This window comes from Varanus komodoensis, unplaced genomic scaffold (genome assembly GCF_004798865.1).
Source record: "Varanus komodoensis strain SLA01 unplaced genomic scaffold, ASM479886v1 scaffold5, whole genome shotgun sequence".
Lineage (NCBI taxonomy): Eukaryota > Metazoa > Chordata > Lepidosauria > Squamata > Varanidae > Varanus > Varanus komodoensis.
The window spans coordinates 10,811,808-10,955,986 of record NW_025336087.1 but is presented as its reverse complement, the minus strand read 5'-3'; the positions used below and the strand labels follow the sequence as shown (position 1 = coordinate 10,955,986).

General features: G+C 40.2%; 4 protein-coding genes across 10 annotated transcripts in view; 2 read left to right on the top strand and 2 right to left on the bottom strand.

The window, feature by feature from the left end:
• The window catches only part of ARSB (arylsulfatase B), a 78,812-nt gene extending 56,908 nt beyond the window's left edge, over window positions 1–21,904 (bottom strand). For 2 of the 3 annotated variants that reach the window (XR_006416293.1, XR_006416292.1), the window contains exons 1-4: window positions 21,538–21,904; window positions 8,798–8,984; window positions 5,100–5,290; window positions 2,481–2,688 (exon numbers count right to left, since the gene is read on the bottom strand). Coding sequence is in view for 1 of the 3 variants with exons in the window: in XM_044446377.1 (XP_044302312.1) it covers window positions 2,481–2,688; window positions 5,100–5,290; window positions 8,798–8,984; window positions 21,538–21,816 (865 nt within the window). In the remaining 2 variants the exon portion in view is untranslated. The remainder of the gene's footprint in view (window positions 1–2,480; window positions 2,689–5,099; window positions 5,291–8,797; window positions 8,985–21,537) is intronic. The other variant, XM_044446377.1, reaches the window with a different exon arrangement.
• A 5,696-nt stretch (window positions 21,905–27,600) lies between these two features.
• DMGDH (dimethylglycine dehydrogenase) lies at window positions 27,601–83,391 on the bottom strand. 2 transcript variants are annotated; one of them, XM_044446808.1, is made up of 17 exons: window positions 83,229–83,391; window positions 79,421–79,592; window positions 74,124–74,222; window positions 72,771–72,935; window positions 71,441–71,645; window positions 67,351–67,599; window positions 66,873–67,071; window positions 63,369–63,538; window positions 62,880–63,033; window positions 60,124–60,289; window positions 58,305–58,435; window positions 56,053–56,270; window positions 55,690–55,847; window positions 54,357–54,416; window positions 33,018–33,152; window positions 32,147–32,387; window positions 27,601–27,830 (listed from the first exon to the last, which is right to left on the bottom strand). In XM_044446808.1, the coding sequence occupies exons 1-16, from the start codon at window positions 83,333–83,335 to the stop codon at window positions 32,172–32,174; spliced, it is 2,604 nt and encodes an 867-aa protein (XP_044302743.1). In that variant the 5' UTR covers window positions 83,336–83,391; the 3' UTR covers window positions 27,601–27,830; window positions 32,147–32,171. The 2 variants fall into 2 exon arrangements, 1 of the variants encoding a protein (XP_044302743.1); XR_006416334.1 differs by lacking the exon at window positions 27,601–27,830 and having other exon boundaries at window positions 32,369–32,387; window positions 33,018–33,148.
• A 1,666-nt stretch (window positions 83,392–85,057) lies between these two features.
• On the top strand, window positions 85,058–100,709 carry LOC123031562 (betaine--homocysteine S-methyltransferase 1). The gene is made up of 8 exons (XM_044446689.1): window positions 85,058–85,172; window positions 88,099–88,231; window positions 90,185–90,303; window positions 94,044–94,235; window positions 95,400–95,547; window positions 97,554–97,736; window positions 99,122–99,350; window positions 100,255–100,709. The coding sequence occupies exons 1-8, from the start codon at window positions 85,137–85,139 to the stop codon at window positions 100,445–100,447; spliced, it is 1,233 nt and encodes a 410-aa protein (XP_044302624.1). The 5' UTR covers window positions 85,058–85,136; the 3' UTR covers window positions 100,448–100,709.
• A 29,628-nt stretch (window positions 100,710–130,337) lies between these two features.
• JMY (junction mediating and regulatory protein, p53 cofactor) overlaps window positions 130,338–144,179 on the top strand; it is a 65,470-nt gene continuing 51,628 nt past the window's right edge. For all 4 annotated transcript variants that reach the window (XR_006416302.1, XM_044446463.1, XM_044446464.1 and 1 more), the window contains exons 1-2: window positions 130,338–131,411; window positions 144,111–144,179. The exon at window positions 144,111–144,179 is cut by the window's right edge and continues 105 nt beyond it. Coding sequence is in view for 3 of the 4 variants with exons in the window: in XM_044446463.1 (XP_044302398.1) it covers window positions 130,434–131,411; window positions 144,111–144,179 (1,047 nt within the window). In the remaining variant the exon portion in view is untranslated. The remainder of the gene's footprint in view (window positions 131,412–144,110) is intronic.

Sequence of the window (144,179 nt, the reverse complement as noted above, 5' to 3'; positions counted from 1 at the left end):
TCTTCACTGTCTTGATTGCATGTCATGACAGCAATTCTGGAGATGAATGAAGTGTGCTAGCTGCACACTTGGCAGTTCTGCTTTCAATGAACAAGTCCAGAATTCCCCATACCTATGTTACTTTGTAAGGTGAAAACATGGAACAATGGGTTGCTTATGGGTTAAACATTCCAGAGTTAACCCAATAATTACCTGTTTCTTTTTGTTGCTTCTGAGTTTCCCATGCAATTTCTGGGACACAGTAGCTGTTGCTACGATGTGTAAAGTTCTCAGTTTAATTGGGTTTAACTTCAATGTAAGCGGGCATTGGATTGCAGCCTCAGTTGGTCAGTTTTCCCATAACTATAGAGTCCATTATTAACAAAGGAATAAAATCCATCACTGCCGTCACTTAAACATATTATTCAACCATACATCAAAGTGCAACAGTATGGTAGAATTTGTTTTGATAAAGGGTTTCACCATGTCAATATTGTAAATGTGTATACCAAGAAAGCATTCCAAGATTTCATCATACACACTTTTTTCCCCTGCAAAGATATTCACTGACACCAGAAAAAACAGTGTACAGCATCATGTATGAAGACTGTGGTGATTTTTATTTTACCACATCTATGTACATTAAAAAGCCATGGCAAGCAGCAGTTTCTTAATTCATTTACCAGCAGTAATACAGAAAGAGCTACAACAATCTAGATGCTATGACTGTGTACAATGAGTATGTTTTATTGCATAATGTTAACCATTTCAAGTGTTTTGGAAAAGCAGTTTCAACCTGCTTCATTAGGGTTGTATGAATCAGTCCCAAGAAACTGTCAGTCTATACAGAGATTTCAGCAGCAAAGTAGAATTAATTGCAGTAGTATTTATCAACGTTAAATACACTGATTGCTGCAAATGCACTATCATATCAGGACTACATCAAAGCAACTTCAATTTCTGCAGATGTCATGCTGAGGAAAGAGGCAGTTATGTTCTTTCATTGCAGAGTCAAACTGGCATAGCCTTAACTCAGTATTATCCTTTACTCTCAACTCTTAAGAGGATCCAAGGCACTGAGCTGGTTCACATGAGGCACAGTTTAAGCTGTAATTCATGCTGGGTACCATTTGCCTAATAACCTACTCAGGTACAGCTTGTCATGTTCTCTAGACTTGACAGCATGGTTTGCTGAAGGGGGAAACAACCCTCAAGCAACTCAACAGTGGTCCCTGATTTATTTGAGCCTTATTCCCCTCCAACAATTCTTGCCAACATAAGGCATGTTAAGGCAAGTGATTAGACAGATGATGTCCAGTATGTACCACAGCTTAAACAGGCCACCATGCCTTGTTTGACCCATGATGATCATGCAAATTGGCTTACAGAAGTCAAATTACTGTATTATCTTAGGAAGTGATGCTTACAGAATTCTGCCCAATAGCATTTCTCCCCAAGATCAGAGTGGGCAACCTGTGATCCAACAGATATTGTTGGTCTGCAACTCCTATCAGACACAGTCAACATGGCCAATTGTTGGGGTGATGGGAATTGCAGTGCTCCTTCTGAAGAGCCACAGGTTGCCAAACGCTGCCCTAGATCGTAGGGCTCTAAATTAATGATCTTGTTCAGGAATGGTGCCAATGTACTAGCAATCTGCCATGTCCTGGACTGTGATCTACACAGGTATATTATGCTGTACTCTTCCATTCACATCTTCTCTTTCCTTACAGATTGCTGCTCAATGATGGCACATATACATATTGATTAGACCACAGTTCAAAAAAGAATGTGGAAATAATTAGCTGATCACACCACATTACTATCTAATCTAATGGACCTATGTACTGATGCACATCAATAGCATTAGAAAGGAAGAGGGCAAGGGAAGGAGTGAATAATTGAAAGTTGTGGGAAACTATACCAACTTGGGGGTTAATTCTGGAAATATTCCAAGTCATCCAGACGGGAGGCAGATCAGAACACAGAGCAGGGTCAGTATAGAAATATAAAGGAATGGTGCAGAATGGAGGAAAGCTGCTTGTCCTAATGTTATGATGCACAATCCATTCACTTCAGAAATTAGGGCTAAATTATTAAACCAACAGAAAGGTCACACATCTGGCCTCTGCCACTGACTATGGAACCAAGGGTTGCTAGGAGACTTTGTTCCCTACCTCTCAGGAAAAGCAAGGCACTAAGGAAAGATCAGCTTAGTCTCATCCATCCATCAAAGAAGGAACAACAGTTCTAAGGAGGAATTCCCAAATTATACCCATGCTTTGTAACCAAAAACTATTCCTACTGGCCAACAAGAATAAATGTGTCTTTGAACACATGGAGAATGCCTTTCCTTTTCCATCCAGCAAGTGGCAACTTGTCCCTTCCCACATAATTAAGAAGAGGTAACAGTGTAGGTAGCATTTCTATTGCTCTCTGATAATTAGTTCAATATGCAAGACAACATGCTACTATGTACATACTAATATATGCATTCTTACCTGTTGAAAATATGAGAATAGTGTTGTCCCAGAGTCCATGCCGCTCCAGGGCCATAGTGATATTTCCTACAGCTTCATCCATAATAGATACCATTCCCGCATATTTACGCCTCTTTTCATCTTTGATAAAATAATATGGTTCTGTGTATTTCTCAGGTACTTGAAGAGGGTCATGGACAGATTGCAGAGCAAGATAGAGAAAGAGAGGCTATAGTGCATACATGCACACATGTGAGCAAGAGAGAGAGAGAGAGAGAGAGAGAGAGAGAGAGAGAGAGAGAGAGCACAGTGTTTAAATGCAAGAATCAAAAGAATGACTGATCAACTTGCATTTGCAACTACAGCCTTCCTTATGTCTTGAGTTGCCAAGGATAAGGAACATTTCAGAGAAAGCCTTTCCATCTGTATTTTCGGCAGGTTCTAACAGTGGGTATGTGCCAGGCTAGGGAGGCCCTCTCAAAGGAATTCAGATGGGTGGTTACTAAGAAAAATGCCTTCCTTGTGGTGCCGTCCTAGCAATGGAATGAACTCTGTAGTGAAGCTCACCTGACACTTGCACTATCCTTTCATAACACCAGATGAAGTTCATATTGTCACAGAAATTTATGTCTCAATCTGTTTCAAATCCCATCCTGTACATTCAATCCTTGCACTGCTGCTGGCTGTTTTTAATTACATTTTTCTTGTTACATATTTTATCTGCTATTGTGAACCACCCAGAGAGCTTCAGCTACTGGGCACTATAGAATAATTATTATTATAAGTATTATCATTTTAATAATTTTAATAATTATTATTTATTATTAAAATAATAATAATAATTCCTACTTTGTTTTACTTCTATTTCATACCACAATTTTAAACATTTTGAAATATATACTGTATTTTTATAGCATAGTATACCAGTAGAGTTGGAAGAAGCTTATAAGGCCATCATGTCCAACCCCTTCTCCACTTCACCTATGTAGTTACCCATCTGGCTGCAGGCCAGCTTAGCAAAGGTGATTCAACATGCTAGCTTGATGGATAACTACGGCAGGCAGGCTTAAATGGTTTTTAAAGTGTTGTGAACTGCCCAGAAAGCGCCAGCTGTTGGATGGTACAGAAAATGTTAATTAAATTCAACTTGTTTTGATTAGCAAAGTCTGCAGCAATTTAGAATCGGGCACACTAGCTATTGAATTAGAAGAATACAACGCATGCTATGTTGGTGTTGCATGTACTTATGACTGTCCATGAAGGAAATGAAAAGAGCTGAAACATGAGCAATATAGTATATTACCTTGTACTGAGCCAAACCATTTGTCCATTTAGACCAGTGCCATGAACACTAACTGGCAGCAGCTCTCCAGGACTCAAGCTGGAGTTTTTCCAGCCCTACCTGGGGATTAAACCTAGGACCTTCAGCATGGAAAGCACCTGCTTTGCCAGTCAGTTATGACCCTTCCTTGAGGTTCTTGCCATTTCATGTTCACAACAACCTGGGAAAAATCTAAGACTTAGAACCAATTTGCAATTAACAACCCATAGTTTATTATGGCTGCATGGCAGCGAGCAAGGATACTACCTCCTGCTTGCTTCTTCCTTACAATCAAACATAGAAACATATCCTGTTCCTGGGTTGTTATTGTTACATCTAAACAAAGCATTAAGGCGTTAACCCGGAATTAACTCAACAACAAACCATAGGTGATTGCTGGGTTAAATTCTAGGTTGTTTGACTTCAGTTCTAGGTTCACATGTAACCACAACAACCAAGCAACAGGATGTTCATGGATTTTTGATTGAACGCTGTAAGAGCTTTGGTCTAACATATGCTGGCACATTTGGCTCCAACTTCCTTTGCACCTTGGTGCATCACCTTTTGCCTTCATCCCAACTTATTACCGGCATGTGGCCTCTGAAAGCTTCTCTGAAAATGGGATTAGACAGATTCAGAAGTTTGTCTAACATTAAATGCAGTTTGGGAGGAATTAGAGGGGGAAAATATCTTTTGTTCCTCCCAACCTGTCATGCTCTAGCTGGCAAGACTTAGGGTGGACTGATCAGAATCTTTCACTGATCAGAAAAGATTGCACCGTACCAGTAATTAAAGACCTGAATGCTTCACTGATGTACCTAGGTATATGTTCTTATCATAAAGGGCCAATTAACTTATAACTAAGCATATAATGGGACTGCAGGTGGCACAGTGGTTTAAACTGCTGTGCTGCTGGGCTGGTTGATCGAAAGGTCACCGGTTCAAATCTGCACAACGGGGTGAGTTCCTGTTGCTCCATCCCAGCTCCTGCCAACCTTGCAGTTCGAAAGCATGCAAATGCAAGTAGATAAAAAGGTACCACTTCGGTGGGCAAGCAACAGCGTTCCGTGCACTTCGGTGTTTAGTCATGCCAACAACATGACCACAGAGACTGTCTGCGGACTAACGCTGGCTCCCTTGGCTAGGAAACGGAGATGAGCACCGCCCCCTAGAGTTAGGCATGACTGGACATAACGTCAAGGGGAAACCTTTACCTTTACCATTTTAAGCATATAATAGTAGCACAATGTTTCATCCTGTTTGACCAGAAATGCATTAAAATGTAACTTGATCTTCTAGAAAAGAGAGACAATTTGTACCTTTTCTTTTTCGTGATTTGCTATAAGATCCAGAGCTCTTTTTGTAAATATATTAGCAGAGTACATGTTTTTAAATCCATCTGCAATTTCTTCTCCCTCTCGAAGATCAAGGGCACAACGGGTTACATTCTTGGATATAATGTGCACGCAGCGCTCATGAGAATAGTAATCTTCACTTCCAAGAAGGTAACCTAGAACAAGAAAAAGGAAAAAGAGATTGCGCATACCACCAATTCAGAAGCGGACTTAAAAGTAAAAATCAAAGCTGGATTCACAGGTCACTTTCAGAAATTTGCCTGGACAGGATTCTTTTAATACACCAAAGGAAATTAAAAAAAAAAACCAATTTGGCAATATATTTCATTTCAAGTATTGAAAGAAACACAGCAAAATATTAACATACACACTCTTGCTAAAGTTTAAAAACAGTTCAACGAGGTTCTCAAAACTGGCAAACATATCACAGATACTGAAATTGATATTATAGCATGTCAGAAGCAAAAACAGCAGCAGCAATGCTAAAGTTTCATTAAAAATATTAGCATTGCTTGGTAAACTGAATAATGCTTGCAGTAAGAGATGAAGATAAGACTGCTCTGCAGAGGGTATCGTATTGATTAGAATGTTTTTCCATGCAAACATTTCTGATCTGCTGCTGACACCAACTGGTGAGTGAGTCTCTTCAGAATAAAGGATCACCTTTTCAAAACACAGAAGGATAGCCATATAAACTTGTTTGACTGGTAGCTGATTGTGATGTGGTTAAGTTGAATTAACCAACAGGTAACCTTCAAAGACTTCAAGGGGTAGAGGGTACTGTCCCAAATTATTTCCCACTAAATTGTATATGCTCCTTGCCTTAAGCCAGGGTATAAATCCTTTAGGAGCACAACTGCTTGACATCCGGGGTGAGCCTATTTGGGATGCAGTGGTTGAATGAGGTCAAGTCGTGAAGCCCCATTCTCTAATATCATTGAGTCTCCAGTGGAAGCACCAGCTAGAGCTAGGTAGCCTGGCCTGGTCTGCCCTGCCCTGCCTGGTCCTTCCTCAGCTAAGGGAACACAGGAGAAGAGAAAAGTGATACCAGCTCAGTCTTCTTTGCTCTTTCGTCACCGTCCAATAGAGGAATGAAGCCATCTTCATTCTTCTCTGACTTCACATTTCAGCCCTCATGCAATGAACCCTCCTCAACCAAGGCGTGGACTGGAGTCCCTCCACCCCATGCCTTAGCGAGAGAAGCTTTGCCTCCCCCATGCCTTCTACCATTGGGAAAGATGGTGGGAGAGGAGAAGGTTTAGCATACCACTCTCCTTCCAATGTGGGAAGTGGAGTGCTATGCTAAGTAATAGAGATCCTCACTGTTATCACTGATCACTGGTTCTCTGCACTGCTTGCAGAAGGAACCCAACCTCCCCTGGACAAATGGGCAAACTTTGCAATTTGGAGGACCTCCATTTCTGATTTATATAGCATGAATCAAATCCTGACTCCTATAGGAAGGATTTTTGCAATATCTTTGGTCCTCAAAACTTGTGTTATTAGAAGTGCAATCCAATGAGGAGTCTATCTAATGATGTTCCCATCTTCAAGGAAGGAAAAAGAGAAAAACCTGAGAAATACCAGTCAGTCCATCTGATATAAGTCCCTGGGTGAAAATCATAAAGCAGTCAATCTGCAAACACCTTGAAAACAATGCAGTGATTACTAGAAGGCAACATGGATTTCTCAAGAACAAATTCTGCCAGGCTAATCTGATTTTTTTTTGATTGAGTAACCTCCCTGGTAGACTGTGGGAATGCTGTGGATGTAATAGATCTTGACTTCAGCAAAGTTTTTGACAAAGTACCCCATGATATCCTAATTATCAAGCTAGCTAACAGTGGGCTAGACAGAACAACTATCAGGTGGATTTACAGTTGGCTACAGAACCAGACTCCAAGAATGCTTATCAATGGCACATTCTCAGGCAAGGCATTGGTAACAAGTGGGATACCGCAGGGTTCAGTCCTGGGCCCAGTGTTTGCCAACATTTTTATTATTGATTTGGATGAGGAAGTGCAAGGAATGCTTATGAATTTATTTAACTAATTTCTATACCACCTATTGACCAAGACAGGCTCTTTGGGTGGTAAATTTGCAGATGACACAAAACTGGGTGGAACAGCTGACACCCTGGATGACAGAAACAAGATTCAAAGTGATCTTGAAATGTTGGCGCACTGGACTGAAAGCAACAGAATTCAATTTAATAGGGACAAATGGCAAGTTCTGCACCTAGGAAAATGAAAACAAATGCATAATTACAAGATGGGGGATGCTTGGCTCTACAATACTGCAAGTGAGAAAGATCTTGGAATTGTTGTAGATCGCAAGTTGAATATGAGTCAACAATGTAATGTGGCTGCGAAAATGGAAAATGCTATTTTGAACTGCATTAACAGAAATATAATTTCCAAATCATGTGAAATTTTAGTTCCCCTCTGCTCAGCACTGGTTAGGTCTCACCTGAGTAATGCTTTCATTTGTGGGCACCACAGTTTAAGAAAGATGCAGAAAAGCTGGAAAGGGTTCAGAGGAGGGCAACAAGGATGATCCAGAGACTGGAAGCAAAGCCATATGAGGATAGATTGAAAGAATTGGGTGCATTTAGCTTCAAGAGAAGACTGAGGAGAGATATGATAGCACTCTTCAAACATTTGAAAGGCAGTCACAAAGAAGGCTAGAATCTTTCAGGAAACCAGGATCTGGCTGAACATCAGGAAAAACTTCCTGACTAATAAAGCAGTACAACAATGGAACCAATTATCTAGGGAAGTTGTGGGCTGTCCCACACTAAAGGCATTTAAGATGCAACTGGACAGCCATCTGAGAGGAATGGTTTACCTTGGAGTACTGCACTAAGTAGGTGGTTGTTCCTCTTGGCCCCTTCCAACTCTGCTATTCTATGTTCTCTATGGAGAAGCAAAAAATGTCCAATGCAATATACTACCATTCAAATATATATAGGGAAATAAGTCCCCAACTGGACCACCATGACTATTATAACCAAGTCAACTTTTCTGTGCCCTCCTCTTACCTTTGCAAGATTCACATCCAACTCTTGCCATTTCTCACACCTACCTCAAATATGAATTTGCAAGTAATATTTTCTACCCTTTCTATCCTCTAAGGCAGGGACAGAAAACCTGAGGCCCTTCAGGTTGTTAATGCCAGGTCACTGGCCTTGGTGCTCAGAATTGATGGGAATTGGAACCTAACAATACCTGGAGAGCCATGCCCACTCTAAGTAGGGGTGCTGAACTTCTTTCAGCTGAGGGCTAAATTTCATTTCAGAGACACTCTTGAGAGCCACATTAGGTAGTGGATTTGGGCCACAAGCGATAAAGGTGGGGCCAAAAATATTAAACATACCGGCAGGTTTTAGCTGAAAATTCTTACTGCTGGCAAGTGCACTTTAAAAGCACCATTTCAAACTCTAGGTAAGGAAAAACAGCAAAAATTGGGAAGCTACCTGAGGATCAGTGTCAGTGAAAAGGAGAAACACTGAGACCACCTGGGCAGCCCAAGTGGACTGGATTTGGCCTACAGGCTGGAAGTTCAACAACTCTGTTTGAAGCAAACAATGAAGCTATAATGGAATCTAGAAGGCAGTATCCTACACAGAGGAAGGCAGATAGAGCAAAGGAAGTGCCACTTACCAAAATAAGTATCAAACCCCCTGCGGGTTGGCAGGCATTCCTTTCTGTACATTCCTAGATGCCACTTCCCCACCATGTGAGTAACATAGCCTGCTTCTTTAAGCAGCTCAGGCAGGAGTTTTTCATCCAGTGGGACACAGCTGGGTTGACACGGCCAAATTATTTCATGCTGTAAACCTGTATGGATCTAATGAAAACAAGTGTACCTCAGATATTGGTTACAACATAATGCTTTGATGCTTAAACTGTCTTCTACAGCAACATATTTATCTTTACAGGAAAGCAAATCTGAACATTCCAAAAATCAATCAATGCAATCAAATGCATTATATCTGAGAAATGTATGAAGATAAACAGCAGTGCTGGAGGAGGAAAAGAACATTTTAACATAATTAGTGTATGTTTTCAGAGTATCTGTGCTACATCAATACATATAAGTAAAGCAAAAACACAGGACTGCCACTTTTGTCACTTGGAGCCAGATCTAGATATCTATCTATGGAACAGAAGATAGGAAAACGGAGTGGGGAGTGGAATGACTTGAAAACAGGGTGTCAGTCAGACAAAGAAAACAGCACAATCCTATGCAAGTTTGTTCAGAAGCTGCTCCACTGCATTCAGTGAGGGTTTCTTCTAGGTAAGTATGTTTAGAACTGCACCTGTTTGCTCACAGAAGATTTAGTCAAGTGATCAAGTAATCATTCACAATTGCCTAAATAGGCTTAAAACTAAAATCAAACCTTTTTTTTCTTAAGATGCATGTACACTTAACTCATAGCTGGCCTCATCTTAGAAAGGATAACAGCTCTTTTATAAAAGTGACTGTCTTGTGCAGGGTTTTTAAAATAATTGCAAGCTGTCCTGAGATGCCATGCATAAGGGATGGCATATAAATGTTTTAAATAAATAAATAAGTTCTTCTAACAATTGCTTTTTAAGAATTGATTAAATTATAGGTTTAACCTTTTCCAGACCTTTTCTCAATCAGGGAACTTTTTAGCTTAGACAAAAACAAGTGCAGACAGGATAAGGGCCGACAAAACTACGTGTGGAGAAAGCAAATGGGAAGAAGTTCCAGTTCCTCTCCCACACTATTAGAACCTAAGTTTATATCATGAAGAAGGATGGTGGGAGATTCAGGACAGATAGTAGAAAGTACCATTTCTTCTCTCAGCACTTGCTTAAACTGTGGAATTGGTAAGATGTAGCGATGGCAACCTGTGTGGACAGCTCTAAAGAGATGAGAAATGTTCATGGAGAATTCAGCTATCAAGGGAAGCTAGTCATGATAACTATACATTAGCACTTCATCTGGGGCAACAAGGACTCTGAATGCCCCTTACACACCAACACAAGTGGGAGGGTAGCACTGCATTTGCATCCTGCTTGTGTGTTTTGCATGGGCATCATACTGGCCACTGTGGGAACAGGATACAGAACTAAATAGGCTTTTGAACTCATCCAGCACAATTCTTCGTACAGTTTGGCATGTTGCTGGTGTGATTAAGTAGGCAACCACCAATTGTTTCTGATTAACAGGCCTAGGTGAACTGTTTTCTCTTTTGGCACAGCAGTAAACCTGATGATGCTGATGTGAAAACAAGTAAATGTACGTTTCTCTACTGCAATCCAGACTAGTATAAGGCTCCACAGAAGATGATTGATTGATTATATTTATATCCCATTATATTTATATCCCATCATTTTCATCTTTCAAGGAATTCGAGGTGGCTTACATTTCTCCTCTCAGTCTTATCCTCACAGCAACAACCCTGTGAGATAGGTTGGGCCGATATATTAATAGAAATATACACAAATTAAACATAATATGGTCTTTTATATAGCCTGCACGCAAGCTTTGGAAGTCATAAACAATGTTTTGAATTGTGTTCAGAAAGAGACTGGGAGCCAATGAATCTGCTACACCAAAGGAACTGGATGCTGTCTGTAGTCAGCCCTAGTCAACAGACTGGCAGCAGCTCTCTGAACCAGCTGAACTTTCCAAACATTCTTCACAAGTAGCCTCCCCCTCTGCATAAAGTGCATCACACTAATCTAAATATGAACAGTTATGGCATGCGTCACTGTGGTCAAATTAGACCTCCCCAGGAATGGGTGCAGTGGAAGCACTAGTTTTGTCTGTGCAAATGCCACTACTGAATCACTCAGGGTTGAATGCAGAAGTACACTAAAATGTGGACCTGTGTTTATAAGGGTAGTGTAATCCCATCCAACACAAACTCAATCTCTGTTCCTTGATCCACTTTCTGACTGACCAGGAACACGTCTGTTTTCTCTGGATGAAACTTCAGTTTGGATCAACTCTAGCCCACAAAGAGGAACTAGGGGCTTTATGCAGGGCTCGGGGACAAAACAAATGCTTTTTTTCCATGTAAGCAATCACTAGTGAGTGTTTGATCCCCAAAGAGACACTGAAGAATTTTGTAGCCTTCAAAAAGCTGAAGGTTCCACAATGGTATCTCACAATTAAATCTGTCTCCCCATCTCAAACAATTTATACCTAACTTCATGTACAACACTGCAAGGATTTCTGAAGGACATTGCCCAAAGCTGCAAACTTTAATTAAATGCAAAGCTGATTTCAACTTCAGGAGAACAAACCACAGAAGTGACAAATACTTGTATCTAATTTTTCCAGTCATGGTTCCATTAACCTATTTTGGAAGGCAGCTTTTAAATGAGGAATATCAAATGTATCATAATCAGCCAAAATTAGATCATCTAGCAAAATAGTGATTTTTGCCAGCCAAACATAATAATTGGAGGCATGAGTGAGTTTGAAGATTATGTGAATGGCAGATTCTAGCTGGCTCTAGAAAACAAAGAAACAAGGGAGCTACTGAACATAAACATCAAACGGAAATATAACGTAAAAAGGGAATTCACTGTTATTGACAGAATGCCAGAGCACATTATTTGCCTTCATTTACAGATGATCCACGAAGCATTTTGTGATAGTCAAGCTGTGTTTCATGAAAAGCCAAGTTATTTAAAACTCTAAAGAAAACAGAGCATTAATTTACATTGCTTAGCATGCCTTATTCAAGTAAGAATGTCTAACAAATGTATATTGCACCTATTCTATTTAGATAAAAGCTACTGCGGAGGTGCTTTGGTCTTCTGGTGTAATTCTGAGTAGGTTCACAGATAAGCCTTCAGAACTGTCACACATAATTCTTCATAGCATCCTGACACAGGATCAATCAAAAGGCAAGGACCTGATATCAGTAAGGATCACTACAGTAATGATTTTCTAGGTGATTTTGAATTCAGCCATAACTCAAGAGTAGAGAACAAGAGAGATATTCCACTGGGCTATTTTATTTAAAATAAATGTATAATTGTTGCAAACCCATTGCAGAACCACCAGATTCTCTAGCCAACCCCTTCTAGCAAGAGAAATACAGTGCCATTTGCTAGGGAGGGTGTGAGCATCTGGCATAAGGTTTTTGTGAACAACCGATAGGGGTGACCAGTATCAGTAGCCAATGCAATAAAATAGCCATTTCCATTTTTGATTGGAAAGCAGATGGCCAGGCTGAATTAACATAGGAGGATTTTTATTTCAGGAAATAAAAAGGATTGTGTGGGGGGATAATCACAGAGAGAGAGATGTATATAAAACACAAAGATGTAAGCAAAATAGAGAGGGAAATAACTAATGCCACCGTCCTACAGGTAGGCTTTTTATTAAATATTTTACTGAGTTTTGCTTTTAATGCTTATCAACAAGGCAAACACAACCACTATCAGCAAAGCAGCTCTGAAGAATAAGCATGCTGGAAGAGAGAGAAGAGGAGGTAAGGCTAATGCTTATAGGTTGTACTAATTCTTAGGAGTTTTCTGTTTATGGGGTCCCACAGACAGCCTTATCAAGCAGCAGCTCAAAGTGGCTCTTTGGATCCTAGCAGCAGAAATGCTGCCATCATGGAATACAGGAGATAACTATATTCCCCTTTCCACCAGCTTTGAGAAATATAACTTATCTGGGATAAAGCAGGGAGGATCAGCAAGAGTTTTATCCTACTGAAATGATACTACAAACAGCAACAGAGCTTTATGCCACTCACTGCACATATAGCATCATTTATTTCAGGAATATGAGCACACTTGGGCGTATGTCAGGGCCAGCACCTCAGTGCACCTGGCTGCTGCTGCTTTCCTCCCACTACCACCAACATGGCCTCAGCCTGGCCAGCTTTAACTGAATCGAGTAATTTTAGCTTGCATCTCAGTCAAAAAGGCTTACGTGAAATCAATCAAACCAGGCTACTGAGAGGGACACAACACCCAAGGGGAATGGAATGAGTAGGGGAGAAGTAGGGGAACTAATTCCTTCAGAAGAGCCAGGGGATTGGCCCTCTCATCTCCCTCAGCTCAGCCTGCTGGAATGGCTGCCAGGGGTGACAGAAGAGGGAGGAAGAGCCCTCCTGAAGGGGGTCTTTAGCCGGGTTGGAGGAACTGACCAACTTCCTCCCTCGTCTCCTTCTGTGTATGGGCATGCTTTTGGCAAATGAAAAGCTGTAATTAGCATTCAAACTATTTTCCTCACCTGAGTAGCAGTTATTCGCCATTCCATAAGAAGGCTTTGGTTTGAAGGCTGCCACATGTTGAGGCTGAGACTCCCATTAAGATCCACATCGGTAGTTACACATATATAATTGCAAATAACTAGTTGTGTCCATCTGCATGAATATGCATGGCAAAAGCACACACTTTAGTTTTAGATTTTTTTTCTCAGAACTGTGCATTTCCATATTCATTACAGATGGGAAAAATGAATGGACTATTACATCTGCCTTACTTGTACAATATATTTCCAGAGGCCTACGTGGAAAAAAGAAATACTAGAGAAGCAAAATACTGAAAAAGCTAGTGTTTGACAAATAAAGAGGGAAACATGACATCACAGAAACGGTACCACTAGGGGGCTGGAAGACCGCATGGTGAAGGAAACATGGGTGGTAGTGATGATGGTGAACATTTGCGCCTTTTTCAGCCCAGAAGCTGAATTCCATTCCGGGCTGGAATCCAACCATGAAGGTGGGGCAAAGACACAAGAGGAGGGACCAAAAATAACAGCATGTTTTAGCTTAAAGCTTCTACTTCCAGCATTATTAGAGGTATTTCAAGCATTTAAAATCATGAAGAAAAAAAAAAAACACTGAATGACCAGGAGTTGGGGAAAGGAACCCAGGGAACTCAGGACTGAGAGCTCAGTTATGCCAGATTTGGTTCACAGACTTGATATTCTACATGCCTGCTTTGACAGAGAAGAAATCAATCAGAAGCTGCTGTAATTATTTGACTTCTTGCTTGGTTGCCAAAATTTAGAAACATACAGTGGGTACAGACAGAGGCTCCCTGGAGCATATCTCATAATAGCAGTTAGGCTTTAGGATGGAGCAGTATCGTCGGGATTTTTGTGATGAGTCCAGAACACCTACTGCAGAAAATGCCATACTGGCTGGATTCACATTAAGCACTAAGGCACTGTGCAATGGTCTATAAGCCCTGTACACTACCCCAACTAGCCATGGTTTGTACTGGGATTTAGGAAACTCTGTGACTTAGCATATTGTCCAAACCTGGATGATACGCTAAGCCACAGTCAAGCCAAAAGGCTGGAAGCCCCTTGGCAAGAGCAGCAGAAAAGGGTGGCTGTTCTGGCCAAGCAGCTCTTGCCCATGGCAGCTGCCCAAGTGCCCAAACAGTGTTATGTGTGGTGTAGTGGTTAAGAGCATGGGTCTGGTACTCAAGTGATCTGGGTTCTAGTCCCTGCTTGGCCATGGAGCTCACTGGGTGATTCTGGACCAGTCACATATACTCAGCCCAACCTGATTCACAGAGTTGTTTTGGGGATAAGATTGAGAGCAGCAGCAGGAGAATGATATAAACTACTTCAAGATCTTTGTATGAAAAAAGTGGAATATAAATCTACACAATTAAATGTGTGGCTGCCATCAGCTTCCTGCCAACACACACTTTGTCCATGCATGCAGAGGAGAATTGCTTGTGAGTAATCCTGCTCTCCTGATATTGGCAGGAGGGTAGGGGAAATTCCTGGACTCCTCCACATGCTGCTCTCTCCACCCCTGTTCACCGCCTGGGGAAGCAGCATGCATAGAAAAAGTAGTAACTGGATCCTGCTTGTTGTTGCTGCAGCAGTGGAGCAGATGAGAATGAGACCTTGGCAATCTCACTCTCCCAGCATCAACAGGAGTGTGAGGTAGGAAAAAGGACTGCAGATGGCAAGCTTTCACCAGCTCTCTGCTCCCCTCAGTGCTCCTATGATACATGCTGGGATGCCAGCAGAAAGGGGGGAAGAGCGAAGAGAAGGTGCCTCAGGACCCCCCCCCCACTATGCCTGATCAATGGTTGAGCACAATAAGGGTCCCCAGAAACTTTAAGCCCCACGTGGCTATGGGGCCACCCTAGGCCTAAAGCACCATCCAAATGTGCTTGCTGTGTCACTGAACAACAAAAGAGTCGCAATATAGACAAGAAACACAAAAGATTTAGGAAATAGCGGGTTTAAATCCAGGGCTCAGAAATTTGCTCAGTGCCAATGAGGGCATTTTTTTTAAAAAATGCCATTACCTGGGTGACAGTTAATTCCACATGTTTCAGTTAATTGATGGCAGCCATGGACAGTGTGTATTGCAGGGTTACCATTTTAATTATTTCCCAAATTATTACCAGCTACTCTATTTGCTACCTGCATCTGTTTTGCAGCTGCAAAATAAATGAATGGGCTGTTCCTGAAAATCCTGACATATGGATTAAGAAATCATTAACAATAAAGTAAAACACAACAGCCCCATTTCAAAGATACTTGCAAATATTCGCAGCTGTGCAAATGACCATCGACAATCTGATGTAAAGTTCAGCACCACTGATGATCTTTGGTAGCATGATGCAAGCATAGAGATGGGGGTAGTGTTGTGTTCATGTTATGTTTCTCAAGTTGGTGATGGAGAGTCTGACAGGCAAAGTGGATACAGAGTTCTAATTATGAAGAACTCTGCTGCCATAAGAAATCAAAGTTGTGTAATTACCTTGGATACCTGACAATAATATTATATTATGCAAGTCAATAACATCAGCAACACCTGCTTATGAAGGAGAGGTGGCTGGACTCAATCCCATCTGATCTATTCCTAACCCAAGGATTAGCAGTACCAGTATTATTAATCAAGCTTATGCCTTCAGTTTACCTCAGCAGTACATGCAGGCTGGATTCAAAGAGTTTGTTTCTTTCAACAGTGTAGCATCTCAGTTCCAGAGACCAAATCTGGCCAACTTGGAGTCATGATTCAGTCCTCCAGGGTGACCCTGAAAGCCATGGCCCAGGTTTCCCAGCTTCTGGGCATTTTTTCCCATTCCAAAAGGTTGAAAAGCTTCTCTTAAAGCTTAGTTATCAGCAGAAGAGCTATAAACTAAAATATGCTGGTATATATTTTGTACTTTTTCTACCTCTCTTGCTTTTGATACCATCAGACAGTAGAATCTGATCCTAAGAGCTTCTCTAAAATGCATCCACCTAAACCACCAGAGGAAAGTACATAGTCGCATCTGATGAAGTGGACTGGATCCATTAAAGCTTATGCCATGTTGATTTGTTAATCCACATCAGATATGTAGAACCTCAGACCCACAGGCCAGATGCAGCATACCAGCTTCTTTTCCTGGCTGGGTAAACATCTTAGCTCTGACCAGTAGCTAACTGGAGATCAGAGCCTTTCCTATCTATCTATCTAAAACATTTATATGCCGTCCTTCCTGTATAATATCTCAGGATGGCTTACAACATTAAAATCAGAATTCAATAAAACAATTAATACCACAATATAATAAAATAATATATAACCAATAAAAATAAATCAAATCAAAAGCGACTGTTAAAACCATTAAAATGTTATTTTTTTAAAAAAACAACTCTTGAATAAAAAGGTTTTGATCTGGTGCCAAAAAGAATATAGGCTCGGCGTCAGGCAAACCAATCTGGGGAGCACATTCCACAATCTGAGTGCCACCACAGAGAAGGCCCTACTCTGAGTAGATGTCCTTTTTACCTCCTTCAGGGAGGGTTCCCAGTGCCGGGCCTCTCCCGCAGATCTTAAGGGGCGTGAGGTTGTATAAGGAAGAAGACATTCCTTCAGGTATCCTGGTCCCAAGCCATTTAGGGCTTTATAGGTCAAAACCAGCACCCTGAATTGGACTCAGACTTCAATTGGAAGCCAGTGGAGCTGGTAGAGGACCGGCGTTGTATTAGAATAACATCTGGTCCCCATCAGCAGCCTGGCTGCTCTATGCTGTACCAGCTGAAGTACCTGGACTGTTTTCAAGGGCAGTCCCACATTGATATTTGTCCATTGTTTTCGATGAGGACCTTGACATCTAACAGGTTGTAAGTTGTCCACAGTGTGTCCGCAGGTGGCTGATAAGGCCAATGCAGGCATGGAGTGTTCTGCCACATGTCAGGCAGACATGTGTGGGCACCACTGTTGCAACGTTTGCAACCCTGGCTTTATGGAGTGCTTGCTTCTCTTGTGCTATGGTTGTCCTTCTGGCTTCAGAAGTTTGGCAGCCTTGGTGGATCAGCGTGCGCCATGTCGATCGGTCTTGTGCCAGAGTCTCCCAGGAGGTGGTGTCGATAACCAGGGACTTGAGAGAGGCTTTCAGCATGTCTTTGTATCGCTTCTTTTGTCCCCCATGAGATCGCTTTCCTTGAGACAGCTCACCATAGAAGAACTGTTTGGGGATGCCGTGGTCTGGCATCCTTGCAACATGGCCTGCCCAGCGTGTCTGGGCTTTCATCAGCAGGGTGTGAACTGATGGCAGGCCTGCTCTGGAGAGGACCTCTGTGTCTGACACCTTGTCCTGCCACTGGATCCTCAAAAGTCTGTAGAGGCAAGTCGTGTGGAAATGGTTCAGTTGCCTAGCGTGCCTCCTGTATACTGTCCAAGTCTCACTGGCATACATCAGGGTAGTTAGCACTACTGCTCGGTAGACTTTAAACTTTGTAGCAAGGCTTATTCCACGGCGGTCCCACACTTTGGTCTGCAGTCTGCCGAATGCAGAGCTTGCCTTGGCGATTCTGCAGCTGATCTTGATATCAATTGTCACTGCGCAGGAAAGGGTGCTCCCAAGGTATGTAAATTGGTCCACTGCTTGCAGCTTTTGTCCCTTCACTGTGATGGTGGGCTCTTGGTATTGGGCTTTCGGAGCTGGCTGATGCATCACTTTGGTTTTCTCTGTGTTGATGAGGAGGCCGAAGTTGTTGAATGCTACTGCAAATTTGTCCATGCTGGCTTGCATTTCCTGCTCTGATCCAGCATTTACGGCACAGTCGTCAGCAAAAAGGAGGTCTCGTAGCATAGTCTCCTTTATCTTGGTGACAGCCTGGAGTCTTCGTAGGTTGAACAGTTTCCCATCGGTCCTGTATTTCAGGCTGACTCTCAAGGAGTTGTTCTGAAAGGCATCTGTCGGCATGGCTGAAAACATTATGCTGAACAGGGTCGGTGCCAGCACACACCCTTGCTTGACGCCATTTGTGATGGGAAAGGCCTCTGAAGCTTCTCCATAGTCCAAAACACGAGCTGTCATGCCATCGTGGAACTAACGTATCATCAGGATGAATCTGTCAGGGCACCCAAACTTTGACATGATGCGCCACAGACCTTCATGACTCACAGTGTCAAAAGCCTTGGTGAGGTCCACAAAGATGGTGTATAGTTCACGATTCTGCTCTTGACACTTCTCTTGGAGCTGTCAGGCTGTGAAGATCATGTCCACAGTGCCACGCTCTTTGTGGAAGCCACACTGTGTCTCGGGTAGTAGACCCTGTTCAAGGTGGTCAGTCAGGCGATTCAGCAACACACGTGCAAGGATCTTGCCTGCGATGGAGAGCAGCGATATTCCTCTATGATCATCACAGTCTTGTCGATTTCCTTTCCTCTTGTAGAGGTGTATGATGATGCGTCTTTCAGTTCCTGAGGAATGGATCCTTGATTCCAGAAGGACTGGAAACAGCTGAGTGAGTTTGTTGACAAGCACTGCACCACCTTCCTTATAGACTTCCGCTGGGATCGCATCAGATCCTAGGGCCTTGACACTGGACAGCTGGCTGATGGTCTGTAGGTAGTTATGTACTGAGAAGGGCTGCTGAATGATTCAGTTCTACTTCTGGAACTTGTCCTGCTTACTTGTGAAGTGAAGAAGCCTGTCTTACCTGCTTGGAAGTAGACAAACTGCTAGTGCTTATTTCAGAGCAGACATACAGAGACAAATTCTGCTCATTTCCAAGTGGGCATAAAATTGGCAAGAACCACATTTTGACCCCACCCGCTTTTCCTTCGGCCCCATCCTTAGATGGAAGTCGGTCCCTGAGACCTCTCACAGACAGGAATTGAACCTTTGCACTGAAAAAGTCCAAGGATCTATAAGAATCTATAAGGTGCCACCAGATTCTTTGTTAGGTAGGACATAGCACTTAGTTACATTCTTTGTAGATAGTATTGACAAATAACAAGCTATTACCTTAATTTAGGATGAGGGAAGAGTCCCCAATAATGTACACAGTTCATACTGTTACCAGTTGAAGTTTGTTTACCGAAACAGTTTGCAATAATTACATGGCCAATTATAAGTAGTCAGAGTTTTCTTCAGAAAGCAGTCACATAGGCCTGTTGAATGCCCATTGGAAGGCACCCTATGATCCAAGTTCAGCCTTGAAGTGTAAAGAGTGCACAAGTGCGGAGAGCTAAAAAATTATATCCCTGACCTATACAAAAAGGATTCACCCTAATTAAGAGTGTAACTCAATGGGGATGCAAGGAAGCCTCTGAACTTGGAGGATTATGGACATTCTATGCAGAGCGGGAGATCATTATCTCCTGCTCCTCCTACCCTTGAAATCAGCTATACAGCCAATTGGGGATGCAGGTTCTAAGCACCAAGGACAGAGCTCTTTTCTGACCTTGGGTATTAGAATCCAAAGCAACCTAGCACCCTCTGACACTGTGTATAGAGTGTTAAGGTCATTCTGTACTCATCTCATATGGATAATGGATAAACCCTTGTTTATAGTGCTTAACATATTACCTTCTTGTCTGATGTATTCCTATGAACTTCTAGCATTTGTCCAATATGAATCACCTGAAAGGCAAACTTCATACTATTTTGAAATGTGTGCAGAAGGGTTTAAAATGCCAAAAAGGGTATCCATGCTGATTGTTCTTGGCTTGGAATGGTAGGTGAAATACAAAATCTATATGGCCAAGAGCTATCAGGACTTTTCTATAGATTGAAAGAAGGGATACACATTTCTTAAATAAACTGTAAACACTTCCAAGTCTTGAGCATGGGACATGTTTTCTACACAGGACACAGGACAATCAGGCCACAGCTGATTGTCCATTAGCATGGTACTGTACGCAGGCACCTAAGAAGCAGTCTTACACAGCCTTAATACTGTGCCTTCAGGCCTACTGATGAGGACTGCCCCCAAACTCAGAGAGTGCAGGGAAGCTTGAATGGGATGACTGATGACACCATAGTTCCTGCTCATCAAAATGATGAGTCTTGGTCCCTCTACAGCACTGATTGTGAAACAGGCTTTTTGAAGAAACAAGATTAGCTACAAAATTCATGTTGCTTCCTTCACCACCCAACCTAAATACTTCTCCAGTGCTACATTTCCATTCTATGAAATTAGCTCACAAGCATGTGCAAAATAAGCTCCCACTAACAAAAAGTTAAATCAGAAATACTAGTTAAGAGACCTGGTTAGCTGCTTCCTCCCTCAGTTCTTACTGCTAAAATATTTCATTCATGAGCCTAATATGCAAACTGGAAAGGGGTTTTTGGCTTTGTTTCCCCACTCGGACGGGGTAGAACTACTAAACAGTAGTATGTTCTTGTTAAGATGTATAAACAAACAATACTCCGGGTTTTCAATTACACGTTATCCTCAGCAGCAAATTAGTAAAAGTTTAAGAACACAAGCCTAAATTATTTCTGAAATGGTTTAAACGGCCACTAGAGGTCCCTCTAAACCGGATAATTATCAATTCCGATTGCAAGTTTATAATCGACAACAGTATGATTCCTCATACATTTTAAGAATTTGGTTAAAGCATTTCTAATTCACTCATCTAATATAAGCGGGGCACACGACTAGGAAGTAGATGTCAGCTTTCTAACGTTTAAGAACAAATAACTTTTAGAGCAATAGGCAAAGATGTTCGTACATCTAGAAAAACTTTGCCCCGAAAAAGTCCTAACTTCCCTTCAGAAAAAAAGCGACTATGTCGTCCGCTTCGCGTAGAAGATTCTTAGCGCGTCACGCGCGCTGAATCCTCACCCAAATGAACAATTCTCTTAATTTGCGGAGACGAAAGTGGATCTTTATAAAAGCTGGGTCATAGGTAGGTGGAGTGCGAGATCTCCCGCACTCAAGTTTAGTTCCTTTTCAGACTAGCTACTTCGGAAATGTTAGCTGCCCGTTATTCGAAGCGGAATCACGAGGGTCAGAAACTTAAGCAGGAACTCTGGGGATTTTTCCAGCCTCATGCAACTGCACACCCGCAATGAGGAGAATAAGAGGGAGAAAGAGAGCCCTATCCAAGAAAGGACTCATCCCCTATCTCATTTCCTTCCTTTGACAAGTTCAACTCGCCCCCTTTCTCGGAACTGCAATGCACTCACGCTCCTACCTGGTACCGGCCAGTGAGCAGCTGGCTCCGCGACGGGGTGCACAAGGGCTGCGTATAGTAGTTCTCCAGGCGCACGCCGCCGGCCCCCAGCGCGTCCAGGTTCGGGGTGCGGATCTCGGAGCCATGCCAGCCCACGTCGTTCCAGCCCAGATCGTCGGCCAGCACCAGCACCAAGTGCGGGGACCGTGGAGGCGGAGCGCTCAGGCACGCAAGCGGCCGCAGCAGCAGCAGCAGCAGCGGCGGCGGCAGCAACTGCCCGAGCTCCAAGCGCTTGAGCATCGCCGCCGTCGCGAAACATCGAGCCCGAAGAGGAACTGGCTGCTACCCGAACTGCCAGGAAAGAGCGGGAGCCGCCCCATGGCCAAGCCGCCCGCCTCCTCAGGCAAACGGTCCGCCCAGCCCACGGCGCAGTCCCCAACCAGGGCGCACCCCCTGCTCCGCCCCCTGGAAGGGAAGGAAGCCACAACAGAAGCCCGCCTACCCGTTTCGGGCCAAGCTGCGCCGGCCTGCGTGAAGTGGAAGAGTCTAGCGTGGGCTGCAGAGACAGGCACAGGCCTGGTGGAAAGGCGCTGAAGCCCGAGGGAAGGCCGGGTGGCCCTGTACCACCGCTGCCCCTGAGATGTTGGGATCGGGGGGCCGTTGCAAGGACTGGAGGCCTTGTGCGCAGCAATGGCTGCTCTTCCAGAGGCAGAAGGAAGGTGGTTCAGGGCAGCTGCTGCTCGCTGGTCCACGAAAGCGTGCAACTGAGCGGTGCTTTCAGGGAATAGTTGTTTCCAGTCCTATGTCTGGGGGCTGTAAGGGAGAGACTGGGTCTGCTGCGAAAGTGCAGCTGAGCTGTAGGCATCTTAGGTTGGGGGTTCCGTGGGAGCAGTTGCCTTAACCTTTGGCTCATTCACCTGTGCTTTCGAGCTGCTTCCAGATGGAAAGTGCCTCATGCCACCTGCTGGAAGGCACTGTGCAGCAGATCCATCTTGTTCTCCATAAGAGGTTTACGTGCTAAGAGAGAAGATGGGGGAACTGGCAGGAAATCAGGGGGGTTGCAAGTGGAAAACAGCTGCATCTGGTCTCACCTGGAAGCACTCAGGTTGACACACTGATGGCAACCTCTTGTGCTGCTCAGGAGGTGGGATGGCACTTTGCAAGCAACCAGAGTTGCAGCTTTTATGCTGGATAGTATCCCTTTATACACTGGAACTCAGTTCCAGATAGGAATAGGTTGTGAGTTGGTAGTTGGGGTTAGAGATGTCTTTGAAGCCACCTGTTTATATATATTGTATTGAATAAAGACTTTGTTTATGCAGGTTTCAATCCTATGCACATTTAGGCAGAAAAGCTCTAGAGCTGACTGGGGAATTCTGGTAATTGTAGGACTTTTTGGCCCCAACATGTATATGATTGTCTCCTAAATGCCTGTCTTGACAAAAGTAATGCTTGGGTGTGGCACCAGGAGTGAAACTGAAGCTGCGGTAAAGTCTAAAGGAAGATGTGAAACTATATGAAAGATGAAGTAACAAGAAGCATTAATGTTTTTAACTTGGCACTGAATATAGTTAGTGGCAAAATGTTTCACGCAGGAATTTAATTTATCTATGAGGACAAGTGGACTAAAATCTGAAGAGGGATGCCCCAAAAGTGGAAATGATTCTAAACACTAAGGACAATGAAGCCAGCATCCTTGGGTTGTTCCTGGGGCCCAGCATCATGGACACCAGATCTAGGCCTACCTTTTCTCATGCTCCAGTGAGTGGTGAGCAGCTTGGGGCAACTATTTACTTTTTTACAATTCCCCAGGCCTTGGGTTTACAAGACATTTTGTAGGGCATTCCTTTTGTAGGGTCACCATACATTGGAAATGGTTTGATGGCACATAACAACAGATCAGCTGAAAGCATACAGTTGGGGAGCTCAGGGATACCAAAGCAGTTAATGGCAAGACACTGCTTCATCTCAGGACCTTATCTGAGAAACAGACTTTCAGCCCAGTCCTATAAGCCTGGGTGAAGACAGGATGCAGTAACTGGAAAATTACTTTTGAGTCGTCCCATGAACAGGTCAGGGTAACAGGTACAGGATGATGAACAAACTAATCTGTAGATGCTATCTTATTAGCCAGATCTGGTCTTTATAAAGCTGGGTTGGAAACAAGGGTTTCCCAGGACTAGGGCCAATACATTTATTCCACTTGTTTCATAAAGGTTAATTTCTGTGAGCCTGCCATGAGTATTGAGACTGGCAGAATATAATGTTTTGGGGATGCCATTACTCTACGGAGGCCTGTTTGTTGGGCACATGTGACTTCCTTAAGACGTATGATTGGCCCCGACTCTCATGGCCTTTAGAAAGGGTGCAAGTATGTGTCTTTCCATTTTAGGCTTTTAAAATGTGCTTTTTCATAAAGTTTTTAACCATTTTAATACCCTCATTTTTTACTGTTGCACACCACTTTATTGTTTAAACTGTTCTACACTGTTTTGATGGGTTTCTGACTGATAAGGTGGTATAACAGTAAGTTCCTTCCGAGTTTTCTCCCTATCTCTATATAACACAACCCCATTACCAAAGTGTCAGTTATAGTAGGATAGTTCATGCAACCTTCTTATCGATGTGATCTTATTTAAGTACCATTGTATATTTAGCTGGCCCCATGGCTCCTGTGTGGGCATGGGGTGGGTACCTCATGGAGATGGGGGCCTGCAGTGTAGAACAGGGCTTCTGATAGGGACCTTTGGGAGGGAATGATAAGGAAAAATGCAACTCAACCTTTCTAGCTGTAAACCTTTGTCAGTTAGTGTTTAGGAAGTGAAGTAATCCAGGTATGTCAACATTACTTCTTCAAGAGAACCTCTGTTGCTAACTTTAAAAAGAAAACCACACATAATTACAATCTGCTATGCAAAGTTGAAACATGTTGGTGAAATAAAAAACATGGACATAGCAATGGCTTTTTTCTTATTTTATATTTTGCTATATTTATATCCCATCTTTTTTTCCAAGGAACTCAAGGCAGCTTACAAAATTCTCCTTCTCAGTCTTAGCCACTGAACAACAGCCCTGTGCTATAGGTTGGGCTGAGAGTCTTTGGCTGGCCCAAAGTCACCTAGTGAGATCCATGGCTGAGTGGGGACTAGAACTCGGATCTCCTGAGTACCAGCCCAGCACCTTTAACCACTACCCCACTCTATTTGACAGAGAAAGTTTCTGAATGATGTTATTAACTCTACCAGGCTTTCAAAGTACAATCCTATACATTCCCAGATATAAATAAGTCGTGCAAATGCCAGCATCCCATGCCTCTAGAATGCTAGGAGGTATAGGATTTACTTCTTTCTCAACAGGAATAGGATTGACCCCTTCAATTCTTTTATATTGGGCTTCGGCGAATGGGGCGGCATAAAAATGTTTTAATAAATAAAAATAAAATAAAATATTGCATTCCTATGGAAATGCCTAGAACCCTCTGAACTCACTGGGTTACAGGCATCCTGTGCAGTGCAGTGCAGTGTAGCACAGAGATGATTGTCTCTGTTCCCCTCCTACCCTGCAAAACAGACATTTGCAACCTTGGAGAAGCAGCTGCAAGGAAGGAGAGGGTAGCCCAAGTGTGGAGTCCCAGCTTGGTGTCAAAATTCTTTTGTAATGTCAGAACTGGTACTTCAAGTCCTTTAGATCACAGTGCTATTGTGTTGCAGCCTACTAAATGGCTGCAACATTTGATCTTGGATGTTTCTGAGATTCTTATGCTCTGTAAGGCTGCTGCCAACAGGGCAGGAGGCATGATGATGATTTTTGTCTGTCTCCTTTTCAGATTTACCCTAGGCAGGCCTTTGAGCCCATCTGGTGGAGTTCCATTGATGGGGGAAGTTCCAGGATCAAACAGGCCACAGATACAGCCGATGTTGCCCTCTCTTTCTTCCCCACCCTGACCAATCTAATGCTCTCTTCTTCTTCTTTTCATTCTCATCCAAGATTGTGATACCAGCCTTGGAAATGGAGCCACTGCTAAACTTTCTGCAGTGGCTGGCAGGGTGACAGGCATGGAGACCCCAGTAAGCATTTCACCCCCAAAGTCATTCTTCTGTCTATAGCCTCAGAAGTGAAAATCAGCAGTGTGTTATGGTCCCTCATACAACATCTAGGGATGACAAGAGTATGCCCTTAAAATATTTTAAGAAACAATCCTATGCTATTTAGATAGAATAACTTACATGCGATGGCACCTTTTGTACTTTTGTGTTTTGTTTTCCCAGTATCTGCAATGCAGTTTTACCAATTATAACTACTACTGTATTTCATGCTGTGTTGGGGTGCTTATGAATTTTATACTGTTGGTTTTGTTGCAATTTTATCTGTAATAAAATTGTAAAATTCTTGGATAAATGTATTTCATGCTATGCTTAATAAATCTAATGAATAAATAAATCTAACAATGTAATGAAGAAACAATTCTGACATTTAACAGGAATTTCATGTACAGTATTTAGTAAATAAAATATAGGGCATGATCCACCTCACACACTAAGTTATCCTTAATTATACTGTCTTATTTTCATCCAGTCCTTACATTTATATACTGCCTTTTTTCTGCAAGTAATCCAAGAAGGTTGCATAGTTCTCTTCCTCCCCACTTTATCCTCACAACAACTCTATAGAGAATGCTGAGAATTAGGGGCTGTCCCTAAATCACTTTGAGCTTCATGGTCAAGTACAGTCTCAGACCCAGATTTCCCAAACTGCTTTTGGAGCTGCTTTTGAAAAGTGAAGTATAAATACAACAAATAGTCTACAAAGGACTCAATGAAGCATAATTGGCCATAATTTAAAATTAGGGCACTGTGTGTGTATGCATGTGTGTACATACCTCACACAGTATAATCTAACCAGGCTGTTTTGCAGGAGGTTCCGCCTTGGTCTCCTGATGGTCTCCTGATCTGGTGTGATAGAGTCAAGCACTCATGGTATAGGTTTCCAACCAAACGCTGTGCAAGGATTACTTCCTTGTGTACAGTTCTGTTTGTATGTAAATATGTTGAAGTATAATGTTTAACATCTGGAAGAAAACGTTTGGCATATATACAGCGCTTGATTAGAAGCAGTGTCACCGTTAAGAAAAATCTGAGTGGTCCCTGAGTGGTTGAATATATAGGTCAAATACACTTCAAGAGAATAATTTCCAAGTGGATTACCCCTCCCAACTTTGGCTAGCACTATGAGCAATCCTGTCAGATTCTGTATTTTATTGTAACCTCCTTTGTAAATGGATATTCAGATTTGTAATGTCAGCTTGCATTAAAAGCTTTAGCAATGATAGATGCTTGTTCATACGGTGTCTGCTGGCATGTCTTATATTAATGTCTCAGTGTCTTTACTGAGGGTTTAGATCAGTTCCTTTAGAAGAGTCTTCACTTTGGGGCAAAGAACAAAAGTTAATTTTGAATAGTTTGACCTCAGGTATGACATTATTCTAAGTTAGGATTAAGATACATGGAACTTACTAGTGTGAAAATCATGTTTTATGGACTTGATGTTTATCACTGACAGCACAAGATGGATGTCTAGTCCTAGGAAAATATCTAGGAGGGCTAGCCCACCAGGAAGAAATAAGAAACCAAGTAAAAACATTCCTTTTGTGTCAGACCAAACCTGGAAGGCCGTATCTTGCTATCTGGCCCACATATTTTCAACAAGGGGTTTCCATTTTATTCATCATGATTCATATCCATGATAGATCTAACATCAATGTGTCTTTTAAAAAGTTTTCTAACAACTTTATGCATGGTCATCAGTGCCTCATCATTTGCTTTACTGCAAAGTGTAAAGTGTCAGTGGAAAAAACATTTGAGATGTTTGAGATGTGATGCCATATGGTAGTTCTGTCTGGCACTGAATCTGCATAGCTGTTTCACACATGCCAATAGCCTTTTCATTTTGCTTACATCAAGTTATGATCCCAAACTAGTGGGCATTATAAAGTGAAGAGCCTTCTGTCAGCAATTTAACTGAAACGTCAAAGAGATAGAGTCCTCGTAGCTATGTAAATCCCATAAAATAAAAAGAAGACAAACACAAAAGGTGATACTTTTATTGGATCAATTACTATGTTCAGCTGCTGGAAGTAAGTTTGCATTGTACAGGTGTTCAGAGAAAAACAAGCAACAATAATTAACTAGCAGATGTTACGAACCCAGTCTGATGTGAATGTTCTTTTTTAAAGGAAGAGTTAAAGAAGAAACTTCCTAGATTACAAATTGGCTACTGGAAGCTTCAGGTTACAAGCTCCCCTCAGCAGGAAGACACTAAAAAAAAAAAAAAAGCAAGTTCATGAGATTGCACTGACTTCTGCCAGGGTGAGAGGATGATAGCATAGTGATGATGAGAACAATACACAAGGTAGGATGGGGAGAAGGACATCAAGGATGAACTAAGGGGTATCCACAGAACAGAATGAAGGATAATGTGTATTGTGGGAAATAACTGAGCAGGAAGAATAGGGAAGGGGAATGCTGGGATACTTTCCAGTACATAGGATTCTGGTCCAAGTAACGCAGGCTCAGGCACTACAAAATATTCTTAAGTGCTCACAATGGAAATGTTATTTCCTATGGTATGGTGTTGTGTTCATGTTCCATATATTTAAAATCTTCAAATTGCCAAGCATTTCAAATGGAATACAACATTGCAAATAGTTAGGTTTTACATATTAATGTAGTTCACGTGATGTACATTACTTTATTAGCAGAGAATAAATGAAAACATTGTTTAATAAGATGTATTTCTTTTAAAAGTTTACTATTATTGACCATTCCAGACCATCAACTGATAGCACACAGTATATGCATTTGTTATTCAATTATTGCGGAGGAACCAAATATCTTTCTTCAAGGCAGCATTTCTCTTTCAGAGACAACACATTTTTCTTTCCACAGTGGGTCAATTCCTTTTGTGCAACTTTGTTACTTACTGTAAGCAATGTGACAGTGTCCTATTGTAACATCACTTAAGTATGTGCAATACAACCCATGGCCTTACATTTTGTAAACTCTTAAGCATTCCTTTGTGGCTGAGCCGAGACCTCTCTTGATGGTCAACTAATGTGCTGGGTACTCATCTGGCTGTCTAAAAGGAAACTAAAACACCCACCAGCAAGGCTACCTCCTGTTCCAGTAAGGATGGCCCAGGATTTTGTAAATCCTAGTTGTTTTTTATCTTTTCAGGTTCCATGCTTTCCCCCTCTTGCAATGATCTCTCCTGATTTTATCCTTACTCAAGGCTGGCTCTACCTAGCCATTATGTGGAGTCAAGAGACCATGGCACAAATCAGAGTAACTAGAGTATAGTGCTAAAGATAAAGTCAAGGTTTTAAAAAATCATCAGCAGGCTTTATACTTGCTATTGAACATTATTGAATTGCCTTGCTGATCTGTAGAACACAGCAAAAAAAAAAAGCATTCTATAGTCTTTATGAAGAAAAACTGAGCAATTTAGGCTCTTCTAATTTAAATTAGTCTTGTCTAGATTATTTAAGTTATAAAATCATAAAGTTGGAAGGGGCTATTTAGGCCATCGAATCCAAACTCTTGGTCAGTGTGGAAATCCAGTTTAAAGCATCCCTAACAGTTGGTTGTCCAAGCTTTGCTCAAATACCTCCAGCAATGGAGAGCTCACCACCTCAACTAGCAGTCAGTTCCATTGTCTGACAGCTCTGACAGGATGAAGTTTTTCTTGATGCTTCCTGCCATTCCATGGATTAATCTCTTAGATGACAGGGAACAAGTAGCATCTCTGTTGTGACAGCTCTTTAGGTCAGGAGTGGGCAATGTTCAAAGGCCTGGAGGCCATTTTCACCCACCAGACCCCTGACTTAGGCTGCTGTTCATGCAGTGCCTGAAATTTAGTGGCAAATCACTCCATAACACTATAATGGTTAAACTGAACATGTTGCCTGGCATGCTTTAGGTCAGGGTCCTCGAACTTTTTAAACAGGGGGCCAGTTCACTGTCCCTCAGACTGTTGGGGGGTTTTGAAAAAACCCCCATAGTTTGAAAAAATATGAACAAATTCCTATGCACACTGCACATTAAAATTAATTAAAATTAAAATAAATTGGTGCAAAATAGAGCTGCCAGGTTGCTGACGGGGATGGGGCGTTATGCTCACATGACTCCAGTCCTCCGTCAGCTTCACTGGCTTCCCATTGAAGCCCGGGCCCAATTCAAGGTGTTGATTATGACCTATAAAGCCCTAAACGGCTTGGGTCCTGGCTACCTGAACGAGCGCTTACGTCCGTATATGCCCGACCGCCCTTTGAGATCTGCGGGAGAGGCCCTTCTCTGGGAACCCTCCATGAAAGAAATTAGGAGAGTAAGTACCCGGAGGAGGGCGTTCTCTGCGGTGGCGCCCAACCTATGGAATTCACTCCCCAAAGAGGTCCACCTGGCACCGTCGTTACTGGTTTTTCGGCGCCAGGTAAAGACCTTTTTATTTAAACATCATTTCAATTGTTAAAACATATGATCTGGCCAGGACAACTTCTTCTTCCTTCTCTTTCTCCTCCTATATTTTTATTTTATACTGATAATTTTAATTTTATATTTGTAAATCAATGTATTTTTTGTATTTTTGTATTTAATGGTAATTTATTATGTACTATTGTATTTCAATGTATTTTATCATGTTGTAAGCCGCCCCAAGGTTTTGGCAAGGGGCGGCATAGAAATGTTATAATAATAAAAATAATAATAATAATAATAATAATAATAATAATAATAATAATAAAAAATTAAATTAAAAATAATTAGATTTTTAAAAATAATTAAAAATGTTTGCTCTGCTGGCTTGGGCTGCAGCAGAAACCCAAGATAAAGTGGGGAAGAGCATGTTCATATTCAAGGGACATAGCTACAATGTCCGCGATAGTGCTGGGGGTGGGGGCGGGGGAAGACGGGTGTGATCGCTCTTGCACTCATGCAGGGAAAGGGGATGCGATCACGGCCCTCTCCCCACAAGTGCGACCGCGATCATGCCCATCTTCCCTTCACGAGCGCAACTGTGATCGCGGCCATCTCCCTACCCCCCAAGCACAAAGATGGGTGCGATCACGGGCACGCTCGTGCAGGGAAGGCAGGTGCGATCGCAGGTGCACTCGTGCAGGGAAGGCTGGCGCGATCGTGGCCCTCTCCCCCTCCCCCAGCACGACTGTGATCATGCCCATCTTCCCTGCATGAGCGCTACCACAATCGTGGCCATCTCCCCACTGAGTATGCCTGTGCGGCTCAGAGCCTTTGGACTCGCTCGGAGATAATCTCCAAGAGAATCCAAAAGCTCTGAGGCAGGCCGGCTAAACAATCATGACGGGCCATATCCAGCCCATGGGACATTGTTTGAGGACCCATGCTTAGGTACTTGAAAATGTTACCATATTTCCATTCAGTCCTCTTCTCAAAGCTAAGCACACTCTGTTCCTTCAATCTTTCCTCATTGGACTTGGTTTCTGATCCCATGATCAGCCTTGAGCTCATTCCAGTGTATGTGGATCCTTCTTAGTGTCATGTTCAGAACTGAACACAGCATTCATGGGGAGGGCAGACTAATACAGAATAGAGTGGAACCACTACTTCCCATAATTTAGAAACTATACTTCCACTTAAAATTGCTGTTGCCTTTTTCTGCAGCCAGATCACACAGTTGACTCATATTCAGCTTGTGATCAACTACAACTTCAAGGTTCTTTGCTGGATATTATAATCAAGCTGGATATCCACCATCTTTTACATATGCATTTGATTCCTGTTTTCTAAACGAAAAACTTTGTACCTGTTTCTATTGAAATAATTGGGTTTTTTTCTTGCTCAGCTTTCTAATCTAAGAAATTTTCAATTTTGTTTCTGTTTTCTAAAGCATCAGCTATCCTACCTAATTGTGAGTCATCTGTACATTTAATAAGCATCCCCCATCTGCTCCTCCTTCTCTTCATATAATTAATAAAAATGTTGATGAATACAGTACCCGGATCCAACATTGCAGCATCCTATTTGATATGCTTATCTAGTTTGACAAAGAACCGCAAGGAATCACTTTGATCTAAATAAGTTCACCCTAGCTCAGACTAGACGTGCAGATTCCTATACCGGTAAGCAAGAGTTAACATACAAAGTAAAAATTATTTCTCAATTATTAGTAAATCCAAAATCCATGCTACAACATATTTCATATGCAATTTCCAGTCAACTCAAGCCCATTCAGCCATTAATCATCCAGAAGATGAGAAGTGCATGTGGGACCATGTTTGGCCTGACCCTCTCCAAATTGCTGTGGTTCTGCTTTACTCTCTTCTATATTTTGGTGGAGTTACTCAGGTAACTGATCTACTCATGTAGACTTTGTGTGCAAATTTTGAGCCTTGCCTGTGCAGCGTTCTAAAAAAGTAAACTCCCTGCTTCCCCTGATATGTGAAGAGCAGAGCAAGTAATGGAAATGCAATGGAGGGACAAGGCCAACAAAACCCACTGTCCCTCTTCTCATAATTCTAATGGTGTGACAGGAGGGCAACACATCAAACAAGCCATCAATTCAAGTCAAAGATGTTACATGTTAAACAAGTTTAGATACTTACTATCAAAGAATTATCAGATGGTTTTTTATATTTCAGCATTCCCACCCTTCTTCTGAAGTCGTGTTCTTGTTGGTTCAGTCTTTACCAGTGGTTCTTGGATAACAGTGGCTGGATACTTTGTGCCTAGAAGTTCAACTTCCAGTTTTTGTCCAATTTTATTGAGTTCCACAGGGACATATGCAAAAGCTAGACTCTGCTTTGCACTATAGCTGTAACATCCGGATGTGGTGTTGCCAATAACCTGGAAACATACCCAAATATCAAAATATTTAGTGCAATAAAGTCTACCTATTTTATTTTTATTTATTTATTTTCCAATTTATATCCTGCCTTTCCTACAAAGGGCTCAAGGCAGCTTACATCATTCTCCTCCTCCATCTTGTCCCCACAACAACCCTGTAAGGTAGGCTGGGCTGAGAGTCTGTGACTGGCCCAAAGTCACCCAGTTGGCTCCATGGCTGAGCGGAGACTAGAACCCAGATCGTCTGAGTCCCAGTCCCATGCTCTTAACCACTACACCACACTGGCTCTCATTGATGTTTGTGTTAGTAAAGATAGAAGGCTAGATGTGGTCACTTCTCCAACCAGTCTGGTCAGGGGACTCTCAAATGAAGGAATTCCCCCTTCCTCTCCACAGGCCCTGCGACCCCCACAGGCTGCTCCAGGGAGCTGCAGGAGGAGCCAGGAGATTCCTGTCCCAGAAGCAGACTTCTACTATATGACTTTGGATTTAACCCATGTTAGTTTTTACAGCCATGCATATCTATTATAATTCAAATGACCTTCCCTGATTTTCAAAAAGGATGGGAACTCAGAATATGCCCTAGAAAAATTAGCTTTGGTTACTTGAAATAAAATCTATGCTGCTTGCCTTGTTCTTATACCAGACACTTTCATTCCCCTCTGGATCAACATTATCCGTTTCCAAGGTGAGATACACAAGTTGTCGTTCCAGCCCCTTTTCTTTAATCTGCTTCAGTGCTTGCTTTCCTATGAAGTCTGCTGGCTGGGAAAAAAGGTAATGATGATAAATGATTAGTCAGGCCCTGTGACAAGGTTATAGATCTAAGCATTTAAATTTGCCTTCACTTGTTTTCCCATCAATTAGCTTTAGATAAAAGTAAAAATTAAATCAAACCACTGGGTTTATGAATGCTATTTTAACTGGTCCACAAGTGGACATGTCCAATTACTGTAGAAGGAGGTGGTGGCAGTGGTAGCAGCATCAAGGTTCAAAGAGCCCTGTGACTTTCTTCTTGTTCTTTCATGAAGAAATGACAGCAGAGTCACATAGAAAAAAACAGTGAAAGACAAACACTTCTTTTAAAAATTCCCTCAAAATATAGGGGTAGCAAGCATTTCTCTAGTCAACGGTTTGTGCAACTATACTTATTCTAGCAAATAGTACAGATTATGGAGCGGCCATAGTTCATACTATGAACAAATGGGTTCGTATGTAGGAAATCCCAGAAATCACCATTTTAAAGGATCTGAAGTAACAGTGATGGGAAAGACTTCCCAGTGGCTATTGACACTTCTTATCGTGAGGCAAATTATTGGTCCATCCAGATGGAAAATCACTGTCAACTGGATGGACAGCTGGTTAGATTCAGTATAAGATGTGTAAATGTCCAGTCACATAGATGGTTTAAAAACAGATCAGACAAATTAATGATGGATAGATCTAAGCCATGATGACTAAGAAAGAACTTAGTGGCTGAGACACAAAGAAAGAGTTGGTTATAGCCTTTCCAGAAGCATTTGATTGACTACTTGGTCTGATCCAGCAGGACTCTTCTAATGAATAGAGCCCTTGGTGCCTGGGTTCAACAGGAATCACTGAATCAAGGGGTGGTATAACTGCTTACCTGAGCTATGAATGCCCGCACTCCTGAAATGTAATTTGGGTTTATTTGGATTTCAAGGAAAAGGGTCTGCTGCCAGATTTCCACAATTAACTGATCACAGCATAGGATGGAATAGAGAAATGTGGTATTTTGAGATGGAGGTCACTTAGTGCTACCATGAATTCTGCAGCTATTTCTATAGTTTAAATGATTTTTTTTTTTTTTGCATAAGAAGACAAAAATAAACTGCAGGGGAACACAGGAGGGATATGAGTCAATGATGATGACATCTGGACTGATATTCCCCGCATGTCTAGTAAAATTCTTTGAATGAAGTAAGGCAATGTGCCAATTGTATCCTTGCTTGGACAACCTTTTGATTGGGCAGTAATTTCACAGCATTTTTCCATTCTCTATCCTGAATATTAAATCCCTTTTTCCAACTTAGGAAAAAAACGTGTTCATGACATTTTGCCCTTTACATAGAAAAGTATCACTGTGAAAAGGAAAGATTTCCTTTTGTCATTTCCTCCTGGTTGTTCCTTTTCCTGAAACCTGCCTTGCCTCCCATCCACCCTCTACCACACACATCTAAGCTTCACTGCTCTGCTTAGTACCAGAAGTTAGAATTTTAAAAATTATGGATAAACAACATGCTAATAAAGGAAGGTGTAGTACAAACATCACTGTATGTATCCAAAACTAGTTATACTCAGCATTCCCTAGAGTTTAACAGATTAACACTGATGTTAATTTACACTGTAATCCAAAATCTTTTGCATGAACTGACAAACAGTAGTCTTTGAATACTGAGAAAGTCAGGATGTATGTTTTGAAGGAGATAAGACTGCTGGACACCCTGTTCACCATCAAATCTGACTAATTAAGTGCTATAGTGCAAGTTTGCCAGACGCATCAGTTCGTTTCACAGGTCAGTCCTAGCCCACAAAGAACCACAAAGTCCAGGTCACAGGGCTAGCATATGAATCCAGGTAGCTTGCTGCAATGACTAGCAGCTGCAGCCACAGCCTCACCTCCCTTTTCCCACCTCCCACCTCAGGAGTCAACCTTTTAGACTATCCCACTTTCTTTGTCCCTTTGGTCCTTCCTTACTTGATCATGCCTCTTTGGGTTATATCAAGTGGCTCAAAGCCTGATTCACTTGCTCCGGTTTTAATCCCTGGGCCAAAAACAATACCAAACAAAGCTTTTCAGCTTAGATGGTGGGTTTACAAGTACTGAGTACACCAGATTTAATGTAGGTTCCATCCTGCTCACTACTTTCACTCCCTTTTCCTACCTGTTCACTACTTCAGTGATCTAGGAAATAAATTTAGGATAAAGCAAATTGGAGGGCAATGCTTCCCATCCTAATTCTGGTATTTTCTGGATTTAAAAAAAGAGATGTTGACCAATAAGATCTCCAAACATGAATTTCAGAATAAACTTCAGGGGATTATAAAGTCTGCTTCAAAATGATAGGTGAGTTTGTTAGTCACCACAGCTTTCTTCCAGCTTGTGTTAAATACACTCTGTTCATCTCCATCACCTCCATCTCTACCACCTCACTTAAAACAACTCTTCATTCCCCTTCAAGCTGAGTCCTAGCAAGAGCAGAAGCAGAAATGTATAGAGAAAACGAAGACAAAGGTTTTTCTTTTCTCCCAGTCCATGACACTTGCTGACAGTACATGAGAGACTGTGGGAGAACTACATCTCCCCTAATGCCCCACATCTAAGCATGCTGTTACTTGCTGTTTGTTATGAAGAAGGAACAGCAAACAGGGAGGGTGGATAAATAGCTGCCCTTTTCTTTTTTCCATGTGCCTTGGCTGCTGCTTTTACTGCTGCCCAGGTTCAGAGGAAGGCTAGCAGGGGAATGTTATAGCTTTGTGAGCAAGGTGGTAACACTGAGATTCGACCTTGGCTCAGCCTGAAAGCTGAGCTCTGGGAAAATGCAAATGAACATTATTTTACTGCAGCAGTTTTAGAACTAACTTTGCATAACTTGTTCTGTAGCATGTATTATGCACACGCACATGTATATGTGTGTGCGCACAGATCCTTGTTCAGTAAAATGCTGCTGGTATGCATATTGGAGAACAATGCCTTCCAATGTATTTTGATGTAAGAACATAGGAAAAGGATAAAATAAATAAAGCTTCCATCTGCATATAGGGAGATTGAATCTAACTCTATTATTTCCTTGTTAACAAAAGTCAGCCATTACGAGTCTTTTAACATTATACTTATTTATTTAAACATTTTTATGCCGCCCCATTCGCCAAAGCCTCGGGGTGGCTTACAACAATAAATTAAAATAATTATAATCTTAAATTAAAAAAATATAAACATTAGATTAAAAATACAAAAATACAGTATAAAATAAGCCGCCCTGGCCAGATAAAATCCAATAATATTAACAGTTAAAATACCGCTTAAATAAAAAGGTCTTCGCCTGGTGCCGAAAAACAAATAACGACGGCGCCAGGCGGACCCCTCTGGGGAGCGCATTCCATAACTTAGGCGCCACCGCAGAGAAAGCCCTCCTCCGAGTACCCACCCTCCTAATTTCTTTCACGGAGGGTTCCCGGAGAAGGGCCTCTCCCGCCGATCTCAAGGGGCGGCTGGGCATATATGGATGTAAGCGCTCCTTCAGGTAACCAGGACCCAAGCTGTTTAGGGCTTTATAGGTCATCACCAACACCTTGAATTGGGCCCGGACTTCAATGGGAAGCCAGTGAAGCTGACGGAGAACTGGAGTCATGTGAACATAACGCCCAGTCCCCGTAAGCAACCTGGCAGCTCTATTTTGAACCAATTGAAGTATCCGGACCGTCTTCAAGGGTAGTCCCACATAGAGCGCGTTACAGAAGTCAAGACGGGAATTCACCAGCGCGTGTGTCACTGTCCCAAGGCAGTCGTACTCCAGGTAGGGGCGCAGCTGATGAATCAGCTGAAGCTGGAGGAAAGCGCTCCTCGCCGCTGCTGTCACCTGAGCTTCCAGTGAAAGCTCTGGATCGAGGAGCACTCCCAGGCTGTGGACCTTGGAGTGCAACCCCATTCAGGACAAGGTTCAATTCACCCTGTCCGAAGCCCGATCCGCCAACCAACAGGCCCTCTGTCTTGTCTGGATTGAGCTTCAGTTTATTGGCCCTCATCCAGCCCATTACCATAGTCCCCCAGCCATAGTCCCCCAGCACCACCTTCTGGAACCGGCCATTGAGATAGGAGCGGAACCACTGCAAAGCAGTGCCTCCGAACCCCAATCCTGCAAGCCTATCCAGAAGGATACCATGGTCGCTGAGAGGTCCAGAAGAACCAACAGGGACGCACTCCCTTATCCTTCTCCCTGCACAGGTCATCGTACAGGGCGACCGAGGCAGATTCAGTACTGTACCCGGGTCTGAAGCTGGACTGAAATGGGTCCAGATAATCAGTTTCATCCAAGAGTGCTTGGAGTTGTCCCGCCACCACCCGCTCTAACATCTTCCCCAGAAACGGGATGTTGGCCACTGGTCTATAATTAGTGGCCAACTCTGGATCCAGTGACGCCTTCTTCAGGACCGGTCGGACTACCGCCTCCTTTAAAGGGGCAGACACCCGATCCTCCCTCAGAGAAGTGTTAACCACTTCCAAGATCCAGATCCCAATCCCGTGCTTGGAATTATTTATTAACCAAGACGGGCAAGGGTCCAATAGGCAAGTGGTGGGACGTACTCGTCCAAGCACCTTGTCCACATCATCGGGCCGCAGTAACTGAAATTCATCCAATAATTCTGGACCAGACGGCAGCATTGGCGTCTCCCTTAAAACCTCTGAATCAATAGTGGAATCCAGCTCGTGACGAATCTGAGCGATTTTCTCCCTGAAATGCCTGGCAAAGTCGTCACAGCGGGCCTTTGAGGGTGGAACCAGGTCTTCTTTCGGACCTGGACGAACCAGGCCTTGCACCACTCGAAAGAGCTCTGCCGGACGGCATTGTGAGGAGGCAATGGAAGCGGAAAAAAATCTCTTTTTCGCCGCCCTCACCGCCACAGCATAGGCCCGATAGTGGGCTCTCAAGTGTGTTCGGTCAGATTCATCCCGTGATTTCCTCCACCTACGCTCTAGCCGTCTCCCAACCTGCTTCATCGCCCTCAATTCAGGAGTATACCAAGGGGAAGAGCGGGCTCTGCCCGGCGGGAGAGGACGCTTAGGAGTGATCGTGTCCACAGCCCTGGTCATCTCCCCGTTCCACAGTTCGACCAGAGCCTCGATAGGAGCACCCGTCTTGTCAGCCGGAAACTCCCCCAGGGCCTTCAGGAATCCTTCCGGATCCATCCGGCTCCGGGGGCGGACCCACACAATCGGGTCCGCACCCTTACAGAGGGAGAGGCCACTCTCGAGCACAAACCTCACCAGGAAGTGATCTGACCATGACAGGGGAATCAAGCATAAATTCCTCACCCTCAGACCACCCTCTTCCTGTCCCGTCGAGAAAACCAGGTCCAGAGTGTGTCCATGTTCATGGGTTGGGCCGGTGACATGTTGAGACAGCCCCATGGCCGCCATGGAGGCCATGAAATCCTGAGCTGCCCCGGTCAGATCAGTCTCAGCATGGAGATTGAAGTTCCCAAGGACCAACATCCTGGGGGTCCTGAACACCAGGTCCGAGACAATCTCCGTCAGCTCAAGCAGGGAGACTGTTGGGTAGAAGGGTGCATGGTACACCAACAGAATCCCCAATCTGTCTCGGTTGCCCAACACCAAGTAGAGACACTCTAGCCCTGGTCTCGAAGGGACAGGAAGTCCCGTGAGAGAGATGGAAGCTCGGTAAACCAAAGCGACCCCCCCTCCCCTCCCCTCCCCTCCGGGCTCAAACAGTGCTGAACCAGATACCCGGGCGGGCACAGTTGGGAGAGGGCCACCCCCCCCTCCCACCCAGGTCTCCGTTATACAAGCCAGGTCGGCTCCCTCATCCACAATCAAGTCATGGATGAGGGAAGATTTGTTATTGACCGACCTGGCATTAAGCAACAGCACCATCAGGTCCGAGGGGTGGCTGGCAAGACTCCCTGGCACCCTCTGGCTGGGGGCAAAACCAGAAGTAAGGACAGGTGTCAGCCATCTGTCCCTCCTTCTTCTATGCAGACATGTTAAGCTCCCACCACTGTTACGTCCATTGCCCAAAATCACCCCAATGGTGGCGCCCATGCGCTCCCCAGGAAACATAAGCGGCAACGTGGCAAGGGACGACTCCATAAAACAGCTTAAAATACAATACAATTATAAAAACAGTTAAAAAACTCACAGTAAAACGCAGCCCAGCAGGAGGGCCAATTATAACACAGCCAATCAAGCCCCCTGGCCAGCCCAGCCCCCTGCTTGGCCCCCGAATGGCTCCCAAATGGCGGCGACTGCCCTTTGGCCAACGGCCCTTTGGCTGCTGGCCGCCACCGGCGCTTTTAGGCCGCAGGGCCCCCCCACGCTCCACCCATCCGGAGCACGTCCCTCATCCGTGCCAGGGCGTGGCGGCCGGTCAGGTGGTGGAATCTGGCAGCGCGGGCGTTCGCTGCCAGCGTTCGCTGCCGGGCGCGCAGGTGTTTTTGCCGACTGTATATAAGAAGTATAATATACTTCTTATATACAGTCAAATCAGTCAGTCTTGAGTCATTTCTTACAAAACAAAAGGACTCGATGGGTAACTTTTGACTAATATCCCTTAATGAAGCCGATCTAGAAATTTTCTTCATAATATAAATACACTCCTTTCATCATGTATTCATAGAATTACACAGTTGGAAGAGGCCTAGAAGGCCATTGGGTCCAAACCCCTGTTTAATGCAGGACTCAAGTCTTCCATCCAAATTCTAACCAGGCTGGACCCCACATAAAAGAAATAACAAATGCATTGTTTTAATTAAATTATGCCCCATATAAAAGGCAAATAGTATAATCAATAGACCTAGTCATTGTCACAAAAGGCATGTCTATAAAAGATGGGTATTTAAAATGTATGTTGTATTCTGGAACATAGTCCATGCAGGTGGCTTTCCTCTTTAGGGCTCCATCTCTCTAGAAAAGCAGTAGTGTAGTAACTTTCCTGCAATAGTCCATAAACCCTCAAGTAAATGTACCTGCAAGATGATTTCAAATAGTACACTGCCACTTCCACCAGCCAATTCATTTGCTTGTGATTAGTCCAGACACTGTGTCATTGCAAACAGTGTGCTGGTTCTCCTACTCACAAGTAAGAAATACTATGCAGCAAGCATGGGCACCCTGTTGCTTGAACAGGCACCGGAACCATTTATTTCTCATCCTCAATGTCTCCTTACAGGTATACAGTAAATGCACCAAGGGGTTACGAGAGAATATGAAGGACAAACCAAACATGAGCCATCAGAGAGACACCCTAACCCTTACAGAAAAAGGCAATCAGCCTGTGCCCATTAAAAGCAGCTATCCATAATATGCCAGCTGACATAACTAAGTGCACTACTGCACTTGGTTGCTTGCAGGAGCTATGATAGAGAAGAGAGAATCATAGGCAGAGTTTGACATTTACATTTATAGGATGTAAATGTGCCATGGTTAGCAACCCTCATCTGCAGGCAATAGTTCTGTGTTTTGCTTCTACAAGCGCTAATGAAACTATGCCTATAAAAGAAACACATGCATTTAAATACTTCTAAGCTCCCCAGTGCTTACTCTTCAACATTATTCATTTGATTCCCATAAATCCATCACAAATAAATGGAAAACACAGTTTGCATGAAGGTTAATGCAGCAGTCATAATTGGAGCCTTGAGTATGACCTGGCAACAGATGTGAATTGCTTTAATGGGTCACTTCTAGATTAATTGCATAGAAGGCAGTTAATGCCTGTGCATATATAAATAGAAAGACAACTAAAGTAATTTTGACTTGCCTTCACCTTTTAAAAAATATCACAATTCAATTCATGACAAGAAAACATATATATTTAACTTAGTCTTTTAAAAAAGAAGGAACAGTTTACTATAAGTGATATGCATTATAATATGAGCAGATTTTTACTTGCGCTATGAAACCTCCTCAGTTCTGCCTCTAGCCCCCATGACACCCCAAATTTTTTATGGAGCAGTTTCTGAGGACACATAGCAAGAGAGTGCAGCGAGGAGGAATGGCTCTGGTCCCTACTCCACTGGCAGATCTTTTCTGTTAGAAGAAGAGGATAATTTGATATAAGTTTTAGCCTACAATGACTGTTTCTGTGAACCAGAGGCAATATTTTATATGTTTAATATTTTTTCTGAAATAGCTCTTTAATGAAGATGTGCAGTTTGTTCATAATGACAAATCAAAAGAAGACTCAGTAAAATGAGCAGACAAGAAAATAACAATTTTCTTAACAAAAACTAACAATAAAAATGCCTTTCCTTCCCTGTTTACAATAAGGGAGAAATGATGTTTTTTGTATTCTATCTAAATGTTCATTCATTTATTAAATTTCTATAGCACCTATTAGCTGAACCTATCACCAATATAAAGATGATACAAAGTAAAAGAGAGATTCAAATAAACCAAATTCTTCAGAATTTAATGTATACAACTTACTCTGAAAAAAGAATATCACAATATAGGATGAACTGATAAATTTCAAAAAACTGATTTGTAAGAAAATTTACAAGTATAACAGGCATAGCCATGTAATTTGGCATTGAAATGACCCTTCAGTGTCCATGCCTCTCAAATGTACTAATACAATCTGCACATAGAACTTAAAGCATAATATAAGGAAGTGAGTCACTTGAGCCATGGCTGACTACTCAGTGTAATAACAACTTCTGGGCAGGAAAATGTGTTAGTATACTGTATTCGTTCCATGCACTTGATCACTGCACATGTGTCACTACATATCCAAGCCTGACTTCTAGACGGGGAGCTGCTGTCTCTAGCAGCATCTGATGCTTCCCCTCTTACCTTCCAGGATTGGGGGAAGCAAGCTGGACTGGCAGCTGCCACGTCAAAGGAACTTGAAGCAGTAGCTTTCACAGCTCTTCTCCCTCACCCTCTTGTTGGGTAAGCACAGGGGATGGTACCAGGTATGGGTAGAGTGTTAGGTCCACTTCACAAAATTTAAGCTGAGGTATGCATAGCTAAGGCCTTGCCCACAACAGGCTCTGGTCCTGCCCACTGCTGACATGCAGCTCCTGAAACATTTTCCATACTGGAATTCCCTTATCTAGCATTACTGTCTCTTACACAAGAGCCACTGCAAGGAATGATAATAGAAGCATACATATGCACAGCTTCTGTTAATTTCCTGAAGGCTTAAGCAATGTAAATTCTTTCTGACTTGTGCTTTACTCCCCCCACCCCCATCCCCACTTCTATCCCTTTATTCTACATTTGTCACATTTTTTTCTTTGGTGAATGGAATGATCACCCATTAAGAAATAACAAAATATGATTATAATAATAGTGAAAATTTAAAACTGAATACCTGAATAAAATTTAAAACTGAATACCTTTAAAACTGAAAAAGCAGACACCAAACTATTGCTTGCCTTCTCTATTGTTTTCCTCTTCTCTAAAGAGTATGTAGTTCCTGGGTTTCAGGAGAACCCGGAGACCTTTTATTCACTATACAAAGAATGGTGAACTTGAGGAAAAAGATTTAGAACAGTGAGACGAGACTAGTTCAGCAGTAACTCTAGGCCTCTAACAAATTCTTTCATTTTTCTCAAGGGTCCCAAAATAAATACTTGGCTGTAATCATAAGAGTAATATACATTAGCTAAAATAATTGTTCACTTTGGCACATTGTGATTAAGACAATATACAGAAAGAAGCAGAGGGACAACAGAAGAAATTGTTTCATTGCATTAAAGGAGATGCATAATGCCAACCAAATGCCTGCAGAAATTGAAATTAGTATCAAAGCTAAAATACTTTGTAACAGGCCTGGCCATTGACATTTTGACCCTATGATCAGAATTGTGATGGCATACATACTCAGAAAAAAACAGAAACATCACCCTGTCAACAAAAGTGTGTATAGGTTTTCCCAGTTGCAATGTATGGCTGTGAAAGCTGGACCATAAAGAAGGCTGAGTGCCAAAGGACTGAGGCCTTTGAATTGTGGTCCTGGAGGAGACTCCTGCGAGTCCCTTGGACCGCAAGGCGATCAAACTGGTCAGTCCTAGAGGAGATCAACCCTGACTGCTCTTTAGAGGCCAGATAGTGAAGATGAAACTCAAATACTTTGGCCACCTAATGAGATGGAAGGACTCCCTGGAGAAGAGCCTAATGCTGGGAACAATAGATGGCAACAGAAGAAGGGGACAGCAGAGGATGAGGTGGCTAGATGGAGTCACTGAAGCAGTCAGTGTGAGCTTGGGTGGACTCCAGGAGATGGTGGAGGACAGGAAGGCCTGGAGGAATGTTGTCCATGGGGTCGCGATAGGTCGGACACGACTTCGCGACTAACAACAACATACTCAGGGCTTTATTTAATGGACACACAGTTGCAAAATATGCAAGTCCAGGGATAAAAAGTATGCATCTCCAGAACAGCATTTGTGCAGTTCAAAAGACCTTTTGAACAAAAGTTGTGTTATGTTAGCTGATGTAAAAAGTTATTGATAATAACATCTACATGAAACCGCTGGGAGAGGTCATTAGGAGGTGTGGGCTGCGTAATCATCAGTACGCTGATGATACCCAGCTCTACCTCTCTTTTTCAACCAATCCAGGTGAGGCAGTGGCTGTACTGAACCAGTGCCTGGCCGCGGTAATGGGCTGGATGAGGGCCAATAAACTGAAGCTCAATCCAGACAAGACGGAGGTCCTGTTGGTAGGTGGTTCGGGCTTCAGGATAGGGAACCTGGACCTTGTCCTGAATGGGGTTGCACTCCCTCTTAGGGAAAGGTTCCGCAGCTTGGGAGTGCTCCTCGACCCAGAGCTGTCATTAGAAGCTCAGATGATGGCGGTGGCAAGGAGCGCTTTCCTTCAGCTTTCGCTGATCCATCAGCTGCGTCCCTAACTGGAGAACGATTGCCTGGCGACAGTGACACATGCACTGGTAAGTTCCCAATTAGACTTTTGTAACGCGCTCTGCATGGGGCTGCCCTTGAAGACGGTCCAGATACTTCAGTTGGTGCAGAATAGAGCTGCCAGGTTGCTGATGGGGACTGGGCGTTGTTCTCATATAACCCCAGTCCTCCGTCAACTTCACTGGCTCCCCATTGAAGTCCGGGCCCAATTCAAGGTGCTGGTTATCACCTATAAAGCCCTTAACGGCTTGGGACCTGGTTACCTAAAGGAGCGCTTGCGTCCATATTTGCCCTCCCGCCCCTTAAGATCGGTGGCAGAGGCTGTTCTCGGGGAACCCTCCGTGAAAGATATTAGGACGGTGAGTACCCAGAGGAGGGCCTTCTCTGCGGTGGCACCCCACCTATGGAATGCGCTTCCCAGAGAGGTCCGCCTGGCACCATCGTTATTTGCTTTACGGCACCAGGCCAAGACCTTTTTATTTAAACGTCATTTTAATTGTTGAATTTATTTATTGATTTTATATTTTTGCCGGGATGTCTCCAGATTGTTATATGTATTTTATATATTTGTATAGTTATTTGTTTGTATTGGAAGCCGCCCTGAGGCTTTTGCGAATGGGGTGGCATATAAGTGTTCCAAATAAATAAATAAAAATAATCATTATTTTTGTAAAAGGAAGTATCAATGGTTTGTCTTTCAGTGTAACAGGTGAGCAACTAATAATTTGCCTATAGAGGCAAACATGTGTACATACAACAAGTTGAAAGTGCTTGCCTCTCTTGGAGGCATTCACAAATACAAGACAATATCTTGGGAACATTTGACTCCCATGTAGGAATGCTACTGATCCTTGATACAGTTTGTCATGTGTGATCATACTAGTTTATGTCCATGCATTTATGAGATATATTTTTTTCTTTTATGAGAAAACTGTTTCTGAGAAAAAAGATTGTTTGCTAGATCCTTAAAAAACGATTAACAGGAAATTAAGATTAGCTTTTTTTATTATTATTTAAAAGGAAGTAAAAATGCTTTCATTTCATATAATGCTTGTAGTATAGGGGATTACTTTGAATATCTAAATTATGACAACATCGTTGCCTTTAAAAATTTAATACAAAGACTATTTTCCTATGAAGTTTATCCTTTTTCAAAGATAATGAGAACCAGACTAGTCCCAGTAGCAGGTGCTAATAATGTTTTTAATTTAACTGTGCATAGCCGTGTGGAATGCAGACAGAAACTCCCAGATTAGGAGTGTTTTCTTAACTGGTCAGAAAAATAAAAGTAGACAATTAAGGACAATGATGCTTGAGTCCCTAGGAAGAGAAATATTATAATTCAATCAGCAAAAAGCTGTCAAAAAGATATGCACACACCTTTTAATAGTGCAATTTATCTGGTATATCTATTATAAATCTTGGAATGGGTCCAAATTATATACACAAAGCTACTCAACTGCGTAAGAGAGTACCAACATCTGCTGCAATCTCCTTTAACCATTACCTTACAACACGCAGGAGGCCATGCCTATGTAATATTTTGAAATTAATTATTCTTCATTGGCCATTCTTGAGTAATTTCAGGATAGCATTCCAAATTAAATCTCCTTTGACAGGTAAACATATAAAAGACTCCCCCACCCCTCATAAGCATAATCATCATCTGACATATCTCTATCCTCAACAGTCATTCCAAACAATGGAAATAGTGACTTTATCTATGAATTTTCAGCTATCCTTGGTTAAAACAAACCACACCTCATTCTGAATGTAAGACAGCATTGTGGATTGTTCTTAAAGTACAAGTGTCAGCTTTCACTCTCCTACTTTTATATGCAAAAGCAGAAGGAAATACATGAGCCCATGTCTCAGTGTGGCTTTTTCCTGTTAGGGCCATAATTTGGATAAATAGTCTGAACCAAGCTATTTCATAATTGACAAAGTCAGCATTTGGAAAGCTTCTCTCTTCATAAGAAATCAGTAAGATCAAAGTAAGGAATGCTTTGCAGATAACAAAATTTCTTCACAGAAGGCACTTCTGGAATTAATATGAGCCTTGTTTGAAGACTGCAACACCTGAGAAGTATACATGCAGCTTTTTGTGCTCCATATGCACATACTGTGAAGCTTCACATTATTATATTTGCAGAAGTTCCATGTCAATCTGATACAAAAGGCACTTCTATGTATCATGTCTCAGCTAATTTGCTAACTACTATAAGTTTAACAACAAGAAATAAGTTTAATTAATCATCTCAGGTGCATAACGTTACTTGGAATTTGTCTAGTCGCTAAGTCATGTCTGACCCATCACAACCCCGTGGATAACATTCCTCCAGACTCTCCTGTCTTCCACCATCCCATGGAATCCACCCAAACCCACAGCCACCACCCCAGTGACCCCCATGTAGCCACCTCAATCTCTGTTGCCCCCTTCTCCTTTTGCCTTCAGTCCTTCCTTCTCATTAGGTGGCCAAAGTATTTGAGTTTCATCTTCAGTATCTGGCCTTCTGAAGAGCAGGCAGGGTTGATCTCCTCTAAGATTGACTGATTTGATATCTTTGCAGTCCAAGGGACTCTCAGGAGTCCTGTCCAGCACCACAATTCAAAGGCCTCAATTATTCGGCGCTCAGTTTTCCTTATGGTCCAACTCTCACAGCCATGTATTACAACTGGAAAAACCATAGCCTTGACTATATGAACTTTTCTCAGCAGGATAATGTCTTTTTTTTAGTATGCTGTCTAGATTTGCCATAACTTTCCTCCCAAGGAGCAAGCATATTTTAATTTCTTGGCTGCAGTCACTGTCTGCAGTGATCTTTGAGCCCAAGAAAATAAAATCTTTCACTACCTCCATGTGTTCCCCATCTATTTGCCAGGAAGTTAGAGGACCGGATGCCATGATCTTAGTTTTCTTAATGTTGAGTTTCAAGCCAACTTCTGCGCTCTCCTCTTTCACCCATATCAAGAAGCTCTTCAGTTCCTCTTCACTTTCTGCCATTAGAGTGGCATCATCTGCATATCTGAGCATGTTGATATTTCTCCCAGCAATCTTAATTCCAACTTGTGATTCATCTAGCCCCGCCTTTCTCATGATGAGCTCTGCATATAAGTTAAATAGGCAGGGGGACAATATACAGCCCTGACATACTTCTTTCCCAATTTCGAACCAATCAGTAGTTCCACGGCCAGTTCTCACTGTTCCTTCTTGACCCGCATACAGGTTTTTCAAGAAACCAGTAAGATGATCTGGTACTCCCATTTCTTTAAGAACTTGCCACAATATGCTGTGATCCACACAATCAAAGGCTTTGGCATAGTCAATGAAGCAGAAGTAGATGTTTTTTCTGGAACTCCTTAGCTTTCTCCATGATCCAGCGTATGTTGGCAATTTGATCTCTAGTTCCTCTGCCTCTTCGAAACCCTGCCTGTACTTCTGGTTGTTCTCGGTCCACATACTGCTGGAGCCTAGCTTGTAGGATTTTGAGCTTAACTTTGCTAGCATGTGAAATGAGTGCAAATGACGGTAGTGTGCACATTTTGGCATTGCCCTTCTTTGGGACTGGAATGTAAACTGACCTTTACCAAACCTGTGGCCACTGCTGAATTTTCCAAATTTGCTGGTATACTGAGTGTAGCACTTTAACTTTAACTGTGTTATCTTTTAGGATCTTGAATAGCTCAGCTGGAATACTGTCTCCACTAGCTTTGTTGTTGCTAAGACTTCCTAAGGCCCATTTGACTTTACACTCCACGATGTCTGGCTTGAGGTCAACAACCACACCATTGTGGTTATAAGGGAAGATCTTTCTTGTATAGTTCCTCCGTGTAATCTTGCCACCTCTTCTTAAGCTCTTCTACCTCTGTTAGGTCCCTGTCATTTTTGTCCTTTATTGTGCCCATCTTTTCATGAAATGTTCTCTTCATATCTCCAAATTTCTTGAAGAGATCTCTAGTCTTTCCTGTTCTATTGTTTTCCTCTATTTCTTTGCACTGTTCATTTAAGGCCTTCTTATCTCTTCTAACTATTCTCTGGAATTTTGTATTCAATTGGGTGCATCTTTCCCCTTCTCCCTTGCCTTTCGCTTCCCTTCTTTCCTCAGCTATTTGTAAAGCTTCCTCAGACAGCCATTTTGCTTTCTCGCATTTCTTTTTCTTTGGGATGGTTTTAGTTGCTACCTCCTGTACAATGTTGCAAACCTCCATCCATAGTTCAGGCACTCTGCCAATCAGATCTAATCCCTTAAATCTATTTGTCACCTCCACTGTATATTCATAAGGAATATGATTTAGGTTATACCTGAGTGGCCTAGTGATTTTCTCTATTTTCTTAAATTTAAACCAGAATTTTGCAACAAGAAGCTCATGATCTGAGCCACAGTCAGGTCCTGGTCTTGTTTTTACTGACTATATAGAGCTTCTCCACCTTTGGCTGCAAAGCACTTAATCAACCTGATTTGGATGTTAACCATCTGATGATGTCCATGTGTAGAGTCGTCTCTTGGGCTGTTGGAAAAGAGTGGTTGCTATGACCAGTGTGTTCTCTTGACAAAATTCTGCTAGCCTTTGCCCTGCTTCATTTTGTACTCCAAGGCCAAATTTGCCTGTTATTCTGATTATCTTTTGACTTCCCAGTTTTGTATCCCAATCCCCCATGGTGATAGACATCATTTTTGGTGTTAATTCTAGCAGGTGTTATAGGCCTTCATAGAACCAGTCAACTTCAGTCTCTTCAGCATCAGTAGTTGGGGCACAGACTTGGACTATTGTGATGTTGAATGGTTTGCTTTGGATTCAAACTGAGATAATTCTGTCATTTTGGAGATTGGATCCCAGTACAGCTTTTCTTACTCTCTTATTGGCTATGATGACTACTCTATTTCTTCTGAGGAATTCTTGCCTGCAGTAGTATATATGATGATCATCTGAATTAAATTCACCCATTCCTGTCCATTTTAGTTCACTGATTCCCAAGATGTCGATGTTCAATCTTGCTGTCTCATGTTTGACCATGTCCAGCTTACCTTGATTCATAGATCTTACATTCCAGGTTCCTATGCAGTATTGTTCTTTACAGCATTACTTTCCTTTTACCACCAGATATATCCGTAATTGAGTGTTCTTTTGACTTTGACCCTCACTCTTTCTGGTGCTACTTGTACTAGCTCTTCCCCAGTAGTACATTGGACACCTTCCGACCTGAGGGGCTTATCTTCCAGCATCATATATTTCAGCCTTTTGATATTGTCCATGGAGTTTTCATGGCAAGGATACTGGAGTGGGTTGCCATTTCCTTCTCCAGTGGATCACCTTTTGTCAGAGCTCTCTGCTATGAGCTGTCCGTCTTGGGTGCCCTTGCACAGCATAGTTCATAACTTAATTGTGCTACACAAGCCCCTGCAAGGCAGTGATCCATGAAGGGGATTTACCAAGCACTAATTGGCCCAGAGATCTTAAAGTAGGATGGGCAAAGTTTCAAAAGAAGGCAAAATCTAACAGGTTGGAATTCATGCCCCTGAATTTATGCAGAAAGATATTATAGGAGTAACTTTTGCCACCATTCCTTCTTGCTCTCTCTTTATATAATAGAGAGAAGATCCACCTGAGGAGCAAGTTATGAATTAAGAACTGAATTATAAATGATGAAAAGATGATAAAATAAGGTAGACCTGATTACTAATGAAGTGGCTATATAAACATCAAATTATAATGAAACCTTTGGTGTTGCCTCTAAGGAACTGGCATCTTGTGAAAGAATCTCAACATTTTAAATTAATTAATCAATCCATCCATTCTCAGCAGATGGACTTAAATATAAATTAACAGATGTGAACATATTTTAGCAAATATAGTCAGTTTCCATGGGTTTAATTGGAACTGGGAAATATCCAGCAGCTAAATGAAAATCACCCAAATTTGATCAATTCAACCACAATTTCCCTTGCTAAAAGAAAGTGAAGAGAGGTATCCAGAAATGGAAATCACATAATTTCGTTTATACTACCTATTACAAATGCAAATATACATGCAATTAGTCAATAAAACCCAAATATTAGCCCTCTTTTTGCTACACAGCTGCTTACTGCTTTGTCTCAACTTCTGGTGATTCTGCCCTGCCTCGCCTGCTTCCTGCGTTCACACACTGGGTGGAGGATGTGAAAGGATCGTTATGCATGTACAGCTGTACAATCCTGGCTCCTGACTGTGTTGAAGACACTTCACATACAGAGCATTGAAGAGGTCAACGTTCTGTACCAGAACACACATCTTGCATGTAAGAGGCCCCAGGTTCAATCCTTGGCATCTCTAGGTAGGGCAGGAAAAACTGCTGCCTTGAAACCCTGGATAGTCACTGCAGTCAATGTTGACAGTACAGGATGAATGTACCAATATGACTAAATATACAGCAGCTTCCTGGGTTGCTATGCACAGAACCTATTTTTGTATTTTCTACTGAACACAAGGAGATTAGGGAAAAACAAGAGGCCAAAATCCCACTCTTTCTATGCATTCACTATGTGCACTGAGGGGAGGTATATAAAGGGCTATTAATTCTTTGTAATCTATTTTATACTATAACCCATTAATCACATTTTTAATTATTAGTTCTATTTCTCATGGTTATTGATTTGTCTTTATGATTTCTTCTTATTTTACTATTTGTCATTTAATTTTTCATTGACGATCAATACAGATTAAAGCTACAAAAAGCTAGCGCATGAAGCTTGGTATCTTCCTTCTCTTTCTTCATGTGCTGATGTTATCTAATGCTTGAGTGAGAAACACATGCCTGAGATGAAGTATTCCAGGCTGAGGTGGCCTAGCAGTTTAGAAAAATTAGCAACATTTTTCTAGCACTAGCAAAATTCTCTGACAGCAAGTTTTACTTTAGTTTGTAGTTTTACCACTAGTATACCACAAAGAGCAAATATAGTGCCAATAGTGAATATCAACTGAGTTATAAACAAAATAATATGTCCAGTTTTATTGATTGGAATACTGAGTCTAAAATTATAGCTTATCTGATTATGCCAACCAGGCCCTTGCCCTGTAAGATGATGCCTGGGGATATATGTAAGCCAGACTGAGTTCTTCAGAGGAAAAGCAGAACAGAAAAGAAGTCAACAACGACAGCAACAGCAACCAATTATGTAGCTAGGTGGTTTAATAATAGAAGAAATTTCTCAAGGTTCTGCCACAGAATGACCAACATTTCAGATTTCATTCTGAAATTCTAAGTCTCTAACCCAAATGACTGCTGACCAAGGAAACACCAAAATATGCTGGGATGACTCTACTTAAGCCTCAGATATTGAGTCCCAGTCTTCAGTCCTCAGAAGTAATCTAAGCCTATGACTTCTCATCCTCCTGCTTCTATTAATCATTTATCCCAAATGTCCTGTCCCATCCCGCCCCCACTTTCATAAAATGTAAAGTTGCTTCTTAGAGCACTGTGATATGATAATATCCTAAGAGGGCAGTAACATAATGCTGAAACTGCCATTGCCAGTTTAGTTGGAGATTTGTTTGCTTGCTGTTGGATAACTGAATTCTGCTCTCTAGTGTGTAACACTTGATGTCATTAAGTTCACATTTATTTATTTATTTATTTAGAAGACTTAACACTTGATGTCATTAAGTTCACATTTGTTTGTTTGTTTGTTTGTTTGTTTAGAAGACTTAAATCCTATCTCTCTGCTTGTTATTATTCTTGTTGTTATTATATTGGGCAGTAAAGGAGCACATAATACATGTTGTCCTTGACTTCTTCCATATTCTTTCCTCTTATCTGCTACCTGGATGATTGTTAAAAACTTAATAGATCAAGATTTTAAATGAAAATGAAAAATTCACTGGTCAATAAGAAAGTGCAGCCTTTTGTTAATATTACTTGCAATATTGTATCATAACAAATATGAAACAGAAGAACAGACAATATATTCAGTTCTACTTTTAATTAATCATTGGTAATCATAGGTAGTAAGAAGCACAGCGGCTCATCAGGTAAAGACACCAAGCTTGTCAACCAGAAGGTCAGCAGTTCAGCAGTTCGAATCTCTAGTGCTGCATAATGGAGTGTTCTCCCATTACCTACCCCAGCTTCTGCCCACCTAACAGTCTGAAAGCATGAAAATGCAAGTTGTTGAATAGGTACCACTTCAGTGGGAAAAAACAGCATTCCATGCGTGAAAGTGTCCAGTCATGCCAACCACATGACCATGGAAGCATCTTCAGACAACACTGGCTCTTTGGCTTAGAAACGGAGATAAGCACCATCCCTAGAGTTGGACACAACTAGCACACATGTGTGGGAGGAACCTTTACCTTTATCATATACAAACACTTTTAAACATAGGTAAAAGTTTAAAATGCTTACTTCCTGTACCCACCAAAGGACTGCAACTGCTGAATCAAAATCCTATGTTGCTGGAAGGAGCAGTCTGAGATCAGAACACTCCAAATAGCTAATGCTGTGCAGGTAGATGCCTGGCAGATGCTAAGAGTGAGTAGGACTGACCTTGTAAGGTCCAAGGGATGGGCAGCAGGATGCTAGACTGAGGCACTGGGACCCAGGCAGCACAGTCGATAAGGTATAAGGCCAGAGTCCAGTCACCAGTCAAATCCAAGTGGTTATCCAGAGAAAGTCAAAGTCAAAACCAGGAGTGAACAGGGAAGCAAACAAAATGTAAGCCAAATAGCAAGAGCATAATCAAAACAAGCCTATGATTAGGAGGTAGGAAGACAGCACAAAGAAATGGGTACCCAGGAGCAGGGCTTCAGACATTGGAGACCAGTGTTGTGGAGGCAGTTTCTGGAGGAAAGAGCTCTTCTCCCAGGTTCCCATAAAGGCCCTGGCAGCTGCAGCAGAGACTGGAACTAAAATTAAGGCATTTGGCCAGCAGGAGGAGCCCTGAAGCTGCCTAGATCCTGACAGAGCTCAAGATACAAGGCAGTGGGGTTCTTTTTGCAGAAGTTGCAAGGGGTCAGTAGAAAGGACTGGAACGCAGAGTTTCCCTCCTGCACACATTGCTCCCAAGGTCATAGGAATGTCTACCACCTCAGGAAGAAGAATCTGAAAAAATCTATGGCCCCTAAGATGTTTTCCTAAGGACTATAAGATTGTTCTCTTAGCTGCTTACTCCTACATGCTCAGATTACCTAAGAGAAAGTTTTGTCAAAACTGACAAAACACAGAAAACTAAAATGACTAGCAGAATGGAATAACTTGCTTCTGGGAAAATGGCTAAAGTGGTTTTGGTTTAGAAAAAGTGATTATTGAAAATTTAATAAAGGTTTTTAAAAATAATGGATGAAATTGAAAGACTGGATAAAGCGACATTTATCTCTCCTTTTCAGAATTCAGTAATACGGATTTGACAGTAGATGTCCAACAGCTACATCTGGAAGTTTTCTTACACATGTAATTAAGTTATGGAAATCATTACCATAAAGACAGGACAACATTATGAAGGTATTAGCCATCATATTTAGTAGAAGCTCCATGTCCACAGTTACTACTTATCTGAATGCACAGAAGAAAATATGTTTTTCTTTCATTATACATTAAAAATTATACTCAGAATGACATATATAGGATTTCCACACAGTCCCTCACCCAGGTACTGACCAAGTTCAGACTAGCTTAGTTTCAGCAAGATGTGCTTAGATTGTCATGTCTCATTAGTAAAATTCCCAGAGGCATTTGGTTGGCTGCTGCTTGAAACTAAGGAATTCAGAGTTTGACATACTATTGAATCAATGAAATCAGTTAGTTATGACTAAATTAAATTCTATTTATTTCAGTGGGCCTGTTCTAGATCTGGGTTCAATCCCAATCTATAAACTTCAAGTAGTATGTTGAGTGGCATGACTATTTTTTTAAAAAAAATCCCATTCACACATATTCTTGCTATCCATTAACCAATTGAAACTCATATGTTAGTCATTAGTCATCACCTTTAAAGCTACGTGGTCTGGTATATAAATAATAATTTTGCAGTAAATAGAGTATAACAGCTAGCAGATAGATCATCAAAGACTAATTCCAAAACAAAAGCAATTTCACACAATTAAGGTCTGTGGAAGAGAATCACTCTAATCTCAAATTCTTCATAGGGGCCAAAGATAGAATTAATTAGTGGAGCTTTTGAAGATCAAGCTACCTATCAAAACAAGTTCATGCATTGGAATAATTCCTCTAGCAAGCATAAAGCAACAATACTGGAGAAATGAATGAGTATCTGAACTTGATTGTAAGAAAGATGTACAGTATTTATTTGCAAACACGACAATTACTTCAGAAATAATTATATAGCTCTAAACACATTTCAGACTTACCTTATTTAATTTTATAAAATAGTTCAGTCCAGCTTCCAGGGGATTAGTGTCACAATTCATCTGTTAAAACAAAGTTGCAATATTATATTCATTCACTAAGTCTATCAACCACTAGGTGGCACATTTTCTTTACATCTTTGAATTTCTCTGTTTTTTTCCAATTAGTCTTTTATGTACGGTATGTAAAATCTGTGCTTTCTTAAAGAGATGTAATTCTCACTGTTCTTAATCCAAAATGCAAGTAAACATTTATTCCATTATCTACATTTAAAAGAAAAAGTGAATTTCTATCCAGCAAAGCAAAAATAAGCACAAGCATAGACCACTGGAAGAGATTAGATATTTTAAGGAAGTGTAGTAATAAACTATTTGCTTGCAAATCTACCTCCTTACTCTTTATGTCAGGGAGGCCAAGTTATTAGCAAGTTATTAGCAAGGATGCTTGAACTATTCTTTTCATTTTCAACATGTGGGATGATGGGATGGAATCCTTCAATGGGACTGAATTGGAGATCATCAGACCATTATGCTAAGGAGCAACTTCAATAAAGACTTTCCTTAGAAGATACCCCATAGCAATACCCATTTTTTAACTTTTGCTGAGTTGCATTTTAAAAGATGCTTTGGAAGCTATATGTTCACTCTCTCATGTTGGAAAGTATTGAATTTTATTGAAAGGATTGGAGGAACAAACAATAGATGGGGTAGCTAATCTGTGATATTATGTTAAGCTAAGGTATAATATTAGCATTTATAGAGAGAATTAGGGATGTCACTGCAAGGCTAAAATACATTTAGTGCATATTTTGAGAGATGGAATAGAGACAAATGAAAATCGTACAAATGTCTCAGGCAGTGAAGAAATGAATTAGAAATCCTTTAAAAATGAAAGCAGCACTCCCAGACACAGCTGTAAGCCCCAACTGTTTCCACAGTGCCTATTGTTTCCTCCAAAGATATACTCTTAGCTCTTCAAGCAGCTTGCTAAAATGGAATTGGGCATACATTCCAAACATCCAGGCAACACAAAAAAGTATTTATATTGAAATGGCCCAGGGTTTAATGATCAGACCATGCTCTAGGTAAAAATTCCAGCAAAGCATCCCACTATGATTTCTTACCCGAACAAATTCTGTAGTATATGGAGGAGAAGAATATCTCTGTATTAAAGCGACAGCCTTTGATGTCATAAATGTAATGGGACAGACGGTTTCTTGCAAAATAGAAGAGTTAAACCTAAGAGTAACTTTTTCCTAATTTTGAAATATGTCAAAATAGTTAGAAATCACTACTTATGCTGACAGAATAAAAAAAATAATCCCTAGTTTCAAACCTCTGCTCCCCAGGCTCGAAAACCCTTTTCTAGTCTTAGTGCATTCATTGCATATGTTCCAAAGTTGTCAATTCCTTCTTCATGGCCTGCTTCCATGATGGTGGAATATAAAGCAACAGAATCTTCTTGCCTGTGGTACAATTCCCAGCCCAGTTCACCTATTACAAATCAAATATTAGCATCTTAATTAAATACAAATGTAAACTGTGACCATTAAAATTTAAAAGTTAAACAATGACAGGAACATTTAGGCTGCAATCCTACACACACCTTAGACTAATTGCAATTTTACTTAGCATTACTCACTTCCTAATACACATGTATTTTATTTAGCAGTTTAATAGTAGTTTTCCCACCACTTACCTGTATAAGATATTCTAATTGCTGTTACAGGAATATCAGCAATTTTTAAATCTCTAGATAGCAAAAAACTGAATGCAGCATGACTGAGATCTTCTGTTGTTAACTTCTGAAGAACCTTCCGTGCATATGGACCAGCAATACCCAATACCCCAATTTCTTCTGTAATATTTTTTATCTCTACATTATAGTGTCCTCGAATTGCTTCCATTTCAATCCATCTGAATATAAAAGACAAGACTGTATAAGTCCGAAACAACAAAAAGGGTTTTGAAATTGCTGTATGAGTAATAGTTCTTAGGAATAAAAACAGCTGATGTCTTAAAAGCATTAGAGAGATAAGGTGAGCATCACATAGAGCAACACTCAAAAAACAACTCACCCACTCCCATCTCCAACCTGACAACAATTACCACTAAAACAAAAGTGCCCTGGATCTCTAGGATGAAGTTCATTCTCATTTACTATCTCATCTCCAATTACATTGTTGAAAAACCCCAACATATCAAGAAAAATGCAATATGAAATGCTTAATTAAATATTAAATAATGTACATTTAACTGATTCATTGTTGGAACCAATAATATACTTTCCTCCCATACCTTTTTCTGAGGGTTCGACTTCATTTAACACTGCCAATATTTATAAACCTCCTTTTGCACTCCTATCATATCAATAGACAATATGTCTATTCAATACTATGACCATTTGTTAATTCTACACAAATAAATATCCCATTCTCTAGTATAACATAAGCCTTTATTTTAAGAGCCCTCAATGCAGATGGCACCCAAGAAGCTCTCCAATCCCTGCACCCTTCAACATTTTATTTTTTAATAAAAACCTGGAAAAAATATTGGGATACCAAATTCTCCTTCCTGTTTCTGTATCTACTGCAGATTAGCTGTGGGTAAGAAGGCTTCAAAGTAAAAAGTTGTTTTCTGGCCATACACAATCCTTTACCCACAGAATTTTCTACTTTATTCTCTTTTTCACCCTCCCCACTCTTTTAGCCAATTCCATAACTTTACTAGTTCTCGCCTTTCCCCATCTCTAGCCTTCTTCTATTTCTAGCTTCTAGCCCTGCTTTTTCTCCCTTTGCCTATTTCTAGCCTCACAATTTCTGCCTCCCCCCACCCCACACACACCTCTCTTTAACTCTGTCACTCTGCTAACCTACAGTTGGTCTTTTTTTGTCTTGCTCTTTCACCTTCCTCCCAGGCTCTAAGCCTTGCCATTTCTTTTCCCACCACATTTCTACCTTAATGTTTCTCCCCTCTTCTTGCCTTGCTCTCTCTCTCTCTCTCCACCCCTTTATCTTGCAATTTCCCTCTCCCTTCTAGCTTCAGTATTTTTCTCTCCACCACCACTTCTTCAGCTTGCTTTTACCTAGCCAGGTTGCCAGACCAACCATGATATGACTAGCATAGGGACCGGGTCCACTCTTCCTATAAAAGAGACTTCAAAAGAGTGGAAGTCAGACAAAGAAGAGGGACCAGAAACTGCAGCTGAAATGCCAAGGCTAATGGACCCAGAGCCAGGCAGTCACTGTGAATCAAAAAGTTTCAAATTCAGTGGGAAAATATTAGTAAGCAAGCTGATGGAATAGTACCAGAACTAACATAATTAATCTGAGATTACACTATCAGGCTAAAATGACAGACCAGCTGAGAAGCTCTGGATTTTCCAAGTAATTGGCCCTGGAGCAGGAAGGACTATCTTGAAAGAGTAGTTTTCTCTCTTTAGTTTTGGAAGTTGGGGCAGGTATTCAGTTTGGAATCAATTTCTTATCATTAAACCACATTTGCCTAATGACCAGCATTATAATGTTGCTTGTTATTGACTTCTGCAATACTCTTCTTTTGGACTACAAAACTAGTCTAGCTGGTCAGTTTTAAAATGATACAGGCTTTTAATAAAGAAAACTTTCCCTTCATCTGCTTGGAAAGAGGAGGAGAAGAGCAGACACAACTAGTCACCAGTACTTTTGGAGGCTATTTTGTGGTGGAGCCTGCAGCAGTTTCTTAAATTCTCAAATGTGCCCACATGTCCAAAAAAGGTGGAGATCCCTATTTCAGAGTAACTTCAGTGTACACAGCAGCCATTACTGCCATCTTTGCTCCATGTTACCAGACTAAACCCTTGTAGTATGTCTGTGAGCAGAGGCTTCTGATTTTCCTGAATTGCAGCTCCTCCCTTATTTCTAGCATCACAAGTGGTTTTTAAAACTTTAGTAAATAAATATGTTCACTTACCTCAAGTCATGGAGCTCTGAGCCAGAACCAGTAATTAACATAAATTCTCCAGGCCTCAGATGAGAGACTGTGAGCTCAGCATAAACTCTGCCTTTTGGAGTTAGCAGATGACTAATGTTTGTGAAACCAACCTATATAGATAAATAAGTAAAATTATACTACAATATAATTATTCATAAAAGTTTAATAGAAATTAATATATAGGTTACAATCAGTACAGCTCCAGGATGTGGACAAAGTGTTTGGACAGGTTTGTACAACCAGCTCTGTACTGGATCCGTGCCCCTCCTTGCTTATAAAAGCCAGGAAGGAACAACTGCCTAAGGAGGCCTTTCCTAGCTCTTTGCAAGAGGCAGTGGTGAGACTACTACTCAAGAAATTGTCATTTGACCCAGAAAATTTGAACTACAGGCCTCTCCTAGAAAGGGTAGTTAACAATCAACTCCAGGTACTCTGATTATCTGGATCTATTTCAATCAGGGTTCAGGTCTTGTTTGGGCATGGAAACAACCTTGGTTGCCCTCTATGATGACCTATGCTGGAGCAAGACAAGGGCACTGCAACCCTGTTGATACTTCTGGAACTCTCAGTGGCTTTCAATACTATCAACCATAGTATCCTTCTAGAGCAGCTGGCTGAGAGGAGAGTGGGGGGGGCACTCTGCCTTGGAGGACCATCTCCTGAAGGTGGTGCTTGGGGATTATTCTTCAGCCCTGTGGATTCTCCAACATGGAAATCCTTTCTGTCTCCCATGCATTTCAACATCTACATGAAACAACTGAGTGGAGTCATCCAAGTTTAGCAGTGCATTGTCATCAGAATGCTGATGACAAACATCTCTATTTCTCCTTTTCATCATCAACCCCCAAACTTTGGAACAACCCCTCCTGCTGCAGCCCTCCTGCTGCTGGTTGAAACAGCCCTCTTGGTGGAGGCTTTTAGATATCTCCCTGGTCATCCAGGGGCTTCATGGGTTTATCCACATGCTTTTTTCTCCTCCCTCTTGGCTGGGTCTTTTTCATTGAATTTAATGCATTTTAATGTTATTTTAATTAGATTTAAAATGTTCTAAATGCTGTTTTATGTGTTGTGTATCCTGTTGCATAGGATTATGCCCATATCTGTCCATTTAATTTGGATTGCATTCTCTGCCCAAATACTGGAACATATTTAGTGTTGTAAGCCGCCCCGAGGCTTCGGCGAATGGGGCGGCATAAAAATGTTTTAATAAATAATAATAAATAATAAATAAAATATTTGGAATCAAAATGACTTCCACAAAGACAAGTCCTATCTCACTAACCTATTGCCACTGTTTGAAGGGAGTGCTGGACTGGTTAGAACATTGTTTTAATCCAGCACGGTTCTTATGTTCTTAACACAGGCCTCATACAAACATTCCCAATCCAAGCATGAATATATGAGGCCCATCTGATCCATGCAATTGTTAACACACTTCATTCTGAGGTATGTAGATTCCATAAAATAGACATACATCAGATGGGTCCAAGACTGGGTCACGTGTATGCAGGAAGTGAAGAGAATAAGTTACTTACCACACATAGTGCCAAACTCTCCAAGACATCAATCATTCCAGCCAGGCATGGTCCTCACAGCACAAATCATTTTTTGCTCAGAATTTACTTTGAAGCAGTCAATCATGCAATTTCTAATTATGTAGCTAGTTCATCTTATCTAGTTTCACCCTTAGATTCAACATACTTGAGAGCTCACATGAAGAAGGCTATGAACTTCAGCTCCTTCACAGTTTGTAAAAAGTTAAATCCTATACTATTATAGTTATTACATTTCCATTTACCTTTGGAATTACGTTTGCAAAAAGACGATCCAAAAGTTTAACAGAATCAGTGCCTTTGATGCTAAACTTGCCAAATGGAGTAAGATCAATCACAGCCACTTTTTCCATCACCTGTTTATATTCATGACCCACAGGTTCAAACCAGTTTGTGCGTCGAAAACTAGGCCTAGAAAAAGAATGTTTAGATAATTTTGTAAAAAGCCTGCCTAGCATTTCAATATAGCTTTAAGTAACCAGGTCAACAGGATACAATCTTGAAATTTTGTCCCCTTTCTTTTCCTCCTTCCCACTCCTTTGGGAAATGGATGCTAGGCATACTTAATTTGATAATTTTGTTAATTATTTTCCATTGTGAAACAATACCTAATCTTTGACTTGATTACAAATCCAAATCAAATGCGTTGGGATTTTGTAACAGAAGCAAAATCCTAACTAACCTGTCTTCTGAAGTTCAGAATCTCAGAACATTTTTTTCTGCTGGATCAGTGAATGATCAATGTTGTCATTTATTGCTTTGCATTTTATTTTGATCTATTATTATTAACATTTCTGTACCACCCATAGCTGGTGCTCTCTGGGTGGTTCACAACAGGATATAAAAACAACAAAGTACAATACATAAAACAGCATTTAAAACATTTAACAATTAATTCAAATAGCATTAAAATACATTAAATACAATGAAAAAGACCCAGCCAAGAGGGAGGAAAAAAGTTGCCTAGATAAATCCTTGAGGCCCCTGGATGACCAGGGAGATTTTTTTTTAAAGGCCTCCACAAAGAAGGCTTTCTTAATCTGGTGCCAAAAAGATGGCATATTTGGTATTAGATGGTCCAAGTTTGGTTTGCAGCCTGACACACACTTGAAAATCCTGAAGCCTGAACAGGTTATATTTGAATTTGACATTTAAAAAAAAAGGATCATAGAAAAACATTTACCACATTTTCATCAGATCTAGATTGCCATAGGTTCTGTTCTGAACAATAAAAATCAAATCTCATAAGCACTCATAAGTGAAACAGGATTATCAGAATGTTCTGCCTCCCACCACAAAGCTTATGTTTGCACATCTGCATTTTGCTTGCACATATAGAAATTGTAGGGATGGACAGCAATGAAGGAAGTAAAAAGGATCATCAAGTATAAGGATGTTTCACTAGAGACCAAGGGAAAGATCATCCACACTACTGCATTCCCAATCACAATGTATGGGTGCAAAAGCTAGACCGTGAAGAAAGCTGCCAAGAAGGAAACTGAGGCATTTGAAACATGGTGCTGGAGGAGAGCTCTGAAAATACCCTGGACCAATAGAAAGGCAAACAAGTGGGTCCTAGATCAAATCAAGACAGCTTTCCCCAGAGGCAAAAATGATAAAACTGAGGCTGTCATACTTTGGGCACATCATCAGAAGACAAAACTCCCTTGCGGGGAGGAATCATTCTAGGAAAAGTTGAACATAGAAAAGAAAAGCAAGACCAAATAAGAGATAGATTGACTCCATAAAGGAAGCCATAGCCTTGAATTTATAGCTGCTGAGCAGGGCTGCCATTGATAGGACATTTTGGGGGGCGGTCATACATATGGATGCCATAAGTTAAAGACAACTTGAAGGCAAAGAACAAAAACAGCCTTGTAGGAATGGATGGTGACCTTGTTTTTTTCAAGTTCACCAACCTCACACATGAGCTTATGTATAGCTATTTTCTACATACATAGGCACATTGCAGATATGTAAAGTTATGCAGGTATGATAAGGGCAGGGCTTGCTGTCAATAACGTTCTTCATTTCATTTGAAGGTCCAAACAGCACTATAATGTTTCAGAGTATAATTGCAGAAAGTCTGCAACATGAGGAACAGTGTTTATCTGCTCAGTTTCCATGTTAGGAGGTGGAAAACAAAGGGGGAATAAGAATTGAGTCTTCCACTTCAGGAAACTTCTAGTGAAAAGCAGTGACTTGCTTATCTGAAAGTAAGGTTAAACCACTTTTTGTTTTGCTTAACTATTTTTTACACAACTGCACCTACCTCAGCCAATTTGACTTGTCACAGTTTGTTGCTATGTATGAATATATTACGCTGCTCTATAATGGCACCCCATATGCCACATGAAGCATAAGACATGTGTGGTTAGTTCTCCCTCCTCCCTCTGGCTAGCAATAGGTTTCATTCCCCACATACCTCCTGCCTGACAAGGCCTTCCTCTCCCACTCATCAATCTTTCAGCAGTTTTGTAGGGAGAAAAAAAATTAAAAGAATCATGAGCCATTTTACTGATATCTGTCCAAGAACACATGCTGAAAACATAACTTTGCTCTTAGCAACCTATCTCTATTTTAAATTGATACAATCTCACAAAAATCCTCTCAGAAGAGGAAGTATACAATACTAACCTTTTCTATTTAAGAGCTTTCTGAAAACTAGGTCTGAGGGAAACTAGGTTCAAATTCCTACTCAGCCATGAAGCTCACTAGGTGTCGTTAAGACCAGTCACTGTCTTTCCACCTAACCTGTTTCAAAGGGGTTGATATGAGGATAAATGGGGAGAGACACCATATATGCCACTCTGAGCTCCTTGAAAGAATGCAGGATATAAAAAAATACCAAGTAAAGAAACGCACAGCTATTAGAATTGCCTAAAATATATGAATTAAAAGCTGCACAACAAAAAGGATGAACTTTTAATGAAAAAATCCATTATCTGACATATATTAACACCAATTTAGCACACTAAATAAATATGTAACTTTCATTTACTTGTATCCAATCTCATCCCCAGGTCTGTAGAACCAATGAGGTTGCTCCCATCCTGCATGGAATCCCATGGAGCATTTAGATTTAAGGATGTCATAAAGCCCACTAACTCTTTCTGTTGGTCTCCCAGCAAATCTTTCTTCTTTAGGATAAAGAACTACAAAGGTTAAAAAAAGAATACACATGAAAAGGAATCACTTACTGCAAATGTACATATAATTATTTTTCATGTGCCTCCAAATAAGCCTTCCAAACAGTAAATCTTTGGATGTTGTAAAGCATCGTAACAGTGGATGTAAAATAAGAAAGGTGGCGTTTTTTATGCACTATGTATAGTGTAAATTAACTCAGAACACTCCAAGGGAAGGTGTAACTAAGCCCTGGTCTCCATTAATCCAGAAAAAGAAAACAAGGTAAAAAAAATCCAATCTTTGCTGTACTGTATTAATTTTTATATTTTCATATGGGAAAAGTGATAAGCGACCATCTTACCAATATTGTTAAATCCATAAGATTCCCTTGCTTTTGCTTTTGTGTATTCCATAGTTGTCCATTTTCCGTATCTATTTGGATCTAATTCTAGTAGATCAAAAGGAGGCTCCCCACTGAGCATCCAGTCACTGAGATACTTTCCTATGCCACCAGCATGTATGATACCATATCTGAAAGAAAAAAGAGATAACTAGTTCCCTCAAATTTATTTCAGATACTATTTTAGCAAAGGCCTTTGGGCTCATAAACTCAGTTCCTACTATTTTTTCTTACTATTTTGTTAATTGGCAAATTAATCCAGTTGAATATGTAGCAGCCTAATTCAGGGACAGTGAAAGGCTCAGCAAACCAGAGAAAGTCAGCCAGAAAATTACAATTGGATTCAAAAACTGGGCATTATTCCCAAACAAGGCCACTGGTTTGTAATATGTATTTGTATTCTGGTCTGCTTCATGGATGACAAAATCTACAAAGAAATGAAATTGAAAACATCATGGGTCATATGTGACAAAACACCTATGTGTCTTTGTCACTATGGGTTAATTCAATTGGAAAATGCAATTAACTGCACATTCCAATTACATATACACGTGATGAATAGACACATGCATATGCCTGACATGCTCAATACCTGCAATTACTGGATACCTGCAACTGGATACTGCATATACCTGCAATTTCCAAAGAAGTGCTTTCTGTGCAGCAAATGCATCTTGCACTGAGCAGTCTTCACATGATGGACCCTGGGGACTCACTATCTACCTCTCTGTTTTAGCTCTGTAAAATGGGGAGCACAATGATCCCATATAATTGCCATAAATTTGGATGAACATTTAAAATAGCTGTTCTGATTCATACTGGCAGACATATGTTTTATTTCATTTTATAGATTTTAATTAATTGATCTGTTGCAACAAATGGGACGACTGTGAGCAAAAAATGCTAGAAATTAATATTTCTATTAATGCTTTACTTGGTACAATTATTTATTTCATACGAGTAGAAACAAAACAGGGTATTGCCTTGCAGTAATGAACAGATTACTGTTAATGTAACAGATACTGCTGTCGAGAAGAGTATTGGAAGTTTGAGTAGGTGCTGGCTCCTAAGCCAGTCGAGTTTGTCATTCATTGCAGTTTTTATTCAGCTTTGCAGGAGTTATTTATGGTGCTTCATGGTACTGAACCTATTTTGGAGGTGCGATTCAGCACCACAGATGGCACCTATAAACTTCAGAATGCAGTCTGCAATGGTTAAGGAGCCTCACTGACACAGGAGTCACCAGCCCCAATAGGAACCTTTTTTTCCAATGTTTAATGAAGTCAATAGAACAGCTGCCATTTGCTACCACAACAGCATTGTGGTCAAAGTACCAGTAGGACATCTTCTGAAGCCTGAAGGACTATTTGATAAAGAATTTAAATGTAATATTTCAAATACCTTCATACTGAAACAATTTAAAATTGATTTAAAATGAATGTAGTATGAAATTATTCATATTTCTCTCCCGTAGTTCCCCCCCCCCCCAACAGCTAATGTATAGAGATGTGCTACCTCTAATTCTGGAGGCAATATATAACCCTAACTGATTTCTTTATCCTCCATGCATTTGTCAAATCACCTTTCAAATCCATCCAAGCTTATGGTTCTCATCATATCTTGTGGTACAAAATTCCCTAATTTAACTGTGTGCTGCTGAAGAAGTACTCTCTTTGGTCTGTCTGACTTTTCCACCATACACCTTTATTAGATGACCCTGGGTTCTAGCATTATGAGGGAGAAAAACTTCTCATTATCCATTTTCTTCAATTATATAAACTTCCATCATGTTACTCCTCACTTGTCTGTTTTGTACTCAAAAACAAACAACACCCCCCACAAACATTTGTAATTTTTCCTCATAGTGAGTTAATCTATTCCTCCAATAAGTTCAGTTGCCTTTTTATGATTTTCTTTCTAATTACACACAACAGTCAGACACTGAGAAACAGTGAGTGTATATTGGCACCACAAAGGAATTTATGATGGCAATTTTATTTTTGACCTTTTTCCCTAATGATTCCTAGCATGGATTTTTTCATTTTCATAGAGGCTGTCCACTGTGTTGAAATCTTCATTGACCTATCCACCACAATCACAAAATTGCTTTCTTGACCAGTCACCAGTGGCTCAGAAGCCAGTAATTATGTGTAGACAAGGTTCCCCCCACCAAAAAAAAATGCACGTGTTGTTTTATTGCCTATTCAAGTTTGGAGAGATTCTTTTGGCTCTTTCACAATCTCTTTGTTTTTACAACCTAGAGTAATTTGGTATTAGTAAAACAGACTACCTCAGTGCTCAACCTTAACTCTGGATCATTTAGGACTAAGTTAAAAAGCATCGGCCCAAATATAGATCACTGGGGGACCTCACTCCTTACATCCTTCTATAATGTGAACTGCCCATTATTCCAATCTCAGCTTCCTGTTATTTCATAGATTATTGGTCCATAAGAGGATCTGTTATCTTATCTCATGACTGCTAAGTTTGCACAGGAGCCATTAGTCAAGGACCTTGTCAAACATTTTTGAAAGACACAAGGAGCTTCTCTAACATTAGATATATAATCCAGCGCTTTACCAAGGTTTCTTCTTCTATTTTCTTTGTGAGAGGATTAGCGTGTCCTTCACATAATTCCCCCCTTTCCAGAATGTCCCTCTCTGCCTTCCTGTATGTTCCTCTCTGTCCCAACACCCATGAAAGGTGGTGCTGCAGCAAAGAGCAAAATTGCAAAAGTACACTCGGCTTCTGTAGCAAGTAATGATACCATCAAGGAAAATACTAGACTTTCCCTGCTCTTTTAAAAAAAAACCTGCAAAAATGGCCAGAAAAGTGAAGAGATTCTGAAGGGTGACAACTTCATGAAAAGGTCCCACTGACTTCTATGATCAAGCAAGCACTATAAAGGCCTCATGTTAGAAGCCCAATGCCTTGCAGGATCGCCCCTAACCATACATATGTTGGCACTCTCAAAGGAAAAGTAAATGAGACAGGACTTACCTTTGAAGAAGGACTTACCTTTGAAGAAGACTTTTTCTACATTCTCAATAATTTTAGTTTTACTAATGCTTTCTAGAATTTACTCAGTACAGAAACTTTAAGTAATTCCCGGATCCTTCCTTTGGTTCTTTTTTAAGAAGTTAATGTTACACTGACAGTCCTCTGATACAGCAACCAATTTTAGAGATAATATGTATATTTTTCTTTTAATAAACAGTAATTTCATGTCTGAATTCTTTAAAAACCATCAGTTGAATACATTTGAACCAGGTTTATTTGAAATACACACTAGAACTTTATTTCTTGTCACCACTACTCGCTTCGGTTTTTCTTCCTGAAAAAGTCAGTCCAGGCATAGATATCTGGCCCACATCTTCCACAGCAGAAAGACAGCGATTTAATTTTAACAAAGTTTCTCATAATGTTTGATAGACAAAAATTGTACTTTAGACTTAATTTACTTACCCAAAACCAATAGCCACCCAGTAATTTTGAATACCCTGATGTGGTCCCACCATAGGCAAAATATCTGGAGAATATGTTATAGGACCTGCAACTACATTGATTATGTCTGCTTGTTTCAAGACTGGGACTGTTTCCATAGCAGCCTCAACATGTTCCATTATTCGGTCCAAATCTGACTCAAAAAGCTCCTTCCCAAAACCTAGAAAAATGTTTCATTTGTTATATATTTGTTAACTTTACGTATTAAAATCTTTATATAGATAGCAAAATGAGCTATTCCTTCTCTCAGTACACCCAAATATTACAGGATAGGAACTGCATGGAAAAACAATCGAATTATTTAGGACATTTGTGAAAAGATACTAAAAAGGAGATTTGCCTTTAATAACATGCACATTGTAGAATCACTGTCAACCACAGTGTACAATTAATATGCAGCATCTTATTTGACTAGTCTGAAAAAATAGAGCAAAATTACCTTGTGGGACTCCATGTGTTACCCAGGATTCCTGTAGTTTCATTTTTTCTTCATTTTCATATGGGCCAAATAAAAGCCCATCTCTTTCTTGTCTCAAATAATATGAACCTTCCAAGTCTCGAAGCACAGGCAATTCCTTCTTCAGGTCCTTAACTTCTGGGATAGTTGCAGTAACAACATATTGGTGATGAACTGGTATTAGTGGATGATGAAGTCCCACCATTTTGCCTATTTCACGAGCCCAGAAACCTAGAAAACACCATGGACAGAAATGAGAATATTTGAATAGCTGAGCAATTGGAAACTAAAGGCACAATCTTTTTTGAATAAACAAGATAGTGTAGGGTTTTGAAATAGAACAGGTCTGTGCCACCTCCCCTACTGCTCCAGAGGCTCCCTACCTTGCTAAGCTGCCCATTCTTCCAGTGCAGGGGTGAGCAGTGTGAGAGAGCTTGGGGTCCAATTTCCATACTCAGAACACACCAGGGAGCACATCTTCCACCACCCTGCAAATGCTACTTCCATACTACCACTGAATTTCAGGAGCAATGCAGATGAGAGGGGGGAAATCAGTCTAAAATTAGGTATGCAATGTGTACCTTGTTTCAATTAAAATCAATCTCCTAAAGCCTCATACAAATGTGGTTTTGTACAAAAATAAGATGTGTGAAATATGTACCTTGTTTTAAAACAAAAATGTGGGGTTTTTTCCAGCCAGAAATACATACTGCTGAAATTTGGCAGCAACTCACCAGCATGGAAGTGGTCACGGTGGGACTACAAAATAATGGAGGGCTACATTATTGCCTAACCCTACTCTAGTGGAACTCTGCTAGGTGAAAGTCTGGATGCAACCCTTGTACTCATTTGCTTATTCCACAAAGGTTGACAGAAATATCTGAATGCAATATGTAATTGCTTTATATGTTGTATAAGAGTAATCTCTCTGTAAAAAACCTGTAATTTATGAAGTAGCTTCCACATCTCAATTTGCCTGAATTTGCCTGAAGTGTGATACACTTTGCACTTTTCTAATGCAATTTGAGATATTAGGACTTCATTTCTAAATACTCTTATTATAAATTAAGTGTCTGTGAACACACTGAAACTTAAGATTAGCATGCCCAGAATTGTGTTGCGCATCTCTAGATATATATTTTTGCATACACTGCCAAATTCTAGACTTAAGTGGGTTCACTAAGACTGAATAAGACAGGCCAACAATGAATTTAGGATGCTGCAGTTAAACTGATTTTTAAAAATCTAAAACACATTCGTAGCCTAGTAGTTTATTGGCAAATAATAGGAAACCAAAAGGGTTTAGCATTTTGAGAACTAAAGATTAGGTCTCTTTGTAGCAACCACTTGCCTCTAATGTATTAACTTTGATAATTAGAACTATAGCCTGGTTTTGAAAAGTGTGCAAGACTCTAGAACATGAAAATCTACCTTATACTGAATTAGGCCATTATTCACTCAGCTCAGTCTTATCAATGCTGACAATGCTGCAATACCTCTCCAGCATTTCAAACAGAGCTTTGCTTTTTTCTGCCTTAGCTGGAGATGCCAGAAACTGAACCTGAGACCTTATGCATGTACAGCATTTGTTCCACTACTGAGCTTTAACACAAGCCAGAGTTCCACATGGAGGATTAAAGTGAACAGTCGAAGCAGACTCTAAATTGTAATTAAGTTATGTGCACCACAAATAATGGGCTGAGGCAGTTGCATCGCTGTTATTGTTATCCTCTTTATTTCTGACCCACCTTGTAATCAGAGTATTTTATTACTGAGTTCTGAAGCTGCAACATCTCAGGATTTTTTGCATTTCTGTCATTAACTTATTAAACCAAGGTCAGACTTGTATAGTTTCAATGTTCAACCAAAGGGAACATTTAGACTTGGTATTGATTAATGCCCTGGGTCATTGAAGGTAAATACAACCATGAGGAGAATGTGTTCCTCTTGCAGCCAATCTCCTTTCTTCCTTTCCTATCCTCCTCTTCAAAATAAATAATTCACTGTGTGCTTTCATACCAGTCTTATTGTGCTAAGTCCATATTGCTAATTCAAAGCACAGTAGGTTTGTTAGAAAGTGGCTTACCTTTCTCCCTCACCCCCATTGCTCAATTCATGAAGATCGGCAATGTTTGTCCTGCTGGTTCATGTGCTTACCACCACCATCACCACCATCACCACGTTTTTCACAGATTGCCTCTTTCTTTTCCTGGCTTGCAGTCCAACCCAACTAATTACGTTTTGTGCCAACCAATATACTCAGGTAAGATCTATTGTTGAGCACAAAAGACAGTCTTTCCTGTAGTGTTCTCATCCTTATGAAATGCCCTTCAATGGGAAATATACTGAGCTCCTCCATGACTATTTCTAAACAGACTTTAGAGGCTTCAGTCTACTTTTATTTGAAGCTGGGCTATATTAGGGATCTTCATACATCAGCTACTTTTATTCTTTTTTTTAATTAACATGGTCTTGTAATGTTGCTGTTTTAGTTAATTTTCCCTCTCTGCATCAAGTTTTATTTTGTAAATCACCTGGTTTCAACCTTTAAATGAAATACAAAAATTTTTAAATAAATAAGTATCTCGAAATCAAAATGCATACATCTTTGTGACCAAAAAAGCTGATTCAGGAAATCATAGAATGTTTCAATCATACAATGATACCTATAAAAAACTCCTTAACTTATCTACTGCTTCCCCCTAATTTCCATTAGTTTACTATTTATTTAACCAAGCTATTTCTTCTGCTTTCCTACAGAGCACCCAATCAGACCTATGGATGTAAGATTTTCCAATTAACGTAGAAACATAGAAACAGAGCGAGTCAGACAGGGTCTCCTGGTCCATCTAGTCTGACCCTTGGCTCCAGCGGGCTCCGCTCATGACATGCCCACCATGTGCATGTCTAGCCTATCTTTGAACACCCTCACTGATGGGGCCTCAACCACCTCCCTTGGAAGTCCATTCCACACCCTCGGGGTCCTAACTGTCAGGAAGTGCTTCCTGGCATCTAAATAGAACCTTGGTTCCCCGCGCTTTGCTTAACTATTAGGGTTTCCCTCCTGCAGGCTTTTATTGGTATCAGCTGGGTGCTCAGCACTAGACAGCTGCAGCCAAGGTATAACCATAATGGTCAAGGACCTCTCAAGTCACTACTATCATCCTAAAGGATAATTAAAGAAGGAGAACTAGGAGAAAATTACTGCCCCCTTCCTCCAGAAAGGTGTATTCCAGTTTTCTTTGTGAATGGAAAGAGCCCTTCTGTTCATGGAGTGACAAATATGAATCCAATCCAATAAAAACCTGAGACAGAAAAAAGAAGGAAGGTAGGAAGGAAAGGCATAGTGTTAGATGATAAGATGAAAACAAGAAAATGAACAAGGTTCTGAGAGAGGAAAGAAAGGGGAATTTCCATAAATATGTGAAACCCTTAATCAAAGGAAACTTGAAAAATGCACACATGCTGACTATCAAGTTACTGTGCTGTTTTACACCACCACTTTACTATTTTATTAATAAAAACATAAAGCATTTTTAAAGAACTACTATATACTATTTCTTAAAAACTGAGCTATATCCAGCAGTGAAAAGGAAACACATACATTCACTCACATAGAGTATTTTAATCTTGTAAGTGTTCCTAAAGTGCAAGCCTTAGAATGCCAAGTATTTTTCACAGTTCCCGGATATCTGAGACTAGAATTGCACAAGGGTACTACTCATTTATTTCTAATTTTAAAGTGAAAGGTCAAAATTCTAGTTCTAAACTAATTTGATTGAAGTCAGAGCCAATGATTTATGTGATGACATTTTAAAGAACACAGTATTAATAAGACATTGTACTTATTATCCTAGTAAACATTGAAATATGTTATTCTACCATTCCACAAACTGTCCTGCTATGTTTCATGGGATCATCAGCTAACATAATGGAAAGCATGGATTATCTGTTTTCTACAACTTATTAATTATAAGGTTACTATCTGTGTTTATCATGAACTACCTAATCTTGTATGGCTGAGGGGTACTGTTAAACTTCCAAAAGTATAAAAACATCTTGCATTTCTTACCAGCTGCATTTACAACTCTGTTTGCTCGAATTATTCCATGTGGAGTTTCAACTTCCCATGTTCCATCTGATCTAGATTTCAGATTAGTAACTTGAACTGGATAATTTAACTGAGCACCGTATTTCCTGGCCCCTGCAGCCAATGCCATAGTGAGTGAGTATGGGTCAATATGACCATCTCCAGGATTGTATAGACCAGCTAATACCTAAGTAGTCAAACAGATGAAATTGCATTGATTTTGCCATATATTTTTACAATCAGTATGTGAGAAATAAGGAAGTTTTACTGGGAATAGAACTAGGCTACTGTAATTTTTAAAAATACAGAACCTGGTGACAGAGAACAATTGTCTAAAGAGTTCAAAATAAATGCAAATGAACAGATATTACATGGAATTACAAATTCAATTGATGTTATGAAGAGCTGCAATCATGCCTCCTTAAAAATAGTGAGTGTTTTGCCACTAATTAAGTGGGAGCAGAATTACAACAAATTTATTTGGTTAACACCTTTGTTTCCTCAATGGAGTTCAAGTTGGCAGTATAAGCAGGTTGCTTACCTGTAACTGATGTTCGAGTGGCCATCTGTGCAATCACACATATGGGTGCTGCGCCTGCACAGTGCCTTTGGCCAGAAGATATGTGTGATGCACAGAGGCCACGACGAAGAAATATAGTTATGCACTAAAAACCAGTTACATTTCCCCCAACTTCCCTAAGTGTTGAGATGTTCTAGTAGGGTTTTTATTTATTTTTTTTGAGAGAAGTCACTGGAGATTTATGGCAAGGAACCTCCAGCCCACAAGTCAAATCTGGCCCACAGAGTGCCTCATTGCACGAGACCCCTCACCCTATGAGGGGTGCTGTGTCACAGCATCAAGGAACACTTAAGGCCACTGTTCAGTCTGGTTCATTCTTCAGTCTGCTTCATTCTTCCTTTACTGTGCACTGGAGGAGACATCCTGAGGCAACATCCGAGTCTCAACCCACATTCACATCCCTGCTTCTCTTTGCTAACTGAGAAAGCAGCAAGTTACAGATTCAGCCAGCACCTGGGGGAACAGCCCAAAGATGAGAGTGGGGGTGAAGCCAGCTCCCTGCCTCACCCTGCATGGAGAATGCCGGGAGATGAAAGGAAGGGATCTGGGATAGGTCCATCCCTATCATCAACTCACTGGTTCCAGTTCCCCACCCACAAATCTATGGTGTTTTGTTTCAGGTTTAAAACTTTCATGTTCATTAAGCTATGATACTGACACACATTCTCTATGATACTGACACACATTACAGATTTCATACCTTCTATAAATAAAATAATTGCATTTGTTTACCTTTTCCATGTTTAATAAAGGGAATAATTCTTGCACTTTCTCTGGCTCAATAAGATATTGCTCTGTGGGATGCCAACCAGTTCGAGTCATTTGGTATTTAAATTCATCCACTCTAACTGGGGTTGAAGCAATTCTAATACTCCCTGGTTGATGAAACCCTACAGCCTAATAGAAATATTAAACATATTACCAGGTTGAACATGTATAAGCCTAAATTCAAAATTAGACATGTGTTAGCATGCTTAAGCCCACTGAATTCAAGCATGCCTATTTCTGCATTTGATTGAGACTACAGAATATTTATGTGTAGTCTAACAAAGCACTAAATAATCATGACAAACCATACCTTTAAAACAAACTATGAAATAAATAGTTGCTATGTTACCATGAAATTAGTAAGTTTCTGGTTCTTTGAAATGGAACAAAAATAGTAACCAACACTATAAAATGTAACTCAAAGCTTTCTGTGCACTCCTTATAATTCAGTATGTCCTCTCTCTTCAACAGTGCTTCTATGACATTCCACTGTTTTAATTTGCACTTAATTTCTGCATTTAATGTTTAAAAAGTATGCTTTATGATCAGTGGTGATCAATGGTCCTTCTGTGGATATATGCTTTGATGTTCAAATAATTTTTAATCTACTGAAGAGTTTAAAATTCTTCAGCTATCAAGTATTAAAATGTGTATCTCAAACCCATCCTTTAAAAAAAATTTGGAGAGGGTATACTCTTCTTAGCGTATAAAATTCAATGTCGTAAACTCATAGATGACAATGTTCTCCATTTTTGACTGCTTCTCAAAAAAAGAAAAAAGAAACAATGACCTCTGGCTACCATTAGAGACCCAACAGGTTGAGGTTAGCAAAATTTCCTGATGACGCCAATGCTCATTTGATCTCTCATTTCATTTCACAAAATGTGGTAACTGCAGTGAACTTTGATACATTTGCCAGATCTATTTACTTTTTTGTTCTCCCTCAAGGATTTTATCAACTTTATATATGGCATTTGCACACTAGTTTGAATTAATTATTAAACAAAGTGTGATGTTGCTAAATTGATTCAGAATGAATTAACATGTAATAGAATAGCCACAAGGTTTGTTGTGGATATAGATCCTATATTACAGGAGTGTGCTTTCATGTAAAAGTTTAAAACCCCAAGACAGCTTGTAGAAATGGAAACATAGTTAAAGTAGTGCAAGAGGCAGGTTCAAAAAAGACAAGCTGTTCTTAGATTGCTATCTAAGATCATCCAAATGATCCAGTCACATAAATTGTTCTGGATCTGTGTAGCATATCTTACTTTACAAAGCTAATATGGATTCGTAATCAATATTCGAAGTTACTACCTGCCCAGTCTCTTCTTCTAATTTTTCATAAAGCTTGATGCTGTAATAATGGATTTTCTTCAGATTTATTCCAGGATGAAAATACGTTGTCAACCCCGCCTTAAAAAAAGAAACAACAACAACAAAGATACTATATTTTGGAAAATGCAGTTTAGTTTTTCTACGACCCATCTAAGTCAGATTACAGGGTATTTCTGACAAACAGTTGCTACAAAAACAATGAGACTAATTTGAGAGATTAAGTCAGTTGAAATGAGATCCCTTTAAAATCAATGTGAATAGTTAGTTATGACTAATTCATGTTCCACACATTTCAGCTGGACCTAAGAACAACTATCTTAGAAGTTTTAATACACTTAGTGTTAGTTGATTAGAGCCACCTTCGACAAATGTATGAAGTGTTACAGTCAGGTTGATATACAAGTGCAAACAATAGGACTGAATGTAATAGGCAGCTTATAGTCTGTGACAGTTCTATTTAGAGCTACAATATATTCAAGAAAAGAGGCTTGAAAATATATAGAAACACTATATAGAAATATATAGAAACACACACACACACACACACACATATATGAAGAAAAATATATTTTTAGCCACACCACAGTAATTTACGTGCTAAAGGTCTCTTTACTAACTTAGATTGTTGGGATTATAAACAAAGACATTGCAATATCTCTGGTAATATGTTTGGTTTTACTGAAAGAGAACCAGTTTTCCAGTATTGCCACTGTGATCCATGTGCTGGTAACCTCTTGCCTGGATTACCGTAAAGCACTCTAGATGGGGCTGCCTTTGAAAAAAGTCCAGACACTAACACCTAATACAGAACAGGGAAGTGCAGTGCTTATGAGGACTGGCTGGCAAGAACATACTACACCAGACCTCCATCAGCTGCACTGACTTCCTGTTTCAGTCAAGGCCTAATTCAAATTGTTGTCTTTGACATATAGAGCCCTAAACAGTCAGGAACAGGGTACCTGAGGGAGCACCTCTCTACATATATTCCTATCCACCCACTTAGATCTTCCTCTGAAGTCCTCCTCTGATAATCAAACCCCAATGGGAATAAGGGGGAAAGGGCTAGGAGGGGATGCATTTTCAGCAGTAACTCTCAGACTTTGGAATTAGCTCCCCAGGGACATAAGGCTGGCATCGACTCTGCTTTCCTGTAGAAGCCAGGTAAAAACTTTTTTTTCAAACAAAATTTTGGTCAATTTAATTTACTTAATTTATAATTTGTATTTTGTGTTTATTGGTTTAATTTTGGCTGTTAATTTATTGGTTGTATATTGTCGTGCTGTGTTTGGTTTTATAATTTTATTATGCGAGATGATTAAAACCTATTTATTTTACTGTTTTTATCCATTTTATTGATTGTATTTAAATGCTGTTGTCAGCATTTGTAAGTGACCCAGAGACCCTTCAGGTTATGGAATAAAATGAATAAATAAATGTTCTTCTTCCTCAGGTTGTTTTCACTTTTCACTATTGTTATTATTTATTATTACACTGAATTTATATCCTCTTTTGACAAACCCAAAGGGGCTTACAAACTCCATTTTATCCTCATAACAGCAACACTCTATGGTAGGCTGAGCTGAGATTGACCCAAAGTCACCCAGACAGCTTCATGGCCAAGTGGAGATGAGAACCCGGATCTCCTAGGGCTACAGTCCAACAGTCTAACCAGCACACCACATTAGCTCTCAATTTGTCACAATACTCATTTTACTGTGCTTCTAAATATCCTTTATATTCTGTTATTTTCTCCATAAGAATCTTGGAGTTGAATTAAATGTTGGCAAGCAGTTAATCTTAGTAAGCAACAGCATACATTTTAGGACTTCTGCACTTCCCACTGCACTTGTCTAATGCAATCTTTCATTGCTAATCTATTGTTTTATGTACAGTCTTGCTTAAATGAGGGTGAAATAATTTTTGTACTAATATATTGTGCAAATTCAGGAAGCTTGGTTTACACTTTGTTTAATAACCTGATCCATTTCTTTGGCTAGACATATGAATGGAAGTAAATGATATATAAGTCTATTTGTTCTAGTCCATTTTAGCTAATCACCATGCTGTATCAATACAGCTACTAAACTCCTAAGTGACAACCCTGAAAAAAACACTAAATAAACCATAGTTAGGCTGAAGAATCAGTTCAGTGGCGAAGTATATGTTTTCCATGCAGAAGTTCTAAGGTTTAACCACAAGAGTCTCCCATTAAAGAGCTCTGGTAAACACAGTGGGGAGCTGCTAGCTAGATAGTCTGGTATAAGGCAGCTTCCTATGTTCCTCTGATAGCACACCTGAAATATGCAATGCCTTGTATGACTCACAAGGAAAAAAAATGGAAATGTAGCATAATATACTATTCACTTATCTCTAACATGTGTACATATAAGCATTTTTCCCTATTCAATTATTGCTGCTGTACTTCTTGTTTCTTTCTATTTCAGCCATGCTTCCCTCTGCCTCCACTTCTATGGTAGAAGTCTGGCACCAAGAACAGAATCTGTTCCTGCAGGAATATTATTGCTCATTTACACAACTGGCACAACTATAGGTTTTTCCAGACAGAATGCAGTTCACACAAATGTAAGGAAATGAGCCCTATGATCACATGCTCTGTCCCCCTCACATCTTCTCCCCATCTCCTTGTTCATGTCACAAATTATTTCATGATTTATGCCAAGCCATTGCACTTAAACTGCTAAACTATGGTTTACATTTGTTCTGCATATATGATTGTAAACCATGATCACAACAAGCAGCCCAAATGAAGAGTTTGTGGGAAACAGTATGCATGGACTCTCCAAGCATGGTAGGGGAGATGCAGGAAGTGGAACAGCTGCTCAACAATTGCCTGTGCAAGATTTTATTTATTTCCATATTTATACATCATTAAACTAGTGTGATAAAACTCAGGCACAAAGCCGCTATACCGATCCTTTGGTTTTTATCACTTTCTTTTCTGGAGGGCAAGCCATCCCTGGTGGAATCCAGTGCATCACAGGTTGTACTGGGGAGCCTAGCAAGCCATAGTAGGTCTGTGGGCTGAGGGTTCTGCACCTCTATGCTACAGGAAGGATCAGGATAGATTGGTTGCTTGAAGGAAAAAAAGAATTAAGGAATTATTTTGGAAAAGTACTAGCTGGAATATTGAGGAATGGTTAGGCATTGTAGTTTGGACTGGAATCAGAATGTGTTTGTTTGTTTGATTGATTGATTGATATGCTGCCCCATTAGCCATAGGCTCTCTGGACAGCTTACATCTTCATAAATTCCATGTATTGCATAACAACAATATAATATACAGCAAATTGCATTGTATACAAAATATACCATGTATTTCTTTCTCTCTCTCTCTTATGGAATAGTTCACTGTACATTAATAGGTTACTCACAACAATGTATGTGCATAAATCCACAAACACATACAGAGAGAAACTTCAAAACTACCAAAACCCACATTTACAACAAAAGAAATCTCTGCAAGACAGGGCAGTGAAATACTAATAGCAACCACAATCTTCTATTGCTAATACATAAATTGTTGATTACTTTCACAGTACCAATAGAAAACAGTGCAGAACATACTTCAGAATAAGACCTAATGTAGAAAATGAAGCTTAAAATGGGGCAAGGGAGCAGGGTAATGGGAAGCGGCATTGCCTAAACAGCTAATTTCTAAAGACAAATAGACTAAGCTAACACCCACAGACAGCAGGAAGAATAACTGAAACTTGAGGCTCAGAGGATGTGAATGAAATTAATGAATGGACTGTATCTGGAATAGAAAAAGGAAGGTTTAGGGCAGGGAAGCTGGAATAAAATTGATTGGCTTAAGAAGGAAAATTGAAGGATAAAGTAATCAGGAACACAAGCCACAGTGTGATCAGCCTCTCTCACACACACCAAGGTTTGTCTTCAAAAATCTCAAGTGGCCTGATTTGACTCAGAATTTAGCCATATTTGATACATAAACTTAACAATTACAGCATGATCTGTAGTACTGAATATTTCCAAGCATGGATCCTAGGAAGCCTACTAACATAAGAATGACGCCTTCAGTCTTCCTCAGTGCTAATTTCCTCATTTGACAAGTTTGGGAAAACATTTCTGTCAAATACACAATTTGGTGGAAAACTCCCCTAGATTTGTGGAGATTCAGGTATTACCAAAGAAATCTTTGAGCTTTCTCTGAGTGTTCTCCATGAAGCTTGGAACAAAACAGGAAAGTATGAGGCCAGTTCATTAATCACCATTCCTGTTCCCACCCATCCAGCTCAAGGGTAAGTCTACAAGTGCTCTGTTAATCACTTAACAATGCAACCTTACTTATGTTCTCATAGGTCTCAGAGTTCAATTCTCCTTTCTCCAAGGTAAATGTATATAAGATTACATCATAAAGTTAAAGAACAGTGTTTTAAACTTTTAAACAGTGTTTTTTAAGTGTCTTAAACCCTTCAACCCCTAAAACATTAGTTTTATCTGAGTTAACTAAAGCAACCTCCATTAATATATGATTTGATATCTAGCATAATCCTGTGACTGTAAGCTAGTGAAAATGAACCTTCTTCATGAATAGCAATGCGAATACATTGTTTATGCAATATGGATCTACCTCCTGAGTGGGACACCCATCATGGCACCCATTCCAGAACAGAGTGTCTTTTCTAACTACTGAAATACAGATTGTTTTTATGCAAATCCAATGGTTAGCATATGGAGGAGATTGTTCTAAAGGTGACCATTCACCTTACAAAGTAACTCGGACGATCTTAACAAGGTAGAACCAGAGTTAAGATAAAACTACCTTGATGAAATAGTGGGGCTCTACAAATGTTTGTTCCTTATTTTTTAAATCTGCACTTCTCTGAGTTATTATTTATAATTTAATTTATAATCCCCATTGCTCTCTGGGCAGAGAAAGTCATGTTTATAAGTAAGTTCTTACAATATCTAGGCAACATGATAGTTACCAGAAAATGGTCCATGCTTACATTGGCATTGACCAATCAATTAGCAAGCATACAACTGCTTGCCAGAACAATTCCAACAAGTTCTGTCACACCCAGACATTAAGCATAAACAATTAATGATTCAAGTTTCTGGCACAACATTGCATTAAAGAGAATAAATATAAATGATTTGCAAAAATCTAGCTATACTCAAATAACATAAAAACATTTTATGAGATTGTTATGATCTAGGCAACAATTAACAAATGAATAAATAAATAAACTTATGTCTTGTTTCATGTTTAATGAATTTTATATTTCTCTTACTGCGTGCCAGGTAGATCCAGCAGTGAGTTCAGATTTTTCTAACAGAAGCACATCCCTCATGCCAGCCTTGGCCAGGTGATAGGCAAGGCTCACACCAACACAGCCACCTCCAATAATGACTGTTTCTGCAGTATCTTTCCATCTTGCTTCTAAAGAAGATGGTTTTTCTTCCCTGGGAAAAATGAAGCAAACAGCATGCTTGAGTGTGTCTTCTTGTATACTTCTTGCCATAAAAATATGCCTATATTTTACATAAATAACTCAACAAATAGAGTATCGGTATTATTTTACTTTTACAATATTCTTATATGCACATGGTAATCACAAGTTATAGGATCCAAGAGAACACCAGACAGGGGTACCCAATGTGGTGTTCAGCTCCCTTCAAAAATATTTTTAAAACAAAAACCTCAGAAAATGCTAGGACAGTCTCCCCTCTATTTCTAGCCACTTGGCTGCTCTTTCTCTGTCTTCTAACTCTTTATCATGCTATTCCCCTCTCATCCTTAGTATACAGGCTCCTCCACACACATTTCTTGCACTGTTCCTATCTCTGTTTTTCTCTATTTCCCCATTCACCCAGCTGCTGGCATTGCTATTTCTCTCCCTCCCACCTCTTTAGAGAAGTCAGGCACCTATGACCAGCCACATCCTCCTTTAGAGTCATATTGTAGTTGCTTTTCCTCCATGTTGTAGCCCATTGGAGTTCCTCAACTTCCCAAATATTCCCACAGGTTCATAATTGTTAGAGAATGTTTACCTAAGTGCAATCAGTCAAAATTATTTCCTATCTAAATTTCTCACCCAGACTGCCAACTTAATTTTCCTTCAATTAATTTTCCAAAATACACATTTCATATTCAAACCCTAACAAATAACCCAGATCAATTTCCCTTCAAATAATTTTATTTATTTATTTATTTATTATTTATTTAGGAAGCTTCTATGCCTGCCCAAATTTTCCTGCCCAAATTCCATTCACACCCACACTAATTCCACATTTGTTAATTTTCCTTTGAAAATCCATCACACTCTCCCATTCCCACAAAATGCATGTCATCCCTCTAGTCAGTGTTGTCCCAGAATTCATTTCCCAGCAAATTTTCAAAAATTAATCCCTCCCATTCATTTGTTCTTCAAAATAGACATACACTGTCCCAATTACTTTTCCACACTGCTCCCCACCTCTTCCCTTCATTAGCCAACTCTGCTTTCCCCACAGCTACTGAACAATTGCACTGATGTTTGAGTCTTTGTTACCATGGTTCTCCATCAAACTTAAAGAGAACTTTTAAAAACTGGGGGGCTGGCCAATCAGCAAAAGCCACCAAATAGAGCCAGGTTGCCTCCATTTTTCACTATTCCTTTCTTATTCACATTGCCCAACAGCACAGATGCCTGTGTCACCAGGCAGCATGAATCAGAATGGTAAATAATGGTAGCCCTCTAAAAAGGCACGTCCCATTTAATTTTCTCCCGATTCCCAACAGCCCCCTCACCATTGCCCAATTCTATACCTCTGTCAGCAGCAACCTGATCCATTTTATAAATGCTTGAGTCTTTATTGTCTTGGTTCTCAATCTAAGAACATAAGAAAGGTCATGCTGGATCAGAGCAAGTTCCATCTAGTCCAGCACTCTGTACTCATGGTGACATACGAACTGCTTAATGAAATGGAGAACAAGGACAATGAAATTTAAAGAGTGAACTGAAAAAGCCCCATTGCTCAAGTTGTCACTCCGACTGGCACGCAAGCACAATAGGACACTGCCCAGAAAGTTGCACAATGTCCTTCGATTGGAAGTGTTAGGAGCTGCCTGTCCTGGATGAGCTCTTAGTGCATCATCCTTCCTTAAAAGATGTAGGAACAATAAAGACTTTCAGACTTCATTAAATCAGTATACCTCAGCTCAGCATAAAAGTTCCCAAGCTGCATTCATGGTGCATGAACCTGCAGCTGGAGAGATAAAATCCAATAATACCAGATTTTTTTTAAAAGGGGAAGCTATGTAATCTATTACACATATAATCCTGAGTAAATTGCATTAAACTACTCGGAATTCTCTTATAACAGCTAATCAAAAGTAAATATTTGGAGATTTCAATGTCAATTGTGACTTGCAGACCTGCTTTCTTAGGGGGATAGCTCCTCCCTGAATTCAATCAACCATCTTAAGAACAAAAAAAGTGCCAATAATCAGCACTTTTCTTAAATAATATAGTGGAATAACAGTGGTGCTAATACCCATGTCCACATAAAGTATAGGGTTCACTGTCTCCCTGTCTTTGGTTGCTGAAATTTATGTAAATAAGTGGGTCAGGTAAGTTGCATTTGTGTGTAAGCACACGCAACTATGTGCAGCTTTGGACCCACGACTTGACACTGCATGCAATTCTCAGGGTCAAAAAGACTGCCCACCCCCTGCTGTAGGATAGTCTTTTTCTTTTAATGGATATAGTGGCAGGAATAGAATCCATGAGTGAGGCTGGGTAAGTGCAAGTGGAAGCCACCTTGAATGGGTCTCTCATTCTCACTTTCTATTGAATTCCAAATAGAAATGGTATGTGTGGGGAAAATGTCTGGATGTTATTGGAAGGGAGCTTTGGCCTCTTTCAGACAAGGCAATATAACATCCATGCATAGTGCTTCAGAAAGTAGCCAACACAGGAGTGTGTACAAACATTTATTCAAAGTATTTCTGTTGCATACTTCAGTCAAATGACACATAGAACAATTTAAGAAAAAACCATCAGTCTCTGTTTTCAAACTCACAATCTAAAAAGGCAACTATGAACAGGGATAGGAGGAGAGAAGGGAAAGCATGATGGGCACCCTTTATTCAATTGCCCAGATATTTGGAAATATATCAATTAAACTCGAGTTTGCAGTTCATCAATTGTCCTTGGATTGGCCAATCTCTTCCTCTTCTGCACTTTCTCTTCTTTTGTTAAAGGTTAATCTGCTTCTTCTCCCATTCCTTATGGCAAAATCTTCTGCATACTTTCTTTCAGCAGAAATTCACCCCAGAAACATTTCCCCTACTAAATCTCACAGAAGCTGCTATCAAGAACACAGTATTGTAAGCAAGCAAGCATCAGGAAAGGGACAAAGGCTAACAATTCGCAGGAAACGAACAATAAGCATCAGCCTGTGGGCTGTGTGTAAACACTAACCACGGAAAGCGTTCTTAAAAGTAACATGGCATAGGAGAATGTGATGCAGTGTCTGAGTGTTCGGCTTTGACCAATAAAACCTGTTTTTTCTGCCTGCCCAAGCAGAAAAATTATTGTGCCACTCATTCCATCTCTCTCTCTCTCTCTCTCGTACCAGTAAAACCTACCTCACAGGATTGTTGTGAGGCTCAAGACAGGGGGATAATGTATGCTACACTGAGCTCTTGGAGGAAGAATGGCTAAAATGTAATAAACCCATATTAATTTAACTCCCAACCTAGATTATATACGCTCATGTATAAATGCAACGTCATTCAGTGTTTATTAATGCTACCCATTTTTAACCCAACCCCAGATTCTCAAAACAATTTCATGAAATAGGAAATAGATTTTTAATGAATATCCCTAATTTCACGGACATTCCCAGACTGCCAGTTTTTTGGAGCGAGGCTTGTGAATACAATCTGTGCAGCGCAGTAAACTCACAGTACCTTACTGCCTACCCAGAGAATACGCCATTATTTATTGGGGGGCGGGCGAAACAAATGACATTTCCGCCATTACTGTCTGGAAAACAGTCAAAGATTCACCGCCAGCAACACTGGGCAGAGGCACAGCCTGAGGCTGGACTCACCACCTCTTAGTGGTCGGGCTGCAAGCAAAGGGCCGAGCAGAAAGCGAAAAGGCGGGCTTTCCACCTCGTAGCCTCGGTGGGAGCAATCTCAGAGCTTCCCGGAGCATGGCTTCTCTCTCGCACAGGTGCTGGTTGCGCTTAGCGGCAGATAAGATGTCCTCCCGTCTTTCCTCCGCCTAGACTAGCAAAATCCAAGTATTCCCAATAAACCGAGCAAGCCCCGCCGATCCCGCGGCCAATCCCCACCGGGAAGGCAACCGGATCCGCCCCCCAGAGGCGAAAGAGAGACGAAGCGTTTTCGCATCGCTGAGAGGAGGGGGCAATTCCTGGAAATACCTGTATAAACTATCTGCACCCACTTTATCATAGCTCCTTGAAGGTGGTTGCACAGCAATTTAGGAAGCCATAAAGATGGGCGTCAGGGTATTTTATTTCAGCCATACACCAGTAAAATACAGCACATAAGTGGAATAATATTAATGCAATAAAATGGGTAGAAAAAACACGAATAATTATAATAATTAGGGAATTAAAATGCAGTAAAATAATTTGCGTAAATTTATCGCAGTGGACCAAAAGGTTGCCACTTTTGCAATGAATTTTGGGTCACAATCTAACATTAAATACCCTAGGTGTTGTTCATCTGCTCTCCCTGGGAACCGTCGTCTGAGGTTAAAAGTGAATGCCGCACGTCCTGATAAAAAAATACAGTATGGCAAAACGTCCTGAAGTTTCGACTTCTCCATTCCCACAGGGACACCCATTCTTGGTTCGGCTACCTGGTTGTCCTAAGTAAGGAGAAATAGGGCTGAAGTAAAGTTAGGGACAGAAAGATGGGGGGCTGAACTGTGCCCAAGGGGGAGGGATGGGAAGAATAAAAAAACTTGAAGCTACTAATGGTGTTGCAAGAGCTTTGGCGATGATCAAGAAACACTGCTGGGTTGGGGCGTGCACAAGTGTGACCCACTCCCTTGCGGAACATCTTTAAAAATCATATTCAAGGACCTCTCCCCAGGTATAAGTAGTGGGTTAAAACTTTGCATCCACTAGCAGAGGCCCACCCTACCTGCTAGATTAGAAGCAGCCCTCTGTACTAGCCTGTCGTTGTTAGTTGTGAAGTCGTGTCCGACCCATGGACAACACTCCTCCAGGCCTTCCTGTCCTCCACCATCTCCCGGAGTCCACTTAAGCTCACACGACTGCTTCTCTAGCCACCTCATACTCTGCCATCCCCTTCTTCTTTTGCCGTCCGTATTAGCCTTTTACTACCAAAACCAACATAGCGTCTTGTAGCACCTTAAAGACCAGTATGTTATTTGCTTTTTTTGAAAGGGGACATGAAAGAAGTTTTATGTTGCTCGTATAAACAGTTATGAACTCCTGAATCTTAGTGAGCTGGCTGACCTTATGAAAACTGTAAATATGCAGTAGCTAGATTTCTAAGCATTTTTACAAAATGCGCTTCGAGGGAATTGTACGGTGGTGGTGGGAAAGGTAGGTCAGTCCAACTATTAACTCATTTCCCCAGTGGAATTAATAACTCGTCATTATTATATATAAACTCGGTGTATGCGTTTTGGTAAGGGGTGCGGGAATGTGCTTCGCCAAGGGCTCGCTCAGTCCCCGCAGCAACACATTCACACACCGTTATCGCCTTTCCTCTCTGGCGCTCTCTCCCGGCCGCACTCGGCTTCCCTTTACGGGCGAAAAATTCGTTGCGCGAATGGGACGACAAAGAAGCAGCGGGTCCCCCAATCGGCGTCCAGCTCTCGACCTGCCCACCCGCCCTAGCTGTCTTTTCAAGGGATTTAAGACGGGATTGGCTCGTCGAGCTTTCTATGGCTCTCGGCACCGAAGGAGGGCGAGCCCAGTGTTGTACAGCGCCAGCGTGGAGCGACAGGGGACGTCATGGCACCTATTGGAGGGACCCCGAAAACCAAGAAGGTAAAAGCGAACGGCCGGTCCGGATGCTGCCTTGCTGGACTTGGCTTTGAAGAGAACTCCCTAGACATGGTCGCAGGAGTTGTCAACTTTGCAGATCATTCGCTCGGTGGGGCAGAGTGAGTTGTTCCTTTCTCTCCCGAGAGGAGCGCTTGACGGTCATATCTCAGAAAATCCATTAGAAAATCGTATCTCAGAAAACGGTGCTCCAATAAATAGATTCTTGTAAGCGGGAGTACTACTTGGGCCTTATTGCTAGGTAGACTGTGGAGAATTAAAACGAAGCAAAGCCTGTAGCAAAAGTTCAGGCAAAGACTTTGGGATAAGCACAGACTCTATGAGACTGAGGCCACATAAGCAAGATTTGCGTCAGAGTCAGTGGTTTTACACTGTGCTGAGAAAAAGCAGCCGGGGACACAAGTTGAAATAGGATATAGCCCTTTTTGAGATTTTTTGATACCCCAAATTAGCTTTTCCATCTGCTAAAATAAGGACTTGCAGATGCCACACCAATTTGAACTTTGGTGTGCTATCATTGATATTAGGAAATAGCCTGAAGACTGATTTTCACCTTTTTATCTTCAGAGCATAGTAATATCCCTTAGAATTAAATATTCTTCCTGAATTTTAGTTTAATATTATTAACTGCAAATTATAAAAGTGAAAGCTAATATAAGTCAATGTAATCGAAAGATAAGACCTGTGAATAATAAATTGGTTGAAGGGGTGTGTATGTAGCAGTTATTACTATTTGGAAAGTGATAAGTTTGAATGAAAATTACTGGAAAATACTGAGGAAAGATACCATCAACAACTTTATTAAGAGGAATAACATAGTAAATAATTCTAGACAAAATTTGAGAATGTCAGAGGGAAAAAAGGTAGTGGAAGTCAAGCCAAGAGACAACTCTTTATGCTGCAGTTGTCAGTGTGATTGGAGAGAGAAAATGAAGTTGGGTAGGGCTGTGTGGATGAAAGAACCAAAGAATTTGACAGATTCTTGATCGATGAGTAGAATGTAAAAAGAAGATGAATTAATAATGAATCCATACAGAACAACAGATTAGCATGTGAAACTGTTGGGAACCATACACCTAAATAAACCTCACAGTGAATGAAGGAGAGAGAAACACAGAAGACTAAGAACACACAAGCATATAAATGAGTTGGCCTGGTCACATTGCTGTTGCTGATAAATCCCTGGCAAAGCATTTGGTGGAAAGTTCCAGAAAAAGCTGGCCCCTGCCATTAGGCAGACAGCTGCTTTAGGCAACAACTGCTATGGGGAATGGCAGCAGTGTGCTGGGTGGACAGGTGTGCCATACTAGGTGCCCCGTGTCTTCTAGAGTAGCCTGCTGCCCCTAAGTGCAATGCCCTGTTATCAGTGTTGAAATTAGATTGAACTGCCAGTTTGCTAAGCTTCTGGATGTGACCTTGTCATTCACCTCAAGCAGCAAAACATCTTGGGCTGATCCTGATTTTGGAAAGCATCACTGGTTAACTAAAATGCTAAATTATTCCTTTCCACAGCATATGGAAAAGCACAGTGTATAATCTATTAAGAATTAGAGCAAATTCACATTGTTTTCCCTTGGGAAGCACAGTGTTATAAAAACAGGTCTGATAAAATGATATGTGTGTATCTTTTCGTAAATCTTTGAAGGGTGCAACATGAATGGAGCACGAACATTGCCAATGAACTTGATGACTTCTGCCTGACAGTTGGCAGAGAACTATCACTGCAGTTATGAAAAGAAACTGCAGGACAGCTGTCACTAATGTCTTAGCAGTTGTGTATGGTTCCAAAGCCAGATGGTCTTCAACAAACTTTAAGAAAAGTCTGACATTAAATGCATACAATACCTTGAAGAAAGACTCCAGATATTTTCTTGGTGAAGTATCTGATATTTGGGTAGAATCTGTCATTGACTTCTCAAAAGGGCACCTGGATTAGGGAAATGCCACATACTTTACAATTTAAGTATGTAATGTAATAAAGTTTACATGTTAAGGGTCCCGAGTTCAGAAGCCAATATAGTGTTCACATAAGTTCAGATTAGCTTGATTATGTAAGTGAAGCAAGGCTTGTATGTTCTTAGCGCATGTTTGGGATAAAATACATCTCCAGGGCCCATGCAGGGCAGTTTTACAAAGTGCTGTTCTTTTTTTCTTTTAGTAGACCTGTTGCGACTAACATATATATTTGGACAGACAAAAAAGATTTGAACAAGTATTTTTTAAACATCATTTGCAAAGTTACTCTGGTGGTTCCTCAGACTCTCAGTGGGAAGGAATTGCAAGAGAGTAATGCTTTTATGAAGTGTGAATGGAGATGATATGTTTTGAGACCCCAGTAATCATATCACCCCATTTTCCTCAATCAAACCACATTGGAAAAAGTTGTTAAGAGGCTGTTAAAAAGGCTGGATGATTTTAAAATTACTTTTGTAGGAATGGCTCTGAAAATAAAGCATCCATTTAGCCGCACAGTATCTAATTATAGACTTCTGTGTCTTGCAAACATGACAGACAATGTAATGTTCTCTAGTTATATAATAGAAATTTCTAATATAGCAGTATTATCATATTACTGTTATAAGGTGCCCTTAAAATATATTGTGCCTTTTCATATTCATAGATTGATTTTAAAAAACTTCCTTGAAATTGTGTAATGGAAATCTAATTTAGCTGTGGTTTCTTAACATTTCTGTTTTTCCTGTAGTATAATGATTAAGGGAACAAGCTACAAATCACTACAGATTTAAATTTCACTTCGCTGTGAATTCAGCTAGGAAAACCAGAATCCCACCCTCTGCAACGTGAGAGGAATACTAATAATAACCCTATCTTACAGTATTACAAGATAATATCTGTGAAGAGCTGTGAAAACACTACCATACATTACAAACGTTGTGTGGTTTATTTTTAGGGTATTCTAGAGCGTCTAGATGCTGGAGAAATTGTAATTGGTGATGGAGGATTTGTCATTGCTCTTGAAAAGAGGGGTTATGTAAAGGCCGGACCTTGGACTCCAGAAGCTGCTGTAGAGCACCCAGAAGCAGGTTAGTTTTATCCAGAAGTTATACTTTGAGCTCTATAAAATTATCCAGTTTTAGAATAAACACATTAGCTCCGATCTAGCTAAAGTTAGCTATCATAAAGTGTATGCTCCTAATGCACTGCTTAGGGAGTAAGTCTTATTGAACACAATAGGGGTTATTTCTGAATAAACCTTTGTAAAATTATGCTCCCCTTGAAGTCAGTGCAATGCTAGTTACAAGAAGTTAGCACCAGTCAGTGCTTGTACCATTATAAAGTGGGTTATATATTTGCACAGATAGTCATGGAACCTAAGTGCACTAATTTTTTATAGCTTTTATTTTTACTTCATGGTGCCCTGAATTAGTTCATACTGAAGTACTGCTTTAGCATTACATCTGTAATATTTAAGCTTCTTACTTTTTTCAGTTTCAGGTACTTGTTATAGGGCTTTGATGTACACTATCTGAAGGGATCTATTGAGACTTGAACACTGGCTCTTGGATTTACATAGAGGGAAAAAGCAAAGGCCCAAACATCCAGCCATACTAAATTAATTCAGTGGTCTTTTAGGTATACTCTGTGATAGGTTTGCTGGATGCTACTTCCATGACCCAAATAATTTGGGTTTTCCTATTCAAAGACAAAACTGTCACAATACAAAGAAGGTGAACTCAATCATGCTGTCATTACTGTTGCCCACCTTTGCCATTCCCCATGCAACACTTGAAGCCTACGAGAGGAAAACAGGATTTTGCAAAACATGATATTACATAACTGAGCTATGTTGCAAAATGCTGTCTAGTCAGGCAAATAATGATCTGAAGAATGAAACAGATGTGACTTTAAAAGAGTGATCCCATGGTCCCTAGACAAAATCCCCAGGGGCCATTGGTTTGTGAGGAGAATCCCTCCAAGGCTTTAGATTTAATACCAACTTTGGAGGGACTTCCTTGATGTTGGAACCCTCATTTTGGCTTCTTTCAGCTGCTGTAGAGGTTTCTAGTGTGTATGCCTCTGCAAAGTCAGAACTCCAACTGCATAATGAGAGGGGGGAAATAGGTTATAAGACTTCCCAGAGTTATAAGAGGGGGGAAATTATAAGAAATTATAAGACTTCCCAGCTTTTGACTACTCTTGTCTAAATGTTTCCCTCCCAGTGCTGACAGTGGGACAGAAGAAATATTGTTTTCCCCTACAGATACTCTCTCTTGACTTTTACTCATTCACAGGAGCTGACAAGGCATAGGAAGAAAGGGAGCCATTCATCAAAAGCATAGGCCTGCTCTGTCAATCATTCTTAAGTAAAATGTCTCTGTATTGAGGCCTGGGTGTAGATGAAAGGGGAGGGGGAGTTGTAGAAGTGGCCTTTAAATTGGATAGGAAATCCAAGAGTGTATGTTGAGCAATACACTCTGTGTGCTCCAGGCTTCAGTTATTGTGCAATAGGTAGCATAGCTGCGTCCTAAGCATACTGTGGAATTCAAAAGCACTTATTCTAGAGTCATAATTAGAAACACATGTTGCTGAAAGCAAGGCTCTTTCATTTCAGTTGGAAGAAATGTGCCAGATTTTCAGTTTGTGAAAATTGATGTAAGCTACCATTATAAAGATTTCACAGGCAGGAAAAAGAGGGTGAAAGAGTGATTTGTGCTTGCCTGAACCATGTTGGTTGTAAAGATGAGCCTCTGTGTATCTGGCCCTACAGATGAAATAGTTTAACAGTTTTGGATGCCTTTTGTATTTGTCATGTACCATTTAAAAGTTTAAAGTAACATTCAGAATTTTGAACAGCTAGAATACACATGACCTTTATTAAGAAATTGGTTGGGGTGTTACCTTTTCAAAATGTTATACAATATTATAATTAATTAAAAACACCATAAATCAAGATCATTGGGACATAGGAAGGAAATGCAGACTGTTGCTGCTACAATGCTAACATTTGAAAATTCACTTGTTTAAACATTTTGCAGTTCGTCAGCTGCATCGAGAATTCCTCCGGGCTGGATCAAATGTTTTACAGACATTCACCTTTTATGCCAGTGAGGACAAATTAGAAAACAGAGGAAACTATGTGGCTGAGAAAATATCTGTGAGTATTTTTACTATTTTATCAATGTTTTTGACAAGTAGGTAGAGTTACGATTTCAACACAGAAACATGGTTCAACTTTATAAACCCAAAGATATAGACACAAAGATTTCAGTAAATTAAAATGTACCAATATTTAGAAAACTAGAATGACATAATAGCTGTGTTGGCCAAATTACAGTCCAAAAAACAGGGATAGCTCAAACCCATAGCTCTAGAGAGAAGAAGAAAGTTAGGGAAGATCTATCACAGAGTGTCTTTTGTGCACCAATGGGAAATGACTATTTTAGATCTTCATCTTCTACTTTAGACCCCACTACCTGCATATGTACCTTTGATAATGCATAAATATGGAGATTAACAAAGTGCAGAGTAAATCAGTTCCTCTGAGTGAAAAATAAAACAAAATGAGCCGCAGGAGGAAGGAGAAAGAAAGTGGGGAGCTCACCATGATACTGCTTCCTACCATTATCATTGTCCTTGCATGGGGTAAATGCAGCAATGCCAGCTCCCTCTTTTTCACTGCACTGCACTCAACAGCTTTTCTCAGAAGACTGTGCACCCCTCTCCAGTGCTGACTTTGCCAGGAGTGAGCACAATTGAAGACAGTGGGCATGCATATCATCTATTTTCAGTTCATAGTGTTTTGAGGCATGCAAAAGCAAAGGATAAAGGAGCTAATTGAGAAACCTTGAAAAAAAATTCTGAACTGTAGTTTTTCAAATAATACAGTGTTTAATAAAATTCTCTTTACTGCATGCCAAGTAGATTCAATGGTAAGTTCAGATTTTTCCAACAGAAGCACATCTTTCATGCCATCATTGAGTTAGCTCTTGCTTCCACTGGCCAAGGCCAAGGGAGAGGGTTTTTCTTCATGATGCCTTTAACCCACTGGAGGCTTCTGTTTATGAATTCTTTGTGAGATTAAGATGAGCTTTTTCATACATGTTCCCCTCCCCCAAGGTTTTTCCTCCTTAGCCTTTCAATCTGTTCCATTACACAACCATTAGGTGGCATTACAGCATGGAAGAATTGAGCGAATGCACCAGGGTTTCAAGTCTCCATTTACAGAAATGCAAACCTTTTCCCATTTGAGGGAAAAAAGCCCAGGAGACAGTGTGGAGGATAGCAACATTGTGCTAAGCAGCTACAAACAGCTGTGAGCAAGGAACCAGGAGTGCTCAATAAATCCCTCATACAAGAAGACTCAAAAGGGAAGAAAATATACGCCCTTCATGAGAGGGAGATGTGAAAGTAATTAAAAGAGACTGTTGTTCTCCTCAAACTGCTGCTGCTGGCTTTGTTTGCAAGGAGGTTTCCCAAGGCTTCCTGTGCCATGCAGAATAAGCCACTTTCCTTGGCCAGCACCTGAGGACTAAGAGAGAGGCATGGCTGGTTATGGGCTTTCCAAAGATGGAACCTTCACCACTACCTCCTTCCTGTTACTTCTTATGCAACCTCACTTCCTTCTGGGAAGCCCCTTTGAACCAGCCATATTTTTTTAATAACTACATGCCTGATCTTGTTCCCCTGTTACTGACAGCCAGCAAAGAGAACAGTAGAGAACATTTCCTCCTCACAGCACCAAATTATTACTCATCAAGATACTACTCTCAGAAAACTGCAAGATGTTTAAAATGCAATAAAGTACTGTAATGTGAACTGGCTTAAAGCACAATCTGTCACAGAAGAGTTAACTGACAAACAGGATGAAAATGGTATAATTGCCAGGTGTCTGCCAGTGAGAGCCTGGTGCCCAAAGCCGTGAGAGAGCCAGATCATCCCTGGGAATACAAAAGGGAAAGGTACTGTAAATTATGGCCAAGGACAGGAGAATTTACACTCCCAGGGACCAAACAGGAGATTGCAGCAAGAAGGGCAAATGGTCCTCACCTGGGATCTATCACATGCTGTCCTCCTATGAGCTATCCCATTGGGGATGGGGGAATAAAAGAGAGGAGCCTGCAGTACTTCAGGAGAGGTTCCACTCTTGCTGCCGGAAGCCTTGCCGAAGTATGCTGTGCTACCCTGTATTTGTGTGATTGCTACAACTGGTATTGTAGCTGTGTATAGCTGGGCTAGGGAAGCTTCATTATTTTGAGTCCGAGGAGGTCAGTGGGACCTGGGTTTTCAGGGGTTGTGATAGATTATGACGTGTATTAGTGTAAAGGTAAAGGTTTCCCCATGACATTAAAGTCCAGTCATGTCTGACTCTTGGGGGCAGTGCTCATCTCTATTTCTTAGCTGAGGGAGCCAGCATTTGTTTGCAGAGTTTCCATGGTCGTGTGGCCAGTATGACTAAACACCGAGGTGCACAGAACGCTGTTACCACTGAAGTGGTTCCAATTTATCTGCTTGCATTTATATGCTTGCGGACTGCAAGGTTGGCAGGAGTTGGGACAAAGCACGGGAGCTCAACCCAACTGCGGATTCAAACTGTCAACTTTTCGATCAACCAGCCCAGCAGCTCAGCCGTTTAAACCACTGCGCCACCCGCAGTCCAAATGCTATCCAAATGCCCTTTTCCTTCCCTTCCTTCTTTGTGTGTATTTGTGCCTTGTGTGTTTTAACTGTATTAGTACTCTCCACCCCTATCTTTTAGGCTTTTCATAAAATTCTTTTTCCCCAACTCTTGGGTTATAATGTGCTGAATCCAGTGTCTGGTCCATGATCCAGGCCCAAGGAAGATTTGGGCAGAGATTATAGCTCAGTCAGCTGCAGGATTGGGGAATCCCAGGCAGCTATCCACTACAAGTACAGAATCAAGAATTCCAGGATGCAAAGACTGAAATAGCATGTAAATGGGTAGGGGGATGTGTTGACCAAAAAAGTTGTGTCTGCCTCTTCCTGGTTAATCTTACCATAGATATTATTTTAATATTGCCTAAAATAACTTGTCAATGGCTAAATTTATCAAATATTGGTTGACAAAGTATAATTTGTATTTTCTTATAAGGCAAAATGCTATCACATGAAAGAAGAAATACCATGCACATACTTGATTACATTTACTGATGATTATTGATATGGAGAATACAATTAGAAATCAGTTGGTTCTTTCCATCTCATTCAGAAAGATGGTAACATCCTGTATGTTCCAGCTGGTGGAGAGATCCTACTGTGCTCACCCTTCAGACCAAAAATGTATTCAATCTTGCCTCTGTCTCCATCTCCTCCACCTATTGCTATACCACATCTTGAATTCCATCATTCCAATACATAAAATCCTTTTGTTCAAAAAAGGTTCTTCTCGTTTCTTCCTTTTCTTGATCTAACTACCTTTTTAAGCTTAAGCATGCAGAAAAGTTTGCAGAAAATGATATTCACTGAAGTATTACTTTGTTTACACAGGTTAGTTAGGACCATTCTCAAATATGAGAGCCAGTGTGGTGTAGTAGTTAAGTGCATAGGACTGGTACTCAGATCTAGGTTCCCACTAAGCCATGGAGCCAACTGAGTGACTTTAGGCCAATCAAAGATTCTCAGCCAAACCTACCTCACAGGGTTGTTGTGGGGATAAGTTTGAGAGCAGCAGGAAGAGAATTAAGTAAGCTACTTTGAGTCTTTGTTAAAAGACAAATAAATATAAATAAACCCTTTGCATCAATCCACTATTGTGAATCCCAACCTTCCCCATGAAATTGCACTATGCTGGTAACATGTTTATTGATTTTTTCTGCAGTAGAAGTGTGGTTATGTTTATGATGTAAATCAGCACTAATGGTGTTTTCATATTATTAGGGCCACAAAGTAAATGAAGCCGCTTGTAAAATTGCAAAAGAAGTAGCCCAAGAAGGAGATGCTTTGGTGGCTGGAGGCATCAGTCAGACACCTTCATATTTAAGTGGCAAGAAAAAAGCTGAAGTTAAAGCAGTCTTTCAAAAGCAGCTAGAAATTTTTATCAAAAACAGTGTGGACTTCTTAATTGCAGAGGTAAATGAAACAATTAAGGAAGTAATGGATGTTGTTAAGAAAGATAATAAGGTTCATTATGTTATTTTATAACTGAAGTGTTATCAAAATCTGTTACTGTTTCTTCAGAGGGAAGTTAAAGCAATCTATTTGGCATAAAGTCTGGAATGTGTAGAGCGGGGATGGCTAAACCAAGGCTCAGGAGCCGCATGCAGGTCTTTGAGTTTATATTGTGGTTTGCCACTCACTGCCCACTAACATTGCCTCTGGGTGCCCACTTGCTGCTTGCCATGTGCTGGTGCTGCCCACAGCACCTCTCAAACTTCGGACATTTACTGTATGTGGTGCTTCTATTGAGCAAGTCTAGCCACCCCTGGTATAGAGCAACCTTTCCCAATCTGGGAATCTCCTGATGTTTTAGACTACAACTCCCAGCATTCAGGAACATTATCTGCATTGTATGAAGCTGATAGCAAATGCAGCTGTATCCAGAACATTTGGAAGGTTACAGAAGTTTGGGGACGACAAGTCTAGCATGTGTTTTCTGTGCTCACTCACTCACACACTCTGTGTGTGTGTGTGTGTGTGTGTGAGAGAGAGAGAGAGAGATATAGAGAGAGAAAATGAGAGAGAGAGAGAATTACGCTTCAAAGTCATAGTGTGTGCGCTAATAAAATACTATTCACATAACAGGGTTTTAGAGCTCCTGGACCCTGTCATTGAAAGCATGTGAAGGAATTATTAGGAAAGATTGGAAATGTGGTTTGGAGTCTACAGCAGGAGAGGAAACTCTCTGAAAATTAGGTGAACCAAGGAGATGCTTTTGGGGCTGCTGTGGTAAAAGCCTAATTGCACAAACAGGCTTCTATTTCTGCAAAGGCAGGACACAATGGTGAATGGATTATGTTTGCATTGTTCCTGATTCTAGTCATTCTTGTGGTTAGATTCCACTTTATTTAACAACTACTGTTCCATTTATTGTAAATAATTGGGGGGAAATCCACAGTTAAAAATAAAAAATTTAGACAGGAATATTTTGAATATTTAAATATTAATATAAAATGACTGTTTTTCATTTATATTTATTAGTGTATGACAAAAGCTGTCCAAACACCTGAAAGTCCAAAAAGTATTTCTGAAAAGTAGACTTCTTTCCATTCCCCCCTCTTCCTCTTCCTCTTCTAGTATTTTGAACATGTTGAAGAAGCTGTGTGGGCAGTTGAAACCTTAAAGGAATCTGGGTTGCCAGTTGCAGTTACTCTTTGCATTGGCCCAGAAGGAGACATGCATGGTGTGCCACCTGGAGAATGTGCCGTTCAACTTGTCAAAGCTGGTAATACTCTATACTTGTGATATCGCTAGATTAGTGTGTGTGTGTGTGGGGGGGTGGATATTAGCAGTATAAGATGAGCAGAAAGAAAATGAACAAAAGAAAATGTAGAGCACGAGCAAAATTGGGAGGGGATGCACACTGGATTACTGGGCAGTTGAAACCTTAAAGGAATCTGGGTTGCCAGTTGCAGTTACTCTTTGCATTGGCCCAGAAGGAGACATGCATGGTGTGCCACCTGGAGAATGTGCCGTTCAACTTGTCAAAGCTGGTAATACTCTATACTTGTGATATCGCTAGATTAGTGTGTGTGTGTGTGGGGGGGTGGATATTAGCAGTATAAGATGAGCAGAAAGAAAATGAACAAAAGAAAATGTAGAGCACGAGCAAAATTGGGAGGGGATGCACACTGGATTACAACAGTGATGGATGTAAACCTGCCCTTTGGTCTATCTCTATCTCCCTTCCTTCCATTCTTCCTCTCAATAACATATCTGAGCTTCAGTTTGCCTTGCAACTTGGTTGTTGTAGCAGGAAGGTGCTATTAAAGACATTCTGACCCATTTGCACTAATTTACAGTAGCATACACTATCTTGGTACAGCAACATTTCAGTGAGCTTTCTAATCTGTTGTCATGATGACATTCTTCCTTCAATATATATATATATTTACAGATCACATCTATTAATTTTATTAATTGTTAGTAATTTTTGGTGCTTTCTGTTTCTATGCAATACTGACTTACATATGTGTAACGGAAAGCCGTCAGGGATTCCCCACTCCCCTGGCCAACTGGGCCAAGTCCTGCCCAGAAAAACCCTGGTGACATAACCTTGGAGCAGCCACAGGATTCAGCACAGGAGAAACCCAAGCCAGGGGAAACAAACAACTTTATTAAATGGTTAAACTATAGGGGTGGAGGGGCTAATACACGGAATCTAAAAAGGATAAAGAGAGGGAAGGGAGGAGGGAAAAAGGAATTGGACAGTGGCAATAAGACAAGTTATGGCCAACCAAGAACCTCATTCCCAGGGCTTTGTTGGCACAATCAGACAGCAAAATAACAAACAGCTTCTATCCTAGGCTATACACTTGTGGTCCCCAACCTTCTGGGACATGGGAAAGTAGGTATTAGTTGTACAGTTTTATTTATTTAATTTTAAAATTTGTAATTGCCCTATTCCTTACACTTAGGTGTCAAAACTGCATTTTAATAAGTGCAGTTTGTGCAAATGATCTTGTCATCTACTTTAGCAGCTCTAGTATATTATGCCTCTCCAGTTAAAGGGGCATCTTTTTCCAGGCAAGCTAGGAAGAACTGTCTACACCTTGATACACCTGAAAATAATTTTGCCTCAAGGAGATTTCTCAGGAAGTGGAAATAAGCTTTTTCAGTCAATGAAGGGTTAAAAACTTTGGTTTGCTGGAGAATTTTGCAGCCAGGGATCAGCTACATTCTCCCTATTTACAAAATTTCTGGAGTCACTTACTGGAATGTCTCTAGTATTAATTTAACTTGAACTTCCTGTAATTTTCAGCTACAGGTTGGAGATGTTATCACATTGCCTGTTAGAACATTTCATGTCATCAATATAATATTTTAATAATGGTGTTGCTATGGACATTTCAACCATGAAAGCCCTATTAACTCTTGATCAACACTGGCCACTTCAAAGATTACATTTCCCTGTATGTTGCAAAGCAGCTGGAGCTGTAGCAAGAAAATAATGCATGTCTATAATACCATAAAATGCAACCTTGAATGCAGGATACTTGAACTACATCCCATAATACGTGTACTTGCATCTGATGTTCCCAACATTAAAAAGACATAGGTAATCTTTTGCTATTTTCTGGATATTTTTGTATATGCATAGTTAAACTGCAGAAAGGAAAACATATATTAAAAAGGACCTTGTACACACTGAACAATTGCCTTTAAAACATTATATTGTAGACCATTATATAATGAAATACATTCTTGAATGCTTTCCTTTTTATTCTTTAGGTGCATCTATTGTTGGAGTAAATTGCCATTTTGATCCAGCTACTTGTCTTAAAACTGTGAAACTGATGAAGGAAGGTTTGACAGCTGCTAATCTAAAAGCACATCTGATGTCACAACCACTTGCATTTCATACTCCTGACTGTGGGAAACAGGGTTTCATTGATTTACCAGAATTTCCTTTTGGTAAGAATTGAATGTATTTGTTCTTAATAATGCCAAGCTAAAAGAAAAATAGCACATTGCATCAAAAAGCATTAAGGCTGAATTCTCATGCACAAGTGCTGGGAATAAATCCACTGCATTCAGTAGGACTTACTTGAAAGCAAGCATGCATACAGTTAAGACTGCAGTGAAAATCATATACTGCTGTGAAGCTCATACAAAGGCAGCTCTTGTTGAATAACATGACAATCTTTTCAAAGATAATTTTATGTGTAGGATTTTGTAAGAAGTATTCAGAATGCATTACAATTTAATGAGTGCTTCAGTTATTGCTTGTATGATGTTTGCATCATTTCCTCCACTAAATTACAATGGAATTTTTGTCTTCCCCTAAAATTTTGCTCCAGAGTAAATGTTAAACTAGAAGTCAAAGTAATTTCATACTTAACCATCTCTAGTTTCTCCAACTTTTTACCTCTTTTACAAAATGGATCCATAGATGTTGCTATCCAAAATGGAGTTCTTAACTCCTACTGTGATTTTTCGGTTCAAAAATTCCTCTACCACTAGTCCAACAGCTTTCCTCTCTGCTGGCAAAAAACAATTTTTAGAAGAACACCCAGTCAATGTGAAGAGGTTAAGAAGTCCCTCCTTATTTTTCTTATTAATGTGTGTCCTCAGTCACAGGTTCACATGCATGTGTACTTGACTAATACTATTTTGGGACCTTGGGTGCACCATGGCATTGTTGGGTGCACTGTTACATTGCTGTAAACAGTCCAGATAGCGTTGCCTATGGAGCAGTATAAAAATGAAATTAATGCTGCTGATGATAGGAACGTTATCTTTACAATAGGGAAATTATTATTGGAAAAGAATAATTTTGTTTAAATTTTATATCCCTTTATACAAAGAAATCAAAGCAGCTTACATAATATTCTTCGTCCTGCTCAGCCTCTTGCCCCACAACAACAGCCCTGTGAGGTAGGTTAGGCTGAAAATCTATGATGGGCTCAAAGTCACCCAATTGGCTCCATGACTGAGCAGGGACTGGAACTCAGGGTCACCAAAGTCCCAATCCCATGCTCTTAATCACTACACCATACAGGATATAATATGAAATAAGAAAAAATGCTGTACAATAAACTAGAATTATTTTTGAAGCAACCTTGAATGTCATTTTGTAAGTAGAGAACTATTTCCTTAACAGTAACTCTTCAGATTGGCTCTGCCTTTTAGTATTTTTCCTAAAGCTAGATTTACTTCTCATCACTGCTCAAAATTGTTTAGAAACTAGAAAAGTAGTGAATAAATTTACAACTAAATATGTATTTCCCATATCTGTGTAGAATACTAACTGAACAGTCAAGAAATATTGACATTAAAGCAACTGTATATCATTACAGCTTTGGAACCAAGAATTGTAAGCAGATGGGATGTTCACAAATATGCAAGAGAGGCCTACAACCTGGGGATCCGATACATTGGAGGGTGCTGCGGATTTGAACCATATCATATCAGAGCAATTGCTGAGGAGCTGGCCCCTGAAAGAGGGTTTTTGCCACTTGCTTCTGAAAAGCATGGCAGCTGGGGGAATGAATTGAGCATGCATACCAAGCCATGGGTGAGAGCAAGGTAAGTATATTTTTAACGCTCATACTAAAATAGTCTACTAAACAAATTTCCTTTAAGAAATTTGCCTCCAATAGCAAATTACTTAATAGTAGAATTCTGTGTTGTCATACAAAACCATGTACAATAGCAGTTTTGTAGGGGTAAATGTATAGACCGAAAGTGAAAGACAGTTTAGAACCCACCTCAACATACGAAGTATTCTGATTAAGTTAAATCTGCTCCAGCTTACTGTAGACTGTTCAACAGTTCTACAGTTACAAGTTCCATTCAGATTATTGATAATAGAAATATTGCCCTCTCCACGTTGGACTGATCCTTGGACCGGCAGCTTTTTTCTGTATAGTAAACCTGGAGAATCTGTCAGGATAGTGACTTCTTAATTCATATGCCAAGTAGTTTCCCTGAGGAAGAATACTGATATTCATGGTATATTGGAAAATTTAGAAGTCCATTTGCTATTTTATCTTATTTATTAAATGTCCACCCTGCCCATTAGCCAGGATGACTCTCTGGGTGGTTAATAAATAATAAAGCTGATTTGCCTTATATTCATATATCTGTCTGATATTGCTCTCCTTCTGGTTACAGCTGTACTGCAGGTCAACAAAAATTATCCATATATATCTGGAATGTAGTTGTGAAGCTTTGTAAAAAGTTTTGAAACCTCATTTATACCTATTACAAATCACAGTATTGGTTAACATTTAGGTTCAGGGTTTTTTTTCCCTCTCCCCTACTGGGCCAGTTGCATTCAACAACAGATGAGATTTTAGTAAATTAGTATTCATATCCCAGAAAGCTTATTCAGAACAGTTATTTGCACAGTTAGGATTAGAATTGAAATTCTTTTACGACTATCCCATCATTTAAAAATATTTAATAAGATTTGTCTTTTTATACCTAGGGCTAGGAAAGAGTACTGGGAGAATCTGTTGCCTGCTTCAGGTCGTCCATATTGTCCCTCATTATCAAAGCCAGATAACTGGGGAGTGACCAAAGGAGATGCTGAGCTGATGCAGCAGAAAGAAGCAACAACTGATGAACAGCTGAAAATGCTCTTCGAGAAACAGAAATTGAAATCCAAAAGTGTGGCCTGAATTATTAACAATTTTGTTTATGCTAAAATAATTGCATTAAGCTAGACTGAAAAAAATTCCTACAGCTCCCCACATTCCCCAACCAGCATGATGGACTGGGGAATGCTAGGACTTATTTTTCTGTCAAAATATGCATAACATTGTGCCCTTAATGCATAATTGATGAAGTGGGAAGATGATTGAGGCAGAAATTGTTATTTTACAAGTTTGAAGTATAATAAACTTCAACAATGTAATAATTATTAATGAAAGGAAAACTATATGTGAAACTTCACAAATTGATTTTTTTAAAGTGGCATCCACAATGCAGGCTTCAAACTTTTTTGTATATTCTAGCTTGCTTCCAGCATGACTTATTCAAAGAAAGTTAATCCTCCTCCACTACTGAAATAATTCAGAGTTAAGCATACAGGAATATTAACAGCCCCATCTTGAGTGCATTTTCTCAGAATATGCAGAATGATGCCCCCTGGGGGTAGATGGAGATTTTGTGGTAGAGTTTTCACTACCTCTTAATCTCTGCTGATTTTCTGTGGCTAGGATAGGAGAGGTAGGGGGAAGGACAGGTTCTTAAATTCCTTCACACCCATTGGTTCCCAGTTGTTTGAGTTTGTTAAGGAAATGAGGCATCTTAGGATTCTCTGAATCCTGAGTTGTCCTGACACACCCTTAAAAATGTCCCATTTTACCTCCCACTGCTGGCATGCTGTGTTGGGCTATTCACAGCCATAGAGTTTCCAGCAGTACCATCCCTCAAACCTTCATCCTTCTCCACTGGCAGGATAGCACCTCAGCTGGCCATTTACTGGATGTATGATTTGTACCCTAAGTCACAATGCATTCAGTATTTCAAAGTGAATGTTTAGGATTTGCAGGTATGTTTTGACTTTCTGTGGGTTGGGCTTATTTGATAAATTTACTTCCCCTAAGATCCCCTCCTTGTAGCCAAAGTATAGTTTTTGAAAACTTAAAGGTATAAGTGCCTACTTTGGAAAAATGTGTTGCTCAAGATAAGAATTTATATAATTTCACTCCTACTGTACAATTTTAAAACTTATTAAATGGGAGACTACCTCCAATAAGCAGAAAACAACTGTTCCACTACTTGCTGGATACATTTGCAATGTTTTCATTGCTCAGTATGAATGAACCATTCTAGTGTACTTCACTGCAACAACTGTTCAAGTAATCAAGATTATTTTGCCCATATCTCTCTGCTTATGTAGTAAGGTCAGTGTTTTTTGGTACAAGCACTGAAAACTGTAATTTACTATTGTCATGTGGAATCAAGGTCATACGTTAAAATACTAATGTGATAATGCTCAAACATGTAGCTAATACCTGGTATATACTGAGGGAAGCACAATATATGATCCCAATTTTTTCCATAACAGCAATAATCTGTATTAATACTAATAATGTTAAATTATCTTAATTTCAGTTATTTGAAAGAGTAAATTATGTTTAAAATGTGCACAATTATGAAAATTCAGTGACCAAAAAAGGAAACAGAATTTTAACATAGATTAGGATTCATTGGTACAGAACAGTGCTTTCCATGAGTATGTTCACCATGGCACCATATAACTGAAATACTGAATAACCAGCTTTGTATGGAACAATACAGAGAAACATGATGCAAGAATGTTCATAAAGCCAACGTTACTTTTGTAACTTGGTGTCATTTAAATTAGGTCCCTAATTATTAAAGAAAAGTTTGAGATTTAATGCTTTGACTAAAACTAGGATAATTTGTATTATGTACACCACATTTGTATAACTGCTAAAAGTTAATTTCCAGAGGTATAGCCATGTGAGTCTCTTGCAGCAACGACTTGTGAGGCACCTTAAAAACAAGCTTTGAAGGGCAACAGTTCATTTAAATACAGTAAGCTGAAACAGCAATTGGCCAAAGGTAGCAGGCTGAATAGGGACTTGAATTCAGGTCTGTATAGGCCGAGTCTGACACATGAACCACCACATCTTACTGGACTGGTTTGCACATTACCCTAACCCATCTTGGCAATAGGGCATGGATTCACTGTTGCTTGACTAACCCATATTGTAATTGCCTGACAATGAGGTACAGTATAGGTTGTCTCCCTCCCCCTTGGTCATCCTGTAGGTATTTCAGGGACTTGACAGCAAAACCAACTTAACTCTTCTTCCCCAACCACTACAGTAAGACCGTTTGTTTGTTTGTCATCGCATTCCCCCTGCCCCCAGAGATGATGAATCGTGATCTCCAAATGACAGCCCTTCCAGAGTGCCAAGGTACACTAAAGTGGCTGTCATTCCCATTGCTTGGCCATCTCTTAAAAACAAATTTTGCTCCAAATGTGCAGCATGTTTTTCATTTTTGATCATTCTAGTCATACTTGCATTATATAAGTTTTATATATATAAAGTTATGCTCAAAATCTTACAAGCTAGGCTGCAGAAGTATGTGGACAAAGAACTACCAGAAGTACAGGCAGGGTTTCAATGAGGCAGAGAAACAAGAGATCAAATTGCCTACATACGCTGGATCATGGAGAAAGCTAGGGAGTTCCAGAAAAATATCTGCTTCTGCTTCATTGACTATGTTAAAGCATTTGATTGTGGGGATCACAACAAATTGTGGCAAGTTCTCAAAGAAATGGGAGTACCAGACCATCTTTTTTGTCCTTTGAGAAACCTGTATGCGGGTCAAGAAGCAACAGTGAGAACTGTACATGGAATCACTGATTGGTTCAAAATTGGGAAAGGAGTACGGCAAGGCTGTATATTGTTGCCCTGCCTATTTAACTTAAATGCAGAGCACATCATGGGAAAGGCCAGGCTAGATGAATCACAAACTGGAATTAAGATTTCTGGAAGAAATATCAACCTCAGATACACAGACGATGCCACTCTAATAGCAGAAAGTGAAATGGAGGTAGGTAGTGACAGATTTTATTTTCCTGGACTCCAAGATCATAGCAGATGGTGACTGCAGCCAAGAAATTAAAAGATGATTGCTTCTTGGGAGGAAAGCTATGGCAAGTCTAGACCGCATACTAAAAAGCAGAGACATCACCCTGCTGACAAAAGTTCATATAGTCAAGTCTATGGGTTTCCCAGTTGCAATGTATGGCTTTGAAAGATGGACCATAAGGAAGGTTGAGCGTCAAAGAATTGAGGCCTTTGAGCTGTGGTGCTGGAGAAAACTCCTGTGAGTCCCTTGGACTGCAAGGAGATCAAACCAGTCAGTGTTAGAGGAGATCAACCCTGACTGCTCTTTAGAAGGCCAGATACAGAAGATGAAACTCAAATACTTTGGCCACCTAATGAGAAGGAAGGACTCACTGGAGAAGACCTAATGCAGGGGATAATTGAGGGCAAAAGAAGAAGGGGACAGCCAGAGGATGAGGTGGCTGGATGGAATCACTGAAGCAGTTGGTGTGAACTTAGCTGGACTCGGAGGGATGGTGGAGGACAGGAAGACCTGCGGGAATGTCATCCCTGGGCTTGGGCACGGCTTCATGACTAACATAATAATACTTCCCTGTCCAAACTATTTTGTTTACCCCTGCTTAAATTCCTGTTTTTGAAGAAATATCAGTGTTAAAAAGAAGGGTGAAAAAAGTGAATTTCTCAGACAATGTACACTTTGAGCACAAGTACTCTCCAGGACATTAACTAGACAGCAAGCCACTGACAATTGACCTCAGGTGTCCCTTGGTGAGCTTGGCAAAAATGTCAAGGTGTTTCTGCTACTCTTGCCAAGTAGCTCTCTAGCTACTTCTAGGTACACACTGTGGAGTCAGTCATGTTCAGATGACATGACAATCCCTCATGGGTACAAGCAACCCTAGCTGTCATAGTGGCTTGTTCCCCTCAAGCAAGCTACCCTGCATGAAGTGGTCTGAGTTCTCATGACGTAACAATGCACTATGGCTTTGTCACACATGATAGATGGTATCCTGTGAACCCCATCACCCAGTTTATTTCATCTATAATTCAAGCATGAATTAAATTTTTAATATTTAGAACGTTGAAAGCAAGACAAAACATTACTGTTCTTTCTGACCAAATTTCATTGTAGGCCTAGATCTTCCTAAGTTCTGCTTCTGTTTTACCTGTAGGTTTTCTCTAAGGCAACATATTTTTCTGGGTGTTCTTGAGAAACATCTCAAATATTTTCTTTGAACAAAGCACTGAGAACTGAGCATCTGTTGTATATCATGGAAGCCAACAGACAAGTGCTGTTTCTTCATAATTTACTGAGTGTGTATTCACTGTGTGAACAATTAACATACTGGGCCCAGGCTCAAGTTTCTGCAAAGGAGGAACATGCTAACAGGCACAATGGCCTATTTTGGATTGCTAAAACCATGAGTAGTCAAGGCAAGTGTGCTCCTTCCTGACTGCTTGCTGTTTATGCTTTGTTTCCACTTTAATAAATAACCCAAGAGGGGGTTATTTTTCATTATGTCTGAACCCAGAATCCTAGGTAATTGAGGGAGAAACAAACCAGAGTTTTAACACAACAATGAACCATGGGCTGAAATTCTGTGTTTCTCTATCAGCAACACAGAGTTCGAGGTTCAGCACAGAGTTTGGGCTATTGAGCAGCATATAAATTTGAAAATAAATTATATATAAACTCGAAGGATATATTCAAACTGAGAACTGTTCTTTGACAGCCCTTCAAACAGATTCCTCTTTTTGGTGATGTGTAAATGGCCACCCTAAAAAGTATAATAAAAGGCACAAAATTGCATACAGTTTACATGTGATAACTTTTATGTATAGTCGTGCATGTAGAAATGCAATACATCTAACCATTGCAGAAAGGGTTGTGGCCAGATGGCTTGCATGCCTGATTGCTCAGTTTGCTCTACAGTCCTTACTGTTGATGGACAGATTCACACCCATGAACTCTCCCTTCTTTGGGTTTTTATTTTTCAGCTGAATTCGGACTGGACTCCCATCAAACAGTGGATGCCATGAAACTAAGAACCATCCTCAGGTTCCCATTCAGAAAGAGAATGCATGGCCACCTTAGGCAGAAAAAAACTAACCCCAGCTTTACTTCTACGAAAGTACCATAACAGAAGCTCAATCTTTATTGACAGAAGAAGTTATATATTTTTCTATACACCATTGTGTTGAGACTGATTGGAAGACTGTCAGTGTAATAAGGAATTGTTATGAACTGTTCAGTGTCTGCCACTGTCTTCTAAATAGGAAATATTAGAATAGATAGCTTTCAGGACTGTGAGAAACACTGTAGTCCAGGGTAAGGGACTCCGCAGGTGAACAGGTACCAGACTCTGTGAATTGCTTACTCCATATAAAGCATTCCTTAGACAAGCATTAGCTAGGGCAGCTGGATTGTCTCTACCTCCCTCTCCACCCCACCCTGCTGGCAGCCTCATCATGTTCTGAGAGGCCTCTATAAAACCCATAACATAGCCAGCTAGAATTGGCTTTCTGCTTAGAACCAGAAGCACACAGGCGCTCAAGAAACTCATCACCTTTAGAGTGACACCCATCATACAAGGAAGCCATGCGATCTAAAGGGATATGTATGTGAGTCTTGCTTGGTTATTGAAATATATTCTTTCACTATATGTATAAGCAATAAAGCAGTTCATTACTGCAAGACAGCTTGTTTTGCTTCTTCCTGAGTAATATGGAAGTTGCTTTTGCTGGATCAGGCACCTGGGATTAACTCAACTATCCATCCCATTTATTTATCTAGTAACTGTTCATTCAACTATCCATCTCATTCCTAATATATTATAAAATGTAAAAGCACTGCCGCCTTGTGGCAACTGATATACCAACCAAATTAGAGAGGAACATCTAAGATTCCAGTGATTATTTATTAGAGTAAAAGCTATCATGGACTTCCATCCCAATGACAAATGCACTTTGAATCCTGAGATGGTGTGGACAGATCCTAATATTTACTTTATTCTTTTTGACACCAGGCAAAAACCTTTTTATTTTCCTAATGTTTTAAGGTTTTACTGTTTTTAATATGGGTTTTATTGTTGACCAGTTAAGAATTTGATTAGGATGTTATTTTATTTTATTGTAATGTTAAACTGCCCTGAACTATGCTAAAGCACGGTCTAAAAAAGTTTTAAATAAATAAAAAATAAGTCTTTTGATTCTTTACTCGTGAAACATTATTTTTAAATAAAATTAACAAAATCCAGACTACAAAAAAGAACATAATATTCAATCAAGATCACTAATGATTTTGGTAATCAGAGCATAGTCCTATTATCCCTGCCCTAGAACACAGAGGCTTATATATATCTCATGCATGGAATGACGTGGTAGCATCAGAGATTTATTTATTTATTTATTTAAAACATTTTAAATGAGCATAAATGGTTGAAATAATATACTCCTTAGAACATAGTAAGCCACATTATCCAATAGAGAGCTGTGAAGCTGAAAAAGGAAGTGAAGTTGTAAACTTTATAGCCACTCCCCATGTCTTTGACATTCCAGGGGCAATAAACAGATCTTCAAACTAAGTATCCTTAAGAAGTTTGTCTTCAATATCTAGTTTGTAAGTATCAGAATATCTGCAGCATCAGAATATCAGTGTGCTCCCTACTAACAGGCTTGGCAACTCTCTTGCATTTGACAGGATCAGCGGTGACTTTTACATTACAAGATAGGATTTCAAGTTGCACTGTTTATTTTCTACACAAAGAAATAGCCAAAGTAAGTTGCCTGCCATATATGCATAAATAGATGCATGATTTAAGTAGATGGCAAAAGACACCATGAAAATACTGTATGTATTGAAGACACACGCGCGCGCGCACATAGGCCCCTCTTTTTCTTGTGTGACCATGAGACACAGGCAAATAATTTTATATCAAAGCAATGCACTAACAATAAAGACTGAGCCCATCTCTATTCAGGACCAGCTCCTACAGCCATCATACCCAGTGAACGTATACATTAGCATTTTGCAATGACTAGTAACAGAAAATGTCATAGCAGGAAAGATTCAGTTATTTTGTACATGATTATCATGAAATACAAGTCTGTTGAGGCCATCTGATGTCGAAACATTTGCCTCCAGGCTTATCTATACAAATTCTGACCTTCTTGACAAAGTTTATTTCATCTTTATGAAAGTTTATAAGTTATAATTATGGGCCTGGTTACCTGAAGCAGCATCTCCCTCCATATGTGCCTGTCCACTCCTTAAGATCAGGGGCAGACACCCTTCTCCGGGTGCCCTCCCTGAAGGAGATAAGGAGGGTGACTACCTGGACAAGGGCCTTCTCTGTGGTAGCACCCCAATTATGGGGTTTGGTCATCAAGAAAATTTTATATTCTTCATATATATCATTAAAACAAATCTAACATGTACCTTGTTGTCTACATCATAATTCACCTTAACAAACTCAAGATATAAAGGACAAGACAATAAACTTGGAAATACTTAAATTAGCAAAACACAATTTAACATTTAAATTGATATTAATATTAATAATTAATAAATTATTGGCTAATAATTTGAATAAATTAGTAAAACATACAGCCACAACTGTTTTTACAGTATGACACTTTTTCATATGTTGCCATAAATAAAGCACAATAAAATAATCCAAAAATATATACTTAACTTGTTTGCATTCTTCCTCATCTTTTGTTTAGAGAATAATTTATATTCCAAAAGATTAGTGTAAATGTTTAAAAAATAGCAGCAAAAATCAAGATAAGGGACTCCTTATTTAAGTTATGACGAGTATAAGATACCCTCATTTTAAGAGAGTCACCTAAGAGTGGGGAAAGCCAGCCTCAAAATTGTTGTGATTTCACAAACCGATACATCTTAGTGTATCTGGAGAAAGACCTTGATAAACATGAACATAAAATTTGAGTGTAAGTTCTGTACACTCTAGTCAGTTAGAGGATGAGAACTTTAGTTTTTATTACCACTAAAAGGGTTACAGAACCTTTGCTTTTGATATTGCTAAAGTATTGTGGAATCTGTAGTTTATGTTAGACCTGTAAGCCAAGTATGAGGAGGGATGCCTGGAAAACTCATAGCCCACTATATCAGAAGGAAGTCTTCAGTCATTTTGGAAATCCTCTGAATCATATGTTAAGCCTTAGTTCTTTCCTCTTGTTGTTGAGTCTCTAACTGTGCCCTGGACCTTGGTTACCATTTGCTCTCTCCTCCACTCCATTTTTATGCTGAGTCCAAACAGACTGAAATAGGTAAGAGGCTGGTCTGTATCTTATTTTTAACATAAATCCTAACACCTCTATCTGATCCAGGATCTCAACTATGCAGGCCAAAATGCTATGAGTAAGCTCCTCAGTTAACCCTTCCCCCTACTTTGTCATTGCCCTACTTTGACTCAGGGAGGAGGGTGCAGAAGAAGCCACTGTAATCATCAGCTGTTTAAAGTAATTGCTTAAGGTAAAAGCCTTACTTTGCTGTGACCTGTCCTTTCTGGTACCTGGTCATATCTAGCACTGTTGGCTGCTGTTCTAGCTTATGGGAGCCCTTGATTTAGCTGACAGAAGTCAGGAAAGTCTGTCTAAAACTGTCATCTTGCTCAGTGACATTTAATGGGAATCTCCCTTATTTAGTTTCATTTGCCATTCAGAGCTAAGCACTGCAGCTGAAGTCAAAGTTCTCTTTCATCTCATAAATTTCCTTAGCTCAAACATCAAGTATTCCCCTTCAAATGAGATTCCAAGTATGAAGAACTGCAATCATAATAAAAGCATTAATTAAGAAGTGTAATCATAATAAAAGCATGATAAAAATCATTCTATAATTCAGACTGCCTGAACTGAACTCTCCCACAGTGTTGAGAGAGATGGAGGCGACAACAAGAGGAACGGTGTACAGCTAAGAGGTTTGCCTGCCTCCCAAAGGGCCCTCCCAGAGGGTTGAGGCCCAGAGTTACTCAAATGGAGGGTCCTTGGAAGTAGTTTCCAGTTTGGGTTCAATAAAGCACTCTGTGCATGCCAAGATACACTTTCTTTGCTGGCTATGTTTACTGGATGTACATTAGAGAATAAAGAGCTTTTGCCAAAGAATGGTCTTCTGTTTTGAAGGTGAGAAGGGGGAAACCATCATGGGGTCAAGGATCGTACTGGTTTGCTCAGCTTCTGGTGCTCCTGTCCCATCCCCCTCCTTGGCAGTTGTAGACTGGTTATTCTCTGGGTCCACCTGAACACCTGGTGAGGATGGCCTTGAGATAAGCTCTCCCATTTCTTCCAACTTCATACCTGGAGGCCCTCCTCATCTGGATAGTCCATGTCTCCCTGGCCCTGGGATGCATGCCAAGAACTGCCTCTTTCATTCCCAACATATGCATGGCATAAATTGCATCCTTAAATACAAATTATGTTTGTTTAGGAAAATTCGTCCTGTGGGAGTCAGATTTTACTCCCTTATGTAGCTCTTTATGCAGTTAAAATGTACAAAAGGAGATACAATTGCTACTGAACAAGAATCATTCTCCCATATGGGTGTATTTGAATTCCAGTAAATGAGTGAATCTAGGAATGAAGAACTGTGTCAGTAAATGAACAAACAACTTCAACAATGAATAGAAAGGGTGTGTTCCTGTTTACCACAATGTGTTTCAAAAAAGTTTTGGTGGCTTACTAATCTCAGACTAAATCTTAGAGACCTGCCTGATTCATCATTTGGTATATTAGGTATGCCTATGTCTCGTTTAACTAGCATAACAGGCTAATAAACTGCTATTTCAAGCATGAATATGTGTATCATATGTGTATCATAACCTTTCCTATTTTAGGATAAACCTAGCTATTTGCAACATAGGGCATCAAAGCTTTTCACATCCTTATATTCTCTCATTAGGTCTTTAAATATAATAGGAACATAAAGTATAGGCTTGTTGAGACACAATCTGCATGTGTAACCATGCAAAATATTTTCCAAACTTTGATGTTATGGTGCTAATTATCTCAGAAATTAGGTAATGTACACTGATGGAATTAAAAAGAAGAAACCCTACTCTATAATAAAAGAAAAAAATAAGATCATGAGGGAAAGGATGCAAAAGGAGGTGGGAAGAGGAAGAACAGGAATGAGACATTCTTGTTCTAGGTAAGACAAGAAAATATTTATTTTCAATACAACTTAAAAAACCACGGAAAGAGAGCTGGTGTGGTGGTTAAGAGCACAGGACTGGATCTCAGGGGATCTGGATTCTAGTTCCTACTCAGCCATGGAACCAACTGGGTGACTTGGGCCAGTCCCAGTCTCTCAGCCCAACCTACCTCACAGGGTTCTTGTTGTGGAGATAAAATTGAAAGCAGGAGGAAGAGAATGATGTAAGCATCCTTGAGTTCTTAGAAAGAAAGGGGGGGGGGGCAGAATATAAATCTAATAAATAAACTGGGAAGCAGCAAATTCCAAGGAGACGTAGCTGCAAGAATAAAAGGAAATCAAAGTGACTCAAGGTGTAGCTAAGTGGAACGTATTGTTAAAATGAAATCAGCAAGAAGATATTTAAGGCATTATAGACTTTAAGGAATATTTCAAGAAAATGTGTGTTGGGGAAAATTAAGATGAATACTAAATTTGGCTTTCAAATTCTATTTTGATTGTTTTGCTGATGAGATACTGGGGCATAAATGATTTCAGGATTTCCCATAATAAGTTTTTAAGAGAAGAAATGTTCAGAATAATCAAGAGTAAGTAACAACTGACCCATTAGTAAGAGCCACTAGGGTGGTGGTTAATATGTCTAGGGCTTTCTGAGTGGTAACCCCTTTTTGAAACAATGGAACTCCTCCCTCCCCCGGAGAGATAGGCTTTCATAAAAACACTGAAGAATCATTTATTCCCGTTTGCATTTGGTTCTTAAAAATTATTAGCTGCTGTTGCTACTGGGTGCATGTATCTGTATGTATACATTTTAATTGTACATTTGTTTTGTAGTTGCATAAGCTGCTTTATGAGGGTACTGTCCATTGAAAGTTGATATGAAAATCTCAGATGATGATAATGTGCTGTGTATACCTAAGACATCAAATGGGCTTAATTGCCTATTACCAGCTTGAGCTGGTACAACAGCTAACCCTGTTCCTTGATAAGAATAGCCTAGCCATTGTAGTTCATGTCCTAATAACCATACAACTGCATTACTGTAATGCACTCTATGGGAGCTACATTGGTATCTCATTCAGGATGGATCAGGATGAAGTGCTCCTGTTTGTGTGTCCCCACTGAGGAAGCCATTTTATATGTAGAAAGATATGATCTTATTGAATACAGTTATGTATAGAGTTCAAGAAATACAACCCAGATATCCATATATTTGTCTACTTGTAAATTACCTCCAAAAATTACCCATTCGAAAGTTAAAAGTCCATCATATTCCACCCATTGTGTTATTGCTGCTAGCTGTTGATCTTTTCAATATTGTAGTATTAACCTTTTAGCTGTCAATAGGAAGTGGAAAATCCATTTGCTCTTACCTTGCATAAAGTTCCTAGAGACAGGCTGATGATTAAGAAAAACATGCATATATGTAAATATTAAAGAACTTCTCATTATAACATGTAGCCATATTGTTACCTCCTCCCTAAAAGAAGCAGCCATTTGATATTGCCAAAGTGTATGAGTTAGAGAAGTGTTAGCTGTATTACATCTCCAACAATTGGATCATTTAATTAAGCCCTAATGGAAAAGATGTTGTGGCATCCCATCACATATTTTGCTGAATTAAACCTGTCCTTTTCAAGGATATTCATAGTTGGATAAATTCCTATTGGCATTGATAAAACAGCATTATGTTTTTGATATTACTTACTGGCTATAAATACAGGAGTAGCCCATAAAACAGAAAATTCAAGGTACTGCATTCATTTTAAGTGCATTTACCACATACAACTAACCTTAAAGATGTCATTAATCAGCATATTGAAATTTGGCCTAATCATTTGAGATATATTTCTAGGGACAAGTATTCCAAAATAAAGAATAAATTCTGGGAGAGTGAATTGTCACTTAAATAACATACTGAGGAGTAGTATCTCCAATTGACATCACTTCAGAGTTAGTCCAGTAATTTAGCGTATTTATCTGGCTATTCTATTAACTGTCTGCCTCAAAGCTGGAAAAGATTGATGGAGTTTTGAGGTAAACAATAGTTCATTGGTGCACAGAGTAAGTTTTAAATTAATATAATTCTGCACTAATATGTGAGTATTAGCATTTTGTAAGATAGCACATGCAGGCATTAAATTGAACCACTGTGGACAGAATCTAGTACCTTTCTCAAGCAAAATAAACACAACAAAAACCCCACTGATCCTGACACTATCTCTTCAGGCTGAATATGTAATTTTAACCTATGTCTGAAATGGGTTAAAGCCAAAACACATTTGCAATGGATTTTGTCATAGGGCTTCTCTATATTCAAAGAAAGTACAGCAGCTGTATCTTTATCTGTATATAATGCAATCATCTCACTGTCTGTTTTTAATGAACCGCATGTGATCTAATTGGACTAATGTTGTAATGACTTATTGTAATCTATATTGTAATAGCATTTATTATTTTAATGTTAACATTGATCAGTAAATTAGAATGATGATTAAAACAATAACTATGATCAGGTTTAGGAATTACAGAAATATAACCATCATTATGTATTGATAAAAATAACCCAATTCAAAAATGAAATTATACAGGCAATAAAGCTTGGAAATGAAAAAAGCTAGAAAATATGTTAATTCAATGTGAAATCTTTCCAGACCAAATAATTTCCTAGTTTTTAATATTACTGCTTTCATACTTTCCCCAGTGCTCAAAGGTGCCTATAAAGACTATCTAAGCAGGGACGATTAACATTTTAAAAGAAAACTTCTGTATCTTGCTGTGATATTTAACAATGACTACTATACAATTTTGAATTTTAAACTTTGAGAATTTATGTCTTCAGGAACAGTATATTATGTCATGCCACTATCATCTTTGCAGAAATAAAATTTTGATATTGTTGTTGCTTAAGCAAATAGGCCAAAATCTCACTGGGGCATTCATTGTTCTCCTAATATTAGCAGGACCGGTGGTTGAGAATTAGTAATGTTTTTCATTTTTAAATTTGGGGTCACACTTTTACACTAAAAATTTTAAAAAAAATTCAATTAACCAACATTTTTTTTAAATACAGAAATTATTTACCTTTTGCACGTAGCCAGTCACTCTACACACACCAACACTGTGTAATGAAACATAATGGTGGCTGCCAGCAGTAAGCACTCAGTGCATGACCACACGACCAATCACAAGCTGAGCAGCGTCATAAGCCAAGCAGCACCATCACAACCAGTGCGGACACACAAGCAGCCCGCATGCACCATTTTAATGATTTTGCTGCCGACCTGCTACGCCTGACAGGGCAATTCAAATTCATGTGGAAAAAATTCGTCGAAAAAAAGTGCCGGAACACTGTTCCGGTGCATTCTATGACAATAAAAGCCCTGATTGTAACTCAGTGAATATCTAATTTTTGAAAAGTTCATCATTTAACAAAGAAACATTACTGTGCCAAAGACAGGTAGACCTTGGCCAATCTAATGTGCAAGTCCAGTCAAACTGAAACAGGATCTGGCATTACTAGTCTTTCAATCCTACAATCTCTGATTAAGTTTAGCAAGGATGTTGAAGCCAAAAAGTAGTCTAAGTGAAAGTAATTTTGGTGGATGGAAAATATAAATTAATAACCTCGCTCATCTTGATGCATGATTCTTCAAGGGTGTTGTTGTTAGTTGCAAAATCGTGTCCGACCCATTGCGACCCCATGGACAACATTCCTCCAGGCCTTCCTGTCCTCCACCATCCCCAAGAGTCCACTTAAGTTCACACCAACTGCTTCAGTGTCTTTATCCAGCCACCTCATCCTCTGCTGCCCCCTTCTTCTTTTGCCATCTATTTGTCCCAGCATTAGGCTCTTCTCCAGGGAGTCCTTCCTTTTCATTAGGTGGCCAAAGTATTTGAGTTTCATCTTCAGGATCTGACCTTCTAAAGAGCAGTCAGGGTTGATCTCCTCTAGGACTGACCAGTTTGATCGCCTTGCAGTCCAAGGGACTCGCAGGAGTCTCCTCCAGCATCACAATTCAAAGGCCTCAATTCTTCGGCGCTCAGCCTTCCTTATGGTCCAAATTTCACAGCCATACATTGCAACTGGGAAAACCATAGCCTTGACTATACGCAATTTTGTTGGCAGGGTGATGTCTCTGATTTTTAGTATGCTATTGAGATTTGCCATAGCTTTCCTCCCCAGGAGCAAGCGTCTTTTAATTTCTTGGCTGCAGTCCCCATCTGCGGTGATCTTGGAGCCCAGGAAAATAAAATCTGTCACTAACTCCATTTCTTCCCCATCTATTTGCCAGGAAGTGTGTGGACCGGATGCCATGATCTTAGTTTTCTTATTGTTGAGTTTCAAGCCAACTTTTGCAATCTCCTCTTTCACCCACATCAAGAGGCTCTTCAGTTCCTCTTCACTTTCTGCCATGAGAGTGGTATAATCTGCATATCTGAGGTTGTTGATATTTCTCCCAGCAATCTTAATTCCAACTGGTGATACATCTAGCCCCGCCTTTCTCATGATGTGCTCTGAATACAAGTTAAATAGGCAGGGCGACAGTATACAGCCTTGCCGAACTTCTTCAAGGGTAAACCAAGCCAAATTCAGCCACATAAACCTCAATTGCAAAACTCATCCTTGCTGGCCTCTTAAAGAGCTGGAATACTCTATTCAGGAGATGATCTAAGATCTTGTTAAAGTTCCTCCACACACATACCACTAGAAAGTCATACATAGATCAAGCAATTTGCTGAAACATTCATGAAACATAGCTGGGAAATCATTGTTGGGCCCACCCACATTAAACAATTGCTTTATGTTTTTCAATCACAATTGAAAACTAACTGTCAGCATCAACTATAGTCTGTTGAAAGGAAATCAAATGTTTATGGATTAACATTGTTACCTCTTTAAACCCATTCAAAGAAGCAGATAAACTTTGTAGAGCACCTATTGTAGCAGTCCTCCAGTTTCTAGAAATTTAATTAGATCTAAACAGGGCAAGTATCACACAAATGTTTAAAATAAAGGAAAAGGTATGTACAGAACTTAATAAAGGTAAGTCAATTTATATAACAAAAATGACAGATTAAAGTGCTTCCAATATTTAAACAGACAGAGTTTCAACAAGCAATAGCTCTTGCACCACAGTGAGGCATTTGCATTTCTGCCCCTTCTTCTCCACCCTCTAGCAGTGCTTTCAGAAAACACCATGCCCTAAAAACTCATCCCTTCTGCTTCACTGAAGCCTGACATGAAGGGCAGATCTTTGGTTCTTTCAAGAAGGGCTGCCTCTGTTCACAGTAACTTTTCTCTTATATGTTACTGTTATCTGATGTCTCAGGTTCTTATTCTCAATGTATGTGTCTATTTTAATCTTTGACTGATGGGGTAATTCTCAGGACATGACAACCCACCCTGACAATAAGCCACAGGGGGTTGGCTGCTCTATGAACAACCCACAGTGCACCAAAGAAAAAGTTGGGTTGTTTACCCTGTTCCCTTTCCTGCTTCCCCCTCATTCCTTCTATGGGTATCCCTGGGATGGACTGACTTGTCATTGCTTCCCTGCCATAATCATGAGCACTATCTGCTGCACTGTGTTCCCTCCACCCAGTCCTTTTATTTTTGGAGATCACAACTGCTAGCTTGACTGCTGACTTTTGTGGAGGGGGGCCTTCTCTGTGGTGGCACCCCAATCGTGGAATACACTCCCCAGAGAGGTTCACCTGGTGCCAGTGCTTTTTTCTTTCTGGCACCAGGCAGAACCCTTTTTATTCCCCTGTTATTTTAATGTTTAATTGGTTTTAATTGTGATTTTATTGTGAATTGCTGGTTGCTGTGCCATTTTTATCTGTGCTTGTTGTAAACTGTCCCCAGACATTGGTAATGGGATGGCCTATAAAAGCTTTAAATAAATAAATAAATAAATAAATAAATAAATAAATAAATTCTCCATCTGACAGCTATTCACAGCCCCTTCAAAATGACCAAACTGTTCCTTGGAGCCTGTGGTTGCAAACCAGTTTTTAAAATATTTTAATCCCCCTTCATGTAACTATTTTTGTATATTTATTGTCTGGTCTTGCAGAAGTGCACACCTGCATACTTACATAGGCCTGAAAAGGGGCAACCACACCTAGGCAATATCCAGAGAGGCCCCTGCAGCCAAGTACAGCAGATATCAACCCTGGACATTGGCTCAAAGAGGATCAAAATAGCCATTTTCCCCCATGGTTTTGTTTGACAGCTGTTAAAATGTGAGCTATCAAACCAAACCAGAGAATGAGAATGCTCTTTGCTCATAAAAATGGGCTGGTGAAATGTGCATCCCTTTTGAAATCCACTGTCCCAAGGTCCTCCCGTTTTTTCACTTCTTCCTAAGACTAGGTCCTTGAGAACATGGAAGAGTGTCATCCATCCTTCTTTTAAGTGAGCTGTTTTGAAAACTATCAATTTGGAAAGCTGAATATCCCCAAGTAATGTAGATAGTTAAGTGCAATTCCACTAGGAATAGCTTACAGTGAAAGAAAAACAGCTATTAATGCTAGGAGCCACCCATCTGAAAGCATCCAAGAGTAATGGAAGAAAGATGTGGGCAGCAGATTGACCACACAACATAAATAAAAAGTCAAGCACTATTGTTACCAGTATATTCACTCCGATGATAAATACATTCTGAGAACCCTATTATCAATACAGGATGTGATAGTGCAAAGCACTGACAAAATCAGGCAGGAGATAAGAGCTTAAGAGATCAGTCTCTCTTTTTCCCACCAAGGAGAGGTTGTACTGTTTGGAGGAACCTTCATTTCCTAAACAGAAACTATTGGCATGGCACTCTCAACCCTGCTGAAGGACTTTTGCTCCATTACTGGCAAATTTGGAGACATGCTTGGAAGCAGTTTTGAACAAAGTATTCAAATTATTTGCTGAACAATTTAGTGAATTGTATTGCTTTTCATCATAGCTAAACTGCTTTAAAATGTGATCAAGACAACTAAAATTGTGTGTGCAAGTAATCGTACATTTAGTGGCTGTTCCCACATATTTTTGGTGTAGTAAGAGCAGGGGACTGGGACTCAAGTGATTTGAGTTCTATTACCTGCTCAGCCATGGAGCCAACTGGGTGACTTTGGGCTAGTGACAAACTCTCAATCCAACCTACTTCACAGGGTTGTTGCTGTGGAGATAGAGATTAAGAGCAGCAGAAGAACAATGTAAGCCACTTTGAGTTCTTTAAAAAAGAAAAAAAGTCAGGATACAAATCTAATAAATAAATAGTCACTACATGCATTGAAAATATAATTAATGTTGTAAGCTGTCCAGAGACGACAGTAATGGACAGCATACACTTTTTTAAAATAAATAAATTAAACCCAAACTATGACAACCTCAACAAAAATAGTCACAACTTGGCTCATTTCCTAACAATCAACACTTGGAAAACAAGAAAAGACAGTAGAATAAATAGATTCTAATTTGCTATCTAAACCATAAAATGCCACTACACAATGGGATTCTTTGCAAATTCCAAAACTTACTCATGGGACTAGGAACTTGTGCAGAGCCCCTTATACAGACTCAATACTTCGGGATATGAGAGAAGATATTCCTTGGCACAGGTTAGCCTATGTATGATATTACATTCAATAAGAAAACAAGACTTATTTGAAAAAAAATAGCTGCCAGACAATTGTATAGCTAGATCCCTGATCCAGAGAGTTTTGGTTAACAGACCGTATAGAAATGTAATAAAAGAAACAAGTGTCACCAATGGGTATCAGAGGTCTTGAAGAAAGCTTTTCCTTTGCATTGGTAGTGAGAATATTTGTGGGATCCAACAAATCATCTGTTACTTATGATAGCATGAGGTTTGTGCTGTTATCAGACCACATTGCTATAAATGATCATTAGTGGATGCAGCTGGCAGCTCTCTTATCTGCATGGCATTAAACCGTGGCAGCTGTCCTCTCCTGCACTCATGGATTCCTTTTCTTTATTCGATCCAGTTAAGTTCCTTTCCTTGTCTGACCTGCTTTCTCCATTTAATAGATATTCATGTTCATTGTTACTCGAGATAATTATAATTGATGAAAATTATGCATAGTCTTTTGTTGCATGCCATTCAGGATGAATCAAAGCTGTGCATCAGGCCATTATCCAGACACTGAGAAAGTTTTGAATATGATTGTGAAATTGATGACTGCTTTTGTTACCATTTGTATTCTATAGTGTCACTAATTACCATTCTGTAGTGAGAATAATATATCAGATTTATAGAATGCAAAAGGGAAAGTATCCCTGAAAAAACCCTGTAACCAATAGAATTACAAACTTAGTGACTGCATAACGGTATTGTAAAGATATATGTCCATTCCTTTGTATTTCTATAGTATAACTTCATAGAATTTAATAGCACATGCACAACAGTCCATAGTTGTAGAGTGTTCCTAATTATTAAAAAAGCAAACTTCGTTGAAAATATAACAAAGACACTTTGTGCTATCAAACAGGAGAGCAAGAAAGCTCTTGAAGCAAAGTTTGTTTACAACATTACCAAAGTAGTTCTTCCATAACACAAACTTTTGTATAACGAATATTTTTGCACAGAATATTTTTTGACAGAAGGTAGAGGTGCTGTGTCCAAAAAAAGAAAAGGAAAATTCATGCTAATATAACTCCCTACTTTCTTGATAATTCTATATTCATGTTTACTCAGTCCAACACTACAGCACGACTTTCAGCACTTTTCTTCATAATTTAAAAGCAAATGTGCAGGTGGTGACTAAGCCCACCACACTGGAGGTATTTCCAGACAAAGAAACTTCCAAATTACTCCATTCACCTTACATTTTGAGTGTGCCTGGTTGCTTGTCCAAATAAACTAGCAGGAGCAGTGTGGGTGGCACAGAAAGGGTAGCAAATTGAATGGTGCCAGAGCAGTGATGACTCTGAAATTCCGTGCTACATTTATGTTTTCCCCCACAACACACACACACAGTTTTTTGCAAAGGCAACTGTGTAGAAGCACTCAGGTTGGAACCCAGAACCAGTTGAATCTGTTGGTCACACTTCCAAAGCAGTTTAATGTTTCTAAAGATATATGTAGACATGCATTTCACATTGTTCCCTGTAGCTTTCTGCTCCATACCCCATGCCTTTCAGAGTCATGACAGTCCTCATAGTCCACTCCCAAAGGAAAGGCTATACATCCAGGTAGCTATATTGATCCATATCAAGAAAACAGTTCCAGCAGTTTTCATCTCTTCTGGGAGATTCAAGACCAAGCCCCACACCATTCCCAAATTCTATGCCCTGTATCAGGGATAGCTTTATATTGTGGCTGGGAAAAATCCATTCTCCTCCTGTTACTGTAAGGATTGTGGCTAAGCACAGGGGGAACAGGGGAGGGTGGTAGAGGTCTGAATGGTGTAGCTGTTGACAGCAAAGGCAATAAAAAATAAAAGAGATGGTAGTAGTTCAGGCACTGCATTCCTGGGCCACAGCTCAGGATATGGTTTTGTTTTGAATTATGGAGACTACTGGGGAGACAGAAGGAGTAGAAACTCATCCCCAGCTCACTGCACTCTAGTAGCACTTCCCTGGATCCAAGCCTATTTCTTAGCAAAAATAGCTCCTCCTGAAGCAGAGCTTTTTACTTTCTTTAACAGCACAATTTTATATAGGCTTATTAAAAACTCTATCCCACTGACAGCAATGGATCTTATTTCTGATTATACTTATTTACCTGGGAGTAAGTTCAACTGGGGATATTCATGACTAAACATGTGTAAATTACACTTGAATTTCTGTGGACTATTCAGGGAGCTTCAGCTATTGGGGTGATATAATAATTATGGGTTTGATTCAATGCCATTGTCCACAAATGGAGTGGAAACCACAATGGGATGGATTTCCCTTTTCTCTGTAGCTACCCCAACCTACCCCACACCTCTGGGTTGATTGACCTTCCATAGCGGTTGGCATGGGGAGGGCGCTGCAAAAAGAAGGAAAGCAAGAGGTATTCCTGCAGTGTGAATAGAAGTCTATTTTCATAATGTTGGATTTAATTGTACAAAAGGAATCCTGGAAAGTTACAATTGGGAGAGACTGCTAATGTAAGTATTTATATAATAGAAAGTTTAATAATAATTTTGCCAGAATAAAACCTCACTCAAATAATATAAAGTTTTAGATTAATTTTAATGTACAATGAATAAAGTATTAAATCAACAGGAAAGATATGTTTTAAAAATTCTTTATGTCATATAGAAGATATATTACAATTAAGAAATAGTGACAATAACATCTGTCAGATTATTGATTGAACACAGGTTACATTCCTGTTGAAAATGTTTTAAAGAAACAACACATACTTTAGGTGAGAAATGGATATAAACAGTTCCCTAAAACCAAGCAGTGGAGAATCACCACACAGGAATGTATGACAAATGCCATATTAGTTATATACTGCCTCATATGAAAAAGAATGCAAAAACTGTGGCACATCTCTAGATGCAAAGTTTTGGCAAAACAAGGCAGTGAACTAGATGTATAAAAAGAAATAAGACTAGGTTGACTTACTAAGTACTTCAGAACAATAAGTATTTTAGGGCATGATCCTATGGATGTTTAAAATAAAATAAAGTCTTAGAATTCCCAGCATTCCCCACCCAGCATTGCTTTTTTCTTTTTACGTGTAAATGTGCACAGGATTGTGTGCTTAGGGTATAAAAATGCAGAAGAGGAACAAGAATAAAAGACTGTCACATCACATAAGTAAAAACATACTAAAATATAATCTGTAATTACTTTGTTATGCCATGGTAGATTATGCCATTAATCCTTATGTATAATCAAGCAAGGATACTAGCAAATGTATCTCTTTTTTGTGTAATAACTACATGTTAAATTTAACAAACCATGAATAAAATGATGGCCTAGCATTAGCATTGTCTCAGTCTGGTATTTTAGGACATATGTTCATATTTATGTTCTTTTGCAAAAGAAAGATCAATCTCAAGACACAGAAGCTGAGTTCAGGCATCACAAGAAGCCATTGTCATTTTTGACCATTGTTGTTCCTTTTTTTCTGAACCTAATCATGGTATTTCACTATGGTAAGTTTGGTCTTGCAAAACCATCATGAGAAACAACATATGTACAATCACAATGAGAAATAACAACAACAACAAATGGTTTCTCCACACCACCATGGCTTGTCATGTTATCTCAAAACCACAATCCTGTTCTGCAACTATCACAGAGTCCCCTGGAAAGAGCAGTAACTGTAGGAGCTGTTCAAGCCATCCAGCCTCTATATGTGGACCAATATGGAAAAGGCAGACAATATAGGCAGGGACTACTGCACCTTGGGATTGAATTTCAGGCACAGTGGCTGATGGGATAGATGACAACAGTGGGAGGACTGAAGGGAGGATGGAAACCATGATAACATAGAAACCACTTGAACATCTGTTGGGTAGATCATGGTAAAGAAAAGATGAACTATGGTAACTGCACAGGATTGCTTGTCATGTTGTGTGAACACAGCCAATATTTCAAAAACCTAAAAACACAGAGCCCTTTGAATCCTAGAGCTCAAATGCAATCAATATAATACAGAATAATTCATAAATGTTATGTGAAATAAAATGTACCTGTAATAAGGAATGTGAACTATAAACACACAGTGTGTGATAAGATACCTATATATAGTCAAGGGAAAGATAAACATGCGTGCAGAACTTTTGAACCCAGCCTTAAAGTACAGAGTTAGAGATATATTGTAGCTGAGTTATGTGAGGTATGGATTCTTACACAGTTTAAAGGGAAACTGAAATTTTTGTCTGATAATTTAGCAAAATATTAATATTAAATGGAAACCCTTTGTTACTGTTTTATGTATATGAAGGTGGTATCACAGATAAAGAAAATATTTTTCTAGATCTTTTGAAGTAAAGATTTTAAATCAGGCTATAGCTGGTGTGTATTTGAAGAAGTGACTGTTTACAAGAAAAAAGACATGTTTGGACATTTTACAGATCAAAGAACCATATTGATATTTCTGCCTCAAGCTCATGGACAAAGTCTTGCTCTGAGGAGAAAATGGCACTGACACAGATGGTGCTATAACAGTGATGAGTCAGAGAAATGGTGAAATATTTCACTAAGTGGAGTATGTAAACTTAAATTATTACATCCCTGCCTTTATTTCACACTTTTAAAAAGCCAGACAATATAGTGTGTTCAGTTTAATATGGAATATTACGATCATTGCATGTTTTCCTGAATAAACATATTCTTGCTAAATACAGAAGTTGCTTTATGGATTTCCCGTGCTCATAACAAACTGACTGTGAGCTTCTGTTAGCATATGACTTGTACTTTAGAACAACTCGGGTTGGCTGCCTGGGTGGTATATATGAAGAGAACAGTATATGCTCTGTTAGTAACTAGTAAAGCATGTTGTACATACTAAATTCATAAACTGGTGGAGACACTGATGGCCTGGCCCAGCTTAAATGCTGTGAGTACTCACGATGTAAACATCAGTTATGGGTGGCTCTCCTATGGAAATACTTAACAAAGAAGTCACTCACCAATATCACAAGTATACCTTGTTTACAGTTATATCAGCAGTTTAATCCACATTTTACAATCCCTTAGTTGTTGCTTTCTTTATGAAGCAAGTGGGAGACAATTCTGTTTTGACACCCTCCTGCAATTCAAGAAAAACACCAAAATAATTGGTGGAGGGGGCAACTGAAGTTTTGAATTACTATATACATAGATATGTTGTTGCACACTTGTTTTGACGCTAAACAGGTAGTATGTTGGAAGTGAGGCTGCTTTTGAAGATGGTTTCAGAACTGCAGTTAGTGCAGAATATAGCTGCTAGATCATACATTAGGACCAGCCATTGTGGATATATTGCACCAATACTTTGTCAAGTGACCAGATCCATTTCTGAGCCCAGAAAAGTGTCAAAGTGCTGGTTTTGACATGGAGGAAACAATCTTATCTCTCCTAGATATCATCTGGAACTCCACAGGATTGTTTGGATTCCCAGTTCTGATGTCAGCAGCAGTGCTTTGATGTTGGTACTGGGAACTGGATCTTCAGTCCTCCTCCATTGCCCCTTCCTTCACAGCTGGTACAGAAAGAACCACACCAGCTGCTGTCCAAGGTCAAAAAAGTAACCCCAGAAAGAGATTGAGGGGAACATTCTGCGGGGCAAGGAGGCGGAGAAGGTTGGAATGGCGAGAACACAAAGTATCCTGATAGTGCTCCAGAAAGCACCCTAGCTAGACAGCCAAAAGTGACTATCTGGTGAAAATGTGGGGTGGTAGGAACGGAGAGGCAAAGTTCACTTCCCTCATTCCTCCATCTTTGCAAGTTCAGGGTTTGATGGGCTTCTTGCACTGAAACCTTAAAGCACTTCAGAAGATATTTGAAGGACTTCTTTTCGATACATGTGCCAGGCTATATGCTATAGTCTCCCACAGGGATCCTTCTTTGGGTGTCTTCCATCATTGGATGGCTATCAGGGAGAGTCTGGGAGAGCCTTTACCCTAACAGTGCTCCTCTTACAGAATGCTGTTTTTGGAGGCTCACTTGGCACTAATCTTCACATTGTTTCAACAGCAGGCTAAAATCTTTTATTTACCCAGGCTAAAAAAGATGTTCATTATTTTACTAGACTGTATTTACTAGGCTGTTGTCTTAGATCTGTTTATGTTCATATGGTTTCTACAGTTTCATTTTAATTGTATTCTAGTTTGCTTTCCAAGTCAGCCAGGAATGAAAATATCCACATTAAACAAATAAACTGTATTTATTTTCCATGAATAAATATCTATGGTAACAAAAGGAAATTCTGTCTTTTTATATTAAATAAATAACCTCTGCACTATTAATCAGATAAGGTACTATATTTCAACAGATCTTTTATTTCTCCATTGAAGAGTTCTACTTCCTCCCAAGTGGCAATTATTTTCCAGTGTTTTTCCCTGTGGCATGTGAAAGGAAGCAAAGATATCCATATTAAAGGCTCTTTGCCCAGCTCCAAGATTCAACTAAAATAGTGCTGATTTCAGTCAATTTGCAGAGTCAAAACGAATGAAAATTCTTACTTACATGAAAAGAAGTTTCATCTGGGAGGCAAATTCATCTGATTAGAAAGAAACATACAGACATGGGTATGTGTCAGAAAGACAGAGAAAAGGTACTGTTAGCATGCAGTCCTGGATACATTACTCCTAAGGGAATGCAGCCCTCAAGGGGAAAATATTCTTTACTCATAGGTTGGAACTAGGTTTATGCTGCATTAACTGCACTGGCAGAAGTGGGCTTTCACTCCTTCCCAGCCTGTTCAGCCACTGCAAATGCTTCATCAAGAGTCAGGAAATACTGCTGAAAAGTATGTGTGGGTAGAGGAGATCCTCAAAAATCAGGTAGAAGGAAGTTCTGCAAGCAGAGCCCTTCTTCTTGCAGAAGGCAGTCTCTAGAGTGCTAGATAATTGTTTTCATAGTCAGTATTTTCTTATATGAATAACCTGTGTTTCAGTTTTTAAAGAAATGGACTCAGAAGCTATTGTATGAAATTGAACTCTTGAGTGGTTTGTGGCTTCTTCCTCAGTTCCTGATTTACTGTTTTAGGGCTTAGTTCCCCATTGTGGTTATATAACTTCTCATAGATAAGAAGACAGGAGGGTCAATGGTCTCTGTGGCTCCAGACCTTGACATTAGGACAAAGGTGAACATCCAGTGTCCCTTAGTCCAGTTTCTCACAGTCTCTGGCCTAATTTTTTAAAACTCTGCAGGCAACCATGTCAGACCTCTAACATGAGGGAGAAAAAGAGATGTGGCTGTCAGAGAGTAATGGAAAAGCAGGTGGCACAGAGATAAGATGTGGCCCCACTCATGCTTGGCACTGCCTATCACCATAAAAATCTAAGTATAAAATATGAAGTGAGAATTTGTCCTCAGTATAGCCCTTTATCTTGCAAAGTTGTTAAAAATTCATGTTTCCAAAACTGCCAGGATAGCTCCACCAGACAGAATCCATGCACAACGATAAGCTATGCTGGAAACCATGCAGGCACTCTTGTCATTATGTGTGAATTCAGCATCCGAGGTAAGCATGGCCTGTTTGGTTTCCATGAAACCACATGGAGAAACAACACTTTGTTGTAAGGTTTCCATGCTATACCATGGCTTGCTAAGTTGTGACTCCAGCAGCAATATTTTCATGTGGTTTCCACATTTCCACCAGTGACTTTGGCAGCAAGAGCAGGTTCTCCACCCTCCATTTTTTACTGTTCTGTTCTGCCTACCAACTCTTTAGGTAGCTGCAGCTTTGCTTTGATTGGCTGCTTGCACCACTTTTTTCCCTCGGTTCCTGTGCTGCCTTCCTGATGCTCAGCTGCAGGAAAGGAATATTGGCGGCAGTGGGACCAAACACCCACTCCAGTATCATGCACTGCAGAGGCAGCCATACTTGACACTCCTGTCAGGCACTTTGCTGGAGCAGTGCTTTTGAGATGGCTATATGTTCGATTGACTTGGGGAGCTATTACTCTGCTCTTGTGAAGGCAGGTTTACACAACAGGAACACATGGGCTGTTCATGGCCATCACCATCAGGGCAATCGCCCTAAGAAGTCCAGGTTTCCTGCTCCATCTCCCACCCTCTCTGCTGCTCCTACCTTGTCCCTAGCTTTCCTCATGGCTGTCAAAAAGCCCCATTGTTCCTGGCCTTACCACAATGACATTCCTTGCAGCCAGCCAGAAAACCTTCCCAGGCGGTGTCCACAGGGACACCCTCTCTCCCTGGCACAGCCTGCCCATGTGGATGCCCTCTGTGTGCCTGGGAGCAGGGGGTGGCAGACCTGGCAATGTGTGTGAGTCCTGTGCATGGGGAGGCACAGACACATGTGCAGCAAGGGAGGAGGGAGATGTGGGTGTATGGATGGGTATTCTTGCATGTTGGTGCACAGCAGGGCAGCAGCAGGAAGCATTCCAGCAGTCTTCCTCTAGAGCAACAGTGCAAGCATAGGCTGGACATGCGCATGGTAGGCATGTCATGAGCAGAGCTGGCTGGAGCTGGGGTCAGACTAAATGGCCTGGGAGGCCCCTTCTGACTCTGTTTCTATGCACTATGTTCTGTTTTAGTGAGAAGGCACTTGCTTTGCCTAGCAGCAGAAAAAACAGAAAAAGGCATCTTGCTGAGGCCATGTCCACACGTCAGGCAACACTGGCAGGAGCATTGCACACTGGGATGGATTGTGAGCCATTGGGTCTGATGGAATATGAGCTGCCACTTGCAGGGAAGATGGAGAAGCATGGAAACCATGCATGCATAGAAACCACAGAAATGTGTGGATCCAGGAGACAAAGTGAAATACCATGCTGTGCAGTAACCACATAGCATTGCTTAGTGTTATATATGAATACAGCCACTGGTTGGGTTCAGACAACATGACAAACCATGGTGGGTTTTTACCATTGTTGGCCTGTCATCTTATCCAAACTTGGTCACAGTATTTTGTAATGGTAAATTTGGTCTTTAAAAACCATGATAAGAAATAATGGTTTGTTCTAGGGTATCTCCATACCACCATGGCTTCTCATGTTATCTGAACCCAGGATCATGGTTTCCATAGTTCTGGTATGCAACTACCAATGAGGAAGACAGAGGCAACGTAGACAGGGAGCAATGAACCTTGGAACTGAATTTTAGGCACTGTAGCTGATGGGATACATGCCAACAGTGGGAGGGCAGAGTTGGAAGGACAGAAACCACAGTAAAATATAAAACACTTGATTGCCTAACAGGTGGATTATTGTAAAAAACTGTGAACCATAGTAATCACACAGGGCTGCTTGTTGTGAACACAACCATTATGGAATAATTCATTGCTGAGTAAATGCAGGATTTACTTATAATTGGCAGCAGCTTAACTATAGATAGATGAACAAACAACCCAGCCATGGGTTCAAATGCTGAGGGCAACACCAGCACCGATGGTAAGACATCTGCTCTGTATTAAGCAACATTTGCATGACTGTAGAAATTTTAAGCTTCCAATTTATATAATGGGCTCTAAGCTCTAGGGTAGTGTTTCCAAAGCTTGGGTCCCCAAATGTTGTTGGACTACAACTATTAACTCTTCTGGTTGGAGACGATGGGATTATAATAAGATATATTATTTGATGTAAAGTGAAAATTTTAATTTTAAGAGGATGAGAATGGAATGGGAGAAATAACAGAATAAATGTATTGGTACTATGAAGTAGTTACCTGTGGGTGACATGCAGCAAAATAAAATAAGAAGTCAATCATATCAGGGCTGCTCTAATGAGATATTTATTTTTATATATCAAGGCTACTTTATGGCTGTATTTTATAAATCGTCAGTGTGTTTGTTTTGTAGTTAATGCATAGATTGGGAAGTCTACGTACTTCTCAAACTGTGTAACTGTGAACACAGTAATAATATAACAGTAGCGTCACACATGCATATCTTGTCTCACAACCAGGAAATGAAAATGTAACACTTGAATCTGCTCACAATGCCATTAGGGAGGGAAAAAGGAAAAAGAATGCCAACAAGAGATAGTGGGTGTTAACCTTTCCACTGATACTAAATGAAATGATTAATGTATGTGTCTGAGCATATCAAAGTCTATGCTCAGTAAAGTGCCATAAAAGTAAAGTGTTATGTTTGCTCTGGAGCTCCTGTAAAAGAAAAGATGTCCTGTTCAAAGATGTCCAAGGGATCAGAACCCTATATTGAAAGCACAATGAAGAGTTAAATGTGTCACTGTTGGAGAGCAGCTGGCACAGGGCATTTGATTTTTTTCCTTCCAGTGGTCTCTGTTTAGTTCAACCACCTGGTCCCCTAGCCTGACCTCTTTTCATCTTAGCTGTACAGCATTTACGTTCCAGAATTTTGCAACATGCACACATAAAAAGCATACAAACAATTCATGCATCGACAGTGATAGGGCAATAAGCAAGCCAGTGCCATCCCATCTGTTTCTAAAATGGCAGAAACTCTTCTTCATACTCAGAAAGTATGTAGATAGCTATTGTGAAGGAATGTATTCTACACATGTTCAAAGACAGCCTTATTTTATTATTACTTATCCAGAGTGAGAGGTGTGAATTGCTGCCCTGCAAAAGTAGGGGATTGGACCCAGCGGCCTTCTTCACCCCTTCCAATTCTACTATTCTATGATTCTAGGATTCTATTCCAAGAGTAAGACAAAGATAAACACTTTGGTGCCTGAGGCAGAAGCCCAAATGCTACTTTCTATGATAGTAAAACTGTAATAATAAAACAAAATTATTAGCCAATTTTTGACTCCAAAATCAGCTGTTCATTTTGCCTTTGCCTAATGAAAATACAGAGACTGGGCTATATCGTGGCCTTGAATATAAACTTCTTAATGTGAGCACAAAATTAAATTAGGCTCCTTTAGTTTCCATGGGAATTCAGTAGATCATCTAGCTACCCTTACAACGCATTGATGTGTAAAATACAGCCATGTGTGTTGTCGAGCCCATCTCCCTCTCAAAAAAGTTGGATGCAACTTTTACTGCGAAGATACTGTGAAGAGGAATGATTTGAAAAGCATGATATAGCACTTGAAGATGAATAAAATACATCTCCAGTTTATCCACCCCGCCAATATTCAGAAGAAAAACTCGTGGAGCTCAAGGTACTGTTCAAGGATACAACTTTAGATAAAAGGCCTACAACTCCCAGCATGACCTAGCCAACTTGGGGCATGCTGGGAGCTGTAGGCCTTTTTTTTTTTTTTTTTGTCTGAACTTACATAGGATTATGCCCTTAAATTTTCTAAATAGTGGCGCTACGTGTTTTTTGCCAAGCAAATAGATGGAGCTGTAAGGAAAGCTCCAGGTTTACCAGATGTATCTTCTTTTCGTCCACCAGCAACTAACTAAACACACCGTAAATACCAGTTAATACAGTTTTCCACTGGCACAACGGTGGCCGTTGAAAGGGAAAGAGCTCAGAGGAGTGCGGGTGGTGCTGAGGTATTCGTGCTTGGGTGTGTTGCACGATGCACATCCTCAGCGGAGAAGGAGGAGGCTGAGCCTGACGTGCGCTGCCTGCGTGGCTTGAATAGGAACATTGTTTGGAGGAAGAAGATAATGAAGGCGCTCCTGGCAAACGCAGCAGGCAGAAACTGGAGAAAGAAGGTAGTCTGGTCAGGCCGGAGAGGAGAGTAGGCGGAGTGAAGAGGGCTCCCTGCCCCCATCTCTCCTTCTCTCTTTCACAGAACCGGCTGGGCCAGCGTCGGCGAGGAGGAGCCGCGGACCAGCGGTGGAAGCTCCGCGTTGGGGCAGGAGGAGAGCAGGATGGAGAGAAGCGTCCTGGAGGCGGGGCGGATTATGTGAGTGGCCGGAACGCGGCTGCCTCGCCGTTTTCGTCGCCGCCGCGTCTTGTAAACAGATCCGGGCCTCCACGTGACTGCCTGAAGTACCTGTGCAAAGCACTGTATTGACTTGTATTGTCCTCGGCAGGCAGGAGGAGGAGCCGCCGCTGCCTGGCTCATGACAACAAAGCCGAGAGAGAGGGAGAGGAGCGCGGGCCGCAGGCGGCTAAGGCGGCGGCCGTTGTAGCGACTGACGCTTCCCTCGCGCCTTAGCCTATCCGGTCCCCCTTTCCTGTCGCATCCCACCCGGCCCCGCCAGGAGCGCATCCTTCCTTTTTACTCCGTCTCTCCCGCTCGCTAAAATGGCTGATGCTGGGCAGTAACTGAGTCCCCCTGTGCAACGGCGACTGCGATTGAGAAAGAGCTCCCGTCCGGCGCGACAGCCGTGACAGAGGAAAGGACGGCGGCAGCGGCGGCACCATGAGCACCTTCGCCTTGGAGGAGACGCTGGAGGCGGACTGGGTGGCTGTGAGGCCTCACGCCTTTCATGAGCGGGAGAAGCACAAGTTCGTCTTCATTGTGGCCTGGAATGAGATCGAGGGCAAGTTCGCCATCACCTGCCACAACCGGACAGCGCAGAGGCAGCGCAGCGGCTCTCGGGAGCTCCGCCGTCGGGGTGGCGGCAGCAGCAGTCCCGGGGGAGCAGAACAGCGAGCAGCTTCCACCTCCACCAAGGCGGCCGGCAGTCCCACAATGCGCAGGAGCCCGGCCTGGAGCGCCGCCGAGCTTAGCCAAGCCAGGAACTCGCCGGTGTCGCCTGTTCGGGCCGAGTCGCTGCCAAGGAGCCCCGGAGGCCGAGTGACTGAGACAGTGCAGAGGAGCCCGGCCAGGGCGAGGAGCAGTCAGGCCCGGAGGCCTCCGCCTGCTCCGAAGGCGCCCCTCAGCCCCGCGGCCTGCGTGGCCGAGGATATCGAGGTACTAGAGTTGGGAAAGGACGAGCCGGCGGGCGGCACCGCTTTCCTGTTGCCGTCCCCGCTCTCCGGGCCTCAAGCCGCCGAGACGCCCTCGGTGGCCTCTTCAGAGCAAGAGCCCTCGTCTGGGGAGGAGTGTAGCTGGGCCGGCCTCTTCTCCTTCCAGGATCTGCGGGCCGTGCATCAGCAGCTGTGCTCGGTGAATTCCGAGTTGGAGCCCTGCTTACCGGTTCTTCCCGAAGAACCGTCGGGCATGTGGACGGTACTGTTCGGGGCACCGGAGCTATCCGAGCAGGAGATGGATGCTCTGTGCTACCAGCTGCAGGTTTACCTGGGCCACTGCCTCGACACCTGCGGGTGGAAGATTCTCTCCCAGGTCCTCTTCACCGAAACGGACGACCCGGAGGAGTACTACGAGAGCCTGAGTGAACTGCGGCAGAAGGGCTATGAGGAGGTGTTGCAGCGAGCCCGCAAGCGCATCCAGGAGGTGAGGGAGGCCCCAGAGCTGATAAAAGATAAACCCTTTACCGTGCTGGTAGTCGTCATCCCCTCAGCACAACACTAACATCCCGATAGTGTGCATGCTTACTTGGAAGTAAGTTCTAGTGAGTTCAATGTGACTTACTCTCAAGATAAGTTTTCATAGAAGTTCAGCCTCAGTTACTGCAGTCTTTATGCCCAAATTATATTTTGTGAAGTAAAATATTTTAATATTTTCTTTAGAGAAAATAAATCTTAGTGGTTATTCAAACCATTTTCTTTTTAATTGCAAATATTTCCAAGTAAACATTTTCCAGATACGGAGCCCCTTTATATGTCAGTATTTCCAAACCTACCATTATTGAGACTCTATTGGAACTTGAACAATCAGTGCAAAAGAAAAGTGACTGGATTTATTCAAGCTTGATCTAATGCTGGGTATACTTGCTAGGTGCAGTGTTAGGCACTCTGTAATAGTAGGAGGTGGCCTGTGGTAAAATTAGTGTATTAGTGTCAGATGCTGACATCAAAAGAGATACTTAGGTCAATATCCTTTCTCTAACAAGTTGGCTCATTGTTTATGGTTAGTCACAGATAATAGCAAATGAAGAGGTATATGGGTGTCACAGATATCTGTTTACACTACGAATTGAATTTATATCTTTTCTCATGTATTAGAAGAAATCCTGACTTTTCTGAAGCTAATGAGAATAGTAATTTGTGACTCTTGTAGGGTGTACCAGCATTGTAAGTTTTGGGGCTGAGAGCCAAAGTACTATCCAAATCATATTTCCCAAGTAGTTGTTTGTTCATCATGTGCCTAATATTTATCTTTGCAGCAGAAATGAATAAACTACAGGCTCTATCAAGAGCATGTTTAGCCTGAATTGATGTCATTCCTTGAGCTATTGACTACTTTAGAGTTCTGCTGATTATCTGTTTTTATTGTGTAAAGGCATTGGTAGGAAATGCTAATAAGACTTTTTTTGGAAGGTGGAATAGAATTGTTAAAATACAAGAAAATCCATCATTGCCATTTGTTTTTATATGTGTGATTTAGTGTAGGTTACATTCAGTATCAAATTGAAGTTTTTACATATTTTTAACCTGGCAACTAGTACCAACACAGTAAAAGTCTATGAGATCAGTCAGATTTCCTCAACAGAATCTCTGTATATCCGTGTGTGTGTGTGTGTGTGTGTGTGTGTGTGTGTGTGGGGGGGGGGGGGGGGGGGGGGCTTGAACTGGGTGGTCAGTTTTTTTTTTACCCCTTTTTCCTTACTGCCTTCTCTATTTTCTCTAGTACAAGAAGTGGGAGATGAACGTATTTTTCACTTTTTTTGTTTGGCAATCATGCACAACTGTAGAGATTAAAGAATGGTTTTTGTCACAGATACGATTTTTTGGTATGATTGAATGTTCTATATCACTTCTTTCACAGCTGGGAATATCCCTGATGTCTGGTTGCTCGGATGTCTAAAACATGATACAGGCACCTAGGAAATAGACATTTTTGAAGGTCCTGATGACAAATGAGCAAGACGTATTCTTGCATCCTTAGGAAAATATCAGTTGTTGTGAAGCAGTTTTGAAGTATACAATGCATAGAAAAAGAAAAATACACAGGCACAGGACAAATAAGATGCTAAGAACCTAAAGTAAAAAGGTAATAAAATCAACTGTAGCCCTCTCAACAACTGAACAACCTCCTCAAATGGAGCAAAGTAATTTACATTGTAGACATAATCCAACTGATGGGAATAGTGTTTCATTGCAACGTGCCGCCTCTCATCCTATGGCAACTGAATTAATGAATTACTTTTCAATAAAGGTCAATTCATATCTGATGTTATTATCTCTGTTAATACACCCTATGTAAACTGACCTCTCTTTAATTAAAAGGTGTTTTAAATTTAAGAAAGAACACTTACAGAGCTTCTTTCTTCACTCTGGTTCTCAGGTTTCTACTTTCTTTACTTGCTCGACAGTGACTTTATCTGAAACAAGTAGCTCATGTCTCATTTGGCTAAGCTGTTCCATGATAATAGAGGAACAGATGACAGCCATTTAATATTAATGCATAATCCTGATGCAGTGGTTTTCCACATTTCAGGCTGGGACTTGGTTCTTTTCCTGAAATGCAAGCCTACCATTCCTATGTGCATCAAGTATGTTTTAGTTTTGCCATCTATACCTGAAATCTGGTAAAGGGTAGAGAAACAGGGTAGAGAAACAGAAGAAGATACTGTATTCTAGAAATTTACTGAAAACCGTACTAGAACTTTCAAGAAAAAGTGGTCTCAAAGAGAACTGTATAAAATAACATGGTTCTAAAATGGGATATCTTTTATTAGTATAAAGTAAATGAAGTTTTATTTCTTACACTTAAGTTCCTCCTAATTGACAAATTCTGCTGTATGATTCAACTTTTTTGAATGAGGAATGGCAAGCTAGACAAGTTCCCTTTTCAGTTATTGTTTTAGGTATTAATACTCAGGTTTTTTTCTTATTGATAAATGTATGATCTAGTTGAACTCTGATCATCCAATACTTGTTCTGATCTGTACAGATTCTTTCTAAAAATTTGCAGTAACTTAGAGTGATAGTGCACTAGAATTCAAATCACAAGGAAAATTGTGGACAAAAGGAACATGAGAACTCTGTACATATCAATTTGATGTTTCTGAAAATAGCAATCTGGTCTAAATTAATGAGCATCCTGCTTGCTTCTGCATGGAAAAGCTTTAATTCTAAATGCCCTTAAGTACATAAATAAATTTCTATGCCACCCAGAGAATCTGTTCTTTTTAATGGGTGGTATAGAAATTAAATAATAAATATTTCAAAATTATGAAACTGGAACAATACAGGAACAGTACTAAAATAGATGATTCCTCCCCTCATCTTGTTCTTTAAATTATTGCTATGTAGACTTTGGCTTTTCCATTGCATTTGTAGATTTCCCTATGGATGCCAGTTTTCTGACCTTGTTCAGGTTTTCTTAAGAATGCATCTATGTACTGCCAGTTAGTATTTTAATTCTCTTAAAATCAAGTTTAAATACTTTTAGCTACATGTGAAAGAAGTTGGCTATAAGGAATTTTCTGCTTTTTAACATGCAGATTGATGTACAAATAATCTACAATGCCAGAGTTGGATTTTAAGATGCTAATGACAATTTGGTTGGATTATACTCATGGCTAACCCAGTGTAGTGCCCCCAAACTGGGTATGCCACAGAAAAAGAAAGGTACTGCATTGCTGCAGATGGTCCTGTGAACTTGGTTTTGATGTGTCAGTCCCACTGGTACCAGCATACATTCTGATAGTGTGGTTTAACTGTGTATAAAGCAGAGTTGGAAGATAATAGGAAAGACATATAAGCAAAAGTTTATTTCACCATTTCTGCATAGTCGCTTAAGGTACTGTATGCTGATGCTTATTGGGAAAATATTTCTGTTGATTCAGGTATTCTATATTAATGTTGTGCTTCAGAGGTTCTGGAACTGTAGGTTAATGGGAGTGCTGGCTTCCTTTCCTTAATTTCTGTTCTTTTAAGGAACGTAGAGCTTTTACTTATTGACTGTTGTCAAAATAATGGGGCAGTATTGTACGTAAAATATCCTCTTCATGTATTAGTCAATGTCTGTCTATGTACGATTCACACATAGTTTACACCAATTTGGCCATCCTACATTCGCCTCTACAGAGAACTTCAGATGTTCATGTATGTTATTTGCACAAGAGTAGCAAAAAGACTGCATAGAGTTCAACACATTCTGTTTATATGTACCCTTAAATTAGTGGCTGTTTGCAAGACAACTAAAAAAAGAGTCCTCTCTTTCCAACTTCACTTGTGGTTGCAGTCTTACAGTTTCTCTCCAATTAGACTAGAGACCAGTTACAACAAGCAAGAAAAGTTGTGAAAAAATTTACAAGTGGGATTTTGGTGAAAAACTACTCATTTTGTGAGGAACGCTATGAGATCTCTGGGGTCTTCAAATTACAGTAAAGTCAGAATGCCTTGGTAAGGGACTAGGACCATGCTTTGTGTTTTGCATGCAGAATGTCCTTGCTATTTTCCTTGGCATGTCTGGGTTAAAAATAGTAATAATAATTTGACAGAAGGGTTTGGGAAGTCCCTTGCTTAAAACCAGTTGAGCAGCTACCTGCAATACTAGACAATACTGGGCTAGATGATCTGACTCAGAAGGACAGCCTTAGTTTGTGATTCATAGTTTTGGATAAAATAATAATGCCTTGTTGCAAAAAAGGATAAGATGTTATTGATCTTTGTGCACAGGAGAAGTATAGAATGCCTCAAAGATCCTGAACCTCATGCTGCTATATGGTAACCACTTATAAATTTTACCCAGGGAAGGTTTTTAGAACTCTTAAGATTGCCTGTGGTAATCTAGTGTATGCTCCAAGGTAATTCATAGATGTTACCCTTAACAGTAGTTATGATGACTAAATGGAACCACATTGTTCGGAAAGGATAAACCTCTAATTATCACATCCTAGGCAAAATACAACAGAGATAGTTATTGTCATTGTACCTCATTGAGCTTCACAGAGTTGTTTGGTTAGCTTTTGATGAATGAATGTACTGGATTACAGGGGCATTGGTCTGATACACCAATTTTGTTTTTTTGGTGTCCTTGCAAAATAACCTTCATGTTTTGAATTAACTGACATCCTTCTTATGGATTTTTATGGGGGTCGATTTCAGAAGCTTATTCTTGTTTACTAGTTTACTAGTTTACTAGTTACTACTTTTTAAGTTAAATAATTCTCTTCCTATAAAATGCAAATTGCTTCAAGGTATTCGTAGTATATAATTACATTTTTTCAGTCTCCTTTTCACTGTGATGAACACCACTAACTCTTTTTAAACCTTTCCATAATTCACCATTCTGCTGGTTGCAACTGCTAGTGGTTCCCCCATATGATTATATGGTTGGATTCCAGCTGAAATCCTTGGCCCGGCTTTTGCTCTTCACCATCACAGACTGTTTGTGCCCCCTCCTTTTGCTCTGGCTCAGGCAACACTATTGGTGTAAAGGAGGAACAGTGGATGCCACTGCCTATTTGATCATTTTTTCTTTTGGGAAAACAAGCAGATGGCAGTGATGAGGAGGACATAGAGGTGACTGCAGCGCTGATAAAAAGTTAGGCTCACTGAAGAAGGAAACCCTACTAAGGATATCATGCACAAGGGCTTGCTAAAACTTAGAGCTGGCACTGGTCACACTGTTTCTGCCTCCATAGCACTAGAATCTTTCATCATGTGTATGTATGTGCTTGTGGAAACTTAGATGGTGCCCTATACTATCTCAAAAGCCTAGTGGTGGTCATGTTCTTGGTTTAGAAATAGACCAGGAAGCTAGGGATTGATGTTCATACATCATTAATAGATATCTCTTTAGTATTTGTGACTTCCCACATCTTCATAGAGAAAAGTGTCTTATTTTGTTAAAAAAAATGAAACCATTTCAAAAATCTTCCCAAGACATACAATAAAATATTGAATATAAGTGAAGTATGAACCATGGGCATTGTGGCAGTGCATTTACATATGTTAACTATGTAAATCATATTTCTGAATTATTCAAGTTTATTACTGCAAGCATATTTAAAGAATTGGGCATCCATTATTTTCATATGTTGTTATTAAACCCTGATAAACTTATTAAAAACTCATTTAGAGTCTTGAAAAAAGAGGCAAAAAGTGGCAGTTGTAACTTTCTTTAGTACATACGTATCTTCAGCAAATAACAGTGCAGTATTTCTCTCCTAACCTTTATTAAACTTGATCAGATGCTGTTGCAAAATATGTATCGTTCTTAAAATGAGTAGGGGTTTCCCTGCTTCTTCTGAAAAAAAGTCCAGATACAGGCTGCAAAGGAAAACATGCTATTTGTGTGTTTTATGAATAATAATATACTTTAGACGTGTAGTATTTTATTATTTACTGCCTCCAGAAGGAAAAAAGGGAAGGAAAGTTCCTTTTTTCTTAAAACAATACAAGCTTTCATGTTTAATTTAGATGCATCATAAGATATTAGATAAGGCATCATTTGCTGCTTCTCACCTGGCATTTTATGAAATGTTTTGGAGATATAAATTTTTCCATTTGGAGCAAACTTATTCATAAAGGGTATTGAAACCAACTTGAGGTAGTGAAATTAATCTGTTGTGTGGGTGTAGAGAGATAGGAGTGCTCCTCGACCCAGAGCTATCGTTGGAAGCTCAAGTGACAGCGGTGGCGAGGAGCGCTTTCCTTCAGCTTTGGCTGTTCCATCAGCTGCGTCCCTACCTGGAGAACGACTGCCTGGCAACAGTGACACATGCATTGGTCACTTCTTGATTAGACTTCTGTAATGCACTCTACGTGGGGATGCCCTTGAAGACGGTCTGGATACTTCAATTGGTGCAAAATAGAGCTGCCAGGCTGCTGACGGGGACTGGCCGTTGTTCTCATATAACCTCAGTCCTCCGTCAGCTCCACTGGCTCCCCATTGAAGTCCGGGCCCAATTTAAGGTGCTGGTTATCACCTACAAAGCCCTGAACGGCTTAGGCCCTGGTTACCTAAAGGAGCGCCTGCGTCCATATATGCCCTCCCACCCCCTGAGATTGGCGGCAGAGGCCCTTCTCCAGGAACCCTTCATAAAGAATATTGGGAGGGTAAGTACTTGGAGGAGGGCTTTCTCTGCGGTGGCACCCAACTTATGGAATGCACTTCCCAGAGAGGTCTGCCTGGTGCCGTCCTTATTTGATTTTCGGCGCCAGGCCAAGACCTTTTTATTTAAACGCTATTTTAACTGTTAATGGTTTATTTGTTGATTTTAAATTGACCAGGCTGTATCCACTATTTTATGTATTTTAATTATTTGATGGTGATGATGATGATGATGATTGTATTTTATGTGGGATTTTATGATTGTAAGCTGCCCCAAGGCTCATGCGATGGGGCGGCATATAAGTTGTTTAAATAAAATAAAATAGGGTAGACTTATAATTCTGCTGTTTAAAAAAAATCCAAAAAATCAAGAAAAAGTCTCTTTCAAAGGTTTTCTTGAAATCTTTCAAGGGAGAAGATTTATAACTTAGTAAGGCTACTTGTAATATTAATGTACTGCTTATGCTTATGAAGCAAACATACTATGCCTATGTTTCAAGCCTTGAGTGAAGGATCAAGTACTTTATTAGGGAGAAATTGAATGGAACATCTCTTTTGACAGATGAATAATGTAACAGAGGTTCCCCCAACCACATTCATTGTCACCTTGTTTGTGATTGTGTCTGGTGAACTTTACTGCCTTTTCAATTGTGCTGAGGTTGAGGTGTTTCTTTGTTCTAACTTGGTCTAATATATTGGCCATTTTGAAGTTGGGAGAATGGAAAAAGTGAGCTTTATGAATCTCTGTGTGTATCTATAATAGAACAAAACTTGAAAATGATTAGTTGTTTGCCAAGGATTTAGTTGTAAATGTTAATTCTACAGTACTTGTGTTTACTGATAGGACACAATTTACAGATCTTGTGGATGAAATGAGCAGCCTCATGGTTTAGCCTGCCTACTAAACCTTGGCTCTTCTTGGCCAAGCTAATTCCAAGAGGTTTGATCACAGTACTACAGATATGTATAATAATTTATGTTTGTCATTCTCTATTCAGTAGTTTACAGCTTGTTAGTATACCTCTTAAAGAGTGATATGGAACTTATAAAGCCACTTGGAAATGGGGACAGCTCATCTCCAAGATCCAGTATGGTAGCTAGAATGTTGAACAGACCAGTGACACTCAAGCCCAGATCCTGTTCCGCTACAAAACTTACTGGTAATTTTGGGTGATCTTGGGTCACCTGTCAGCCTAACTTACCTGGTATGGTTGTTGTAAACATAAAACATAGGTATTGTATACACTGGCCTGAACTATTTAGAGGACAAGTGGGTATAAATAAATAACTATACTAAGGTTTTGGAGTTTTTCCAGCTGTGCCATCTCAGGTGCTTTTTAAAACTCAGTACTCTGTAGAACTGAACACAGTACTTCAAATGTGGTCTTAACTAGTATAGAGTAAAGCAGCTGCAATGTTCTTTCGTAAGCCTGGGATATGATATTCATATAGCTCAAATAGACAGATCGGCCTAGCTTGTGCCATAAACTCATATCCTGATGCTCAAACCATGGTTTGGTTGTTACAGCCATGGTCAATATAGATCTTTCTCAACTGTGTGACCATTGCAGATTTGGCAGGTATACTGTATTTTATTTGATTCTCTGAAGGTCCACATTGCCTAAATGAGTCAAGCTGATTAGTTAGTAACTTGACATTTTACTAGTCTTGCGTTCCTCATATTATCAAACACAAATGCAGTGGTACTTATTAAATAGATATTAATTTCCTGTACATATTATGAAGGCTGTTGTTTCAAATCTCAGGGCCAGAGATATTGAAGGTTTCTGGTACATGATTTGCATAAAATAACACGGAAAATGTCTTTTCCATAACTGGGGCAACATATTGGTTCCTCCATCTATTTCAGTAAGTTTGTCGATCTGCTCCAGAGCAATATTTTTAACTTTTGAGGTTTAATGACTGCATTTTTTCATGAGTACTTATTTAATTAAATTAATAATGACTCAAGAGTAGTGGTGCCATGTTGTCACAAGACAATGGGGGCAGACAATTGTCATATTAAATGAAAACACATGCAGGTCTGGCAAGTTTGCTTAGCGTGCTATAGAGAGGCTTTCTTTGTCTTTCTTTTCCTTTCAGTCTGATATCACATCTTACAATAGGTTATAATCTTGCCAGTCATCAAACTGCTTTACTCAGTGGGAATACCTGTGGTACTTGGATTGTGCACAGAACAGGCTTTTGCCTTATCCTTACAACCCGCCCCTCCCCAAACTCAACTGAATTACACAAGTAGCTTGTCATGAGATTTAGGGTGTATATTCTTGGGGGGAGAACACAAAAGAAAAGCTATGCATATCAACAGTTCAGGCCGTTTCCTCAAATATGACCCTAATCTTGGCATTTTTCTGAAGAAAAAATAGTAAGTATAAGAAAGAATCATATTTTATCTCTAGAATATACACACATGTACACCTTTCAGTTGAATGTTTTGCTTGGAGCCAATTGACCACAATTGTTTAAAAAAGGGATTCGCTATAGCATTTATGAAAGATCTGTACATTATATGCAAATTTTTGTAAAATTGATAAAATGTAGACATGATCAAGAACTTTAGCTATTGGGCATTATAAAAATGAAATAGTTAAATGAAATTATCATTGTTTTTGTTTTTACTATTCATACCCTACTTTACCTTGTTCAAATTCTATTTTGAATAAACTTTGTTTTGTTTTCAAATTCTGTAGTAGGTAGATAAAAACAGGATTAATGATCAAGATTTCGAATTGAAATATGGCAAACCCCCCCATATCTGCTGTTTCAGTTATCACAGTTTCCCTTGACTGCAGACCAAAAAAATTAAATAGACAATTCCAGTAATACAGTAAACATTCATAATTTAAATTGTGCACCATTGTGAGTAATGTGGTGAACTCTTGTGCAACTTATCCACACTGTACATGCTACCTAGCTATTAGTGACTTACTATCTATCTCAGTTGAGGGTGAGTACAGTACAATAAATATTTGAGAAAGAGAAAGACAAGATTCACATATTTTTTATTATACGACTTTATTAATAGTTATTGTTTTTAATGTCTTTTAGTGCCCAATGTATAAATTAAGCTTTATCATAGGTAAGTACAGCATGTACAGTATATATTGTTTGCTACTCCCAAAGTTTCAGGCATCTGCAGGGGCCCTTAGAACCTATCCCCTGTGAATACAGGGTATTACTGTATACTAAAAAAACAACAACCGCCACCACCCAACAGGCACAAGCTAAGTTAATTCAGAGATATAGTTGCAATGGAATATCATAAATACCAAATAGACAAAAAGGTTAAAAGTCCTTAAAATATTTTAACCATTGAAACAATGGGCAAATAAAAAAGTTTCTTTTCTGGTGCAGAAAAGAGTGAAAAGGACACAAGGTGAACCGCCAGTCACGGAAGCTCCACAAAAAAGGCCCTTCACCTCATAAGCCACTCTTAATTTCCTTCAGAGGCAGCTCTTGAAGAACTTCAGCTGATGATATTAGGGTCTGGCTAGGCACATATGGGATCCTACACATTTAGACAGAAAATCAGACAGAAAATTAGACAGAAAATTAGACAGAAAAATTCCTACATTATACTTAGATCTAAATGTGTTCAAGATTATACTAAAGTTAAATTGTGGGCGGGTGGGTAGGTGATTTCAAATTGATTCATTTTTTATTATTTATGTTTTATTTATTCGGTATGGACAGTTAAACTATCTAACCAACTGTGTACTATTCAGGATTTTAAAAACTAATTTGCTTTATTCAGTATTAATTGAATCAGCTGTTTAAAAGGTAAGACCAAGGGGAACAAACATAAAGAACTGTTATCTGTTGTTTGAGCAGGGTTTAGACATACTTCACATTTAACGTCTATCACAAAAGCTTTTTCTTTCATAGACCATAAACATTGTTTTAAACAAATCTGTTGAAGGTTTGCCTATACCAATTCTCTAAATTCAGCTGCCCATGCACATTCTTGGGAATAAATTCTGCTATTTACTTTTCATATTTTACATTAAAATAATTTTCAGAAGGATCTAAATCAGGAAGGGTAATGATGATTAATATAAATAATCAAAGATTAGCATAACATAGATAATTAGAATGCTTAAATGATAGCAAATCAGTATTAATAGTAACAGTGTAAGTATTTACACAGAGCTGGAGAGCTATTATGGTGTTAGGTGCCAGATTGTATCCTAGAACAGTCATGGAAACTAGATGGTGTGAGGGGACAGGTAGCACCACCTGACATCATCTGAGTCCCTTTCCCTTATTATCTTACAAGGGAAACTGCTTTTATTATATATCAGTGATTAGAAAGCAGTGGGGCCTTTCACATGGTATTTATCACCAATCAGATATAACAACAGAGTTTCTGTGGCTGCAACTAACAAATGCAACTTAGTGTGATGGGAAAAAGGGTGTGACTGTCCTGAGATGCTATGTGAGCTATAATGGGGATTCCAATAGGCCAGAGGTTCCCTATCCCTGCAGTAACACCATGTACTTAGTGCATATGTGACAGAAAGCTGGAGACCAAAGGTTTTCTAAGCCCCTTTGCTTTATTCGTGTTACATTTATTCAAAAACATGGGATGGGGTTTAGTTAGGCATGGGGAATCTCTGACTTGCCAAAGCTGTCTGTCTGAGCTACAGAAACCTTAGCTCCTTCTGCATCCAGAGAAAGCCCACACACATCAAACCTGAGATGGAGTGTTTTGCTCTGCCTAGGCTTTCCCTGAGTAGGGAAAGCCAAGGTGGAGTAGAGCCAAGTTCCTTTTGCTCTTTTGTCAGAAGGCAACAGAAGAGCAAAGGAGACAGAGCCATTCAGCTTCTTTCCTTCTTCATGTTCCCTGTGTGGAGAACATGAGAGTGGAGCTGCCTCAGTTCCCTTTTCTATTGGAAGGTGATGAAGGAATAAAGAGGACCGAGCTGCCTTGGCTTCACTCCTCCTCAGTAGTGATGGACATTCCAGTGTGGGGAGTGCAAGGGAGGGTAAAGCCAGCACTTCAGTGAGTTTTGCTCTGCCTGGGGTTTTTCTGGCTAGCAGGAACAAAACAGGCTCTGTCTGAAGTCCTGCCCTCTAATGTTATCTAGCTTGCAGTGTGGTCTGGGGGGAGCAGGAACAAACACACTTCGAAACAGTTTCCTTACCCATTGATTAAGTTATGTCAGTATCATTAACTGTAGTATTAGAATGACTTTCTAGTTACAAGTATATACCTCGGCTCATGAATGCCTTGGTTCACGAACAAATTGGGTCACAAACAAACATTTCTGAAAAATTTTGACTTGGGTCGCGAACACCGCTTTGGATGGTGACCAAGATTGCAGCCATCTCCCCCCCACCCCCCGAGTGGGGAGATGGCCACGATCGCATTGCTTTCGTGCAGGGAAGGTGTGCGTGATTAGAGGCACATTGCTGCAGGAAAGATGGGAGCAGCAAAGCAGAGCCACGGGGGAGATGGCCGAGATTCCGCCTGTCTTTCCTGCAGGAGTGCACCTCTGATCAGGCACACCTTCCCTGCACGAACGGAACTGCGATCACAGCCATCTCTCCCTCCCCCAGAGCGCTGTTTGCACCCATCTCTTCCTCCCCCAGTGCACCCGCGATCATGCCCGTTTCCCCCCCCCACCCCCCTGTGTACCGGGATGATGGGCGCGTGCAGGGATGACGGGCGGGTGCAGGGATGACAGGCGGAATCTCGGTCGTGCTGGGGTGGGGGGGAGATGGCCGCGCTTGTGCTTGGGGTTGGAGGGGGAGTTGGCTGCGGTCTTTGTTGCTGTCACTTTGCTTCACATTTTTCTCATTTAAAAAATGGTTACAGAACAGATTAACCTTATTTACATTGAACCTTATGGGGAAATTTAACTTGGCTCAATTTGGGTCATGATCAGAGTCCTGGAACGGATTAAGTTCATGAGCCAAGGTACCACCGTATTGTATTTCATGGTGATAACAGGAAAGTTTGATTATGTTTTAATATATTATTTTCCTTCACTTTTTACATAGCTCCTGGAAAAGCACAAAAATACAGAAAGCATGGTAGAGCTGCTTGAATTATATCAAATGGAAGATGAA

Bases quoted from the DNA above. Each gene is read 5' to 3' on its own strand.
- DMGDH (XM_044446808.1), bottom strand. From the start codon at position 83,335: ATGCTCCGGGAAGCTCTGAGATTGCTCCCACCGAGGCTACGAGGTGGA. The intron at 74,223-79,420 runs GTAAGAGAAATA...TCTTTTTTTAAG, and splicing joins CTGGATCTACCTGGCACGCA to GCGGGGTTGACAACGTATTT. The intron at 63,539-66,872 runs GTAAGTAAATTA...TTTTTCTTTCAG, and splicing joins TGGGTGGCTATTGGTTTTGG to ATATGGTATCATACATGCTG.
- LOC123031562 (XM_044446689.1), top strand. From the start codon at position 85,137: ATGGCACCTATTGGAGGGACCCCGAAAACCAAGAAG. The intron at 88,232-90,184 runs GTTAGTTTTATC...AACATTTTGCAG, and splicing joins TGTAGAGCACCCAGAAGCAG to TTCGTCAGCTGCATCGAGAA. The intron at 95,548-97,553 runs GTAATACTCTAT...TTTATTCTTTAG, and splicing joins CGTTCAACTTGTCAAAGCTG to GTGCATCTATTGTTGGAGTA.